The following is a 144,179-nucleotide window of genomic DNA, read 5'->3' on the forward strand; positions in this document are numbered from 1 at the left end:
TTTCTTGCTATTATGTAAATGGTGGGCAAGACAATAGGAAGATAATTGTTATAAAAGAAAACTGGGATCTTTCATGGCTTCCCTGGTCAATTATTTATAATGATGTTCAGTTCTAAGACTTGTTCTAAAAATATGACATTTTGGTTGCCATGGGCAAAAAGCACTCCACCTCTTCTGACACATGAGGCCTTATACATGCAAGTGACTTGACATTGCTTAAGGTTTGGTGGATTCATTTGGCCAAGCAAGTGACTTTTTCATTTTCTATGTGACAAACATTATGATTTTGGATGGTGCCACATATAATGTGCAATGTCTTCATTAACTTGTTAACAAGATGGTGCACTAACATTGTAATAACAATGATAGTTGAGAACAGAGAAACTTGAATACATACTGACTCAATGGTGCAAAGTAATTGTCTCTTTAGAGGCTACACAATAAGAGAGTAATTACAAATAAAGAAGTGTTAATACCTCAGTGGTTACTAAGTAAACAGGAACATGCCCATTGATTGCTGGATTCCCCCATGGTCATCTTTTCCCTGTAGCAAGAGCAGAACTAAAACACCAGTTCATCTGACAAGGCTTAAATTATATAACACACATTAGTACTCGGCCCCTAGTATTATCCTCAATAGTGTTTGCTTTTATGCTTTACTAGTCCACACCTCAAACTCAACCCAACACACAATAAAATGTATATACATGTAAGATATTCTCCTCTCCTGTGTCTCTCCTCTTATACTGGCCATACATTATGCAAATATCTTGTATAATTTTCTTTTAGATTTATCAAAACCATATAATATGATGTCAAACCTAAACACTTTCAGTTTGCATGCAGTCAGGTAGGCCCTTGCACTACATAGTTGATGGTAAATCTAAGGCAGACAATGCACGGAGTGAATTTCTTTCCTGCAACAATGGGTCGCGGGAAAGAAATTGGCTTGATTCCCCATCAACACAGACAGTGTTGCGATTGCAGAGCAGACGAAGACCTCCGACAAGAGTAAGGGATCTTGGGATATGTGGTCTGGTGAATCAAGTTTGTATAGAAGCCCAGCTAATGTGGACTACAAGTTCCAGCTGGCTGGTTGAGCAGACAGAATGCTGGGAGGGCAGATAAAAGGGAGAGGGAGGAGGAGACACTCTCTTGAGGACCACGGCCTGGATCTGCAAGCCGTGACTTGGACACTAGATTGTGCTGCAGGGGTGTTGTGGCCTGTGCAAGAGAAAGAGTCACCGTGAGCAAGTATGGGTGAACCCATTGCCAGCAACATCTGAGTGTTCAGTGGAAGCCTGGAGGCCACCCTCATCACATCCACTCCAGATCCAGCTGGACTGTAGCGTGGTACAACACAAGGTTGAGCGCTGACCCTAGAGCCAGACTTTGCAGGGACCTGCTGCGGAGTCTCCAGAAGAAACAGAAGGTCCCTGGGATTGGTGAGCAGGCACTTGCCCATTCTCTTTGCACAAAAGGACACTGCATACAGACACGTTGCCTTATTCATTCCACCAAGCCTGTAAGGGAACCTTTGCGACACTTTGTTTCACATTGAGAGAGTTTAGTGTTCATCTTACCTGCCTGGACACATTGTGCCCATCTTAAAGAGCTAGCTGAAGAAGCAAGAGTCTCACATCAAAGGACTACGGTAACTCGTGTTTAGCCATGTTTCATTTATGTACAAGGCATTTTAGATTTTTGACTATATGGAAAAAAAACACTTCTAAGCACAAACACGGCTAAATGCGGCATGTAAACGCAGCATGTAAACGTGGCAAAACTGGCATTTTTAAACGTCATTCATTATCTGTCAAGTTATATCATTCATGGGAGTTTCCAAAACGTCCCGTGTACATTAAGCCTAAATGTTGAGTTCAAAATATGCCTGTAATCATCCTAATGTGCATGGACACACAGGATAACATTGAACTGCTTCTACAGGTAAAACACAAAACTCTTGTAGAAGCAATGATTTTTAAGCCAACGTGCATGGAACCTTAGGCTTCACGTACACTACTGCTGGTAAACATGTGTAAAAATGCGGTAACTCGCGTTTAGTTTACTTTTGAGAGCCGATTACGGCAGCTAATGCAAAATTATCCAAAGGGACAAACATGAAAAAAATTATTTGCACAATACCACAAACAGTTTTCTTTTATTAAGTACAGTGTTCGCCTGGAAAGAAAAATTGGAAGACCAAGACCACGCATGTTTGGAAACTAAAGAATACATTACATAATAATAAAAAAACATTACATCACTTTTAAAGCTGTATTCTGTTGTACGAGAATTTTCAAACTTTAGTACTCTACTAGATGCAAAAAATAAAACAGATAATCATTCGTTTGATAATCTCATCGTATGTACGAACTACGAAATTTAATAGCAGGAGGAAGATGGATCTTAGGGTCACCATAAGCAGACAATTAGCATTACTTGTGATAATTAGAACACCTGTGATCTCCCTCGAGCTTAGGGGCTCCAGCTTATCACAGGTGCTCATTATACCACAGAGGATTTTCTAGCAAACTGTAAAATCTATAAGCAAGCAGGGCTCAATCCATCCTCTTATACCAGTAAGGGTCAAATTACCACCTAGTTGGATAAAAGCAATGCTCTGTGTGTAAGTGCTTTTCTTTTTTTTTTCCTAAGACAGATATAAAGCAAATATCCCAATTGCGATCAGTCTTGGGATAAGTATGTCCATCTATGGGCAGAACAATGACTGAAAATGATAAGTGGTAACAAATCTACCCATCATTTTAGACCCACTGTATTTTTGTCCCCAATCAGCTAAATAAGGCATGCAGAACGTAAAATGGATATAGCATAGTAAAGGTCGTAAAATCTCTGTACAAGGATTTAGAATCCCCTGAATCATTCATTATGGATGTCTTAACTCCTACATGGCCTCCCTGTCCCAGAGATCAAATATGTCTTACCACTTGTGTTAATTAGGCCATGTATAGGTAAACACCATTCTATAAATCCTGTGGGTAGCAAGATTTGTATGATTGCTTTTTCTTGGTAGTCCTACAGTGCCAATGGCAAGATTATAGGGACCACAACTGTTCGTCTTTAACATTCAACTAGAGATTCTACAGGTCTAAATTTGCTTATGTATCTTATTTGAAATCATTATTTTTTTAATAGCAGCACATTGTTTCAAATTTGTAAAGTAAAACAGATATTGTCTAGCTCTTTACCATGTGTGATTATTACATATGTTTAGCACCGTAATCCAATAACATACCGGCAAAAGCAACGCTCCCACTACTACATGTGTTATACAGAGAAGTAATTCCACCCACTGTCACCACATTGACCTGTGCACAAGATAATATAAAGTCAGGGTTATGTATATAAACTCTATGCCTGCCTTATTTTTGCCTTCTAAGGTGGGACATCTTAGAAGGCGAACCCAGAGGTTCACCTCCTAGTGAATAGATTGCATTAATATTTTTGCCACCCACATGCATTATTTTGCATTTTTCTACATTAAAACTCATTTGCCATGTAGTTGTCCGCCCCATTAATTTGTGCAAATCTTCTTGCAAGGTTTCCACAACCTGCAGAGAAGTTATTGCCCCGATTAGCTTATTGTTATCCGCAAATACAGAGATTGAGCTGTTTACCCCATCCTCCAGGTTGTTTATGAACAAATAAACAGGAATGGTCCCATCACATAACCCTGGGGGACCCCACCTCTCACCCCTGATAATTCCCTGTATTCCCCATTTAGCACAACCCTTTGAACTCGCCCTTGTAGCCAGTTTTCAATCCATGTACTCACCCTATGGTCCATGCCAACGGACCTTATGTTGTACAGTAAACATATATGGAGAACTGTGTCAAATGCTTTTGCAAAATCCAGATACTCCACGTCTATAGGCCTTCCTTTATCTAGATGGCAGTTCACCTCATAGAAGGTTAATAAATTGGTTTGGCAAGAATGATTCTTCATGAATCCATGCTGATTACTGCTAATGATACCATTTTCATTACTAAAATCTTGTATATAGTCCCTTGATATCTTCTCCACGAGCGTGCATACTGTTGATGTTAGGCTAACTCGTCTGTAATTCCCAGGGGTGTATTTTGGCCCTTTTTTAAATATTGGTGCTACATTGGCTTTTCTCCAATCAGCTGGTACCATTCCAGTCAGTAGACTGTCAGTAAAAAATAGGAACAATGGTCTGGTAATTACTTGACTGAGTTCCCTAAATACCCTTGGGTGCAAGCCATTTGGTGCCAGTGATTTATTAATGTTAAGTTTTCAGAGTCTATTTCTAATTCTGTCCTCTGTTAGACATGAGGGTGCTTCCTGTGATGTGTCATGAGGACAAACACTGCAGTTTTAGTTATTGGAACCCCCCGATTTCCTCATGAAAACTGAGGAGAAGAATAAATTCAATACCTTTGCCATCTTCCCATCCTTTGTAACCAGATATCCTTCCTCATTCTTTATGGGGCCATTATGGTCTATGCATGTAGGGATACTCCAATAAACTTCAGACTGGCAATAGTGGACACTAAAGTTGAATAGTTCCAGAAAAAAAAAAAAAAGAATCCACTGCTATCAACTCCTGCATAAAGGCAGATGTCCTCCACTGGCTCACTCCCTCTGAAGTGGCACATATCACTGCCTGCATTCACTGTAGTGCATATGTCACTGGCTGCATTTTCTGTAGCACAAGTTGCTGGCTGCATTCACTGTAGTGCATGTCACTGACTGCATCTGCTATATTGCACATGTCATTAACTGTATTCATTGTACACAAACGTCGGCCATTTCTCTTAGCCATTACTGTTTGTCTCAGACAAGAATCCAGCAGAGAGCCTCTGATGTAGCGCAAATCCGGGACTGATCCAGTTGTTTAATCCCAGGTCCCATTCCCTTTATAGGCACATGCAGCCAGGCCCACGGTTTTTCCCACACGCTGGAGTCGGAGAACAGGCTGTGCATGTCTCTCTTTTTTTTTGTTACTTTTTGGGTATGAACTCGGAAAAGGTGAGGGTGAGCCTAGGGATACTCCAATAAACTTCAAAATGGTAATAGAGGACACTGAGGGGGTTATTTACTAAAGGAAAATCCACTTTGCACTGCAAGTGTACTTGAATGTGCACTTGGAAGTAAAGTCGCTGTAGAGCCGAGGGGGACATGCAAGGAAAATAAAAAACAGCATTTTAGCTTGCACATGATTGGATGATAAAATCAGCAGAGCTTCCCCTCATTTCAGATCTACCCCTTAGATTTAGAGCGACTGCACTTCCAAGTGCACTTGCAGTGCAAAGTGGATTTGCTTTTCATAAATAACCCCCTAAAGCTGAACTATCAGTCAGCTTCTGTACTCCGACTGCCGGTGTCCTGGATCTTTCTGTAAGTGCTTCAGGAGAATAGAAAAGAGGTGTGCCAGCCAAACAGTACGTGGGACCCCATAAAAGATTATTGCAGCTGCAGGTGGATTTCCCAGGGATGCCACAGCCCTCAGGTTGGGTCTTACTCTGTGAGGAACAAGAAACCTCTGCTCTGGGTTCCTTTTTATACCCCTTTCAGCCCCCTGCTGGTCACTCACCATATTCATCAGGGATTGGCTGGAGTCTGCACTCTTCCACCCACTGTGTCCCAGGTCCCTGAGAAACAAGGCAAAGTAGCTGAGTCCATTCTAACAGAGCCCAAAACAGATCTAATGGGGTACTACATACGTAAAGGAATGAAATGCAGCATTTTAAAATGAGGACTGTTGATATGTTTTATTTATGGGATCTGAAACTGAGTAGGTGGATTTTTGTAAAAAGTTACTAAAGGTGAACTTACATTTAGGCAAAAAGAAGTAATGAGAAAGAAACATGCTGTTTAATAGCAACACAATGCTTGCAATCAAAGGAAAGCAGAAATCTTCTGACCTTATGGGCCCTTTTATCAACAATGGCTGGACCCCTTGACATCATGGGCCTATTGGAGTAGTCATATATTGACCCCCTGACCTCAAGGGCTCAGGACCAGCTGCAACTTTTGCCCTTTTGTAAGCACAAAGTTTTCTACCTGAGCCAAAATAATTTGTATACTTTTTTGATAATATGGTCTAAGGCCCCTTTCACGTGATCGGCCTGATTGGATCCGCATGTCCGTTTTTCCGGTGGATCCGAGCTGGCCACCCATTGACTTCTATGGGCAGGAGGATGTCAGCGGATGTGTGCCCGCTGACACCCACCTGCCAATCCGATCCAACAAGATCTGCTGAAAACAGAAGGATGGCGATACGTTCGCCATCCGTCCAGCGGATCGGATGAAAATGGACAGGCGGTCTGTTTTCATTCAATCTCCCCATAGAGGAAAGGGGGGCTCTGACAGATCCATCCTGGCACAGTGAGCAGACAGACCTGTCATTCACCTGCTCAGCGGGGATCAACGGAGCAAGCCCCTGCTGAGCCAGCGGAGTCCATCCAACAGATCCACCCCAAGTGAAAGGGACCTAAAACAGTTCTTTCTTTATATACGGCCCAAACACAACACAATACTACTTTTAGGATGCAAAATATAATTTATTGTATAACAAACATGTATTGTCTGTGGGGAGATTATTACATAGTGTACATTCTGTAGCAAAGTCAAAAACATAAATGCCAGCAATGCTATTCTAATAATTTCTGGAACAGAAGTTACTTCAGGTCACAAAGATGTCTAGCAGACTGGATTTTCCTATATCCATCCATGTCACCAAAATAAGCAATCATTTTCATTGCACCACCTGCAAATACTCAAATTAATCCTTTAAGTCTAACCAGAGGTGACTGGAGCTGTGCAGTTGTACAGTACATTCATGTGCAGTATATTTGCTGCCATCCTGTGAAGAACTTTAGTATTACTTCAGGTTTAACAAATCACGCTAGAAACTTGGATCACAGATATGTGGTAGGAGCCACTGCTCAGTCCGGCTTGCTTTTAAAGCTGCAAGATCCAAGACTAGAACTTAATACAATAACCCTTAAAAGTCTACCTAAAATTGTTCCATATTTTGTTCATGCAACCAAAGCAAGCATTGTAGAAAAAGACAAATGACATAGTGATTTGAGACTTACCCGAGCTCCATTCTCTAGTAATACTTTGGCACAAGAGACATGGCCACCAAAGAGTGCTTTATGGGCAAGAGAAATGCTCTCTATGGTTAGAATGTTCACATTAAAACTCTAAAGTAAAAATATGTAGATTGTTATCAATGTTCTATAAAAGTTTAAGGACCAATAACTGTATAAATATTGTTAACATAGGGGGTTATTTACTAAAGGCAAATCCACTTTGCACTACAAGTGCAAAGTGCACTTGAAATTACACTGAAAGTCGCTGTAGATCCGAGGGGGACACGCAAGGAAAATAAAAAACAGCATTTTAGCTTGCACATGATCGGATGATAAAATCAGCAGAGCTTCCCCTCATTTCAGATCTACACCTCAGATCTACTCCGACTGCACTTCCAAGTGCAATTTCAGGTGTACTTTGCATTTGTAGTTTGCAATTGTAGTGCAAAGTGGATTTGCCTTTCGTAAATAACCCCCATAGTCTTTACCGTGCAACTTTTTTTTATGCTGCCTATGAAATGTAATCACTGGATGGGGCAGCAGTGGAGGTCAAGCCTTAATGTGCAGTGCACCCATTTGGAAGATCTTTGGCATTAATGCATGCTGTGTTTACCTAATCTTGTAGCGAGATAGGCACGCACTTCCGATGCATGTGTCTTCCTGTATTAGGGTTGGTGGTCACTTTGGATTAAAAATCTACACCTGGAAGAATCATATTGTTGATGGGAAGTTTTTAGTCAATACACTATTGGATTATTGTATTTGAACTTACTTCATTGGAAATTATTCTTGGTTAAAAATATTTGCATGTATTATTTGGGAGACTTTATTTGATCGCGATATTTATTGAATGATTTATTGTGCTAAATATTCTTAAAGAATAATTTATATAACTGAATCAGTGCTGTAATTATTGTTTTTGTTATATCCCTTATCCATCATGTTATACCATCAGGGAGGTGTGTGATTGGCCCCAACTGTATTCTGTAGCAGAACAATGACCTCAAACATATAGCCAACGTCATTAAGAATATTCTTCAGCGCAAAGAACAAGGAGTTCTGGAAGTGATGGTTTGACTCCCACAGAGCTCTGATCTCAACATCATCGAGTTTGTCTAGGATTACATGAAAAGAAAGAAGGATCTGGGGCAGCCTAAACACAAGATCTGTGGTTCGTTCTTCAAGAACATCCTACCTGCCAAGATCCTTCACAAACTGTTTGAAAGTGTACCTATAAGAATTGATGCTGTTTTGAAGGCAAAGGGGGGTAATGCCAAATATTGATTTGATTTGGATTTCTCTTCTGATCATTTACTTTCCATTTTATTAATTTATGATAATAAAAACCCATTAACACTTCTATTTCTGAAAGCATTCTTAATTTACAGCATTTTTTCACACCTGCCTAAAACTTTTGCACAGTAGTGTAGGTACAGCTGCCCAGATCTGCCAAGTCACCTATCCAAAGTTTAGGCCCTAAAACTAATCTAAAAAAGCAACTTTGATCGCAGACATAAGGGGGTGTTGGTACCATTCTTTACTTTGGTCACTAGGTGGTGCACGCCCATAGATAAATAAATGGTTACATTAGAGGAGAGTTGAGAGGCCAGGACTGAGACTCCATAGTTTGCCTCATTTGACTAGGTGGGGCCCTTCCTGCTGAAATGTATTTCTTCTAGCAATTGGCCTCCCCAGCTGGGGAATACTTAGGGAGGTCCTGATGCCCTGGATAGAGGGAAGTTTGGGACAAGACATAAAAGGTCTTAGCTGGCAAAGTGACGTCTACCACATATAATTGGTCAAACCTATCTGTCCTGAAGTTGTATGGACAGTATGGGCTAGTTTACTATACTTTAGAGGGGCTGGACTATGCCCCTGTGGCAGTAGAAAATGGCAGTAGAAAATGGGTTGGTGGTCAGTGGGAGTGTGAAAAAGACATAGAACCCACTAGTCATTAGGAGAAATAGTGCCCCATTGTTGGTTTCAATAAGAGGAATAATCTCCCATCATTGGTGCCATTTGGAGGAATTCTGTGCCATCGTTGGTGCTAGTAGAAGAAACGGTGCAACATTGTTGGTATCAATGAGAGGAATAGTGCCCCACCATTGATGCTAGTGGGAGGAATTATGCGCCATCAATGGTTTCAGTGGAAGAAATTATGCTACATGGTTGGTGTCAATGAGAGGAAAATTCCCTTGTATCATTGGAAGTAATAGTGCCTTAAGAACTAGTTAAAGGTAAGCAAAAGGACCGCATGTAGCCCCTGGGCTGTAAGCTCTACGAGCAGGGCCCTCCTGTCCCTTCTGTATTGAACTGTATCATAATTGTGCTGTCCCACCCTTTACAATGTAAAGCGCTGCGTAAACTGTTGGCACTATATAAATCATGTATAATAATATATAAATCATGTATATTAATTGGCTGCAGTGCAGAGACCACTGATATATAGGAATGAATAGTAGAGGACAGGTATACATTGGAGGTCATCCCATCACTTCATAAAGGTGCAAGAACAAAAAAAAAGCCCAGACTTGCCTAAAGTGATACTAAACTATGTATTCTGAACACAAAAAATGTCCCGTTTGTTGCTCTCAGCCTCCTCCAAATTATTTTTTGCTGCTGTAATCTGACCTCCTGTTAAAGCATGGCTACATTTACAGGCCCTCTCTTTCTAGCTCTTGAGATAGACTAGGGACTATGGGATTATAGTGTGCATAGAGTAGTGCACATGACCGTAACCAACTTGTACTGCTTGTTCCGAACAAAAAGGAAGTGAAGGGAAGATGTAGAGGTATGAGAACTCACAGAGGACATTTCCAGGAGACTAAAAAAAAAAAAACAGAGGAAAAATATATTTAATGAAACACGGATTACAAGGTCATTAAGTAGGTGGTGTGTATGGGTGATTTTTCGAAAATAGGGATATCATCGGTTCGCACTAACCTGACTCCAAAGTCACGCGACTTTCAGTGCAACCTCAGAGTCTGACTTTGATGTGGCTTTTTAGGCTGGGTTCACGCTTATGCGAATTGGATGCGGATTCCACACATCCAATTCACATGACAGGCAATTATGACCGACTGTTATGGACTGTCAATGGAGCCTGTTCACACATCTCTGGAGCAGCCGCTGAGCTAATTGCACAGGGGTCCTGTGCGTCTTTGGCTCAATTTCAAGTCTGAATTCAGGCAAAAATTCAGACCTGATTTACCCCTGAAACAGAGAACAGGGACGCACCGGACCCCTTGCTGTGAGCCGCTCCACACATAGTATGAACCCGGCCTTACACTCTGTTGCATTGAAGTCAGATTAAAGTAGTGCAGGAAGAACCAATCTTTACAGCAACACAGGGATTGCAGTATGAATGAAACCTTACCTTTCATGCTTAAAGGAGAAGTGCGGCCAATGCTTTTTTTTTAGCTCTACTGCTTCTATGTATCACAGGAGTGCAGTTCGTTCTGCTTTGCTGTGACCCGTTTTCAGCTGACAGCAGGCTAAACCCCGCTGTGGGTGGACGTCACTTAGCCAGACTATGGTTTGATTCTAACTTTACACCAACCAATCAACATCTAGGTTTTAAAGGAGAAGTACAGCCAAAGCTCATGGTTGGCTGTACTTTTTCTGTTGATTACAGAAGTGCAGTTCGTTCTGCACTCCTGTGACCCGTTTTCAGCAGACAGCAGGCTGAAACCCACTGTTGGCTGACCATACAGGGCCGGTCCAGGCTCGGGTGAGATTGTGATGATGGACAATGAGTGAGCCGTTGAAAGCCTGAGCCAGCCGCTTCCACCTCCTGCACAGCCCAGCGCTCTGGTGAGCACTGGAGGGGCTCTCTGTTCACTGAAGACTGAGAGCTGAACGATCAGAGGTCTTAGAAGCAGCTGGGGACCAATGCTGCATCCACCTAGGTGAGTATAATTTTATTTTTTTAAAGAAGCCATACTTCGCTTTTAAAAAAACTGCTGCTACAAGATATCCCCAGCAGGTGCATTGTTGTGATGAGTCAGCTGTATCACAGACCAGCATTGTGAAATGGTGCAGTAAAGTGCATCCACTACACAACCTGCAGACATAATGACAAAAACATGTAAATTGTGTTTCAAATTAAACACAGCTTCCCCCTATAATGTGTAAGAATAATCACAGAAAAAGGATTTTGCTTACATGTGAAGGACCCTCAGACAATTAGCAGTTTCACTGAGGTCACCATTGGTAAGCTACACATTTCTCTTTACAGGATTCCTTTATGCCTCATGGGACTTGTAGTTCTGCAACAGCTGGAGGTCTACTAATTGCATATCTCTGCTTTAGCAGATGGGTGCAGTTTATGCTGGAACATCCAAATTCTCATCAAAACCTTAAATATACTGGCAGAACTCACAAGGCACAAAGAGATTTCAGTTCCGCAACCTGCAACGGCCCAGGCAATGTTTACAGCCCTCCACCAGCAGTAGTACTCTGATATTCTTTGCATGCACTAATTGTACCCAATGGCCAGATCTACCACATGTGTAGTATGTGAATGTACAAGTAACGCTGGCAGGATGAAAAATTTACCCAATCCTTTGTAAGGCACAGAATTAAGATCTTCCTACATTTGGGGTTCATACATTTATTTAAGGTCTGGCCAAAAAGACTTTCTACGCATTGAACCTATCCTCTAACCCCCTAGTCTACACAGGTACATTTATAAACAGTCTGGTATACAAGAAAGAGGGTGTGGACTTTTAGAGCCAGCAAAGGGCTTTCACATAAATGTGACGTTGTCGCCATCTCCCCAGAAGAATGGGAGAGCCCAGGGCCTTGGTAAATAGCACCCCCAGTGAGAGCAGGAGCTAATCTGGGGACATTCGTTACCCATTCGCCGATCCCCCCTGCTATTAACCACTTCAACCCTGGAAGAATTTACCCCCTTCCTGACCAGAGCACTTTTTGCGATTCGGCACTTTAACTAACAATTGCGCGGTCGTGCGACGTGGCTCCCAAACAAAATTGACGTCCTTTTTCCCCACACATAGAGCTTTCTTTTTGGTGGTATTTGATCACCGCTGCGGTTTTTATTTTTTGCGCTATAAAAAAAAAAACACATTATTTTTTACTTTTTGGTATAATAAATATCCCCCAAAAATATATATAAAAAAATGTGTTCCTCAGTTTAGGCCAATACATATTCTTCTACATATTTTTGGCAAAAAAAAATAAAAAAATCGCAATAAGTGATTATTATTATTATACACGATTTATATGGAGCCAAAAGTTTACGCAGCACTTTACAATGTATTGGGGGGGGGGGGAACCCAATTACAGTACAGTTCAGTACAAAGGGTACAGGAGGGCCCTTCTCATAGAGCTTACATTCTAAAGAGAGGGGTGGTGGTACAAAAGGTAATAGCTGCAGAGAATGATTTGATGGGGGTGGCTCGGGGACAGTTGTTAGGTGGTAGTGGGATAGGCTTTGCTGAATAAATGAGTTTTCAGGGATCTCCTAAAGGTGGACAGATTGGGGGCTGATCAGAGAGACTGGGGCAGGGAGTTCCAGAGGATGGGAGAGGCTTCAGAGAAGTCTTGAAGGTGAGCATGGGAGGAGGTAACAAGGGAGCTAGAAAGCAGGAGGTCCTGGGAGGAGCGGAGGGGACAATTTGGGCGACATCTGCAGATGAGGTTAGTGATGTAGATGGGGGTAATGTTGTGGATGGCTTTGTCTACAGCTACTCCTGCATGGATTATTGATTGGTTTGCGCAAAAATTATAGCGTTTTATAAAAATAGGGGATAGTTTTATGGCATTTTTTTTTAAATGGCGGCGATCGCGGGTATCCCCGTGTCGATCGAGTCCGCAGGACCTGGGTTCCGTGACCCGATTCACGGAGCTTCCCGTGGTCGTGCGCCCTGCTGCCTCTTAAAGTGCAACGTACAGGTACGCGATTCTGCCTGTACGTGCCCTTCTGCCCCAGTATATGTGCGTGAGGCGGTCAGGACGCGGCTAGTGAACCTGAAAGTTAAGTGTATTACAATATTGTGTTTGTTTGCAATAAAATTAATTTTAGTGCAGTTTTCCTGAGGATATGCATTTGACCAACAGCTATGCAAATATTGTGCATAAACAAAAATGCAACTCCCCTCACTTTATTCTCCAGGGTCTCTGCTTTTCAAAAAATTTGATCATTTTTTGGAGGGCGGTTTAAAGAAATATCTAGTATGATATAAAATATGGATTTTAATGTGTGCAAAAATAAAAGAAAATGTCCCAGTAGACAAGTGATTAAAAAGGACATGAAAAAAACAGGCAGAGGGCAAAGAACTAGAGTTGAGTCAAACACCCTCCGATTCACAGCAGAACTCTCTAATATCGCAAAAGTTCAGACCCGAACTCTGAATCCCATTGAAGTCTATGGGAACCCAACTTGAAAAATCAAAAGTGCCCATTTTGAAGGCTTATATGCAAGTTATTGGCCACAAAAAAAGTGTATGGGGGCCCAGGTACTGCCCTGGGGAACATATATCAATACAAATTTTTTTTTTTTTTTTTAATAGTTTGTTTTTACAGGAGAAGTGATTTTGATGATGCTTAAAGTGAAACAATAAAAATGAAAAAATCCTTTAAATATAGAGCCTGGGGGGTCCCCTTAGTCTGCCTGTAAAGTGACACATCTGTACCATGTATAGAACCTGTTTCAGCAAAACTGACACACACATTTTATATATATATATATATATATATATATATATATATATATATATATATATTTATTATGTAATCTTTCTTTATTTTGTAAGCAACAGCTTGGGGAGCCAGTCTGAGGCCACAATTTAGTGCACTCAGAACAAGATTACAGATTTTTTGGATAAGTTCTGGTGTCTCTTAGGCAGACTTTGGATGAAAATAACACATTTTTGCACCACAGTGAGCAAGCCTTATGTGAAGAAGTCAAATTATAGTACAGTCAGACCAAGATTAAAAAATGTTGTTACCTCATCATGATCCCCTCCATCCTCATCATCAATAAAGCCAACCCCAACAATACACTGTGGCTGGGGGAACATGACTGCCAATTTGTTGCTTATCAATCTTCTCCCCTGTGTCTCTCTCTGTAGGCTCATGTTACTCCCTTGCTCAACCTCAGAAGAACCAACATCAGAATCAAGTAATATCTGTGCATCGTCAAGAAGCAAGTTGATGATGCTGTGTTTAAATAATTCAACTGACTCCTCCATGCATAATGCTGGGGTTATGGCAGGAGTAGTTGTAGACAAGGAGGCAAAATAAGCCGCTCTGGCAGCAGCAGTGGACTCCGCATTAGTGTCAGCTTGGGTCATAGAGGAGGATGAGCATAGTTTAGTAAGCCAGTCCACCACCTTCTTTGCATGCTGTGGCTGGATAACACAGGCAACATCACTAAACAGAGGAAATTATGCCCTGCCTGAGGACTGACCAGGTCCACTTTTGCCTGTGGACACAAATGCTGCTGGCCCCCTCATAGTGGCATGGAAACATCTGAAAAGCGGTGTTTGGTGCGCTTTAAATTGAGGACTGATGCTTCCCGGAAATGTAAAATCTATAAAATAAATAAATACATAAAAAAAGTTAAAAAACAGTAAAAAAAAAAGGGGGGGGGGGACAGACATCAGAAAAAAATGCGGCCGTCAATTTAAAAAAAAAAAAGAAGAGGGACAGGCAGGGGACAAAAAGAAAAGGTACACCGCACTAAATGTTATGTAATGCTGTGTTAAACACTGCACTACGTTAACACACTACACTCCCTGTACTAACACTACAGTAACACTCAAAGTCACAATAAGTGAACACACTAACTCGCTAGTGGAAAACTGAGCCCTGCTCTATCCATCTCCACTCCAACACTGCAAAGGGTTCCTATGGGAAGGAATCTTTCATAGTGTGGGGTGGGACTATGAGCACTGAGGCGTGATTGGACAAAGTCATCATTACTTTGTCCAATCAGGGCCTTGACAATGCTCTGTGCCCTAATTGGCAAAGCGCTGGTCAGGTACAAGGCTTCATCCAATTAGGGTCTTGAAATGCATAGTGCAGCGCGCAGTGCATTGTTGGGCACTCAGCAGGCGAACATCCCGAGCGCCCTGAAAATTCAGGCATTCACCGAACGGGCGATGTTTTGGCTGAACTTTTGCTCGGCCAGAACCATTCACTCAACACTACAGAGGACTATTGATCATTATTGTCTGTGGTCTTCCAGGTGATTTTTACCCAATTACTGTCTTACCATGCTTTGTTCTGCACTGTGTCTCTGTGTGGAGGTGACCTTCTTGATAGAGGTAGGACTTTGTTTCTGCAATGCCTATCTCCAGCAAGGCGAACAGCGAGCAGCACAATAGTGAAAGCACACAATCTCACTTCAGATTTCCTAAAACTAGCAGTCAGAGGAAGCAGTGCTTTAGAGCTTACACTGCACAGAAACTAGTATGAAACTGTAGATATAGATATGCTGTTTTTCAGATGGAATTCAAGACAAAAAGGTACAGCAGTTTAGGCAAAGTAACATTTCTAAATTTTTAGATTAGACACTAGAGGCCGGATTAAAAAGGAACTGCAATTGTGTCCACCAAAACATCAATCCTACTAATCTAACTGACTGACACGGTTTCCATGACAAATACAAAACATTTCAGGCTACCAATGCCTTTTGTCTCTTCTCAGTTCACAATAAAAAGTCAGTATTAAAAATAATATTTTTTATTATTAAATATTTTCATTTACAGATGGTCTGCAGAAAACAAATATGCATTTACAAGTTTTAGTTCAAAGATGATTTTGTGCTTAGGATACCCCATGTGTTCTTATAATATATAGTGTGTTTGACTTTTTCAATGAAAACCATTTTTTGGAAGAGTGGGAACTTTTTGACCCCACCATTGACCCAACTATCTTGTTCTCACTCCATGCTTTATATGTACAAGGGTACCTTTCTGACTTAATTCTTGTTCTATATTTGTATTTCCAAGCATATTGTGTTTGCTTTTGGTCGTATTGTCCTTATATTCTTCTTTAACACAATTTCAATAAAAAAAAAAAAAAAGGAAATGGGACTTTAAAGCAAAACGTACTCACAAAAAATAAAAATAAATAGCTCAAAATTCAAAAGTCTTTTATATTTGTACATTAAAACATTCTCAAAGTAGTACTAAATGTGATTCAATGCCACTACAAAAAACAATCCTGTTTGCATTCTCCAACATGATCTCAGAACAGGTTAGCCTCATATCTTTTTAAACACCTATGTTTTGGCTTGTTTGGATCTACTCATTATCATTTCTTACATATTATTTCTCTGCCTCTAGAGGTTGATAAATTAACACCCTGCCAACAATGGATTTCAGACTATCCCAAAACGGCCACCACAATTCAACTCTAATCTAGTGATCAACTAGCAATATCTGAAAAATTATGGCATTCATACCAGCTACCCATTTTTTTTTTATGGGCTTTTTAAAGGACAATAGCAAAGGGGTTCTTGCATCTGTCGTAAAACTTTCTGAAATTTTATTTGTTAAGGCTGGATTCTCACCTATCCATTTTTTGTGCTTTTTGCATTTTGCAGATTTACACTACAGAACTTGTTCTATAGGAAACCATGTTAAATGGATTGTAGCGTAAATCTGCAAAATGCAAAAAGCAGGGCGAGGTGATGATTTCCTTTCATAGTTCTACTAACCACCCCCTCGGATAATGAAACACAGAAACCAACTTCAATGCTGCATCTCTCTCTGCTGTGAAAATCTGACTCCATTCAAAACTTTTTTTTTTTTGTTGCTTGTTTTGAATAAAGTGGTAAAGAGCCGAGACCTCATTGGGTTTTTATTGCAGTCGTTGGCATGGTTGCAGAGGTTTCTTCTCACTTTCTGTGATAGAGGCACCTTGACACATGGTGTGGCTGCAGGAGGAGGTGCACAGGAATTCCTCCTTTATCTTGGGACTGGAGATGGCACAGCACTTCTTTTGGCAGATATACGGGTCCTTCTCAAAAAATTAGCATATTGTGATAAAGTTCATTATTTTCTGTAATGTACTGATAAACATTAGACTTTCATATATTTTAGATTCATTACACACAACTGAAGTAGTTCAAGCCTTTTCTTGTTTTAATATTGATGATTTTGGCATACAGCTCCTGAAAACCCAAAAATCCTATCTCAAAAAATTAGCATATTTCATCCGACCAATAAAAGAAAAGTGTTTTTAATATAAAAAAAAGTCAACCTTCAAATAATTATGTTCAGTTATGCACTCAATACTTGGTCGGGAATCCCTTTGCAGAAATGACTGCTTCAATGCGGCGTGGCATGAAGGCAACCAGCCTGTGGCACTGCTGAGGTGTTATGGAGGCCCAGGATGCGATAGCGGCCTTAAGCTCATCCAGAGTGTTGGGTCTTGCGTCTCTCAACTTTCTCTTCCCAATATCCCACAGATTTTCTATGGGGTTCAGGTCAGGAGAGTTGGCAGGCCAATTGAGCACAGTAATACCATGGTCAGTAAACCATTTACCAGTGGTTTTGGCACTGTGAGCAGGTGCCAGGTCGTGCTGAAAAATGAAATCTTCATCTCCATAAAGCTTTTCAGCAGATGGAAGCATGAAGTGCTCCAAAATCTCCTGATAGCTAGCTGCATTGACCCTGCCCTTGATAAAACACAGAGGACCAACACCAGCAGCTGACATGGCACCCCAGACCATCACTGACTGTGGGTACTTGACACTGGACCTCAGGCATTTTGGCATTTCCCTCTCCCCAGTCTTCCTCCAGACTCTGGCACCTTGGTTTCCGAATGACATGCAAAATTTGCTTTCATCCGAAAAAAGTACTTTGGACCACTGTGCAACAGTCCAGTGCTGCTTCTCTGTAGCCCAGGTCAGGTGCTTCTGCCGCTGTTTCTGGTTCAAAAGTGGCTTGACCTGGGGAATGCGGCACCTGTAGCCCATTTCCTGCACACGCCTGTTCACGGTGGCTCTGGATGTTTCTACTCCAGACTCAGTCCACTGCTTCCGCAGGTCCTCCAAGGTCTGGAATCAGTCCTTCTCCACAATCTTCTTCAGGGTCCGGTCACCTCTTCTCGTTGTGCAGCGTTTTCTGCCACACTTTTTCCTTCCCACAGACTTCCCACTGAGGTGCCTTGATACAGCACTCTGGGAACAGCCTATTCGTTCAAAAATGTCTTTCTGTGTCTTACCCTCTTGCTTGAGGGTGTCAATGATGGCCTTCTGGACAGCAGTCAGGTCGGCAGTCTTACCCATGATTGCGGTTTTGAGTAATGAACCAGGCTGGGAGTTTTTAAAAGCCTCAAGAATCTTTTGCAGGTGTTTAGAGTTAATTAGTTGATTCAGATGATTAGGTTAATAGCTTGTTTAGAGAACCTTTTCATGATATGCTAATTTTTTGAGATAGGAATTTTGGGTTTTCATGAGCTGTATGCCAAAATCATCAATATTAAAACAAGAAAAGGCTTGAACTACTTCAGTTGTGTGTAATGAATCTAAAATATATGAAAGTCTAATGTTTATCAGTACATTACAGAAAATAATGAACTTTATCACAATATGCTAATTTTTTGAGAAGGACCTGTATATAATAACTGGATTGTTACAGTCTACAATTCTACCCATGGTCACTAGTACATTTTGAATTAACATCAATTTACTTTGGCAATCTATCACTTTGCTATAAATAATTTATAGTGGATATCTACAGATTCTTTTTTAATTCTGGGTTATAAATATTGGCCCTTGGAGTGTTACATATTAGACAGGGTTGGGTTAAGTGCCCGAGAGAAGAAAATTTTAAATCTAGGAAACTTGTTAAGAGGCAGTCTCATTCCTCTTCAAATATCAGCTTAAAAACATAAAAAGAGAATAGAATCCTGAAATTAATAAACAGATCTAATGTACACTATATTACCAAAAGTATTGGGACACCTCCCTTTACACGCACATGAACTTTAATGGCATCACAGTCTTGGTCAACAATGTTCAATATTGCATTGGCCCACCCTTTGCAGCTATAACAGCATGTCTATGGGAATGTTTGACCATTCTTCCAGAAGCGCATTTGTGAAGTTAGGCACTGGTGTGGATGAGAAGGCCTGGCTCGCAGTCTCCTCTTTAATTCATCCCAAAGGTGTTCTTTTTGATTGAGGTCAGGACTCTGAGCAGGTCAGTCAAGTTCCTCCATCCTAAACTCGCTCATCCATGTCTTTATGGACCTTGCTTTGTGCACTGGTGGCAGTCCTGTTGGAACAGGAAGGGGCCATCCCCAAACTGTTATCACAAAGTTGGAAGCATGAAATTATCCAAAATGTCTTAGTGTGCGGACGCCTTAAATTGTTACTAAACCCACAACAGTGAAATCAGTCTGTATATGCAGCATAGTATGCTCGTTATACTCACTGTGGAACTTAAGGGGTTAATCCTCTGCATTGTATAAAAAGGCTGTTTTATCCTGTATGCAAAGTCTATCGGGGAAAGCCAGTTAATACACAGGCAATAGCCAACTTGCACATGCTCAGTTGTGTCTTTTATGCTGGAGAGAACAGTTTCTCGTTCTCAGAGATAGCCAGGTCACATGATATTGACATCACACATGGGGGCGTGTATACAGGCTGCAGTGAAAATCTCCACCCTCCCGAACTCTCAGCACTGAAGAAACTCTGCCATTTATGATGTAACCGTGGTATACAGATCATCCAAAAAGGTATATAGTGGCAATATTTTAATGTAAAAATATGATTTAAAAGATGTGGGCACTGTGGGGGGGGGGGGGGAGGGGGCAGATGAACTATTTTCAGATTACTGGATTTAGTAACACTTTAAGTGTTCTCTTCAATGGAACTAAAGGGCCGACCTCTGAAAAACAACCTCACACTATAATCCCCCCTCCGCCAAATGATTTGGGCCAGTGCACAAAGCAAGCTCCATAAAGACATGGGTGAGTATGTTTGGAGTGGAGGAACTTGACTGGCCTGCACAGAGTCCTGACCTCAACCTGAAAACACCACTGGGGTGAATAAGAGAGGAGACTGCAAGCCAGGCCTTCTCTCCAACATCAGTGCCTGACCTCACAAATACACTTCTGGGAGAATGGTCAAACATTTTCATAGACACACCCCTAAACCTTGTGGACAGCCTACTCAAGAGTTGAAGCGGTTATAGCTGCAAAGGGTGGGCCAACTCAATACTGAACCCTACAGACTAAGACTGGGATACCATTAAAGTTTATGTGTGTAAAGGCAGGTGTCCCAATACTTTAGGTAATCTAGTGTATATAAACTGAGCAATAGATCTTGAGACAATAAGAAGATAATGTGTTCACTGATCATTTTAAATAATGCAAAGAGGATATTTTTGCAATGCCACTGAATCGCATGCAGTACTACTGTAAGGGCTTGTTTATACGTGCTTCATCCTCTCAAGAGCTATCCATAGCGGATCGATTTTCAGAGGCTGTTTGAAAAGCGGTGAGAATGCCATGCACCTATGTACAACCCTGTCCACTACCTTTGCAACTTAACCCCTTGCCGAAAAAACACACGACAATATGCATTGGCACAATGGCACGGCTGTGCAAATGGGCGTAAAGGTACGTCTCCTTTAAATCACAGCACAGTGTGTGCGCCCACGGACTATGTCTGCAGGGTGCCCGCAATTGTGTCACGGAGTGGCAGAATGGGGAGATGTAAACAAGGAATTTCCCTGTTCTGCCTAGCAACATGAGAGAGATCTATTGCTCCCTGTCATCAGGAGCAGTGATCTCTGTCATGTTCTAGTGAGACAATCCCCCCTACAGTTAGAATCACTCCCTAGGACATACTTAATTCCTTGTTCACCCCCTAGTGTTTAAGCCCTTCCCTGCCAGTGTCATTTATCCAGTAATCAGTGCATTTTTATAGCACTGACCACTGTATAAATGACAATGGACACAAAATAGTGTCAAAGATGTCCGATGTGTATGCCGTAATATCGCAGTCATGATAAAAATCACAGATCGCCGCCATTACTAATAATAAAAAATAATAATAATAAAAATGCCATAAATCTATCCCCTATTTTGTAGATGCAATAATTTTTGCGCAAACCAATTAATATGCGCTTACTGCGATCTTTTTTACCAAAAATATGCAGAAGAATACATATGGCCTAAACTGAGAAATAAATTAGGTGTTTTTATATATATTTTTGGGGGCTATTTATTATAGCAAAAAGTAAAAAATATTGTTTTTTTTTCAAAATAGTTGCTCTTTTTTTTTTTTGTTTATAGCATAAAAAATAAAAACCACAGAGGTGATCAAATACCACAAAAGAAAGCTCTATTTGTGGGAAAAAAAGTGAAGTGAACAGCCGTAGATGATACAAAGATTAAACAAATCTCCCTACATAAGTTTTACTTGTATATCTGCTGTCTTTCCCTTTCACTCTTTAGAAAGTGCAGATTGTGTTAGAGTTAGATTGTGTATTCTACATATTTTTGGCAAAAAAATCGCAATAAGGGTATATTGATTGGGTTGGGCAAAAGTTATAGCGTCTAAAAACTAGGGGATAGATTTATAGCATTTTTATTATAATTTTTTTTTTTTAGTAATGGCGGCGATCTGCTGATTCGGCGATCTGATTTTTATCGTGACTGCAACATTATGGCTGACAGAACAGACAATTTTGACACACTTTTGGAACCATTGGCATTAATACAGTGATCTGTGTGATTAAAAATGTATTGATTACTGCAAAAATGTCACTGGCAGTGAAGGCGTTAACACTAGGGGGTGGTGAAGGGGTTAACTATGTTCTCTGGGAGGTGATTATAACTGAAGGGGGAGGAAATACAGGAAGTGACAGATCGTGGTTCCTAGCGAATAGGAACACACGATCTGTCACTCCTGTCAGAACAGGGAAGTGTGTGTTTACACACACGCGTCCCTGTTCTGTGTCTTCTGGTCATGATCGCTCACGGCCGGCGGTCATCGCGAGCATCGGCATCCCCCGCTGTGCAGCAGGTGACTGCTATCCCGACCCCACGAGATCACGTACAGTAACGCGATTTTGCGCAGGGGAGTAAAACTGCGGTGGCTGGTCCGGAAGCAGTTAAAGGAAGCTGAAAAATAACAGATTTACTGGCAGGATCACCAGGTGAAAAAACTTAGTTAGACTTAGACCGGTAACGGTATTTCTAAGAACCTTTCAGGACAACCCTGGAGAGAGCGCAGCTCCACCCCTTTCTTCAGGAAACACCTGCCAACCTTTAAATCCCTCCTATTCCACCATGGCTTCAGTTATTGTGGCCTCCGACATCCTGGAAAACAAGAGCACAGGAACCACACACCATGATAGACTTAAACATTACTAAGTTATAAAAGGGAGGGAACTAGTGGCTGTCCTGAAAGGCTCTTAGAAATACCGCCACCGGTAAGTCTAACTTTTTCTCAAATCGCCTTTCAGGACAACCCTGGAGAGGATAGCCGAGAAACTTACCCTAGTGTGGGACTACTGCCTGCAGCACCTTCCTACCGAAGGCTTGATCTGCAGCTGACAGCAAGTCTAGCCTATAGTGCCGAAGAAAAGTTGAGTAGCTTGACCAGGTGGCCGCCTTGCAGATTTGATCAGGCGTAGCACCGGCCCTTTCGGCCCAGGAAACTGCTGTTGATCTAGTAGAGTGGGCCACAATTCCTGAAGGTGGCATTTCTCCCTTGGCTTCGTAGGCTTCCGAGATTGCCCATCTGAGCCACCTGCCCAGAGTGCTCTTAGAAGATTTTTTCCCTTTTATGAGAACCTGTAAAAATCACGAAGAGGGCATTAGACTTTCTAAATTCTCTGGTGACGGAGAGATACTGAAGCTTCTTCAAACGCATTGGCGGGATACGAAGAAAACATAGGCAGCACAATCTCCTGAGAACTATGGAAATTCGAGGCAACTTTGGGTAGAAACCCTGGGTCTGTGCGAAGAACCACTCTTTCGGGAAAAACTTTGAGGAAAGGTTCCGAAACTGCTAAGGCCTGCAGCTCGCTGACTCTTCTTGCCGATGTAATGGCTACTAAGAAGATTGTCTTGAGAACTAAACTTTTTAATGAAGCCTCATGCAAGGGTTCGAACGGGTTCTTCGTGAGACCCTGCAAAACAATAGATAAGTCCCAACTGGGAAAAATATTGAGGGGCACTGGCCTATTCTGTGCCATGGCCCTAAAAAATCTTGAAATGAAAGTTTCTTTTGTTAAAGACTTTTCCAAAAAAAACTTAAAGAGCCGCTACCTGCGTTTTTAAGGTGCTGGCTACCAGTCCTTTCTCCCTTCATGGAGAAACTCAAGTGCTCAAACGACCCTATCTAACTGAAAACCCTTAGCCACACAATAGGAATTGAATTTCTTCCAGACCTTTAGGTAATTAGCTCTCGTATGGCGCTACTGGAAGGTAAGGTCTTTATTACTCTCTCTGATAAGCCTTTGGCCCTCAGGAGGTCTTCCTCAGAAGCCAAGCGGTTGGGTGCAGCCTGTCCGCCTCAGGATGGACCACTGATCCTTGAGTTAGAATGTCCTTCCTGAATGTCAGTTTCCTGGGTGGTTCTGCTGCCAGATTTAGCAAGATTGCGAACCAAGGTCTTTTGGGGCAAAAGGGGGTGATTAGGATCATGTTGGTCATTTCCTCTCGGAATTTCCTTAAGACCAACGGAATTAGAGGAAATGGGGGAAAGGCATAACACAGTCGGAACTGCCATGGATGAGCTAGCGCATCTATGCCTAGGGCTTGATCTTCTCAGTGAAGAAAAAAGAACCTGCGTGCTTTTCAGTTTTGCTGGCTGGCAAACAGGTCCACCTGGGGGGACCCCCACTTTTCGGAGATCATTAGAAAGATTTCCTGGTTAAGGCACCATTCTGCCTCTGCCAACCTCCTTCTGCTGAGAAGGTCCGCCAACAGATTCTGAGAACCATTTAGGTGGATCGCTGTTAGGGAGGCCACTTTCCGTTCTGCCCAGGCAAACAGTTGGTTGGCAAGACTCAAAAGACTGCTGGTTCCTCCTTGTTTGAGGACATAGGCCACCGCTGTCGTATTGACCGACAGGACCTGCACATGCTGTCCTCTGACGGTCTGATGAAAAGCTAACAGACCCAGAAGGATGGCTTTTAGCTCCTGCCAAATCTTCTCCAATTTCGCCTGTGGTAGGAAAACTTTCTGAAGGACCAAATTGATTACGTATCCCAAAAATGTCACCTCCTGGCTTGGGACTAGGTTTGACGTCTCCAAGTTGAGAAGCCATCCCAGCTCCCTGAGGTGCATTTGTGCTATCTGTAGATTTGCAAAAAGCTGTTCCCTGGAATCCGCAAAGAACAACAGATCGTCTAGGTATGGGACCATGGGAATTCCCCTCAGCTTCAAAGGTTCCAGGGCTTCTGCCATGATTTTCGTGAAAATCCTGGGGGAGGACGAGAGCCCGAAAGGTAAGGCCCTGAACTGTAGGTACCAGATTGAAATTCCCAGGTTGACTGACAGACGAAAAAAACACTGGGAGGCTTGGGCAATCGGCACGTGTAAGTATGCATCCCTCAGGTCTAAGGAAGCCATGAAGCAGTTCGGGGCCAACACCTTGGTTATTGAGTGGATCGTGTCCATGCGAAAGTGCTTGTATCGAATTGATCTGTTCAAAATCTTCAAATTGAGGATCAACCGATATTTCCCTGATGGGTTTTCTCAGCAGAGAGATGTATGAATAAAACCCTTTGCCCTCCTGGGGCTTCGGGACCTGTACTACTACCTCCTGCTGGATCAGCTCCTGTAATAGATTCATCATTGCAGAGGCTTTTTCTTGGTCCTTTGGGAGGGCCGTAATGTAAAAACTGCTTGGAGGAGGCTCTGAGAATTCTAGCCTGTAACTCTGAGCAATTATATTCCTCACAAACAGGCTTGACGACACCATGTTCCATTGTAGAAGGAAGGTCGCCAATCTCCCCCCTACTGGAACTAGATCGTCACTTGCTTTTGGTAGGCTGTTCCGAGGGAGCCCTGAACAGAACTCCTCCCCCACCTTTACCCTTTTGGGGGATTCACGGCCTCTTGCTGCCATCCCCACCCTTTCGGGACTGCTAAACAGCATGAAAATTCTTTTTCACGGCCTGCTTCTTATTGGCAGGGAAAGCCTTCTTCTTCTTCTTGTTGCTTCCAAGTCAGGACCAAACAGAAGGTCCCCGGAAAAGGGTAGGCCACACAGCCTAATCTTTGAGGCTGTGTCCCCTGACCAGGTCTTTAGCCAGACCGCCCTCCAAGTCGAATTCACCAATGCTGAAGATCTGGGCCGCCATCTTAATAGACTCGGCTGAAGCATCAGCCATGTACTTCACAGCCTCTAAAATTAACGGAAAGGATTCCAATAAATATTTTCGCGATGTTCCTGCCTCAACATGACATTTTAGCTTTTCTACCCAGCACTCCAAATTTCTCGCTACTACAGTAGATGTCATCGCTGGTTTGAGGCTGGCTGATGCCGAATCCCAGGCTTTCTTCAAGAGGAAGTCGGCCCTCTTATCCATAGCATCCTTGAGTACCCCCATACAGGGAAACCCGGAAGCCACATTGGCAGAAAAACGATGCCCCTCTGCTCCTGGCATGATCCAAACGGAGACCGGACCCTTCCAACGCCTTGACCTCCTGCCGACCACCGCTCCACTGAGCATAGGAAAGGTCGGGGAACTTCGAACACCATCCGATCGTACCGAGAGGGTGCTGGGATGGTCCTTAAGAAAAAACGAACAAATCGGGAGGTAAGCCTTCGTACTCCCCCCTGGAGAGATAGCATAACTCCCCTTTCTGGTTCCACAGGTGCTTCCACCATGGCGGAGGAAACACAATAACTGAAGCCATGGTGGAAGAGGAGGGATTTAAAGGTTGGCAGGTGTTTCCTGAAGAAAGGGGCAGAGCTGCAGTATCTCCAGGGTTGTCCTGAAAGGCGATTTGAGAAAAAAAAAGGAAACAAAACCTAAACATATAATTGATATGCTGCAATATATGGCATTCTTGCTGTTGCGTTTATACCACGTTAGTTAGAAAAACATTACATTGGATGCATATTGCAATTACAGTCAGAGGTCCTAGTGTGGTTGTTATATGATGTGCAATGCCAGCATTCTCTCTCCTTTCAGTCTATCTGCAGTGATGTTGGGGTGTCAGTTGTCTTCTGATATTTTAGAGGCAAAAGGTGAGAGGAAAGAATCATTTACTTTTCACTTTGCAAATTAAGGCCTCACACACACACTTGAGAGTAAAAGTATTCTCGCGCCTACCAATGTGTCCTAAAACTAGTGGGGTTGCAGCAAAACACCGGCAGGGGTATACACCCTCCCCAGATTAAGTGATAGTGATTAAGAAATGGTGTTGCGCTCCGACTACTTAGATCTAATTAAATTAACATGTACTCAAGTGACAACCAAAACAGAAATAAACTAAAATGTGAAACTGTATGTTTAAATAAGCTCAGACAATGTGCATAAATATTAAAGTGCAATAAACCAGGTCACATTGTGCGCTTGACAAAAAACTTGATATGAAAAATCCTCTATAGATGACAGTGAGATGATATTAAGTATATATCCAAATATATAAATGATATGAAAAAAAAAAAAAAAAAAAAAAAAAAAAAAACACAACTGAGTGTCGTTATAAAAGTGCAAAACAGATCAAAGAATACACAAAATACTAATAATCCATGTGTAGTGTATCACGTGTCTGAACAAAATACTAATAGTCCATAAGCAGTGAAATGTGTGTTTGAGCAAAAATTCCAAAAACAAAAATAAGGTGAACTATAGTTATATGGAGAGCATATCCATTTAGTGATAAAATGCGTCCATTTGATGATCAACAAGGCAGTATCCTGCGTGCTCCAAAAGCAGGGGGTGGATTCCACCAGTGCTCCTATGCGTATAATATCCTCACACTAGGTGCAGTAATTACCTTACCTTACTGCTGTAAGGTAAACAGCATTTCCAAAGTGACGCTTGTTGTCCAATGTAGGTTCAGTAGGTGATGTAATCCTGGACTCTCATTCACCATGGGCACGTTGTAACCAGTAACTAGCACCATCTAGTTAGTAAGCTGACTTACTAACTAGATGGTGCTAGTTACTGGTTACAACGTGCCCATGGTGAATGAGAGTCCAGGATTACATCACCTACTGAACCTACATTGGACAACAAGCGTCACTTTGGAAATGCTGTTTACCTTACAGCAGTAAGGTAAGGTAATTACTGCACCTAGTGTGAGGATATTATACGCATAGGAGCACTGGTGGAATCCACCCCCTGCTTTTGGAGCACGCAGGATACTGCCTTGTTGATCATCAAATGGACGCATTTTATCACTAAATGGATATGCTCTCCATATAACTATAGTTCACCTTATTTTTGTTTTTGGAATTTTTGCTCAAACACACATTTCACTGCTTATGGACTATTAGTATTTTGTTCAGACACGTGATACACTACACATGGATTATTAGTATTTTGTGTATTCTTTGATCTGTTTTGCACTTTTATAACGACACTCAGTTGTGTTTTTTTTTTTTTTTTTTCATATCATTTATATATTTGGATATATACTTAATATCATCTCACTGTCATCTATAGAGGATTTTTCATATCAAGTTTTTTGTCAAGCGCACAATGTGACCTGGTTTATTGCACTTTAATATTTATGCACATTGTCTGAGCTTATTTAAACATACAGTTTCACATTTTAGTTTATTTCTGTTTTGGTTGTCACTTGAGTACATGTTAATTTAATTAGATCTAAGTAGTCGGAGCGCAACACCATTTCTTAATCACTCACACACACACTGTTTGGTCTGCCAGTGTCACATCCTGGTGTTTTTGGGTACTCAGGAGGCAAAGGTGCATCATCCAGCCCTGTTGCCAGCAGCCTGGCAAAAAATATGACAGGTTGAAATACACACAGCTGGTTGCCGTATTGAACATTACTTTCATTTAGGGCTGTGTGTGTTCCAGGATGCATACCCTGAACACAGAAATTCTCAAAAATGCTAGGGTGGGATGTCGATGGGCCAAAACAACAATGTCCATGTAGACTAATGCCGCGTACACACGACTGGACATTCCGACAACTAAATTCTTTGATTTTTTTCCGACGGATGTTGGCTCAAACTTGTCTTGCATACACACGGTTGCACAAATGTTGGTCGGAAATTCCGATCGTCAAGAACGCAGTGACGTACAAAACGTATGACGAGCCGAGAACAATGAAGTTCAATAGCCAGTGCGACTCTTCTGTTTGATGCCGAGCATGCATGGAATTTTATGCACACGATCAGAATTTCAGACAACAGATTTTGTTGTCGGAAAATTTGAGAACCAGTTCTCAAATTTTTGTTGTCGGAAATTCAGCCTACACATGGTTGGGATTTCCAACAACAAGCTCCCATTGAACATTTGTTGTCGGAAAATCAGATTGTGTGTACGCGGCATAAGGCTACACTAAAAATATATGATATGGGAAACCAGTTATATAGAAATTCTGGCTCTTAAAACGTTGCCCATATGTAGACCAGGAGTATGAATTACTTGCTGCATGCTTGTACCAGGGTCAGTTATTTACTACTACTGTACTAGAGCCAGATACACCAACACAACTAGTATTTTCATTAGGAGTTCAACAATAATAGCTCCATATTTTTCACTACAACTGTCCTAGAGAAGTTCAATTTTACTGTGATGTGTAATTTGTATTGGTCACGGCAGCCTCTGAAAAAAGACAAAATGATGGGATACATTTAAATAGGTCTTTTTCATGTAAAATAGCTTGCAGCCTCCCAGGGCTTTGTTTATATTGTGCTCTGTTTCTATTGTGCTTTGTTTTCAACAATATTTATGTATACCACTAGAGGGCACTGTGGACAGACACAGATTTGAATGAGCTTCCTGGAATTGATTGAAACACAGCTCTAGGAGGCTGCAGTGTTCCGTCTGATTAGGCGACCTGTCAGTTTTCGTAACGGAAGTGACGTTCCGTCATGGCCATCTTGGTGCATCTCGCACTCACCCACACTAAGCCTACAGTTTGAAGTCGCCAAGTGGACATCTTTTTACACCTACCAAAATGTTGTATTTCACACTTATTTTTTCACTAAACCGAGTTTATATTGTCAAATACAGCATTTAGAACTCAGTGACACTGTTTTGATGTTTAAAAGCAGCAGCAAGCCTGCTGATCTCACATGTTTCCTAATCTGACAGAAGGCCACTGCTTTTAAAATTCAACATCAAAACAGTGTCATGGACTTCTAAATACTGTATTTCACAATATAAGCTCAATTTAGTGGTAAAAATTAGTGTGAAATGCAGGACTTCAGTGGGTGTAAAAAGATGTCTGCTTGGTGACTTCAGTCTATAGGCTTACTGAGGCTGAGTACAGGTATACCAAGATGGCCGTGATGGAACGTCACTTCTGTTCAAATTTTCACGGGTCGCTTAATCTGATAGAAATAGACCATGCTGTTGGAAACAGTAAATGAAAGATAAAGTGCAGTTATGCTTTCAGTTAAAATGAAATACCATTTACAATAGTGTTTTAGTTGATGTGATCACAATATTAAGTCTCTAAATTAGAGAACTAATTTTTCAAAATGAATAAAATTATCATCAACTGTGGCTTCTGGATCAATGGGATTAGAAAAATGGGGTAATGCCAGTTTGAAGTTCTACCGATATAGTAGAAATTGCATTAGTCTGTTGGGCAACTGAAGCCTGGGCACCACTTGCAGACAGGAAGAACCCAACAATTTTCGGATGCTGAGCCGACAAAGTTGAGCCAAGGAAGCTGGGCCTAGGAAAAAAAAAACATCGACAAGAATATCATTTTAGAAGGTAGGGAATAGTTTTCCTTATGGTGTATCCTACCTTACAATATGAAAAATGTGTCTTTATTGATGTCTGCTTTAATGTTGGTAATGCCCCCTTCCTATTTCATGGACAACATCACACTCCAAAACATTGGGCGACACTAAAACAAGTAGTGAGCTGAAATCTCCACAGCAATGAATCAATTTCTATTGCTGGGTTCCCATTAGAAATATTGGGCTCCATTCACATCGCATGCGGTATTTAGGTGTTTTCCCAAATATCGCATGAGATCCTAAAAAATGTCAATTCACTACTGGAGGGGGGCCCCAGATCCCGCCCCCCTCATGCGAATGAGTAGGGGTACATAATACTCCTACTCATTCACCAAAAAAGTGGTAAAAGTGAAAAAAAATTGGGGTGGTGGCAGAACTGTCATTGTGAATGGCATTGGATCTACAATTTTTTATTTATAATAAAGGACTTGTCAAAACCCTTGTGTTTTTTTTTCACTTTTACCACTTTTTTGGTGAATGAGTAGGGGGTACTGCTTACTCATTCACATGGGGAGTGGGCAGGATCTGGGTGCCCCTTCTGCTGCACTTAATCCAAATCTTAATATTTGGTACCGTTTTATTATGAATACCTTCTGCGATGAGCAATGTTCTTTCTACTGCACTCCTGGGTGCTGCCAGTTCTATGGGGTATTTTCCTTCCATGTTTTTACTCTTCACATTTGCCCCATAGTCAATAAGCAACTTGACAATCTCTTCACTTGATTTGCGAGCAGCAGCATGGAGAGGTGTGTCTAAGAGTTTCCCACGGTTCACATCTGCACCTAGACAGAAAATCAAATAGTTTTCATTAATACATCTTTGTTTGCCTGGCTATACGTGAAAATGGAGCTACCAGGCCAACATCATGTTTAGGCGTGAGCTGCCCATATGGCCAAATCTTACCAATGACATTTAGTACCTTCATCAAATAAGGTTTGATTTACTAAGGAAATTGAGAGCATTCACATATGGAAGTGTATGTTCAGTTTGCAAAGTGAATGTTCAATTAGATTAGTAGATAAGGTCAAACTATGTTTGCTTCAATTACCCAATCACGAGCAAGCAAAAATGTATATATATATATATATTTATATATATATTACACACACACACACACACACACACACATACATACTCCACACACTACTGTCCAAAAGTTTTCAGCAGGTGTGAAAAAAATTAAAAATAAGAATGCTTTCTGAAATAGAAATGTTACTAATTTATTTTTTTATCAATTAACAAAATGGAAAGTAAATGAACAGACGAGAAATCCAAATCGAATCAATATTTGGTGTGACCATCCTTTGTCTTTAAAACAGCACCGATACACTTGCACACAGTTTCTGAAATAAAGTTTTCTTTGAAAGGAAAGGTAGGTTGCTCCAAACATCTTGGAGAACTAACCACAAATCCTTTGTGGATGTAGGCTGCCTCAGATCCTTCGGTCTCTTCATGTAGTTCCAGACAGACTCAATGATGTTGAGATCAGGGCTCTGTGGGGACCAAACCATTACTTCCAAGACTCGCTCTTCCTTACAATGAAGATAGCTCTTAATTACATTGGCTGTATGTTTGGAGTCATTGTACTGCTGCAGAATAAATTTGGGGCCAATCACATGCCACCTTGATGGTATGATGGATAAGTGTCTTCCCGTATTTCTTAGCATTGTGGACACCATTAATCCCGACCGAATCTCAAATCCCATTTGCAGAAATGCAGCCCCGCTGAGCGAGCGGATCATCACGGGGCGGATCATTACTGATCCGCCCCGTGTGAAAGAGGCCTTACTCACTGAACTTCCAGTCTTTGACTAGAGACTTCCAGATCCAATTTCCACTGAATCTCCTGAGCTCTTCCACAGCTAGCACACTGTATACTCCTCAAGCGTCACCCCCGCTATCCTGATGGGTCCCTAGCTTGGCACTCGATCCCCAAGCATCACCCCTGCTGTGTCCCTGGCTCGGCACTTGATGCTCCTCAAGCGTCACCCCCGATACCCTGCTGAGTCCCTGGCTTGGCACCTGCTGAAGCTTTCCCCATTCTACACCGTCCCTGGCTGGTAAGAAGACTTCTTGGGTACTGGCTCCAGCTTACTCATTGTAGTCTCCAGTAACAAGGTGAATGGTCTCTTAGTGACAACAGCTTCCCCACTACACCTCCGACCACAACTGGTTCCCTCCAACCCTGCAGTCCCAACCAGACACTGCTTCTCTTGCTCCTGGATAGGCCTCATGCAGCCTAGAAGCCAGGTGTCCCCAGGATAGGCCCCTGGCTTGGCCTAACAACCAGGGGCAGCATAACACACATCCACCCAGACAGCCATCCAGGTGGCACAGAAACCTGATCACCTGACTCCACCTAAATAAACAGGCTCTCCCAGCAGGCCAAGGGACTAAAGAAACCCCTGCCAATTGGCTGAGACACCCCATTCATTCATACTCTAACCTTGCTAAGGCCCCTGTCATTCTAACGTCACCAGCATAGTGCCACCTAGTGACAGAAGAGAAAATGTGCAGCAATTCCAGAATTAGAGGCAAATCTATTGATCTTCTAACAATTAGCCAGGAAAATCTTCTTAGCAACCCTACCTAAACACCAGGGTGCTACACTTAAAACCCCAGTCAGCGTTGAAATCTTTGCCTGGGAGAGACCTTGCTGATGCAGTATAACTACCTTGTGTTTTGTTGCTGTGCTCAATCTTGCCATGGTGTATGACCTGTCACATGAAACGGTCTTCCACAACTTCACCTCAGTAGCACAGTCTGGCTGTTCCTTGTCCAGTTTTCAGCTACATATTTGTTGCCGTTTAATTTAATGACTGTGTTTCAACCTACGTATGATATTGATGATCATGAGCACCTGCTTTGTATAATTGGTTAATCATACACCTAACTCTAGTCTAAATCTAAAATGTGTGCGATCCAATATGCATGACGCACAACCAGGAGGCTTCGGGACCGGTGGCACAATCATGTCTATGACACGGAAAAGAACATAATATTAACATGGCCAGACACTTTAATGGGGTCCATGGTGGTGACACCACATTGTTGCAAATTCCAGCAAGTTCAATCACCTAATTGAATAATTAACTACATGTGGTGTAACGACATATATAAGTGCATGGTGATTGTTTTATGCCTGGTTCTGACAAAGCATGCCAGTCATGTGAAACGCATTTCCTGCTTCCCCCAGCCTGTATACCATTACGTGCTGTTTTTATCCTTTTGAATAAAACCTAATTGCATCATGTAGGGGAGTGCTGCCATCCTTCCTTTTCTACATATATGTTTCTATGTTTCTGCTGCGGTGACAAGGCGTGCACCCTCTACCTACGAGCTTTTCAGTCCATTTTAGTTTGTCTAACCAACCTGGAGCAGCTGAACTTGTTTGGATTACTGAAGACACACATACAAACGCAGTATATATATATATATATATATATATATATATATATATATATATACACACACATACACATATATATATATATATATATATATATACATACATACACACATACACAATAATCAGACATAACATTATGATGACCTACCTAATAAGTGGGTTCCCCTTTTTGCTACCAAAACTCTAGCCTGATGCAGCATGAACGCCAGTAAACCTCGGAAGTTATGCTGTGGTATCTGGTACCAAGCTGTCAGTAGTAGATCCTTTAAATTCTGTATGTTGTGAGGTGGGGCATCCATGGGTCTGACTTGTTTTTCCAGCACACCCCACAGATGCTTGAGTGAAATGAGATCTGGATAATTTAGAGGCCAAGTCAATACCTCAAACTTGTTGTTGTGTTCTTCAAACCATTTTTGAACTACTTTTGCAGTGTGACAGGGCATATTATCCTGCTGAAAGGGGCCACTGGCATCAAGGACTACCGTTTCCATGAAGGGGAATATTTGGTCAGAAAGAATGTTTAGGTAGGTGGTATGCGTCAAGTAACATCCACATGAATGACAGGAGAAAGGAATCCCAGCAGAACTTTTCCCAAAGCATCACACTGCCTCTGCCAGCTAGTTTCTTTCCATGGTGCATACTAGTGCCATCTCTTCCTCAGGCAAGTACCACACACACACTTGGCCATCCACTTGATGTAAAAGAAAACATGATTTGTCAGAAAAGGGCACCTTCCATTGCTTGGTGGTCCAGTTCTAATGCTCATGTGCTAATTTTCTAGGTGCTTTTGACTGTGGACATGGGTCAGCATGACTGACCGGTCTGCAGCTACGCTCCCCATGCACAACAAACTGTAATGGCCATTTTTCTGCTTTGAACACATTAACTGCAGGGACAAACAACCTCCCCACTGTGTGCACACAGCAGTGGTAGCTGATATTTTCTTTCTTTTGATCCGATCAGTGTGCCTGTGAGTGCATTGTTTCTGCGCCCTGAACCCACCCTTTTTTGAAGCCTTTTAGAGACTCTGGTTCTAATCACATGCTTAAAAAAAAATCCAAAACATTGGAATCTATCCGTCCGGCGCCCCACATGTAGATTAGGGGGCCAGACACATGGATAGGGGGGCGGCACCCCTGTGCCCTGCATTACAGGCACCACTGGCACACATATATATTAACATGTGGCACTGCACTATTAGCATTGTAAACTGAGGGAAGCAAGACAAAGGGGGAAATAATCAAATTCAATGTGCTGTATTTATGTTAGCCCTGGACTGTGTGCAACGATCATCACTGTGACTTCTGCACAACTGTACAGACATCATATAGATAGATATAGGGCAGTGATTGCAGTTGCTCACAATTATCCTTATAAATAATCACAGCATTACCCAATTCAAGAAGCTTTCTAGCACAGTCAGCTTTCTGGTAGGCACAGGCTAAATACAGCGGAGTACCACTGTTCTGTAGTTCTTTATCAATGTCTGCTCCATATGAGATTAACATTTCTGCACATTCCCGGTGACCTGGGGACGAACAAAATAATATTAGGCAGAAAATATGAAATATGTTGCCTAACAAAATAATATTCATATCCAAAATTAAAGCTACCAACATTAACTAGTATGTTATGAACAAGACTATCAACCATGATCATCTCCTTCCACAAGCACCTACCAAATCACTAAATGCATCTAGAGTAGAAATTCCTATATACTGTACATACTGAAAATTTTCTAACAATATCTCCAGTAGGAGGGAGTTGGATCTTGGCCATACATTATAAAATTTTCCTTTAGATTTACCAAAACCATATAAAATGAGGTCAGACCCAAACACGTTGAATTTGTATGCAATCAGGCAGGCCCCTTGCACTACATGGTTGAAGGTAAATCTAAAGGAAATTGAAAATTGAAGAGCCATAGGCAGACATCCTACTATATGCAGTAGCTCTAATTTGAGCATCACTTGTGATGATTAGAATACCTGAGATCTCCCCCGGGCTTATGGGCAGTACACACGATCCAAAAATTGGAAGAAAAATACCGCTTTCTAATCGATTGTACGATAATAGGATCGTTAGTCCACAGCTTTCGAGAGCCGATCTCGACAGTTCATCCGATATTATCCGATTGGACAAACGCAAAAATTTTCCTTGTATGATACCAGATCGTACAAATTTTGTTTAATCAGTACAGTTGTCATCCCAAAATACAATACAAATACACTACAACACGTGACATCACTTCCGATTTTTTATTCGGTTGTACAAAAATTTACGTAACTTTGGTAACCTCTCCTTTTCGATATGTGACTAACATGCAAAAAAAAACCAAAAAAACAAACAAACATACGATCTGCCGTACGATTTTCGTATCGTGCGAACAGGCCATTAGGGGCTCCAGCTTATCACAGGTGCTCATTATTACACAAATATTGTCCAATGTACTGTAAAATCTATAAGCAAACAGGGCTCACTCCACCCTCTTCTATAGAGGCAAGACCAGCCATGGAGAGCGAGTTTTTCCTGCAACCACGGGTTGCAGGAAATAAATTCTCAATTACACCATCAACCCAGACATGGTGAGAGGGAATCCCTCCAACCGAGCCATTGTGTTCTCCCGGTAGAGGCGGCTCCCCCGCCGGGAGAACACAGTGATTATTGCTAGCGGCTATAATAGTGGCTTGCAAAAATTGCATGTAAAATCTGGCAGGGCTGGTTGTACCCAAGTTAATTGATCGATAAACTTGGGTACATTCTGCCCATACATGGTTCGAATGCAAACCGTCTATGGCCGGCTTAAAGGTCAAAATACCACCTAGTTGGATCAAAGCAATGCTATTCCCATCAGTCTTTTAAGAAGTCTTTCCATACTGCATGTGGCCAGTTCCACACACTGAATAAGTGGTGACAAATCTACCCATCTTTATTTACCTTCACTGTAAGCTAAATAATAGATGCAGTAAAATATACAGTATCTCCCAAAAGGGAGTACATCCCTCACATTTTTGTAAAAGCCTTTATTATATCTTTACAACACTGAAGAAATGACACTTCGCTACAATGTAAAGTAGTGAGTGTACAGCTTGTATAACAGTGTAAATTTGCTGTCCCCTCAAAATAACTCAACACACAGCCATTAATGTCTAAACCGCTGGCAACAAAAGTGAGTACACCCCTAAGTGAAAATGTCCAAATTGGGCCCAAAGTGCCAATCTTTTGTCTGGCCACCATTATTTTCCAGCACTTCCTTAACCCATGGCATGGAGTTCACCAGAACTTCACAGGTTGCCACTGGAGTCCTCTTCTACTCCTCCATGAAGACATCATGGAGCTGGTGGATGTTAGAAACCTTGTGCCTTTCCACCTTCCATTTGAGGATGCCCCACAGATGCTCAATAGGAATATCATGCTGGAATACTGCCCTGTGGCCCAGTCTCTGAAGGGAGGAGATCATCCTCTACTTCAGTATGTCACAGTTCATGTTGCCATTCATGGTTCCCTCAATAAACTATAGCTCCCCAGTGCCGGCAGCACTCATGCAGCCCCAGACCATGACACTCCCACCACCATGGTTGACTGTAGGCAATACAAACTTGTCTTTGTACTCCTCACCTGGTTGCCGCCACACACGCTTGACACCATCTGAACCAAATAAGTTTATCTCAGTCTCATCAGACCACAGGACATGGTTCCAGTAATCCATGTCCTTAGTGTGCTTGTCTTCAGCAAACGGTTTGTGGGCTTTCTTGTGCACCATCTATAGAAGAGGCTTCCTTCTGTGACGACAGCCATGCAGTCCAATTTGATGCAGTGTGCGGTGTATGGTCTGAGAACTGACAGGCTGACCCCCCACCCTTTCAACCTTTGCAGCAATGCTGGCAGCACTAATAAGTCCTAAACTAACATTTCCCAAAGACAACCTCTGGATATGATGCTGAGCACGTGCACTCAACTTCCATGGTCGACCATGGCGAGGCCTGTTCTTAGTGGAACCTGTCCTGTTAAACCGCTGTATGGTCTTAGCCACAGTGCTGCAGCTCAGTTTCACTGTCTTGGCAATCGTCTTATAGCCTAGGCCATCTTTATGTAGAGCAACAATTTTCCAGATCTCCAGACTTCTTTGCCATGAGGTGCCATGTTGAGCTACCAGTGACCAGCGTGTGAGAGCGATAATACCAAATTTAACACACATGCTGCTTCCCATTCACACCTGAAACCTTGTAACACTAACGAGTCACATGACAACAGGGAGGGAAAATGGCTAATTGGGCCCAATTTTGACATTTTCATTTAGGGGTGTACTCACTTTTTTTTCCAGCGGTTTAGTCATTAAAGTGGGGTACCCCCTAAAAAAAAAAAATGAAAAGTCAGCAGCTACAAATACTGCAGCTGCTGGCTTTTAATAATCGGACACTTACCTGCCCCAGGGTCCAGCGATGCGGGGGAACGAAGCCCCCCCCCTCGCTCCCCGCTCCGCTCGCGGCGCCGTCATGCATACTGTGGGCACCCGGCTGTGGCTTCACAGCCGGGCACCCACTGCGCATGCGCGAGCGGCGCAGGGCGCCGTGATACGCCGTACAGTCACCTGGGACACATGACAGGTCCCAGGTGAATGTGCGGCGTGAGGGGAAGTGATGTCACCAGCCCGGGCAATGAGGAAGGCAGATTACGAGGGACCCCCTAGCAACCGGTATTTAGAGGTGAGTAAAATTTATTTTTTTTGCCAATTATTTTTTTTTTTTTTTTTACGAATTTTAAGCAGTTTTAATTTTTTGGTGGCAACAACACTTTAATGGCTGCGTGTTGAGTTATTTTGAGGGGACAACAAATTTACACTGTTATACAAGCTGCACTACTTTACATTGTAGCAAAGTGTCATTTCTTCAGTGTTGTCACATGAAAAGACATAATAAAATATTTATAAAAATGTGAGGGGTGTACTCACTTTTGTGAGATACTATATATGGCATAGTAAAAGTTTTAAAAACTCTGCATGTAAAACATTTAGAACTCCCAGAATTATTCATTATTGATTCCTTAAGGCCGCGTACACACGCGCGGACTGTTCGCCCAACCTTGTTTGTCAAACAGTTTCGGCAAACAGTCCGCTCAAAATTTGCATGAGCGGACTTGCCCACACACGAGCGGACTGTTTCAGCGAACTGTTTGCCAAACAGTTCGCTCAACTTTTGAAATGAACGGACTCGCCCACGTAAGGCGGAGGCAAGTCCGCCCATTTCGAGCGCGTGTGCAGGTAGGAGGGGCCCGCGACGGAGACGTCGCGGGCTCCGCCGCCTGGAATGGACTTAAAGGGGAACCCCAACGCCGAAAAAAATCGGCGTGGGGGTCCCCCCAAAGTCCACAACAGACCCTTGTCCGAGCACGCTACCCGGCCGGCCAGGAAAGGGGGGCGAGCGAGCGCGCCCCCCCTCCTGAGCCGTACCAGGCCGCGTGCCCTCAACATGGGGGGTGCCTTGGGGAAGGGGGGGCCGCGCGGCCCCCCCACCCCAAAGCACCTTGTCCCCATGTTGATGAGGACAAGGGCCTCTTCCCGACAACCCTGGCCGTTGGTTGTCGGGGTCTGCGGGCGGGGGGCTTATCGGAATCCGGGAGCCCCCTTTAAGAAGGGGGCCCCCGGATACCGGCCCCCCACCCTATGTGAATGAGTATGGGGTACAATGTACCCCTACCCATTCACCTGTAAAATAAAAGTACCCAAAAAAAAAAACACAACACACGAGAAAAAATATTTTATTGCACAGCTCCGGGGGTCTTCCGTCTTCGGGGGTCTTCTCGCCGGACTCCTCCGCTATCTTCTTGTAGCTATTTTACTAGCGGAGGAGTCCGGCTTTCTTCCTCCCCGCCGCCGGCCTCTTCTCCCGACTTCGGGGGTCTTGTCCCCCTCTTCGGTTCTTCTGCCGGGCCACCGCGCCTTCTTATAGCTCTTTTGCAGGCGGTGGCCCGGTCTTCTGTCGCCGCTGTCGCCGTCGCCGCCTTCCGTTCTTCTTCTTCTTCTTGTTCTTCTTCTTCTCCAGGAGATGTTGACACGTCGCTCTCTCCGGCCGGAATGCCAGAGCCGCCCTGCGCTGCCACTTATATAGTGACAATGGGGCGGTGTCACATGGTATATGTCACATGGGTTGGTCACATGGGTTGATGTCACATGGTGACCCCGCCCCCTTACGATGTCATAGTCCCCATGTGACATCAACCCATGTGACCAACCCATGTGACATATACCATGTGACACCGCCCCATTGTCACTATATAAGTGGCAGCGCAGGGCGGCTCTGGCATTCCGGCCGGAGAGAGCGTCGTGTCAACATCTCCTGGAGAAGAAGAAGAAGAACAAGAAGAAGAAGAACGGAAGGCGGCGACGGCGACAGCGGCGACAGAAGACCGGGCCACCGCCTGCAAAAGAGCTATAAGAAGGCGCGGTGGCCCGGCAGAAGAACGGAAGGCGGCGGCGACAGAAGACCGGGCCACCGCCTGTAAAAGAGCTACAAGAAGGCGCGGTGGCCCGGCAGAAGAACCGAAGAGGGGGACAAGACCCCCGAAGTCGGGAGAAGAGGCCGGCGGCGGGGAGGAAGAAAGCCAGACTCCTCCGCTAGTAAAAGAGCTACAAGAAGATAGCGGAGGAGTCCGGCGAGAAGACCCCCGAAGACGGAAGACCCCCGGAGCTGTGTAATAAAATATTTTTTCTCGTGTGTTGTGTTTTTTTTTGGGGTACTTTTATTTTACAGGTGAATGGGTAGGGGTACATTGTACCCCATACTCATTCACATAGGGTGGGGGGCCGGTATCCGGGGGCCCCCTTCTTAAAGGGGGCTCCCGGATTCCGATAAGCCCCCCGCCCGCAGACCCCGACAACCAACGGCCAGGGTTGTCGGCAAGAGGCCCTTGTCCTCATCAACATGGGGACAAGGTGCTTTGGGGTGGGGGGGCCGCGCGGCCCCCCCTTCCCCAAGGCACCCCCCATGTTGAGGGCACGCGGCCTGGTACGGCTCAGGAGGGGGGGCGCGCTCGCTCGCCCCCCTTTCCTGGCCGGCCGGGTAGCGTGCTCGGACAAGGGTCTGTTGTGGACTTTGGGGGGACCCCCACGCCGATTTTTTTCGGCGTTGGGGTTCCCCTTTAAGTTCATTCCAGGCGGCGGAGCCCGCGACGTCTCCGTCGCGGGCCCCGCCTACCTGCACACGCGCTCGTAATGAGCAGACTTCCCTCCGAGCGGGAACAGTTTGCTCATTTCGAAAGTAGCCTACACACGGGCGGACTGTTCGCTCAAACAAAGTTTCAGCGGACAGTTTTTCGGAATTTCCGAAAGACTTTGTCCGTCAAACTGTCCGCTGAAACTGTCCGCTGAAAGCCCACACACGAGCGGACTGTCCGCCCAAACACTGTTCAGCGGACAAAGTTGGGCGAACAGTCCGCCCGTGTGTACGCGGCCTAACCCCTACACAGCTTGCTTATCTGAACACAATACAATTTGTCCTACTAGTTGCATTTATTAGATCATGTATAGTTACAAACTATTCCATGTCTATTTGGGTTACTACCACCCTACAGCATAGGAATATTTTTTGGTGGTAGCAGTCACTTGGTCTACAGCAGCCTCTCTAAACTTCTTAACAGAGGAACCTTTGAAATAAATATCACATATCAGGACACCCTGGTATATTAATGTAAACAGTAAGTTTAAATGTAAAAATAAATAAAAGAATAAAGAATTTGGTGTCTTAGCCCTTGTACACACGGTCGGACATTCTGACAACAAAATCTGTCGGATTTTGTCCGAAACTTGTGCTGCATACACACGGTCGGACAAAGTTGTCGGAAAACCCGATTGTACATAACGTGAGGACGTTATTTCGTTACGACAGGACTACGTTCAGGCTAGTAGCCAATAGCTTTGGTCTAGGAATTTGATCTGAGCATGCGTGGCACTTTGTCCGATCGGAATTCTCTACACACAATCGGACAAAGTCTGATCAGATCATGTTGTCGGAAAGTTTTATAGCCCAGCTCTAAAACTTTGTCCGTCAGAAACTGTCAGATGGAGCCCACACAGTCAGATTATCCGACAACACGGTCTGATCGGACATTTTCCGTCGGAACGTCCGACCGTGTGTACAAGGGCTAAGTATACTTGACACCCAGGGTTGCGCTATACAGCTAAATAATTTTCAGTATTCATAATGTTATTAAACAAACACAAATTATGGCGATAAAAGAAATGCTGGCAACAGTAGTAGACATGTGCATGACGAAAGAATGTGATTTGCTTAGTTTCATTTAGATTAGTTAATCTAGTTATGTCATTTTGTTAAATTAGGTTGATTTGTTAATTTGTATTCAGAATTTGTTTTGTGTTTTGTCAAATTTTCTTCAAATTTACAGGTTTACCGAAACGTTTGAAACGATAAATTTAAAATTAGTCGAATCAAAAATGCTAAATTTTTCTTTAATTCGAATGTGGCAAAATGAACAAACAAAAGAAAGGGCTTCATCAAATGATTGCAAAGGGGGTTACTTATGAAAGGCAAATCCACTTTGCACTGCAAGTGCACTTGGAATTGCAGTTGCTCTAAATCTAAAGCCGCGTACACACGGGCGGACTGTCTGTCCAACTTAGTCCGCTGAAACACATTTCAGCGGACAGTCCGCTCATGTGTGGGCTTCAGCGGACTTTTTCAGCGGACAGTCTGGCGGACTAAGTCTTTCGGAATTTCCGTAATATTGTCCATCCAACTTTGGTTTCAGCGGACAGTCCGCTCGTGAGTAGGCAAGTTGGACGGACTAAGTATGGCGCATGCTCAGAAAGGATTTACACGGCGGAAGGTTGCATTGCAGTGTATTGGACGTCGTATTTCTAGTCCCGTCGTACGTGCTGTACACGTCATCGCACAAGCTTTCAACGGACTGTCTGTTCATCGTGTGTGGTCAAGTCCGTTCATTCAAAAGTAGGACGGACTGTCCGTCGGATTGTCTGACGGACTTAGTTGGCCAGACAGTCCGCCCGTGTGTACGCGGCTTAAGGAGTAGCTCTGAAATTAGTGAAAGCTCTGCTGATTTTATCATCCAATCATGTGCAAGTTAAAATGCTATTTTTTATTTTCCTTGCCTGCCCCCCTTGGATCTATAGGGACTTTACTTACAAGGGCACTTGCAGTGAAAAGTGCAGTGAAAAGTGAATTTTCCTTTAGTAAATAACCCCCAATGACTCTTTAAATCACCTATGGCTTAACAAAAACATTACAAAATGGTATGCTAATAAGAAATATGTTTACAGTTCAATTCAAAATGTAATTTGATTTGAATTTCAAATGGAATTTCAGAAATTTGGGCAAATTTTGTTTTGTTATTTGGAGCATTTGGAAAACGTAATTTATACTGTTATTCGGGTATTTGGATATATCCGAATTTCCGAATAATGAAAAATTTGTCCGAATATCAATTCGGAGCGAGAAAAAACGCACATGTCTAAACAGCAGATTTACTGTTTATGCTACTGTATGGTCATCTGCAAGTATACCAATTAGCAGGGGTTCCCAGAGACCTGAAAGTTATTTCAAGGGTTTCTCCATGTTAAAAAAAAAGGTTGAGAAAGGCTGCTCTGTAGAAACCTTAGGGTTCCATGGAATCCAGGTCCACAGTGGTACCTGAAAGTAGTGAATATACAGTACTAGGACATACTAATATTTCCTGAGGGTTGTACGCCTAAGATTTTCCATCATTATTGTATAACTACTGCTTAGGGACCTGGTAACTAATACAACAATGGTACAAAAATGGGTGAAGGTAGCAGGATTTTGTATGAATGGTTTTACTTTGCCCTTGGTAGTCCTTCAACACTAATATCAGGCTTATATGGGCCACAACTGTTGGTCTTAAGCATTCAACTGGAAACTTGACACATATAGATCAACCTTGGTTCATGTATCATATTTGAAATTGTATTTTAAAATAGCAGTGCATCGTTTTCCATTTGTGAAGGAAATGGACATAGCCTTGCTCTTTAGCATACAGTGGGTATAGAAAAGAATCACTCCCTTTAAAATAAGTTGCTGCTTTGCAGCCTGAAATGAAGACAGACACAGTTTTTCTTTTATCCAGCTGCATTTACTCAGTGCAACTTATAATATCCAAGTAAAAGATTTAACACCAACATGTCAAAAAATTATCAAATATAAATAAACTCAAAAACACAGAATCACCGAGTTGGAAAAAGGATCACCCCTCCTAAAAATGACTTGTAAACTCAGTCAGCTAATCACCTTATCAATGGCACACAAAGCCATTTGACAATCAACTGTGATCAGCAATGGTCATTTTGATTAGCTCAGCATGAAAATAGCTTTCCTGGAGCATTTCAGTCCATGGTAGTGTAACTGAAACAAACAACTATGGGTGGCAAGGCACTGTCAAAAGATCTCTGATATAAAGTTGTGGACAGGCATAAGTCAGGAGATGGATACAAAAACAAATGCAAAGGCTTTATCAATGCCTAGAAGCAGAGTAAAGTCTATTATTAGGAAGTGTGTAGCACACCCCCTAAGGAACCGCAAGTAAACTGGGATCCCCCACCCCACACAGCCAGGCACACAGAATTTCCAGAGTCACTCCAGAGTCAGAAAACACTCATTGACTGTTTTTTTTTTGTTTTATTTTATTGAGGGATAATAACTTGGATAGGGATTGGAAATTATTCAAATTATGGGATGCCCACTTAACTTCAGAAAATCTTCAGGGACAACTCTTTATCTATACAGTCTATATATACACAATCCACTTCTTCCCCCAGCATACACTTGCTTGCAGAACTCAGCTGGCACACAGTAAAGATCTGACAAGGCACTCAGTCAGGTTAGAGCAATAGCCTGTTATAGGCAGGAACCCAAGGCCCCTGGGTTGTGTAGAAAAAAGTTCAGTGTCCAGCTCACATTCCTCCTGTGGCTACTGATCCCAGCACCACCTTCTCAGGCACTGCCAACCCACCTGGCTGCAGCTGCCCCTTTCACTAGCCCTCCAGGCTAACTTCTCCCCACAGTCCTCCAAACTGACACTCACCAGCCCACCCGGCTGAGCTCAGGGGATCTCCCAGACATGCTGACCTGCTTCTGCTGTCCTCTCCTTGCTTTTGTGCCTCCAAGAAGAGCTTTCTCTGTTTATTTTGGGGGATCCCTCCAGCATCCCATCCCCAGGCCCGAGGTCACCCCCTCCCAGACTAGGGGGCACCCTCTAGGGTCACCAACAGCCTCCTCAGCACGGCATGTCCATTTTCCACCCGACTCCCCTGCTGGCATGACTCGTGAGTTTTTTTAAGTCGAGACTGCCTCCTGACAGCCCTTTTGCTGGGAATTGGCAGAGGCAGTCATAAATATGCCAAGCAGCTCCTCCTAACCTCCATCCATTATATCTAGAACATTCCCCAATGTTCTAGAGAACAGGGGGGAAGTTCCAGAGAACAAGGGGAGGCACCAAAGAGGCTGCTTGCTGAATCATACATTCCTTGAGTCACTAAACCCTGACCCAGATTCACAAGCCAGGCCTGGCTTTCAGCCAAGTCAAATGCCTACACTAACAGCTAACCTATTTACAGTGAAAGGTATTTGGTACAACACAGACCCTCCCTGGAACAGGATATTGCTCCAAACTGGATGAAAGATCCAGGAGGAAATTGTTCAGAGTAGCTACCAAGAGGCCTACAGCAACTCTGAAGCAGTTGCAGGAATTTATGATAAGGAATAGTCATTGTGTGCATGTGACAACAATATCACAAATTCTCCACAAATGTGGCTTGTATGGGAGGGTTGCAAGAAAAAAAAAACTCAAGAAAGGCTACATGCAGTCACAAGCTTTGCCGAAGGGCACCTTGAAGATTCTGAGGCCACATGGAAAAAAGGTGTTATGGTCAGAGGAGTTATATGTAATTATTTGGCCTTAACACCAAACCATATGTCTGGCGGAAATCCAATACAGCTCACCATTCAAATAACACCATTCCTAGAGTAAAGCATGGAGGTTGCAATATCCTGTTATGGGGGTGTTTCTTTGCAGCAGGGACTGGAGCACTTGTCAGGATAGAATGAAAAATGGATAGGGCAAAATACCATCATATTCTTGTGGAAAATCAGTACCCTCTGCCAGAACGTTGTCAATGGGAAGAGGGTTTACCTTCCAGCATGACAATGACCCAAAGCACAAGCAAGAATGGCCACATAATGGTTGAAGGAGAAAAAAGGTGAATTTTCTTGCATGGCCTAGTCAGAACCCAGACTTAAACCCCATTGAAAATCCGTGTAATGACTTGAAGACTGCTGTCCACATAGGCCATCGTCAAATTCAATTGGACTTGAGTAGTTCTGCAGAGACACGTTGGCAAATATTGTAAAATCTAGATGTGCAAAGTTAGTACAGGCACATACTAAAGGCTGTAATTAAAGGGTAATTTTTAGGGTGGAACGTGTAACACGCTCTCACTGCTGCAGCCACTGCCCGCTGCTCATACTCTCTGTGGCAGCAGTACATGGAGATGTGACCCATACTAGCTGTCAATTTTTTAAATCAGTGTGGCTGTATAGGGCTTTGCTGCACAGCCACGTGATTCATGCACAGAGCTCTGTGTATGAATGAACTACAAGTCCGACATCCTTTGTGGATGTCGGCTTGTAGTTTTAAATACAATTCCATGGCTCTGTGAGCACTATTGTAGTCCACTGATTCTTCCTGTCAGAATGTATCAGCTTGCTCATATGAAGGATAAGCAAGCAGATACACTGACAGATCTGCAGGAGGCCTGCATGGCATCAGCGATCTACTGATCGCTGGTGTAATGCTTTACAGGTTCCTGCAAAAAAATATGCATTTGTTATTTTTAAAAAGTGAACAAAAAGGTGGTTCAACAAAATACTGACACCAGGGGGTGATCCTTTTTCCAACTCAGTGATTCCATTTTTGAATTATTATTATTACTGACATCTTGGCCATGTATCTTTCACTTAGATGTTATAAGTAAATATAGCTGGATAAAACCATAACTGTGTGTCTTAATTTCAGGCTGCAAAGCAACAAAATGTGATTATTTTAAAGAGGCTTTTCTATAGTGACTGTTTGTGACAGTTATACATGTTACCTCTTATGACTGCTTCGTGAAGAGGAGAAGCCAGTTGAGTTTCCAGTTCTGGGTTAGCACCATAATCCAATAGCATACTGACACAAGCAACGCTCCCACTCATACATGCGTTATACAGAGGAGTGATTCCATCGACTGTCACCACATTGACCTGGGCAGAAGATAATAAACAGTCAGGGTTATGTATAACTCTATGGGAGGAATTTACAAAGAGTGATGCAAGCACCATGCTCGCATCGCTCTTCTACAAATAAAAAAATGGAGTGGACATTTTTCCAAAATTAACAAAGGAGCGAGCAATTCTCTTTTCTGTCATATCTGTGACAGGCAGCACAAAGAACATGAGTATACTCTCATATTTCTGCCATTCTGCCTCCCTGCTCAGCTTAGATCTGGAGGGAGGAGGAAGGTTATTAACCTTTCAGGCTTTGCTTGCGTAGTGTAATCACTCTCTGCTTGTGTAGTGTAATCACTGCACAAGCAGAGAAGGGGTGTCAGCTGTCTGCCGACAAACATATTCCCTACCAGGATACCTGGTGGAAACCTGTGGCAGTTTTCTATATTGAAAACGGTTGTATTTCCTCTATTAATAAGGGGTGAGCCTGCATTAGCTTCTGTTTCACTCTAAAATAGAAACTGGCACAGGTAGTTTTGATAGACATGAAACAGATCTACAGTGGTGTGAAAAAGTGTTTGCCCCCTTCCTCATTTCCTGTTCCTTTGCATGTTTGTCACACTTAAGTGTTTCCGAACATCAAACCAATTTAAACAATAGTCAAGGACAACACAAGTAAACACAAAATGCAATTTGTAAATGAAGGTGTTTATTATTAAAGGTGAAAAAAAATCCAAACCATCATGGCCCTGTGTGAAAAAGTGATTGCCCCCCTTGTTAAAACATACTATAACTGTGGTTGTCCACACCTGAGTTCAATTTCTCTAGCCACACCCAGGCCTGATTATTGCCACACCTGTTCACAATCAAGGCATCACTTAAATAGGAGCTGCTTGACACAGTAAGGTCCACCAGAAGATCCTTAAAAGCTACACATCATGCCGAGACCCAAAGAAATTCAGGAACAATTGAGAAAGAAAGTAATTGAGATCTATCAGTCTGGAAAGGGTTATAAAGCCATTTCCAAAGCTTTGGGAATCCAGCGAACCACAGTGAGAGCCATTATCCACAAATGGCGAAGACATGGAACAGTGGTGAACCTTCCCAGGAGTGGCCGGCCGCCCAAAATTACCCCAAGAGCGCAGCGACGACTCATCCAAGAGGTCACAAAAGACCCCACAACAACGTCCAAGGAACTGCAGGCCTCACTTGCCTCAGTTAAGGTCAGCGTTCATGCCTCCACCATCAGGAAAAGACTGGGCAAAAATGGCCTGCATGGCAGAGTTCCAAGGAGAAAACCACTGCTGAGCAAAAAGAACATCAAAGCTCGTCTCAATTTCTCCACAACACATCTTGATGATCCCCAAGACTTTTGGGACAACATTCTGTGGACCGATGAGACAAAAGTGGAACTCTTTGGAAGGTGTGTGTCCAAGTATATCTGGCGTAGAAGGAACACTGCATTTCATAAAAAGAACATTATACCAACAGTAAAATATGCTGGTGGTAGTGTGATGGTCTGGGGCTGTTTTGCTGCTTCAGGACCTGGAAGACTTGCCGTGATAAAAGGAACTATGAATTCTGCTGTCTACCAAGAGATCCTGAAGGAGAATGTCCAACCATCTGTTCGTGTACTCAAGCTGAAACGAACTTGGGTTCTGCAGCAGGACAATGATCCAAAACACACCAGCAAGTCCACCACCGAATGGCTGAAGAAAAACAAAATGAAGACTTTGTAGTGGCCTAGCCAAAGTCCTGACCTGAATCCTATTGAGATGTTGTGGTATGACCTTAAAAAGGCCGTTCATGCTCGAAAACCCTCTAATGTAACTGAATTAGGACAATTCTGCAAAGATGAGTGGGCCAAAATTCCTCCAGGACGCTGTAAAAGCCTCATTGCACGTTATCGCAAACGCTTGGTTGCAGTTGTTGCTGCTAAGGGTGGCCCAACCAGTTATTAGGTTTAGGGGGCAATCACTTTTTCACACAGGGCCATGATGGTTTGGATTTTTTTTCACCTTTAATAATAAACACCTTCATTTACAAATTGCATTTTGTGTTTACTTGTGTTGTCCTTGACTATTGTTTAAATTGGTTTGATGTTCCGAAACACTTAAGTGTGACAAACATGCAAAGGAACAGGAAATAAGGAAGGGGGCAAACACTTTTTCACACCACTGTATATGCTTAGTTATTGTGGAGCACATCACTTCTGACCATTATAATGGTGTAGGAAGCTTAGTTAATTCCCATCTGTGTCTGTCTTATTATTGCCTTCTAAGGTGGGACATGAAAATGATAGTACATACCATAAGCACCTTTGATTGATATTTAATACACACTTTTGCAGGGGCGTGGCCTGGCCGCTGAGTGAGATGGCCGCTTGATCGTTCGGCTCCGCTCCTCCACACCATACTACAGCGAATACTGCCGTCTCCCGCTGCCCGAACGGATTGCTGTTCGATCAGACGACTACCGGAAAGTCTCCGGAGTATGTCCAAGAAGAAGGGCAAGCTCAAGGGACCCCGCAGACTCCTCGATTTTTACATGCGGCCTTCGCAGCAGGACTCCCAAAATGGCGCCGACCGGGACCCAGGAAACCTGAGGCGACCTCATAGCTGCCCTGCGGAAGCGCCTCCAGCGTTCCAGGCCCTGGATGAAGGGATGGATCAGACCACAGAGCACTCCATCTCCCCTGGGGACAGAGGTAAGAGACTAGCAGAGTTTCCCTCACTCTCCCCTGACAAACAGCCTCCTCATAAGAAGCAGCATGGCGCTGGGACATGTAGTACCACAGGCTCTGAGAATCCAGCTGCACAATCCCTTGCTGAGTACCCCACCTCAGACAATCCAGCCTCTGAACACTCACTTAAAGCAATGCTGCTGTCTTTACAGACTGAGCTGCACAGAGACTTAAAAATCTCTCTTAACCATATGCAAGAAAAAGTCACCTCACTAGAGCACCGCACTGACCGCATAGAACAACATCTGTCAGAAGCCACTGAAGCTCACAATTGTATGGTGAATATACAGGATGAGCAAGCTGCCATGGTCACCCAGCTCCGTCTTAAAATCGCGGACCTTGAGGACCGCTCGAGGAGAAACAATATTAAAGTCAGGGGGGTATCTGAGTCGCTTGCAGCATCAGAAATTGTGCCTTATTTACATCAAATGTTCCGCAAACTAGTGCCTACGCTGACGACACAAGATATGCTTATAGACAGAGCACACAGGATCCACAAGCCGCAGCACCTCCCAGACTCTGTCCCTAGAGACATCCTGGCCAGGGTACATTTTTTTCATGTCAAGGAGGAGATCATGAGAGCAGCAAGGGCCCTGCGCTCGCTTCCAGACCCCTTCCATGGAGTGTCTCTATTCAATGACATTTCGGCGACTACTTCCCAAGCCCGCAGGGCCTTCTCCTCAGTCACCTCTGTTCTCAATGAATACACACTTTTGCCCTTATGCCTATAGCAGCAAATTAACTCCTCCTTTTCATTTAATAGTATGCCTTTGAAACATAGTATAAATGTGTTACTATGGATAAGACAGGCAGTTCTCATATCTGAGAATTTCATACATCAAACACATAATCATAGCGCAAGCATGTATTTTTTTTATTTTCTGTGGTGTTGGCATATATCTTTTTGCTACAAGGGGAAAACAGACTATCAAATGAACACTTTCAACCTCTAACCACTTACAGGCCAGATAATTTTCCCCCTTAACCACTTCAGCCCCGGACCAATAAACACCTTAAGGACCAGAGGTCTTTTTGCAATTTCGCACTGCGCTGCTTTAACTGGTAATTGCGCGGTCATGCAATATTGCACCCAAACGAAATTTGCGTCCTTTTCTTCCCACAAATAGAGCTTTCTTTTGATGGTATTTGATTGCCTCTGCGATTTTTTTTTTTTGCGATATAAATGGAAAAAGAGCGAAAATTTTGAAAAAAAAAGATATTTTCTTCTTTTTGTTATAAGAAAAATCGAATAAACTAAATTTTAGTCATACATTGAGGGCAAAATTTATTCAGCCACATGTCTTTAGTAAAAAAAAATGTCAATAAGCGTATATTTTTTGGTTTGCGCAAAAGTTATAGCGTCTACAAACTAGAGTACATTTTCTGGAATTTACACAGCTTTTAATTTATGACTGCCGATCTCATTTCTTGAGGTGCTAAAATGGCAGGGCAGTACAAATCCCCCCCAAATGACCCCATTTTGGAAAGTAGACACCCCAAGGAAATTGCTGATGGGTATGTTGAGCCCATTGAATATTTATTTTTTTTGTCCTAAGGGATTGAATAATGACAAAAAAAAAAAAAAAAAATTTTTTTTACAAAAAGTTGTCACTAAATGATATATTGCTCACACATGCCATGGTTATATGTGAAATGACACCCCAAAATACATTCTGCTGCTTCTCCCGAGTACGGGGATACCACATGTGTGGGACTTTTTGGGAGTCTAGTCGCGCACGGCACCCCGAAAACCAATCACCACCTTCAGGATTTCTAAGGGTGCAAATTTTTGATTTAACTCCTCACTACCTATCACAGTTTCGAAGGCCATAAAATGCCAAAATAGCACAAAACCCCCCCAAATGACCCCATTTTGGAAAGTAGACACCCCAAGCTATTTACCGAGAGGCATGTTGAGTCCATGGAATATTTTATATTTTGCCAAAAGTTGCGGGAATATTACAAACTTTTTTTTTTTTGCACAAAGTTGTCACTAAATGATATATTGCTCACACATGCTATGGGCAGAAGTCAAATTACACCCCAAAATAAATTCTGCTGCTTCTCCCGAGTACGGAGATACCACATGTGGGGGACTTTTTGGGAGCCTAGTTAACTAGCTACCTAGCGACACTAGCGACACTGATGCAGCGTTCAGAAAAATTATCGCTTAGTGACACTGGCAAAAGGGGGTGAAAGGGTTAACTAGCGGAAATCAGGGGGTTAAAACCATTATTGGGTAGTATATCGGGGTACCTAGCGCTATAAAAACCTGGCGGTGAACCTAAAAAAATAACTAGCTACCTAGCGACTGTAGCGACACTAATGCAGCGATCAGAAAAACGATCGCTTAGTGACACTGGCAAAAGGGGGTGAAAGGGTTAACTAGCGGCAATCAGGGGGTTAAAAACATTATTGGGTAGTATATCGGGGTACCTAGCGATATAAAAACCTGGCGGTGAACCTAAAAAAATAACTAGCTACCTAGCGACACATGCAGCGATCAGAAAAATGATCGCTTAGTGACACTGGCAAAAGGGGGTGAAAGGGTTAACTAGCGGCAATCAGGGGGTTAAAAACATTATTGGGTAGTATATCGGGGTACCTAGCGCTATAAAAACCTGGCGGTGAACCTAAAAAAATAACTAGCTACCTAGCGACTGTAGCGACACTAATGCAGCGATCAGAAAAACGATCGCTTAGTGACACTGGCAAAAGGGGGTGAAAGGTTTAACTAGCGGCAATCAGGGGGTTAAAAACATTATTGGGTAGTATATCGGGGTACCTAGCGATATAAAAACCTGGCGGTGAACCTAAAAAAATAACTAGCTACCTAGCGACACTAGCGACACATGCAGCGATCAGAAAAATGATCGCTTAGTGACACTGGCAAAAGGGGGTGAAAGGGTTAACTCTAGGGGCAATCAGGGGGTTAAATCTTTATTGGGGGGTGATAGGGGGCTACCCTGGACCTAACACTAACTGTCCTGACAGTTTTTACTGTCACAACTGACACTGAATGCATTGATCAGTAAAGAAATGATCAATGCAATCAGTGACACTGTGACTGGGGGGGAGGGGGGGCGGGGGGGGGGATCGGGGGGCGATCGGGGGGGGGGGATCGGGGGGGGGTTTGTGTGCCTGTGTGTACCTACATGTCAGTGTAGTGTTCGTGCAGACTTACTTTTACTCTTCTCCTCGTAGTCCGGTCAAAAAGACCGCCCCGAGGAGAATGACATCACTTCCTCCTTCCTGTGTAAACAATACACAGGGGAGGAAGCTTCTCATTGGCCAGGAGCGATCCAGAGGGGGTGGCCGAAAACCAACGGCCATCCCCTCATCACGGAGCGCTCCTGGACCGAATCGGACCGCCGTAACCAGCGGGAGGGGGTCCGATCGGACCCCCCACCCGCTGGAAGGCAATCACGTAGATGTACGTGATTATGCCTGCCTGTGCCATTGTGCTGACGTACAATGGCAATACGGCGGTCCTCAAGTGGTTAATGACTAGGCCCTTTTTTTGCGATATAGCACTGTGCCACTTTAATTGACAATTGCGCGGTCATGCGACACTGTAACTAAACAAAATTGACGTCCTTTTTTCCCCCACAAATAGAGCTTTCTTTTAGTGGTATTTGATCACCTCTGCTGTTTTTATTTTTTGCGCTATAAACAAAAAAAGTGACACTTTTGAAAAAAAAAAAAAAGCTATATTAGCTATATAAGCTGATTGAGAAGAGTATAAAAATAGACAAAAGAAGGCCAAACACATTTTCAGTGCTGCCAAAGCACAGAAAGAGGAAGAAATCTATTTATAAAGGATATAAAACTTTTTTTTTTTTTTTTATTTATTTTTTAGGTACATTAGTGATTGAAAAAAAAAGATACATTGGATCACCAAAATGAAAACTGGGCACAACACGTATGTTGAGAGAGACCAGGATGTAGCAAACTGTTTAAACAATAACTTCTGTTCAGTGTTCTTAGAAATAAATTGTACTAACAATAACAAATTGGGGAATCATATTGGTTCTAGAAATGACGGTTATTTTTTAGGATTAATACAATAAATATTGTTGCGATATCTTCAGTAATCGACCCACTAACAAAGTGTCAAGTGCCTAATTATCAAAAGTTAATGTTAAATTAACCAAATATTATATATCAAATAATCTATAGAAAGTATAAAATATATTGCACTTTCTAGAATATAATCACTACAATGAAAAAGTGCTAAGTGATAGTGCTGAATTTAAAGTAAAAGTGCTAGAAAACCCTCATATTATATTTCTCAATATTAAGGGAATGACAAGGAGGAAATACGCCTCCCTGAAATATTCCACTCTTCTAATGAATATGATTAACTAATATATATATATATATATATATATATATATATATATATATATATATATATATATAAATAAATAAATCAGCACCCTATAAACACCATGAATTCATATATTAATATCCAAAATTAACATTAATATACCAATTATCAAAAGTACTAAATATACTAATTATCAAAAGTTAATATTAATAATATTAACTTTTAATAATTAGGCACTTGACACTTTGTTAGTGGGTCGATTACTGAAGATAGCGCAACACTTTTTTTTGTATTATTCAAATTTTTTTGGGTGGCTGGCCTATTTGGAGTGTTTTACAGCTGTTTTCTTTTTCGGTTTAATTTGAATCTTATTCTGTACTCAATATCCATTTTTGTGCTTGAGTATTTTTGTTTTTTCATTTTTAGGATTGCTGGAGACAGAAGTTATGAGAGGAACTGGCTTGGTTAAAGCTTAATAAAGCAATGGGTCCTGATGATATGCATTCCAGAGTTCTAAGAGAACTTTGATTTAAAAAATCCACTATTGGTCCAACAATTATACCTCAATCTCTAACTGGAGAAGTTCCCCATGACTGGCAGGCACTAATATTGTACCTATCTAAAAGAAAGGCAGCAAGGTACAAGCTGGCAATTACAGTCCAGTGAGTTTAACATCAGCTGTAATTACAAGGCTTCGTTCCCCTGCATCGCTGGACCCTGGGACCGGTAAGTGTCCAATTATTAAAAAAAGTCAGCAACTGCAGTATTTGTAGCTGCGGACTTAATTTTATTTATTTTTTTAAGCAGAACCTCTTTTTGAGATTTGTTGTTTACAAGGTAAAAACTGTTTTGTTTTTTTTTTGCTAGAAAATTACTTAGAACCCCCACACATTTGTCTTTCTAACACCCGCCCAGAGCATAAAATGGCAGTCGTTGCAATACTTTTTGTCACACCCCATTTGCGCAGCGGTCTTAAAAGTGCACTTTTTTTTTGGAAAAAATAAAAATTTTTGAATTAAAAAAATATGACAACAATAAAGTTAGCCCATTTTTTTTTTATTGTGAAAGATAATGTTATGCCGAGTAAATTGATACCCAATGCGTCACGCTTCAAAATAGCACCCACTCACGGAATGGCAACAAACTTTTACCCTTAAAAATCTCCATAGACGTTTAAAAAAAAAATCTACAGTTTGCATGTTTTGAGTTACAGAGGAGGTCTAGGGCTAGAATTATTGCTCTCTCTCTCTCTACCGATCGTGCAGATAGCTCATATGTGTGGTCTGAACACAGTTTTCATATGCGTTCGTTTCTGCATGTGAGCACAGCGGGACGAGGCGCGTTTAAAAAAAAAATAAAAAAATTCTTATTTATTTTACCTTTTATTTTTACACTGTTCTTTAAAAAAAAAAAAAAAAAGTGTCAGCATGACCTCCGATCTCATATTTACACTATGCAATAAAATGCAATTTAAACAAATGGCCCTTTAAGAGCTATGGGCGGAAGTGGGGGCCATCTGGATGGGTGGGGGCCACCTTCCCCTTACTCGTCTCCATACCCAGCAAGGGAGAAGATCAGATCGCCTCCGCCTCTACCAACGGCTCCGGTAAGTAGTGGAGGGCACTGGAACGAGGTGGGCCCTCTCCTGCCGCTGTTAAAAATGATCTTGTGGCAAATTCACCGCAGAGACCACTATTATCAGAAAAAGGACCACCGGCCGAAGAAGAGAATACCGGGGTTATGGCAGCTAGCTGCTGCCATAACAACGATATTCCTCTTCAAAGTTAGGACGTATATCGGCGTCCGACGGTCCATAAGTGGTTAATAAGATACAACGAATCCAGAAATGGCTAACAAAAATGGTGAAAGGGTCGATAAAACATATCGAGAGCAATTTCAGGAACTTCATGGAAAGAAGGGAAAGGAGAGACATGGCTGAAACCTTTAAATACATCAAGAGCATGAAAAAGTTCCGGAGGGCAGTACAGTAGGTGCCAGCGATATTGATAAAAGCGGCGAGGTTGAAACCCTGCGAGCCCCGTCGCAGGAGCCAGCACCGAGCCGGCTCGCATCGGGAAAGGAAAAATGTTTCTTTTCCTTTCCCAATAAGCGACAAGCATTGCTGACATTAAGGCTGGGTTCACACTGGTGAGGGGATCCGAAATTGGATTCCCGCCAATACCAGGCACTGTATTTGGTATGAATCTTAAGGGAGAACTCCATGCCAAATTTTAAATAAAAAACCGGCATGGGTTCCCCCTCCGGAAGCATACCAGGCCCTTAGGTCTGGTAGGGATTTTAAGGGAAAAAATGGCATGCCCCCCCCCCCCCCCCCGAATATCCATACCAGACCCCTATCCGAGCACGCAGCCAGTGATGTGACATCATAAGGGGCGGGGTCACCATGTGACATCACCCAGTGACCCCACCCCTTATACCTATATAAGTCGCCGCACAACGCGTCCCTGCCATTGCGGCCAGAGAGAGCGTTGTGTCAACATCAGAAGGAAGAAAAAGAAGAGAAGACGGAGAAGAAGGTGGCGACAGCCACAGAAGACCTTGCCAACGCTAGTAAAAGAGCTATACGAAGATAGCGGAGGCCTGGCAAGAAGAACCGAAGAGCGGGACAAGACCCTGAAGTCGGAAGAAGACCCCCGGACGGCGGCGACGACAAAGAAGAAAGCCGGGCTCCACTGCTAGTAAAAGAGCAGAAGATAGTGGAGGAGCCTGGCGAGAAGACCCCTGAATACAGCAGAAGACCCCCGGAGCTGTCTAATAAAGTACTTTAAAAACATGTGTTGTGTTTTTTTTTTTATGTACACTTTTTTCCCCAGGTGAATGGGTAGGGGCCCATTGTACCTCATACTCACTCATTCACATAGGATGGGGGGCCGGGATCTGGGGGCCCCTTATTAAAGGGTCTCCTGGATTCCGATAAGCCCCCCGCAGACCCCGACAACCAACGGCCAGAGTTGTCAGGAAGAGGCCCCTGTCCTCATCAACATGGGGACAAGGTGCTTTGGGATTGGGGGCCGCAGGCCACCCCCCTTCCCCCAAAGCACCCACCCCCCCATGTTGAGGGCACGCGGCCTAGTATGGCTCAGGAGGGGGGGTGCTCACTCGTCCCCACCCCCCTTACTGACCGCCCGGGCTGCGTTCTTGGATAGGGGTCTGGTATGGATTTTGGGGGGACCCCACACTTTTTTTTCGGCGTAGGGGGTTCCCCTTAAAATCCCTACCAGACCTAAGGGCCTGGTATGCCCCTGAAGGCATGCAGGTCTCATTGGAGAGGCGACATTGTTGCTGATCTCTCGCGCTCGCTACTATAGGAAAATGTAAAATTTTCCTATTGCAGCCAGCGCGAGAACCATCACGACGGGATTGTGCTGGTTAGAGAAGCCTGTCGCCGGGAACCAGCGCTACAGGATTGTGCTGGAAACACAATATCAGCAGCACCTACTGTATTTCCCCCCCCCCCTCCCGCCACCCTCCGGTGCTTCTACAGACTCACTGCTACGATCGGTGAGTGGAGACAGGATCCGCCAGTCCTGGATGTTGATCATAGAGATTCTTTATGATCGTCGGAGGCCGGGCGTGATGTTATGACATCACGCCCGGCTTCTGCATTTCACAAAAACGTTGCCGCCTTGGCTGGGAAGCGGTGATCGGTTTATTTTATTTTTTTATTTCAGGCTTCCTAGCCTAGTGATGAGATGTGAGGTCTTACTGACTCCATATCTCACTGTAAATAGGAACTGTCATGTCATATTCCTATTACAATGGGATGTTTACATTAATTGTAATAGGAATAAAAGTGATAATTTTTTTTTGTTTTTAAGTGTCAAACTAAAAAAAAAAAATCAAGTATAATTAACAATAAAAAAAATATATATAGATTATATATATATATATATATATATATATATATATATATATATATATATATATATATATATATATATATATATATATATATATATATTTTTTTTTTTTTTTTTTTTATTATTTTTTTTTTTTTTAAAGCGCCCCTGTCCCCATGTGCTCGCATGCAGAAGAACGCATATGTGAGTTTGCGGGTTCTATGTAAATTTTCTAGCAAAAACATTATGATTTTTACATGTAGGAGAGAAATGTCAGAATTGGCCTGGGTGGCAAGTAGTTAAAACTAATCTTAGAAAGTATTATTTTACTGAAAGGGTAGTTGATGCTTGGAATAAACTTCCAGCAGAGGTAGTGAAACAGTAAATGGCTTCAAACATGCTTGGGACAAACCTAAATCTATATTCAGACATAAAAAGTTGACAAAAATAAATAAAACACAAAACATGTATAAAAAAAAAAACCAGACTTGATGGACAACTCTTTTTCTGCCTTTACTTTTCTAGGTTTCTGTAATTTTCTGTGTAATAAGCATCTGTTGTCTGTGGGAACTGAAATTTGCTTAGATTACATAGTGTACATTCTGTAGCAAAGCCACAAACATAAATGCCAGTAATGCTATTTTAATAATTTCGGGAACATAAGTTACTTCAGGTCACAAAGGCAGCTAGGAGACTGGATTTTCCTATATCCATCCATTCATGTCACCAAAATAAGCAATTATGTTCATTGCACCACCTGCAGCTACTCATATTGTTCCTTAAAGTCTAACCAGAAGTGACTGGAGCTCTGCAGTCATAAAATACATGTATGTGCAGTATATCTGCTACCATCCCGTGAAGAACTTTAGTATTAAACCTTCACACAAAAAAAAAGAAAGAAAAGAAAAGAAAAAGGAGTATGAAAACCCAACATTTCACATTCCTGATATGTGCCTGCTGTACCATGTACTAAGTAGGAGAACACATTGTTGTCAGCTCTCTAGCTGAGCTGGGAACTCTGTGTGCTCTCCTCCAATAAATCAGACTTGTCCTGACATGCCCCTGTACAACCTTTCACTGGGAAGATCAGCGTGCTGCTACTTTTCCTCCCCCAGCTCTTATGTAGCTGAGAACAGAGGAATGTGATCACCAGTGGCATCGCTGGGGGGTGGCTTTTGGGGCTATAGCCTCGAATCTGGGGCCCATAGCCCCGAGTCTCTGCAGGGGTCCCTAAGGGGAGGGGAGGTTCTCTGAGGACCCTGATTTTGAGGGGAAGGCTCTGTGGGGACCCTGATGTAAGGAGGAGGCTCTGTGGGCACCCTGATGTAAGGAGGGGGCTCTCTGGGGACCCTGATGTAAGTGGGGGGCTCTCTGGGGACCCTGATGTAAGTGGGGGGCTCTCTGGGGACCCTGATGTAAGTGGGGGGCTCTCTGGGGACCCTGATGTAAGTGGGGGGCTCTCTGGGGACCCTGATGTAAGTGGGGGGCTCTCTGGGGACCCTGATGTAAGTGGGGGGCTCTCTGGGGATATATACACACACGTATATTACTGTATATAAATGTGTATGCCCGCTCAAGTGTATGACTTTCTTTACTATGCTGCTATGGGCTCTAGCGCCAGATCTTTTGTAGACCTGGTGATCACTTTTAAAAAAAAAGGGGGGGGGGTATTTAGGTATTTAATTTAGTTTTTTTGTGGGGGGGTTTTTATAGCTATACACACACATGTATTGCCTTTTATTTCTATTTTAAACTGAATGGGCTGTTTTATAATGGGATGGTTTGCAATCGTTTTAACAAATCATGCTATAAGCTTGGATCATAGACATGTGGTGGGAGCCAATGATCGGTTGGGCTAGTTTTTAAAGGTGCAAGCTCTAAAACCATCATACTAACACAACTCAATAAAATAACCCTTGGAAGTTTACCTAAAATTGTTCCATATTTTGTTCATGCAGCCCCTTTAAGCACAAGAAAGAAACTACAAATGTCATAGTGATCAGAGACTTACCCGAGCTCCATTCTCCAGTAATACTTTGGCACAAGAGACATGGCCACCAAGGCATGCTTCATGAACAGGAGAAACTCGGTCTGTGGTCAGAATGTTCACATTAAAACCCTACAGTGAAAATATATAGACTTATCAACATTCTATCAAGGTTTACAGACCAATAACTGCATAAGATATTGCAAACTTGAAGGGGGGGGGGGGGTGTACTAAAAATGGAGCTCTGAATCTGGTGCAGCTGTGCATAGCCATGCCACTCCAGTTTTAGTAAATCAACAAATCAACTCCATGGTCTTTAAAGCCAAATTCCAGGAAAATCAGTCACTTTATAAAATGTGCTGGCTTACTATGGGTTAAGTCCAATGAGGTGCAAGCCACCTTGTGGACTTCTCGATTTTATTTTTCACTGGCAGTTTAAAAGCACTGGGAGTATAGCGTTCACTATACTCCTTGCGCTCTGACAGTGTAAATAATGCATTTCCATACAACAGCAGTTCTGCCCACCCCTCCCCTCCACTGTCCATTCACAGAAGGCTTTGTATTTTGTATATGGGTTTATATACAGTACAACAAAGAGTTTTGTGAATGGGCAAGAGTTCAGGAGGGGCGAACAGAGCAGCTGCACATGACTCTGCAGCTATGGGAGCTGAGACACAAAAGGTCCAGTATCAAAGTGCCAGATGCCATTAGATGTTCTCCCAGCACTCAGTAAAAGTGTAACATTGTAAACGAATCTGAAATTATAGACTTCAGATTTAATTCACTTTATTAGACTATTAGGCAGCCTTCCTCCACCTATTGAATATAGAGGAACCCTTAAAAATATTTTAATGTCTCAAGGATAGAATTAGTACATCTACTTTTCACAATGGATTAGCATGATTGGTAAGCTGTAAACATAACAATTAATAAACATAAAGAATGTGACGTACTTGGTGTAACGTGACACGTACAGAAGATCATATTATAACTAGTGATGGATGAACTTCTGACGGTACGTTTCACGAACGCGGACCGCGAACACGGCCGATAGTTCGCGAACCGTAACGTTCGCGGCGGGCCCCATTGACTTCAATGACTGAAAAGAACCTTTGTGGACCTAATAGTAACAGCTACTGATTAAACTGACTGTCCCTCACTGCCTCACACACAGCTTCCTGCCTGTCCCTATTTAAACTGACAAAACAGAGGCTGCTGGAACAATAACTTGAATAGCACTTTTGTGGACCTAATAGTAACACCTAACACCTATACCAGTCCTGAAAAGAACTTTTGTGGACCAAATAGCTAGCGATTTGGGTCACTGCAGTCTCTCCCTGCTCCACACAGCAACCTCTCCCTATAGTGACAGAAGAAAGAATGTAAAATGGCCACCGGATCGGGTCTATTTATAAGTTAGGGGGAAAATCCAAGTGTCCATGTGCTGTAATGTCTCAATTGGCTGTCCTGTACCCCATGATGGATGTGTCATCATAGGTCAAAGTTCTTTTACACAGTAAACACAGAAGTCCGCCGGGTGAACAGCGGCAATAGTCTGCCGATCGGGCGGACGGCGAACAGCCGAAATTCGCCGTGAAACGACCGCTGGGCGAACCGTTCGGCCATCCTTAATTATAACACCCTTCTCTTCTAGAAGACAACATTATTCCAAGTAATAATTATGAAATGAATCGAATAATAATAATGATGTACAGAAAATGTAAAAATTGGATTGACCCCTTGCATTGGTGTTGCGTGGAAAATTGCTTCTTTACATTGGTGCTCATTGCGGTGGTCCTTTACATTTGTGGTAGGTGGGAGAAGGACCGCCTTTTAGTGTTGATCAGTAGGAAGACTGGCCCCCCACCTTACAAGATCATTGATGTTAGTGTTGATTGAGAGACAGAAACAGTTCATTGATCAAGGAACCTCTAGCCCCCTCTAGGGTTCCACAAAACCCTGTTTGAGAACAGCTGCTATTAGGCATTGTGGTAGTACCAGGGTTAGAAGAGCAAGCACCAGCTACAGAACCCACACTTCTTCAGGAGAACCTCAAAGCCTAAATCGAGAAAGATGTCTCTTTCTTTCTCTGTCATTGCACGGGTTGAAGCTCCCTTATAATGTGGTTATTAGAGAAGAGGCTTCTATGCTGACAAGTTGCTTCATATTTCACTTAGCTATAAATCACAATTTCTTTTCAGTCATGCGACTGTGATTATTAGATTTCACTGGCTGTCATTTCTGAGAACAGTTGAGATGGCAAATAATGAATGGGAATTGTAGCGATTGGTGATGTGACTACATAGGGTGCCATGCTGGAATTGAAGGTTGTTACAAATAAATAAATAAATAAGTAAATAGATTAATTCATTTGGGGAAAGGGAGGCTAATGACAACTTGTTCTGTATTTTGCTGCAGCAAGTGTCTAAGGTGGTAATCTTGTATAGCAACAGCCACGCCATTGGATTGTGGTCACCCATTCAGGAAACAAGATCTCTGACCAATAAACTTTTAGCTTTCTCTGCAGACAGTGTGAGGATCAAGGTATAAGAATAAAAATGGTTGACAGTATGTTTCTTTAAATGCTTATCTCGTCTGTTTTCAGTTGTTTTAAAGACATCATTCTTAAAGGCCGGATGGGTGCAGTCACGTACACACAAAGAGGAAGCCATGTCGTAAGGGTCAACTGCTGCATCAGCTCTAAAAGCAGAAGACACTTAGAAATTGCCTTTTATAGAAGTTGTTTTGTTTCAACATTTTTAACGCCTGTCTTTTTTTAGTATATAAAAAGAGCTGTGTGATAATAAAGGACCTCAGAGTGAGTGAGTGCGACCGTCTGAGCAGACATACTGAGAACTCTTTCCGTGTCTCCTTGCTTAGATAAGACTCTAATAATAATTGGGAAACGGTAACATAACTTATGAATAGGTGACTTGCAGTAGTCACACCTAACATTTTTGGCGCACGAACAAGGGACTTCGCTAAAGAAACTACAAGAGGCGAACGAACATAAGGACGGAACGAAGAGGTCGGGCACATCAGGAACCACAGACAAAACCTGCGCAGGTAAGAAAAGCTTTATTTTCTTATAAACTCTGTGCTTCTTAGATTTGTGCCCACCCGATCTGTCTGTATTGTTCTTCAGGTAAAACCAACCTCTGTAGTAAGCGAGTCTTGAATTTAATATTTGACTTATGTTACCGTTGTTTCTTGTCTGTCTCCTTGTCATCTGTCTGTTGTGACTGAGATAAGCCCTGTTTGTATGGTGTGAATTGAAACATATATCATCCCAATGGGTAACGGAATGCGCCCTTAACTCGTAAGAGTACTTGGGGGTCCGACACTTAAGTTTGATATACGCTTTTTGATTCATGAGCCTAAAAACGGGTTGAAAGTATAAGTCCTGACTGCCTCGATAAAGCAGGAATAAGAAACGAATGCTGAGAGATTCCATGGTAATGGGAAGGGAATAAGGTCTCCACAAAGTCCGGAGATCTAGTCATATGTGTTTGGCCACCAAAAGGAATGCTTGTATATGTTGTAGCCGTCAGTCTGGTCATAATATTTGTCAGTTGGCTAGCATATAAAGTAATTTGATTTCAGAAATCTCATCCAGGAGAGGTTTTTAGTATTTTGGCACCCTAGGAGGAGAAGGCAACGAGACACTTAGTAAGTGATCCAAACGCCACCTAGGCAGGACTGTCAAAATGGGCCAGACACATGGTAAACCCCAGGAGGAATCTTAGAAATGTTATGCTGTTAAAGACATAATTACAATGTTGTATGGGAAGGACAAGGCACAGGGCACGAATAGGGTTCTCAAGAAATTTGGAATGGATGGAGAAAATGGGCTAAGTGTAGAAGGTTGGGAGAATATAAAGAGAGACAGACAGGGGGAGGTCCTGCAGAACAGATGGGTATCACAAATACAATGTTTAATTAAGGTTTCCAACAGGGCTAAAGAGGAGGGATGGAAGTATTGTCATGAACAGGGTGGATGGGACATGAAGGTCCGACGCAAGAGTCTCCCTTCTGCTCCCGAGGATGGAGTAAAAACGGAAGGTACTCCACCTCCTTATACCACTACCACACCAGGTAGCGAAAGACCAAAACTTTATCCTTCCTTAAGAGGAAGAGGATGGGTATGCCGAGTATGCGGTACCCAGAATACAGACTGGGCACAGGAATGTGTACATTGCGGAGCTCAAAGACCAGAGTCCGTAGCTCCAGTCCACAGTCGGACTAGGGTAATACAAGTAAATAATCCAAATGCGGGTCAAGCAGGACAGCCACCTACAGTGACTCAACAAGTCGTTCTGAGGACATGGGCACCTTGGTCGGCTGACACTCTTATGGCATTAATACAGAATGCTCCTGATCCCGTAGCAAAACCTGCCGCATTCTGTAGATTCGTGACACAATTACTAGACACACATGAAGCAACTTGGCAAGATGGGGAAGATTTGTGTAGACATAAAATGACACTAACAATGTTTAATCAATTTATGAATGAAATAGCTCCACATAGACCACAAGGGGATCCAGCGACAAATCCACCAGGAGTACACCCCCGTCATATAGACTCTAGACTCCTGTTTATTAATCAGTTACGAGAATTTTGCCAAAGGAAACAGCAGGAAAGGGGTTCGACAGCGCCCATAAAACAGGCCCCAGGTCAGACTGTTACAGAATTTTACCTCAACATGGAAAGCATGATGGCTGACGAAGGTCTAGATTTAGCCTTACCCGTCACCATTAGGGCTTTCAATCGACAGTTTATGGAAGGACTAGTACCCCAAATAGGTGACAAACTGAAGGCATGTACTCCCGAATGGAGAGCCATACGGGACAAAGGAACATTGTTGCAGAAAGCACAAGGCATAGAGGCTGATTTAGCAGAAGCTAAACCCAGAAGGACACCGGGAGTTAACACTGTTGCCCGGGTCAATGAAGGAGGGAATTCCTCCCGTAAACCTCTTACCTGTTATTACTGCAACAAGGTGGGACATATAAAAAGAGACTGTAGGAAAAGAATAAAAGACGAACAGGAAGGAAACACGGACAGAGACACGAGGGACTACAGACAGAGGCGTACCAACGATAGGGACGATCTGACCGCATGACTTGCCCCAGTCCTAGCTGAATCAGAGAATAAAATGCTCCACATGTTGATGAAGGTGGAAGGTAAACATATTCCTTGTTTAGTTGACACAGGAGCATCACGCAGCTTATTATCTGATTCAGTAGTCCCTCCACACATGACATCCCGTGACACCATACCCATAAGTGGTTATGACGGTCTTTTGTCCGATGCCCCACTGACTAAACCTTTAAAAGTAAAAATAGGGAATGGCAACCACCTGACACTTGTGTATTGTTGCAATATGTAGATGACCTATTGTTATGTTGTCCGGATAACGATACTTGTTTAAAAGCCACTCTATCATTGTTACAATTCCTGGCTGAAAAAGGGTGCAAAGTGAATAGAACTAAGTTACAGGTATGCCAGAAAAAGGTTGTCTTTTTGGGCCACTGTGTATCCCAGGGTACTCGACACCTCACTGAAGAACGAGTCCAGGCCATAAGACAAATGAATGTCCCACGCAACTTTAAGCAACTTCGTATGTTTCTGGGAATAGTGTCATATTGTAGACAATGGATACCACATGCCAGTTCTCTGATGCAGCCATTATATGATTGCTTGAAAATAGTACCCTATGTACTCACAGAAGCAGGTCATAAGTCTTTTAGCACCTTAAGAAAGTTACTAATTTTGGCACCTGCGATCGGGATCCCTGACTATACCAAAACATTTCATTTGTACATTGCTGAAATCACGGGACACGCAACAGGGGTGTTGACACAACAACACATCAAACAAAGGCCGGTAGCATATTTCTCAGCGGCTCTCTATCCTGTCTCTAGAGGATCACCGTCCTGTGTACGAGCAGTCGCAGCAGTGTCAATTATCATTGACAAATCCTCAGAAATTGTCTTAGACAATCCTGTAGTGGTACATACCACACATGACATACACGCCATCTTGTCACAAGTTCAGCCAAAGCACATATCAATGGCGAGGCAGCTGCGTCTGCAATGCACCTTGCTCCTACCTCCCAATGTTACCTTCCAGCGATGCACTTCCTTTAACTTAGCACAACTTCTACCCTTACAGACAGATTTGACAGGGGGGAGTAATGGTGAAGGCACAGCACAAGAAACTCAGGATTCTGACACACTTTCATTTCATGACATAACATCTGATGAACACGATTGTTTTCAACTTATGGAACAAGAGATCACGGGGTTCCCACATGTCACAGACACACCCATTGCAAATGCAGAACACACACTGTACATAGATGGTAGTAGATTTGCCGATGACAAAGGTAAATATCACACAGGTTATGCTGTGGTAACGGACACACAGGTAATTGAGGCAAAGTCATTACCAGCACACATGTCGGCACAAGAAGCGGAACTAAGGGCCTTAGAAAAAGCCTTAGAACACTTAGAGGGACAAGAAGGGAACATTTACACTGACTCTGCCTATGCTTATGGTGTTGCACATGATTATGGCCACATATGGAAAGCTAGAGGTTACCTTACAGCAGCAGGCACACCTGTTAAACATGGTGAAGGAATCAAAAGAGTCCTGAACAATCTTCAAAAAGTTAGAAGAGTAGCCATTATGAAGATAGCGGCACACACGAGCGCAAAAACAATTGAGGCAAAAGGAAATGCATTTGCAGATTTAACTGCAAAACAAGCAGCTCTAGGGGAAGTAAGCCCTGAGACCTTAGCTACGGTAAAGGTGAGCATCCCAGAACCGACATGGCAGCAGATGAGTAAACTACAGGAGCAAGCAGGAGAGAGCGAGAAAGATAGATGGGTAAAAATGGGAGCAGCACCAGGCCTTGACAATATATGGAGGGAAGGAGGCAGAATATGCCTACCTGCCTCTCTATACCCAGCAATGGCAGCGGCTGTCCACTTGCCCACTCATGTCAGCTCCAATTCTATGTATAGGATTGTAAGCCAAGGATGGCTAGCCCCTGGATTCAGTAGTACTGCAAGGAACTACTGTGCTGCATGCCAAATTTGTCTGTTAAATAACCCAGGACAGAGAGTGAAAACCCCACGTAAACATCAGGTTCGGGCCCAGTATCCCTTTCAGAGACTGCAAATTGACTATATCCAAATGCCTAAGAGCGGCCCATTTGAATTTTGTCTCGTGTGCATCTGCTTATTTTCAGGCTGGCCAGAAAGTTATCCAGTGAAATCAGCTACAGCGAAAGCCACAGCGAAGAAACTGATCACAGAGTTAATACCTAGGTTTGGTCTTCCTGAAACCATAGAATCAGATAGGGGAACACACTTTACAGGAGAAATCATGCAGAATGTAATGGCTATGTTAGGGGTTCAACAAAGTTTCCACACCCCTTACCACCCACAGAGTTCAGGATCAGTAGAAAGAGTAAATGGGACAATAAAGTTAAAAATACAAAAAGCTATGCAAGAGTTAAATAAACCTTGGCCAGAATGTCTGCCTTTAGCTTTGTTCTCCATAAGGTATACTCCAACGGGAAAAACAGGGTTATCCCCATATGAAATACTTTTTGGGAATGCACCCAGACTAGGTTTATACTTTCCACAGAGTATGCAATTGCAATGTGATAGTTTGACTGCATATGTGATACAATTACAACAGCATCTAACTAAGATCCACAAAAGTGTGTATTCTTCTCTTCCAGACCCTAACTCAATAGCAGGTACTCATTCGCTGAGCCCCGGAGATTGGGTCTATGTAAAGAAACATACCAGAAAAGCTTTAGAGCCACGGTTTGAAGGACCATATCAAGTACTGCTGACCACTCCCACATCGGTCAAGTTGGAGGGTAAAGCAGCCTGGATCCACGCTTCACACTGTAAAAAGGAGCCAGTTGGCAAATGACAACATGTATCTTTTTATTCTTTTTGTTTCAGTAATGCTGACCAATAGTTTGGTTACCTCACAGAATGAAATTCACAAGGATGAAGGATTTTCTAAAAAAATGTTATTACTGAAGTTTAAATATGCTTATGCTCGGAAGTCAGGATATGAGAAATGTTGGATTTGCAGTAAATTACACCCCAGTACAGCAAACATACCACTGATGGCAGTTCCTATAAATTATACTGACCTTGCTAACAGTAGCATTAACATAACTGGAACAAATACCAGCAAGACAGTAATGTTTAAATCAAATGGTCTCGCCTTTCCCCCTGCCTGGTGTTTCAACTTAGGGAACACAACGGGAGGAAATAGAGAATGCCAAGACAGCAAGTTTAATTTGTCCATTGTCGTATTAAATGGAAGCTTCTACCCCAGTAATTCCAGCACACACCAGACATTATCTGACTTCCTCACTAACATTGTGGATAATAATGTTAGGTGGTTAGTATCCAACTTATCCCTCTATGGATACACCTCTCGTTATAGAAATGATATCAGTTCAAGATCAGTAGCTCTAGGAAACAATATATACATCTGTTGTGGGGATAAGTGTTATACCTGGATACCTAGAAGGGCTCAGGGATGGTGCTACCTCGCAAGTTTGGTACCAGTAATGGGAGTAGTGGGTGATGAACGAGGTGATCACCTACTAGAAGCTAGTATGCACCCCAGATATCCCCTCAGATATCGTAGCAAGAGAGAAATATTCTTAGAGCAGGACATGGCATGGGCTTGGTTCCCGTCCTGGACAGGATGGGGTATAGACTTAATGAAGCGACTAAATAACTATACTGGAATAATTAATGATATTTTGGAGAAAAACTCTGATGACATTACTAAGTTAAATCTAGAGACCAGAGCCATCACAAAACAAATAGAATTACATGAGTTAGCGATTGAAAGTATGAGTGCAGCATTAACAGGACTCTGTGAGGCTACAGAAGACTATGAATGTTGTACTTGGATACATAACACTAGCATCGAGATACCCGACTATTATGACATCATTACACGACACCGCACGGAAGTAAAGGATCTACAGGAGAAGGCCCGTAATATTGGCCGTGACTGGGATCCGTTTGGTGGAACTTTTAGCTTCTCAGGGTTATTCTCTTGGCTTAAGAAGGCAGCGATGACAATTATAGTGGTGCTTTTATTTGTATTTCTTCTTTATGCGTGCTTTAAACTGCTCATGTGCTTTTGCAAGAAAGCCAAGGTAAATGCTGTAGAAAAGATGGAACTTTTGTAAGTTGATAAGTTGGATAAGATAGGTGGATTTGGTTCCTTGACATCACCCATCTGTCAGAAAAGCCACTCTTCCTGAATTTTAGATGTTGGTACTATCCAGGGGGATGGGTGTATACCCCTCTGACAACTCGCGGTCAGGGAGAGTACTTTGGACATAGGCCGACTAGAACTTGTTCAGGTGGACCCAGGGTAAGAGGGAAGGGTGATGTCAAAGGGGGAAATTGTGAGGATCAAGGTATAAGAATAAAAATGGTTGACAGTATGTTTCTTTAAATGCTTATCTCGTCTGTTTTCAGTTGTTTTAAAGACATCATTCTTAAAGGCCGGATGGGTGCAGTCACGTACACACAAAGAGGAAGCCATGTCGTAAGGGTCAACTGCTGCATCAGCTCTAAAAGCAGAAGACACTTAGAAATTGCCTTTTATAGAAGTTGTTTTGTTTCAACATTTTTAACGCCTGTCTTTTTTTAGTGTATAAAAAGAGCTGTGTGATAATAAAGGACCTCAGAGTGAGTGAGTGCGACCGTCTGAGCAGACATACTGAGAACTCTTTCCGTGTCTCCTTGCTTAGATAAGACTCTAATAATAATTGGGAAACGGTAACATAACTTATGAATAGGTGACTTGCAGTAGTCACACCTAACAACAGCATGTGGATTCCCCTTTAAATAGTCTGCCAAATTATCACTGCTGACTGTTTGAGTAAAAGCATCATCCAGCTCCACTCTCTCCAGTCTTAATAATTCTCCTGTTAATTACTGTTGTGATTTTATTAAGAAAGGGATGGTTGCATATTTGGTGAGAGTGCACAAGCTAAGGCCCTATTGGTAGGATCAGATTGATCCTTGATAATGACAAGCCTGGCTCGATTATGCAGTTTCTACTTCATGTAGCTTCCATCCCTCTTAGCCATTATCACAAATGTGTTTTGCCTCACCTTCTAAACCCAGCACAGCGTCCGATTCCAATCTATTGATTCCCTGACGTGTGGAGTGGATATGTCTGGTGAACATAATGGAGGTGAAGGAATGGATGGCTACAAGTAAAGGTCATTAAAATAAGTTCTACGCTGTTTGGGCCACTTGGATCCACTATACTTCAGAGGCTTCAGTGGCTCCACAAACCCCTTCACCAGCTTCTGCAATACTTGCAATGGTGGGGGTCTGAGCACTTTTCAGAATTTCTCTTCACGAGGCCCTGATATATGATATGTGATACACAACCTATTATGTGTGATATATGATACATGATATATATGTGATGTATTTCACATTTGCATTGATACTTTTAGTGTCTATGATCTTTTTTGACTTGTCATTTATACCCACAGCTCTGCGTCTTAACCTTGCTTGAGTGCTCCTAAAATAGATTTATCTTTTTGTTTGACTTTATTTTGTATTTTTTTTCTTTATGAATGCCTGCTCACTTTTTCGGCATCAGTGCCCATAGTGGCCCATTCTGTTGTCCTCGTTAACTTCATACTGGTGTACAATTTTGCTCACTGTCAGCTGTATGTGTAATCATTTTGGCTGCACTACTCTAATGTACTGTGATGTTTTCTACAAATAGTGTAGCTGCTGACTTTTAATATATGGACACTTACCTTTCCAGGGAGCCAACGATGTCAGCACCCAAAGCAGATCTTCGGATCGAACCACGAGTGCCCCCGCTGCCATTCCTGGTAAGAGAACCAGGCAGTAAAAAACTTTCAGATTCACTCCTGGTTCCCTACTGCACATGCGTGAGTCATGCTTCAAATTCTGAGAAGTACCTGCTGTCTTCTGGGACCTGTGTGTCTCCCAGGAGACGGAGGGGCTGGACATGGCGCAGTTACCGCACAATGTGCGGCACTCTTTCACCGGAAGTAGGATAAAATATCTGGATTTGACAGGTATCTGGCTCCCCCTTCCCCATGAAAGGTGCCAAATGTGACACCGGATGAGAAGAATTCAATCAGTGGAATTTCGATTTCTCGGTCTTTAAGACCCTTTTCACGCTGGGGCCAAGGTGCGTTAGCGGCAAAGCGCTGCTTTAGTGGGGCTTTTTGGCCAATTTGGCTATCGGAGCGATTTTAAACCCCCACTAATGGCTGAAGGGGTTGAAAGCCCCTGTGTTGTGGTGCTTCTGAATTGCTTCAGAAGCGCTGCCCATTCATTTCAATGGGCAGGACATTTTGGGAGCGCTGTATACAGCACTCCCAACCCACCTCAAAGATTCTGCTTGCAGGACTTTTCCTAACGTACTGCAAGTGCACTGCCCAATGTGAAAAGTCACACTCGAATGGGAGGTGCTTTTCAGACACACACAGATTACATACAGTGAGAATCTCCTACAATAGACAGAACAGTGGTCCAATGGCAGCCCAGGAGACGGGACTTCCTATTGCAGGCCGCCAAGTAAATAGGAGATTCTCACTGTATGTAATCTGACGGTGCTCATTCCGCCCCCTCCCTGTACCCTCCGAGGCAGCTAAAATTGAAGTATCAGCGTATAACACACGCTATTTGCATCGATTTTCATGGTGAAAAAGTGAGTGTTATATGCCAATAAATACAGTACTATTTACATTGGATAATCCCTTTTAATAATTAACCTTTGCAAGCCCAATAAACTTGTAAAGAGTTCATTTATGTATATGTTGCTTATTTCCGGTGTTTCATCCAATCATTGCTACAGCTTACTTTGCAAAAAGATGTTTGTTTGTAGGCTCTGCCTGAAAGTTCATATATATGCTTGGCTTTTTTTTCTCTTTTGCATCATTCATAATCTTATATCTCCATCATATCTACTGGTATTCATATCACCCGTTTCTATTTCTAACAAATCTGAATGATCCTTATTGGTTCCTAAAAATGTTATTACTGTTAGTGCCATTATACAGCCACAAAAAACAGGACTTTGGGTCATCAGTTTATTCTCTCTGCGTTATTGGGTAACTGAGCTGTTAGGTTAATATTATTGTATAATCAACACAATCTGTAGACTGCATTGTTTGTCTGTACATACCTGAGCTATTAGCGTTTTCACAGTAAGTAGTCTTCCATGAAATGCAGCATCATGTAGTGGAGATCGGTCTGCCCAAGAACCTAAGGAAATGTGTTTAGTGAAAAAATCTATTCTGCTACATATCTTTGGTAAAACAAAAATACCAATACGTTTATATTGATTGGTTTACATGCAAGGTACAGCATCTACAAACACACACAAGAAAATTGAATGAAAACGATTATATATAGATATTTGAAAATTTATGTACTCAATCTCTTGAGGCCCTAAAATGCCAGGACAGTACAATTAAGTGCCCCAAATGACCACTTTTTTGAAAGCAGACAGTCTGAGGCATTTGGAAAAGTGGCATGGTGAGTTAATTGAAGTTGCAATTTTTTGGGAAATTAATATTTATTTTCACATACTGTCACCAGTACAGTACCATCATACGACTGATGTAGCGGTGATCAGGGATACTGACTGGTGACAGTATGTTGTTTGTTTTTTTTAACATACTTTCATCAGAGTAGTTCTCTGTCATGATAGTGACACCGTACTACTCGGGAAGTGATCAGAATTTTTAATTTTTTTTTACACTTTGATTGCGGTTACACGCGGTCAGACATTCCGACGGAAAATGTCCGATCGGACCGTGTTGTCGGATAATCCAACTGTGTGTGGGCTCCATTGGACTGTTTCCATTGGAATATCCGACTGACAACGTTTTAGAGCTCCGACAGCATGATCCGATCGTGTGTAGAGAATTCCGATAGGACTAAGTGCCACACATGCCTGAGCGTAGTTCCGTCGTAACTAAATAATGTTAATAATGTCATCACGTTACGAACGATCGGATTTTCCGTCAACTTTGTCCAACCATGTGTATGCAACACCCGTTTCGGACAAAATCCGAGGGATTTTGTTGTCGGAATGTCCGACCGTGTGTACAAGGGCTTACAGGTAATTCTGCTTTTAAATTTTAAAAGGTGTGCTGTTCGTTTGACCCCTTTTCCATCATATGAATTTAATTTTGTCCATCTGATCATCCCTCACACCCTTTGTTCCACTTGACCCTCCCTTGTAGACTGTAATCTCTAACGAGCAGGGCCCTCTGAACTCTCCTGTATTGAATTGTATTGTAATTGTACTGTCTTCCCTGTTGTTGTAAAGCACTGCGCAAACTGTTGGCACTATATAAATCCTGAATAAATAATAATATCAACAGTTCATATGGCATTTATAAGCATCCAAAGTGAATTCTACCCATCCTTTTTACACTACATGCTGAAAGAGCTGTTAAAGTTTATGACACTAACTATGACCACATACTTCATGTCTTATTTCCTAGACTAGAATATGGGGAGGAGGGTTAGCTAATGCTTAATTTTTACTGGTAGAGCCTGATTATATATATATATATATATATATATATATATATATATATATATATATATATATATATATATTGTGATCTGCATAACCAGCAGCATTAAAATACAAATCAATAGTGTTGGGTGTAGAAAATACAATTTCAAGGTGTGGATTTGACTGATTTTGTCCAATGATTGGCAGCTGTTTAATTGCCCTGCATTTGTGTTTCTACAAAAAAAAAAAGGTTAGTAACAAATTTGAGAACATACCTCCCTGGAAAGGGTGACAGATATGATCGCCATAAAGTGCATTTCTCAATGCCCATGGTAGTGAAGTTAGTCCGTGCCTCTCTGAGGCCTCTGTAACAGCATGAAGAACCATTTGTGTGTGTGCAGACATCACATCGCTAGTGCTGCCGCAGGCTCAATGTAATGACTAAACAACATCACATGACTGGGATCAGTGGCCACCTTACAGCAGTACTGGTATCAAATCTCCAGACTAGAGCCAGAAGCAGCAACACTACAAACACTGTTTAGGTTTATGAATTGCTCTGCAGGATTTCATGTTATTATGCAATTACTTATTCCACTAGTTGCAATACTCTTATGCATTACATATCATTGAATATATACACATCCATATACAGATCTTGCTGCAATTTCAATAATGTAAAATAAAAAATCTGCATAAAGATGGGTACTGTCAAAGTTGTGTTTACATTAACTTGAGGCCTTGCTCACACCTATGCATTTTTTAGTGCGTTTTACATTTTACAGAAACACACTACAGTTCATTTAACCTAGTTTAATGTTCACATCTGTGCATTTTATGCATAGGTGTGAACCAGGCCTAAAGCCCCATACACGCAATTGGACTTTGTACAAACCTTCCCGTGGACTTTTGTACAAAGGGCGTTGGCCGTAAGTTTGTATTGCATACACACGATCGGACTTTTTAGGCAACAAACACGAACGCAGTGACGTTTCAACGTAATGACAACACTTCAAAAGAGGACGTTCAATTACTCCAGCGCCACCTTTGGTCAACTTCTGTATTGTTGTCTGATCTTTTGCATTGGTTCTGAGCATGCGTGTTTGTACTTTGTACAAAAGTCCGATGGTTTTGTGTACACACGATCGGACTTTGCTCCATCAGACTTATGTTGTCAAAAAGTTTGTCTGTTCGCACAGCCAACAAAAGTCAGATGAAAACCGAAAAGTTTGTCCGATGGAGCGTACACACGGTCGGATGTTGCTCCAAAACAGCTAATTTGCATGTCTGTTGTCAAAAAGTCAGTTCGTGTGTACAGGCATTTAGGCTGGATTCACACCTATGCAGTTTTAGTGCTTTTTGCATTTTGCAGATTAGCACTACAGTCCATTCAACACGGTTTCTTATGGAACACGTTCTGTAGTGCAAATCTGCAAAATGCAAAAAGCACAAAAAAATGCATAAGTGTGAATCCTGCCCAAGTCTTAACCTGGGTTAGGTGTTGTAGGTTTAGCTGCATTTAGGCTCGATTCACATCTATGCATGTTGCCTTTGAGCGTTTCTGCGGTGCTTGCCGCGTTTTTTTGGACACGCGTTTTTACCGTGTTTTGTGTTTTTTTGTTTTTACAGTGTGGTTGCTTAGAAACCAGCTATATACAGTGTAAAAAAAATGAAAAATAAAAATGCAAATCGCAACAAAATCGCAGTAAAACCGCAGTCCATTGACTTCTGTTACATGCAAAACGTCCCCGACCATTTCCAAAAACGCAGAGGCTCAAAAATGCATTGATGTGAACATGTTCCATAGAAACCCATGTTAAAAAATTCCCCTGCATTTCTGCAAAATGCATCAAAAAACGCATTAGTGTGAATCAAGCCTTAGGCCCATTTCACACTTGTGCAGGTTGCAGTTTGCATATTGCAGGTGCATTTTGCATTATTCTCTAGGACCTTTGCTTAAAAAAAACATATATAATGTTTTGGGGTTCTAAGTAATTTTCTAGCAAACAAAATGATACATTTTACATGTAGGAGAGAAGTGCCAGCAGAAGCAAGTGGTTAGTGTAAAGTTAGTCTAAATAATTCATCACAAGGGATATGTGAAATAGTATTTGCCCCCTTCTTGACTTTTAAATTTTTTTTGCATATTTGTCACATTTAAATTATTCAGATTATCAAACTTTATTATTACACAAAGATAACCTGAGTAATTACAAAATGCAATTTGTAAAAAGATGGATTTCATTTAATAAAGGGAAAAAAAAATCTGTTCAAACCTGCCTGTAAAAAGGTAATTGCCCTCCCCTTTCTAAATCATGAATCAGCCGATTAACCAAATTTTTTAGAATGTGGAGTTAAATTTCACTTGCCACACCCAGGCTCGATTATTGTCAAACCTGCTGAATGAAGAAATCACTTTAATAGAAGCTGTCTGACAAAGTAAAGAACACTAAAAGATTTTACAAAGTAACACATCATGCCGCGATCTAAAGAAATTGAAGAATAGATGAGAAACAAAGTCACTGAAATGTATCAATCTGGAAAGGTTTACAAAAGCCATACCACGAACCACCTGAGAGAAATTATCCATAAATGGAGAAAACTTGGAACAGTGGTGAACCTTCCCAGGAGTAGACGGCCTACCAAAATTATTCCCAAGAACACAATCACGGATCCAGGTCATAAAAGAAACCAGAACATATAAAGAACTGCAAAAGAATTGCAAGAGTAAAGCTGGCCATACACCTATAGATTATCTGCAGATTTTCTATGGTTAGATGGAAAAAGTGGGAGATTCCTCCATCCACACAGTTTAGCGAACATGGAGAAATCTGTTGCACTTTTTCCATCTAACCATAGAAAGTCTGCAGATAATCTATAGGTATATGGCCAGCTTTAGGCTAGGTTCACACTGCTGCGATGTGGGAACTCTGCGAATCCACTGCGGGTTCCCGCATCGCATGTCTCCCGGCAGCAGGTAAAAAAAAAATCTCCTAAACCTATATGGTTTAGGAGATATTCCCCTCGCAATGAGCCGCTGACTGCAGCGGCGCATGTGCACAGGGGATTCTCGGCTGGAAGCCCGGCAGACACCGGACCCTGCTGGGAAGAAATCTCCCGCGCACATACGCAGGAGCGGCTCTGGCCACTCACAGCGCCGGAGCCGCGATAACCGTAAGAAACGCAGAGGGAACATGTTAGTTCCCTCAGCGTGGATCGGGCCAGATGTCGGGGCCTCGTTCTAAGGTAAGTGTTTCATAATGAGCTAGTATGCGGTACATACTAACTCATTATGCCTTTTCCTTTGCAGGTGAGTAAAAAAATAAAAATAATTTAGCGGGTATACAACCGCTTTAAGCAAAATATTTTGTGGACTGATAAGACAAAAGTTTAACTTTTTGGCAGGTGTGCATCACGTTACATCTGGCGTAAAACAAACACAGCATTTCTTAAAAAGATCATAGCAACAGTCAAACATGGTGGCAGTATATTATATATATATATATATATATATATATATATATACATATACACACACACACACACACACACACACACACATTTGTCTTATACGCCGGGGGTCGTCTTATAGGGCGGACTGGAAATTTCTGCGATCTCCGTGGAGGGAGCTCCAAAATGCCCCGGCCGCCGTCGCATCCGCCCTGTATGCAAGCTACAAGCTGCAGGCGTCTGGGATGCCGAAAAAAAAAAAAAAAGACATACAGCGGCAAAACAATGCAAAACACGCCTCTTTCACCCATCTGGCCCGCTCCCTTCTATCCTATTACCATACTTCTTCTCTGACGAGCTTTCGCTCCTGAGGACTGAAGCGAAGAGGAGCAGGCGCGCATGTGCTAGTTCTGAGAGGCAGATGTACGGTAATAGGATACAAGGGCGGGCCAGACAAATGAAAGGGGTGTGTTTTGCAGTAGTCTTGGAGACAGGGAGGGCTGGGCAGGCAGGGAGAGCTGACCAATCAGACTATCATTTGTTTAAAGCAACCAGCAAATCGCTGGTAAGGTGGCTGTTATACCACATACAGTACCAGTAAAATATCTACCGGTATACCTGTACATACAGTGCACCAGTATCTGCAGTATCTACAGTACAGTACCAGAGGGGTAGTCTTATACGGAGAGTATATCCCAAACACTATATTTTAACTGGAAAAGTTGGGGGTCGTCTTATACACCGGAAAATACAATATATATATATATATATATATATATATATATATATATATATGTTCTGGGCCGCTTTGCAGCTTCAGGACCTGGATGACTTGCCATAATTGATAGAAACATAAATTTTGCCATCTACCAGAAAATCCTGAATGAGGATGTCCAGCCATCAGTTTGTGACCTTAAAAGCGGAGTTCCACCCAAAAGTTGAACTTCGGCCTTCTCCACCCCCTCAGGTGTCACAATTGGCACCTTTCGGGGGGGGGGCCTATTTGAGTGGTCCCCTTCCCCACTTCCGGGAGATCAGGCCGCGGCTTGATCTCCCGGAAGTTCGGCCCCCCCTCCTTCTTCCTCTGCCAGGTCACTACCTGGTTCCCTTGCCAGGCAGCACCCGGGAGCCGATCCGAAATTCAGCTGGGGTGGCGACCTCGTGGGCTCCCTGGACAGGTAATCGCCCTAATATTAAAAGTCAGAAGATACAGTATTTGTAGCTGCTGACTTTTTTTTCACCCAGGCTGGAACCTCTTAAGTGCAAGTGCACCTGGGTTATGCAACAGGACAAGACCACGATCCTAAACACTCCAGCAAGTTTACTTCCTAATGGCACAAAATGAAGGTTTTGGAGTAGCCTATCAAAGTCCAGACTTAAAGCCGATTGAGATGTTGTGGCATGGCTTTAAACTTGGTTGAAAACCCTCCAATGAAGTTGAATTAAAACAATTCTGTAAAGTAGATTGGGCCAAAATTCCTCCACAGTGAGACTCATTGCCATTTATCACAAATGCCCGATTGCAGTTGTTGCCGCCAAGAGTGGCACAACCAGTTATTAGGTTTGGGGGCAAGTACTTTTTCACACAGGTCCAGGCAGGTTTGGACAAATGGTTTGGATAAATTAAATTATCATTTAAAAACTGCATTTTGTATTTACTCAGGTTATTTTTGTGTCATATAAATATTTTCTGATGATCTAAAAAAAAAAAAAAAAAAAAAAAAATTTAAAGTCCAAAAAATATGCAAAAAAAAGAAAAACAGCACGGGGCCAAATACTTTTTCATAGCACTGTAAGTGACTAAAAGGGCCATTTTAGCATTAAACTGTTTTTTTTTTTTATTTTATTTTATTTTTTGTTAAAAATGTAGGGCTTTTGTGTACTGGCTTGCTGAGCCTGCGCAAAATAAATTCTGGTATATCCCCCCCAACTTCACCGAAAGACCGGGTGCTGCTTACAGCCACCCCTAAACATGAATAGCTGTGTCATTTTTATGCTATATGCTTTAAAAGTTTTAGCGAGTATAACAGTGTATACCCAAGTGGCTGTATGCAGCACCTTGGCTTCCAGTGTGGGGGAAAATATGCCGGAATTTGTCTTGCATGGGTTCAAGTTGCCAGTGTGCAAGAGCCAGTAAAGACACTGTACAATTAGCTGGTATGGAAAAACACTAGTTTTTCTACTTTTATACAGAAGACCAAATAATTGTGCCCTACCAAGGGTGACAAGATATGTTCAATAGTCCTTTGCCTTTGCAACATGATCATACAGGATGTGACATCTTGGTAAACAAGCTTTTGCTGGACTGCAGGCCCACATCTTACATTGCTGCTTCATCTAAGCTAGGTACCAGCAGTATAAACACATACTTCCAGTGGATAAATTAGAAAATAAATCTAATAAAAAAAACTCTAATACATTTACACCAAATGTCTAGTCTGTATAATATAATACACCAATGAGTCCCCTCCACACAAAAAATAAAATAAAATTGGATACCGAAGAAAAAAAACTCCAGCTTGTTATGTTTTACCTAGACTCACCATTAGCCATATTAATGTATGTGTTATGAACTCTCACAAAGAAGATTAGCACACCATTAATGATGTTAACAACATATGTATATTTACTACACAGCCTATGGCAAACTAATACGGAAGGCATTATGGTTTATACAATTTTAATATTATTATACAGAAAGTTACCTTGTACTATTCCATAGAACTCCTCTGCTATTCTGGCAGCCTCCTTCCGATTGCCTCGCACAATGTAAAAATGCGTGAGCACACACAAGGACACCTTGATTAAAAGTTTAAAACAGAACAGGGCAAATATTGCCACATAGATATTAGTAAGAGCCAGGAACACAGAACTGGCCTCCATTGTAGCAAACGGTCCAGCTAAACAGCTTGTAGTGTAGCAGTCTATTTTTGGCATCTCTGAAAGTCTATTTTAGAACTTTCCACTCTCTGACTACATAGAACAGCTCTCATTGTGCAATAAAGGAAACCTAAATGTAAATGAACGGTATTAGAAGAGACTCATCCCTGTGTAAGGATCATAAATGTCAATCTATTGATATGGGACCCCAGAAAAGACCCGATTTAAAAACACAACTCTAAGCCCTTGTACACACGGTCGGAGATTCCGACAACCAAATCCGTCGGATTTTGTCCGACGGATTTCGTCCGAAACTGTTGTATACACACGGTCGGACAAAGTTGTTGGAAAATCCGACGTGATGACGTTATTTCGTTACGACTGGACTACGTTCACGCTAGTAACCAATAGTGTCGGACAAAGTCCGACACGGTCGGACAAAAATACGGAGGAAACAGTCTGATGTAGACCACACACAGTCGGAATATCCGACAAAACGGTCCGATCGGACACATTCCGTCGGAATCTCCGACCGTGTGTACAAGGGCAAATAGTAGAAGACAGGCATGCACAATCAGGGTTCCTCCAGAGGTTGATAAGGGTTCCTTGAGTTGTCATGGAATAACCTCCCATCTAATGGTGCCTGCATAGGTTTGGGGCCTACGCCACCTGCAAGAGCCATCAGCAGGAAAAAAAAAAAAGATATTTTTTAGCTGTCTGCAAGGGTGGCATTCATCCTACTGATCACCAGTGTAAATGGTATTTCTGCCACTGGCCCCCAAATGAAGTGGGTTTAGTAAGTCCCTCCTCCCCAGACCTGAAAATTATTTTAGGTGTTCCTCTCAAGAAAAGGGGATAGGATGGTTGGTCAAATCAACATTTATTGTGGAACCAACAGTTTTAAAGCCTAGCTCCAGGCAAAATAATATTAGACAGACTGGGGGAGAGGTTGCAACCTCTGTAGAGTCCACATACTGCTTAACCTGCAAGTAGGAAAAAAAGGAGGCGCAAAAAAAAGCCTCCAAAGAAAAGAAAAAAGAGAAAGAAAAATACGGAGGTACCAAATAAATAAAAAGGAGGGTAGGGGGAGGGAAAGAGATAAAAACGGAAGGGAGGCAGTGTGGGGGCAAACCCTCATCACCTGATCCCAGAGGTGGTTTTACAGTTCAACCTCCGTAGAGATAAAGGGGGCAAAATTGGAAGAGAAACAGAAGTGATTCCAAATGCTTCACATAAGGCTACCGTGTTTCCCCGAAAGTAAGACAGTGTCTTACTTTCTTTTTATCCCCAAAAGCCCCACTATGTCTTACTTTCGGGGTATGTCTTATATTGGAAAAAAATTGTCGAATTTTTTGTTTTAACCATAAAATTAACATTTATTAACAATCTGAACAGTATTGTATTCACCACAAAACAGTTTTATAAAAGGAAGTGCCAAGAATGTCTTGTTACAACATTGCATAACATGTAAAACAATGAAAAATGGTAAGAACGAACAGTGGAATACTGGAGGATAAAACAGATTTATGTGTGATACAGTACCACCGGCTGTATTTAATCCAGTGTGACACCTGCTGATACCCACTGGGTTACATACAGCAGATGATACCCCAGTATGCCAGTGTGTATGTTTTACTGATGTATGATTAATACTGTGTGCATTACCATATTTTAAGCAGGAGGCGGCAGTGACAAGTGCAGGGGACGGCGCGGTGACGTATGGAGAGGGGGACGGCTCAGGCGTGGGCAGGAGGCGGCGCTCATTAAGATCAGAGGGAAATGGCAGACGCGGCGACGTATGGAGAGGGGGACGGTGCGGACGTGGGCAGGAGGCGGCGCGCAGCTAGATGAGAGGGAGGCGGCAATACACCCGTGTTTCCCCGAAAGTAAGACATATGTCTTACTTTCGGGGTACGGCTTATATTAGCCGACCCCTCTGAAACTCCCGATACGTCTTACAATCGGGGGTGTCTTACTATCGGGGAAACAGGGTATATGATTCCAATTTATCCACCTCAAGCATGCTTTCCCAACTCTCAATATTGTTCAATTCACAAGCCTAGAGATGGAGGTTCAGGCGGACGCCAACATTTGGCAATATTGTTCAGAGCAGCCGTCAAACATCTAATTCAAACTCTTCTTAATTGGTTTGTAGGATTCCAGTAACATAGAGAGTACTGTAATTTGGGGTATTTATCTTTTGTTTTATTTTAATACATATAAGAATATTCTAGGTCTTCAAGCCAAACTCCAGGAAAACAGCTACAGTATCTCACAAAAGTGAGTACATTTCAAATTTTTTATAAATATTTTATTATATCTTTTCATGTGACAACACTGAAGAAATTACACTTTGCTAGTAGTGAATGCACAGCTTGTATAACAGTGTAAATTTGCTGTCCCCTCAAAATAACTCAACACACAGCCATTAATGTCTAAACCGCTAGTAACAAATGTCAGTACACCCCTAAGTAAAAATGTCCAAATTGGGCCCAGTGTCAATAGTTTGTGTGGCTACCATTATTTTCCAGCACTGCCTTAACACTCTTGGGCAGAGAGTTCACCAGAGCTTCACAGGTTGCCACTGGAGTCCTCTTCCACTCCTCCATGATGACATCACAGAGCTGGTGGATGTTAGAGACCCTGCGCTCCTCCACCTTCTGTTTGAGGCTGCCCCACAGGGTTTAGGTCAGGAGACATGCTTGGCCAGCCCATCACCTTTAACCTCAGCTTCTTTAGCAAGGCAATGGTCGTCTTGGAGGTGTATTTGTGGTCGTTATGATGGAATACTGCCCTGCGGCCCAATCTCCGAAGGGAGGGGGATCATGCTCTGCTTCAGTATGTCACAGTACATGTTGGCATTCATGGTTCCCTCAATGAACTGTAGCTCCCCAGTGCCGGCAGCACTCGTGCAGCCCCAGATCATGACACTCCCACCACCATGCTTCACTGTAGGCAAGACACACTTGTCTTTGTACTCCTCACCTGACGCTTGACACCATCTGAACCAAATAAGTTTATCTTGGTTTTATCAGACCACAGGACATGGTTCCATTAAAGAGAGATATTTGGGATCAGATGGCGCAAAGAATCAGTCACTGTATAGTCTCTATTTGAGTATGAGTATTTTAAAATGTCAATAACCATAACATTTGTAATAATATAGGGGAAGCACCGTCGGCAGCAACAGTCTTGAGAGGAGAAGCAGGGCTCTCTAAAGAATTCGAAAACACAAAGAACAGGGAGAAGGTGCGCCAGACTAAGTGCAGTATAAAAGATAAAGTATTTATTAAAATAAAAAAAACATACGGCCAAATGGCTACTCACAAAGGTCAGAGTGATTTAGGCATGTAAATAAAATAGGGATGTATCCATGTCTCAATCCGGTCCACGGGGTTTGCGGAGCTGATGGAGTATAAAAGCAGACGGGGGAACGACAATAGGCTTGCCTCTGTGTTCCAAAAGCTGATTTGGAGCAGCACCTTTGTATTTCCAATGGTTTTCATCGGTTTCCAGCTTTGTTAAGCGCCCGGATGGTTGGATGGCCGGAACCGGAAGTGCGTTCCAGCGTGGAACGCAAGCTCTGGGATCCGGAAGTGACGCGTGGGCCAATCAGAAGACGTGTTTCACAACTTCAGTTGTTTCCTCAGTTCTAGTATTCTAGTATTTCTGAATGAAACGAGAATAAAAAATAAATAAATGCTACAGTCATTTTTATTTATTCTCATTTCATTCAGTTATTTGCTTGGTAATACAGTATATCTATACAAGTCCGTTGCCCAATAGTAACACAGGTCAGCCCCTCCTTCTGTGTATATATGTATCACTTCCTGTTTAGAATACTAGAACTGAGGAAACAACTGAAGTTGTGAAACGCGTCTTCTGATTGGCCCGCGCGTCACTTCCGGATCCCAGAGCTTGCGTTCCACGCTGGAACGCACTTCCGGTTCTGGCCATCCGGACGCTTAACAAAGCTGGAAACCGATGAAAACCATTGGAAATACAGAGGTGCTGCTCCAAATCAGCTTTTGGAACACAGAGGCAAGCCTATTGTCGTCGCCCCTGTCTGCTTTTATACTCCATCAGCTCTGCAAACCTCGTGGACCGGATTGAGACATGGATACATCCCTATTTTATTTACATGCCTAAATCACTCTGACCTTTGTGAGTAGCCATTTGTCCGTATGTTTTTTATTTTAATAAATACTTTATCTTTTATACTGCACTTAGTCTGGCGCACCTTCTCCCTGTTCTTTGTGTTTTCATGGTTCCAGTAATCCATGTCCTTAGTCTGCTTGTCTTCAGCAAACTGTTTGCGGTCTTTCTTATGCATCATCTTTAGAACAGGCTTGCATCTGGGATGACAGCCATGCAGACCAATTTAATGCAGTGTGCAGCGTATTGTCTGAGCATTAACAGGCTGACCCCCCACCGCTTCAACCTCTGCAGCAATGCTGGCAGCATTCATACGTCTTCTTCCCAAAGACAACCTCTGGATTACGCTGAGCAGGTGCACTCGACCTCTTTGGTCATCCATGGCGAGGCCTGTTCTGAGTGAAACCTATCCTGCCAAACCACTGTATGGCCTTGGCCACCATGCTGGAGCTCAGTTTCAGGGTCTTGGCAGTCTTCTTATAGCCTAGGCCATCTTTATGTAGAGCAACAATTATTTTTTTTCAGATCAGTTCCTTGCCATGAGGTGCCATGTTGAACTTCCAGTGACCAGTATGAGAGTGAGAGAGATAACACCAAATTTAACACACCTGCTCCCCATTCACACCTAAGACGTTGTAACACTAATGAGTCACATGACAACGGGGAGGGAAAATGGCTACTTGGGCCCAAGTTGGACATTTTTACTTAGGTGTACTCACTTTTATTGCCAGCGGTTTAGACATTAATGGCTGTTTTAAGTTATTTTGAGGGGGCAGCAAATGTACACTGTTATACAAGCTGCACACTCACTACTTTACATTGTAGCAAAGTGTCATTTCTTCAGTGTTGTCACGAGAATAACATTTTTACAAAAATGTGAGGGGTGTACTAACTTGTGAGATACTGTAAATACATATTTAAAATACATATATAAAAAGTGTTTTACCTGCCAAGTGGTTTATAATTTAGTCCACATAGTCTTGTGATGCAAGCACCCGTAAAAATGAATCCTGTCTTTCCTGCAATCCAGTGTTATTGCTGTTCATGTTAAGCCTCATGCACACCGGACATTTTGCCGACTCTCTTCCTCCCGGCAGCAGCATTTTGGCAGAAAAAATACGTGTGTAAACAATCATTACCACTAGCTGTGACAAGCACTTGGGAGTTAATTCATTTCCATGGCCAGAATATTCATTTATGAAATGAATTAATATGCAATTGCATATTAAAAACACGCCTAGCAGAGTTTTTTTTTTTACCTGCCTCCTACTGTGCCTTTCAAAAGTATTCACCCCCCCCCCCCCCTTGCCATTTTTCGTGTTTTGTTGCCTCACAACCTGGAATTAACATGGATTGAGGATGTGCATCATTTAATTTACAGAACATGCCCACAACTGGATTGAGGTCTGGGCTTTGACTAGGTCATTCCAACACATTTACATGAGGTGTCTACTTCCTAATCTCTCTCTTCTTGAGGCGTGGGTACAGCTCAATATGCAACCATATGCAAAAATTTAACAAAAAGGTCCGGATGACCGCACTCCAATGAAAACAATTTCTTTATCGTTATAATAAATACATGCAGCAAGGATAAAACCACCGACACATTTCACACCATTATAGCAGGTGCTTATTCATGGCCAAGTTTTAATATAATGACAAAGACATATACATACATACATATATATATATATACACACACACACACACACATACATACATACATACATACATGCAAACAAAACCATAAATTGGTGTATTAAATCACACACAGAGCGGTACAGGTTTTGCTCAAGAATAGTATTTAGCACCATCCATCTATCCCTCAACTCTGACCAGTTTCCCAGTCCCGACTGCTGAAAAACATCCCCACAGCATGATGGTGCCACCACCATGTTTCACTGTGGGGATGGTGTTCTTGCAATTTTGCACTTTCTTGCTCACGGCTTTTTAGATATTTTAATTACTACTGGATCCCCCCCGCTGCTTCCCGGTCCCGGCGGGGGGGGGTCCAAGCATAGGGCCCTGTGCTCCTAAATGTTCTACTGGGCGGTGGGGATCCACGTCCGACAGGAGGAACTATCCCCCTTGCCAGCGGCGTCCCTGATCACATCCAGACATCGTAGGGTCATCTGCGCACGTGCGGCATTCGCCACGCCTGTGTATGACGTCACGTCATGCTGAGAGCTGCTTTATGTTTAAGTGAAGTAAATAGTTTGTTTGAATAGTTTTCTTGGAACAAGCTAGTCCAAACTTCATTAAAGCTGAAGATCAGCTTTACCCTAGGGTTCACATCTTTTCGGCTGCGGGTAACGCGTTTTTTCAGCGTGTTTTTTGCGTATCCCATACTCATTCACATGTGGGGGGGGGATCTGGGGTTCCAGATTCCAAGAAACCTGCTTGCAGACCTCCACAACCACCAGGTAGCTTTGTGGGGGGGAAGAGGCCCTTATCACCATGGGGACAAGGTGCTTTGGGGTGGGGAAGTGCTCCCCCTGCACCAAATCATCTCCCCATTTTAAAGGACATGGTATGGTTGGGGGGGGGGGGGCGGTCGCTTGTCCAATCCCTTTTCTGACCTGTATACTCGGATAAGAGAGTCTTGTATGGAACTTGGGGGGGGGGGGGGGTCCCACACCCTATTTTTTTTTTTTATAACATTTTGGCGTGGAGCTGCCCTCAAAATCTGTACCAGACGAGAAGGGCCTGGTATGGATTGGAGGAGGGGGGACCCTACGCCATTTTTGAAATATTTTTTTTTATTGCCGGCAATTCTTGTTTTTACATTCAGGTTCCCCGCTGACAGCTGATCACTCATCCGTTGTTAAGGACGCAGCGGCCAGCTTCCCAGCCAGCTCTACACAGTTTGTTATGGATAAGAAAAAAAAAACGCTAATTCATGTGTTTGGTGCAGGTCCATTCACATCTATTACATGCAAAATGCAATCTGCTGTAGGAAAAGAAAAGTCCCTGACCCTTTCCAAAAATGCACTGGCTGAAAAACGCATCAATGTGAACACGTACCATAGGAAACCCTGGCAAATGGACTGTAGAGCATTTCTGCCAACTGCAAAATGCACTAATAACCGCATAGGTGTGAACCTAGGGTTAAGGAAAAGATTTCACTATACATTTCTCTCAACACAATGGCAGAGATTTCCTACAACTGGTGCAGCTGTGCATAATAACAAATCAGCTTCCAGATTTTATTGTCAAAGCTTAATTGAATTACTATGCACAGCTGCACCAGATTCTAAGTGCTCCAGTTTTAGTAAATCTCCATTTTCTCTAGTCTTTCCTTAAGGCTAGGTTCACATGTGCGATTTGGATGAGGGTTTCTCCACATCCAATTTGCATGACATGAGAGTGTGGCTGGCTCTCAAATGGAGCCGGTTCACACAGGTCTGGGAAGGCCACGGTCGGCATTCCAAAAGGGTCCGGTTCAGATGCGAATTCAGGCAAAAATTCAGACCCGATTCGCACCTGAACTGGTGAACAGGAATGCACCAGACCCCATGTTGTGAAATGCGGCCGCACATATGAGAACCCGGCCTAAGTGGTAGACTCATGCCAGATACATAATCATTCTCCTTTGAATTTCTGTTGCTCAAAAAAAAAAAAAGAAATAAAAAGTACATTGCAGTTAATAAAAGGTTAGCGTCACATAAAATGCAAGTGATTCGTAGCTTGGGCACTGATGGATTGACTTTTTGCACAATCACCAATTTCAGTAGCCACTCCTTTTATGTGAAGCAGCCGATAAACATAAAAACACAGGTGATTTGTAGCTCTCCCGTACTCCCCCCACCCAATCCCTGCACCTGCTCTTGAGGCACCAGAGTGAAAGGGTCTGCTCAACAGCAGGAGGCTACTGTATTGATTGGGGGGGGGGGGGGGGAGGGGTGATGCTAACCGTTTGAACCTTCCGCTTGAAGCTGCCTCTCAGAATGCAAAATTAATGTCCACATGACACAAACTAGGTTCAGGGAAATATCTGGAGTTTCAGAACAGACTGGATGTTCTTCCATTATTTGATCTGTCCATGGTTGAATAGGGAACTAATTGCACAGACATCTTGGAGGAAGAAAGGGGAGGAAAAAAAAAAAAAAAAAAAAAATCACCTGGGTGGGTGTTTTTGTCCAATTACTATTCTATCGGTTATGGAGGCCCAGAATCTGTAATGTTTGTGCATGGATGTTCAGCCTCCACCGCTGCCCTGTAGAAGGAAGATGGAAATAACTACCATACACACAATATAGCTGCTTGTATTTGATTATCTTTTTTTTTATTTTTATTTTTTTATGCAACAATCACAAAAATTTATAAAACTTCATATAAAATTAAATACAGTACTGACAATTATGGTAGTGCATACCTACTAACCTTCAGCTAGTACATTCACTAACTGTAAACAGCTAGCTTGTCTTACTGGTTGAAATAAGTAACTTATTATATAGCAAACAATCCAAAAAGTGTCAGTATTATCAATTTCAAAAATAAACCGGCACATTGTATGTCCACCATTCATGCCACAAAAAAATACAGCAAAACTGACATTGGTGTGTGTGATAGTAGGCACATATCAATAGTTTTTCAAAATTTCCTCCTCTGCTTCAGAAGACCCAGAACTCTGGCACCTCAAAAAAAAAATCATTATTATATAATAATAATAATAATAAATGACTTTGCTAGAAACTGGAGCTCTGGCATTAACTTTAGTACCCATAACAACTAGATTAAAAAAAATATATTATTCTTTAGCAAGGAACATACATTCCACATTAATAATTCTGCTACCAAAAATAGGATTTTTGTACTCACCGTAAAATCCTTTTCTTTGAAGTTCATTGGCAGACACAGCTCCATTAAATCTTGACCGTAGGGTTATCATGCCACCTTCATGAGAGGACTAGGCAGAACATGTAATACATGTGAAAACAACAGAACTGTACAGCAGCTATAACCCCTTTCTACAGCCCAGTACGTCAACAAGCAGTATAACGTAAAATAAAAAGGAGGGGTGGGTGCTGTGTCCGTCAATGAACTTCAGAGAAAAGGATTTTTCGGCGAGTACAACTATCCTATTTTCTCTTTAGTTTATTGACGGACACAGCTCCATTAAATCTTGACCGTAGGGACGTCCCCAAGCAGTGTCAGAACGAGGGGTGGAAACAGCAAACATAACTTCACCCACAGCCAGAGGCGCTCATCAACGGAGGAGTTGCCATCTGAAACAACCGCACCAGAACTTGCGGCCAACGTACATGCATCAGAATGTGTTCATAACCAAAATGTAACAAAAAAAGAAGAGTGTAAATTGCAAAGATTACACGCCCGCCTGCAAAACTTTGCGGCCAAAGCAAGCACCAGAAGATGCGCTCACATCAACTTTGTAGAACTTTGCGAAAGAGTGAACGGACGACCAAGTCACCACCTTACACACCTGGGAGACAGACATTTGATGGTCGGAAAGCCCAGGATGTCCCAATTGCCTTGGTGGAATGGGTCGTGACAGGAAAGGGGGGCACCTGCCCCTTCAAGGCATAAGCCTGGAGCACGATCTGTCTGATCCACAGTGAAATGGTGGTTGACGAGACTGCCAGTCCTTTTTTCAGACCAGCCACCAAAACTAACAGGAGAGTCTGACTTCCGGAAGGGAGCCATGGCAGACAGATATACCCTTAGGGCCCGGACCACATGCAGGGAATGGAGGGCCACCTCATTAGGGAGTGTCGGCGAGATGGTAACAATGTCCTCATTGAGATGGAAAGCCGAAACCACCTTTGGAAGAAAGGAAGGTTGCGGACACAGCAACAACTTACCTTTGTGGAACACCAGATAGGGCAACTTACAAGACAAGGCTGCCAACTCAGAAACCCTCCTGGCAGATGTAATAGCCACTAGGAAGACTACTTTCTGAGAAAGAGCCAACAAGGGAATTTCCCTGATGTTCTCAAACGGCAGTTTCTAAAGCGCCGATAGCATCAGGTTCAGATCCCATGGAGGTAGGGCTGGTCGCACAGGAGGGACTACATGCCGAACCCCTTGCACAAAAAGGTGCTTACCAATGAGTGAGACACCAGGGGTCATTGGAAAAAGACAGCCAAGGCTGATATCTGTCCCTTGATGATGCTTAAAGCCAGTTTCTGGTCCACGCCTCACTGTAAGAACAGCAGGATCCTGGAATCGGAATAGATGCGGACGCCATCCCAGCTCCTCACACATGGAAATATAAGCCTTCCACGTACGATGGTATATCTTCCGAGAAGAATATTTTTGTGCCCTCAGCATAGTGGAGATTACCGAGTCCGACAGACCTTGGTTCCTTAGCACCTGGCTTTCAACAGCCATGCCGTTAAAACCAGCAACGGTAAAGCAGGATGGAGTATCGGACCTTGTGATAGGTCTTCTTGCATCGGCAACCATCAAGGAGCATCCGCCACCAGGCGTACTAGGTCTGCGTACCAAGGACGCCAGGGTCAATCTGGGGCAATCAGTATCACTGGAATCCCCTCGGCCTCCACTCTACAAAAGCAATAGTTTGAGCGGAGGGAAAGCGTAAATCAGCCGAAACTGCTCCCAAGGAGCCGCCAGCGCGTCTAGCACGTCCACCCAAGGATCTCTTGTCCTGGACACAAACCTCTGCACCTTTCGATTGAGCCAAGAGGCCAGGAGATCCACATCTGGTGTGCCCCAGCGCAGGCAAAGAAGCCTGAACACCTCCGGATGCAACGACCATTCTCCTGGGTCCAGCATCTGGCAGCTTAAGTAGTCCGCCTGCCAGTTTTCAACTCCCGGGATGTATATGGCCGACAGGGCCGGTACATGTCGCACTGCCCACCAGAGGATGTGAGTGACCTCTCGTGCTGTAGCCGAGCTCCTTGTTCCTCCTTGATGGTTGACATTTGCCACCGCCGTGGCGTTGTCTGACTGGATCCTGATCGGACGCCCTCGTAGCCTCATTGACCATGTGGAGAGACATAGTCTGATCGCTCAAAGCTCAAGCATGTTGATCAGTAACTGTGGCTCCTCCCGCGACCAGAAGCCCTGAGTCGACTGTACCCTCAGCTCTCCACCCCATTGTGATCACCGTCCAATGAAGAGGTAGGAACGGTTTCCTGAACAGAAGGGCCAGAGAGCTCAGCCACCAGAGAAGAGATTCCTTGACCAACTGGCTCACCCAAATTTTCTGATCCAGGGATAATGGAGATTTGTCCCATTTGGACAGTATCTCCCTCTGCAAGACTCTGGTGTGAAATTGGGTGTACGGTACCGCCACGAAAGAAGCTACCATGAAGTCCAGAACTTGCATGCAGAAACGCAGCGACGACCACCTGCAGTTCATCAACAACTTCACCGCGGCTCTGAGAGTCTGCAGTTTGTCTGAAGGGAGAAACACTCTCGCTTCTACAGAGTCCAGCGTAAGCCCAGGTACTCCAGGCGCTGAGTCGGCACTAGCACTGACTTCTTGAGGTTCAACACCCACCCAAACTCCTGTAGAGTTTGCATGGTGATCGCCACATCCTCCCTTAATTCTGAAGCGGCTCTCAGAAGGTCATCTAGGTAACCCACGATTGCGATCCCACGTTGTCGCAACAATGCCAAAATTGGAGCCAATACTTTGGTAAAGACTCGGGGTGCTGATGCCAGGCCAAAGGGGAGAGCCACAAACTGGTAGTACTCTACCCCCACTGCAAATCGCAGAAACCTCTGATGCCTGAGGCATATGGGTATATGCAAGTACGTATCCTGGATTTCCAAAGACGGCAGGGAGTACCCCTGATTGAGTGCAGCGACCACGAAGCGAACCGATTCCATTCTGAACCTTTGTACTTTCACAAAGCAAGTGCAGGCTTTTAGGTCCAGAATTGGACATACCCCTTCCTTTTTGGGGACTACAAACAGATTGGAGTAGAGTCCCTGAACTCTTTCCAGCTTTGGAACAGGCACTATCACCCAGCATCAGAGCAGGTTCCTCACTGCCCCAAACAGGGTCTCCCGGAAAGCCAGGAGCAAAGGTATGCTGGAGGGAAAAAAAAAAAATCTTATGGTCGAGAGGAACTCTATCTTGTAGCCCGATGAAATCAGTTTGCAGACCCATTGGTCGGACAGCCGAGAGGCCCACCACTCCTGAAGGTGACCCTTCACCCGTGTGTCGGGCAGGGGCAAACCTTCATGCGGTGGTACTTTTGCTCGCAGGCTTGCGAGACCAAGGACGCTTTTGTCCCTCAGCAGTCAACTTGTCAGACTGGGAGCTCTTACCGGATGTCCCTTTTGAGCGGAAAAGGAGGGCCCTTGACTGTAGCGTGGCCCCTTAACCTACTTGGACTGTGGGAGCAATGTGCTCTTCCCACCTGTGACATTATTAATAATGTCATCCAGCAAAGCTCCAAATAGTCGCTCACCAAGGAAGGGCAAATCTATCAGAGCTTTTTTTTTTTTTTTTTTTTTTAGAGCCACTGCCTCGAGCAGTACGAGGTGGCTGCTGGCGATGGCACACTGTGACAAAGACATCCGTAGTCCGGTCATACGTGTGCCCCGGAGCATGTAGCTCGACGGCCACCCCTAGAGCCTGAGGGGCATGTCGTAGCCAACCCAGCGTGTAGCTAGGGCCTGCGCATCCTCGAAGGCTGGGTGAGAGAGACTACAAGGATCTATATTTATTCAGCCTGTCACCCAGCCGGCTGTTGATAGAAGATCACAGGATCAATATCTTGCGCAAAAGGCAAAAATTCCCCAAAAAATCCCCAGGAACGATGGTCCTGGCAGGGAGCCTAGGTCCTTCACTAGGCAGAAAAAAAACTGAGCTGCAGGAAGGAGGCTGAGGGGTTATAGCCAAAGGGACCGCCCCCTGGGCAGAACTGTACAGTTCTGTTTTCATATATATTACACGTTCTGCCTAGTCCTCTCCTGAAGGTGGCGTGATAACCCTATGGTCAAGATTTAATGGATCGGTGTCAGTAAATGAACGAAAGAGAAAATTTGTGTTTGCTGTAAATTGCCTCCAGCATTGCTCCCGTTTCTTCTTGCTGGAGGCTGACATTTTGCTAAAGCCCAGAGACCCTGAACAGAAGTAAATTGTAAAGCGGAACTAAACCAGATTTACCAGAGATTCATTAAAAAAAAAAAAAAAAAAAGTTACATTACTAGAATGCTGGGAACGGTCACATTTGCTTAGAAAAAAAAAGTGCAGCGCTTATACTATAATTTATTAATAAATATTAAAGTGACTGCTCAAATTAAAGTGCAGATTTACTACAAAAATAAGATGACAAGCAAATGTATAAAGTACAGTAACAAATATAAAAAACACACCGCAAAATCAGTGAAAATATGCTGTGAAAAAAAAATGAAGAGAATCAACATATATAAAGTTCATCTGTAGATAAAGTGTCCATATATATCCCACTAAGGATGTCCAGGTGCCAGAGGTTATCCCAATCTTACAGGTGTCTCCTACTCCTTGGACTTAGATAGTCACAGCAGATTTCCAAAGCGTATCACCAAAAAAAAAGAAAAAAAAAAAGCTCCAAATCGTGTGATACAATTTCAACAGAGGATTTATTGAAGCTTAGTGCTCAAAACAGTTAAAACTGTTTTTAAAACTCTTTAAAACTCTACTCCAAGGAGTAAGAGACACCTGTAAGATTGGGATAACTTCTGGCACCTGGACATCCTTAGTGGGATCTGTGATCCGATTTGCCTTTTCTGACCTCCCCTAACAAGGGGGTCACTGGGGATCTGGTAAGCCTCGATCTTATAATTGGCGATTAGAGGCGATGGGTTCTACGTGGTCAAATTGAATGAGTTAAACCATCAAGTTACATTGTGTTTTTTGTACGCACACGTTTTTGTTGATTGATTTTTTCACATCTATGGACACTTTATTTACAGATGAACTTTATTTATGTTGTTTTTTTTTAAATTTATATATGGACACTTTATCTATGTTGATTCTTTTCATGGCATATTTTCACAGATTTTGCGGTGTATATCTTTGTCACTGTACTTTATACATTTGATTGTCACCTTATTTTTGTAGTATATCTGCACTCTAATTTGAGCAGTAACTTTAATATTTATTAATAATTTATAGTATAAGCGCTGCAATTTTTTTCTTCCTTTATAGTTGTTATGCCCAGTATCTGGGTTATGGTATTCAGCTGCTTGTTTTATTTTAAGGCTTACTAAGCGCGGATTTTTCTTCTTTTTTTTTTTTTGTCACATTTGCTTGTTTCCTCAACCAAACTGTGAAACCATCATATGGCTGGTGTCATAACTAATCACATGTGCAGCACCATTGGCTGTAAAGGATAGGAGGGTTTGATTCCACTTTAAGGCTGTCAGCAGGCTGGCCTCTACAAATTCATGGAGAGCAACGGAGCATGTGCAGAGCAGGGAGAGTGTATTACAGGACTTATTTTTTTATGTTTTACATAGCTACACCTGCAAAAGGGGCCATCCTGAAGTGACCTAGGACTTAATTTTCTGACTAAAGCTCTCCTGCGTGAATCGACGTACCTGTACGTCGGTCTGTGCAAGAAGCACAGCAGGCACCTGTGCCCGCGGGTCCCACGGACTCAATATCCACCAGTGACCCTCGAGTGCGTTGAGGAGAGGCAGAACAGGGAACTGCCTATGTAAATAAGGCGATTCCCTGTTCTTTCTGCCTAGTGCCATGACAAAGATGTACTGTTCCCAGTAATCGGGAACAGGGATCTGTCAAGTTCCAGGCAGCCCACTCCCCCTATAGTTAAAACACACCCAGGGGAACACACAACCCCTTACCTACCAGTGTAATTTTTACATTAATCAGTGCATTTTTTTTTTAGCACTGATTAATATAATAATGTCACTGGTCCCCAAAAAGTGTCATTTGGGGCCAGATTTGTCCACCACAATGTCGCAGTCCCACGCCAAAATAAAAATAAATAAATAATCGCAGATTGCTGCCATTACCAGTCAAAACAATAAAAAAAATAAAAATGACTCTAAATCTATCCCATAGTTTGTAGACGCGATAACTTTTGAACAAACCAATCAATATGCGCCTATTGCGATTTTTTTCCCCCAAAAAATATGTAGAAGAATATATATTATTATAAACATTTTTTATATTTTTTTTTTTGGGGGGTTTGTATTATAGCAGAAAGTAAAAACTTGTCAGTTAAAAACAACGCAGTGCCGTATAGCACAAAAAACGGCCTGGTCATTAAGGGGGCAAATCCTTCCGGGGCTGAAGTGGTTAAGGTAGTTCTTCCATTAAAGCCCATCTCCAGACAAAACGTAATCCTCCCAAACCCATCCTGTTTTTTTTTTCTTTTTTTAAATACCTGTGAAAGGAAAGTTACTCCACCAAGTTTGCTATCGGGGTTGCATACTGGCATTTTTGGGGCCAGTAAACCAGTACTGCAAATATGGCTGTGCCAGCTGGTCCCCTTGTGCTGATGTCATCCAGATAGGACCCCATTGCTGGATAGCCAATGGGAAGTGTTCACATTATGTAGGCAATGATGTGGACACTGGTGAGAAAACTTGGGATTGGGGCATCATGCAACTGCATTTAGGAAAATAAATATGCATTTAGGTAGGTTTTTTTTTTTTCCACTTTTAAAATCGCATCAGTTAGTTAAAGGAGGGTGGTGGGTATGTGTAGAGGACGGTGGATTCTACCCTGGCATGCCTGCTATTACATGTCAGTTTAAGCTGTATATTTCTTTAAATGACATATCCACGTTTACATATTTGTATTATATGGTCCAGAACCAGCAGCTTAAAACGCCACATGCAGTTCCTAGGTATCCTTGATGTCGCTCACTCACAAGCCTCCTCTCTGTAGATGAGAGGAATGCGCCCTGATGCATGTATTGGACCCACACGGATGTACATTCTGTTATGCAGCCAGTCACCTGTCATTGATTTGAACAGGCTGCCTGTATGGGTCCGCATGAAACACCTGCGTGTCCCATGTGGGTGAAGACCGCCCTTCACACGGGTGTATGAAGAGGTAAGCCTGTGTGAATGAGGCCTAACACTCACAGCCACCCTTTTTGTTATGCCATGGAAGTAGAACACTGTGCTCCACACTGATCCAATAGCTGTGCTTATTTTATTTATAACTGGTGTTGACAAGCAAACTAAAGAAATTAAGGCGGGGTGAGGGGAAGGATTATTTTTTAATGAAGGGAAAATATTAACCCGATTGGTCATAAAAAACAAAACCACACACCATGATTTGCTTCACCCACCCCCCCAACAGCTTATAGGACATTTCCCTTCTTTTAATAAGATTTTTAGATGAAGCGTAGCCCCTGACAACACACTTTTTTTTATTTCTTATTTACCATTATCCTTAATACAATAAAGTGGCCTCAAGGGGCCACCATTCCAGTCTCCCACTATTGTTATTGGAACAAATATGAACATGATTTGACACTAGATTTGTGGTACGTACCCTGAACATGAATAAGGTCTACAACATAGTGTTAGGGCGGCCATAGACATTTTGAATCATGACCGGTTCAGCAGGCTGAACGTACCAACTCAACTCGGGTACAACCAGCCTGACAGATTTTACATGCGATTACCACTATTGGCTAGCACGAATCACTGTCTTCTCCCAACGGGAATGATTTATGCCACAACCCAACCCCCCCTCCCCCCAGCCCACCAGGAGATCACAATGGCTTGGCGGGAGGAATTCCCCTGTCAACACTGTCCGTGTTGATGGGGGGAGTCCAGCTAATTTCTTTCCTTAACCATGGTCGCAGGAAAGAAATTTGCGCCGTACATTGCTTTAGGAGACATGAGGCATAAGGGGTAGCCAGCTTTTTAACTTGTTATGGATGGGTATACTGTTGGATGTACAACTAAAATTTCCAAGATTTTTTTATTTTTTTTTAACATAACATATTCCTTGCTTTCAAAAAATGAATACATTGTAATTGATATCCATGTACTTTGAGGTATAATTCATGGGGGTACCTTTAAAGTCCCGATATAAGTGAGAATTTTTTTTCATTTTTATTTAAAGTGGCCTCAAGGCAAGAGACGAGTGCCTCTCCAGGTTTAGAGGAATCTGGCTGGCAAATCTCTGGCGAGAAAGGGATTGGAAAGGATATCAGAACAGGTTTTATTTAAGGCTGGGTTCACACCACAGCGATGCGGGAACGCCGCGAATCCGCGGCGTTTTCCCGCATCGCATTACTCCCGCCGGCAGTTCACACTGCCCTATGCGAACGGCTGGGAGTGTCAATGATATGTTAATGACACCCCCAGATCCGTCCGCATATCGCAGTGCGATCTGCCGACTCGCACAGGAATCGGATCGCATGGTGTGAACACCCATGCGATCCGATTCTGTTGCGGACCAAAAAAAGGGTCCCGTGCGAGTTTGCTGCGGGAGCAATGCGAATTCAGCCATACTATCTGTATGGCTGAACTCGCATCACTACGGAGATCGGATGTGATTTGCACTGCAGTGCGGTGCGAATCACATCCGGATCTCCCCCCGCAGCAGTGTGAACCCGGCCTAAGACAACTTTGCTTGGCTTCACTAAAAGCAACAGATCTAACCAGCAATAAGGGGTGACGTGTCTCCAAGAGGTATACAATGCCAGCACAGAACTTTGTGGCTGGAGCCTAAATCAGATTTTTTTTTTTCCCCCCAGTGCTATTTTTTTCTAAATGATCCCTTGTAATGTGCACCATCACTTGTTAAAATATTACTAAACCCACAACAGGAAAATCTTCTGTATATGCAGTAAAGTATGCTCGTTATACCCACTGTGGAATGGGGTTAATCCTCCACATTGTGTAAAAATGTGGTTTGATTCTCTGTCTTCTCTGATCCTCCCCTCCTTCCACTGTCCCCTGAATTTCCCAATAACACAGAGCCATTGGAGTCTGGCTGCACATGCTCAGTTTGGTGTGCATCGCTAGAGAGGGTTTTTTTTTTTCCTTGGAAGAGTGCATGTGATCAGCACATGGCCAATTAGTACTGTCCAGGAAGAGGGTCAGGGGTCCTGAATCCTGATAGGACAGCTCGGTGCAGAATAAAAACTCCTCCTACAAGCTTTAGCAGAAACTGATAGAAGTCACACTATATACTGCTGATGAGAAAAGGTATTTAGCAGTTTATATTTACTAAAATAATTGCATTTCCATGTTCTGTGTATTGTGGGAGACCAGATATAGTGAATGCAGGGTCCTGGGTTTAAGAACACTTTAAAGCTGAACGTGGCTCACAAGTTAATACAGTACAAAGACCTTTAATGGAGTGTTGTGGACCAAAAGCCCTTTCCTCATCTTAACAACATTTAGTTACACAAAGTAAAAAACAAAGTAATCAATTTCTGGTTAAAAAAAAAAAAAAAAAAAAAAAAAAAAACAATAAATCCAATACAATGGAGAATACAATAAATCCAATATGGCCTTGTTGAGGTTGTATTACTTTTCATAAACCAGTATAGTCCTTAAAGGAAGATCATGTGGACCATTCACGCTTGGTCCAAAGATTTCATAAGACTATGAAAATCAATTTATCACTCAACAGTCCATCTGTTCAAAGAAGCTATACATTTGCATATATATATTTCTCATATATAGAATATTTAAAATATAAAAGCTTATGATTATCGGTTCCTTTATCTGAAATAGTGCATCAAGAATGTTAACGTTCCCTCACTTCAGCAGCGCTGTACATAGAGAAGAAGAAATAAATCACAAGGCTGACTACAAAGATAAGTATGTCCACGCAAAATGTGTTTTCCTATTTTTGTTTAGAGTGGGAAAAGCTTGGAACCCTACCAGGTTCTTTACTGTGATCTGTGGCTCATACGGAGAGGTTTCTCATCACTTCCTATTTTTCTGACAACCTTTAAGTGAGTGTAAACTCTCCAACAGTTAAAATAAAATTGCTTGTTTTTTTTGTTTTTAATTTAGAGTTTTATTACCAGTGTCTCTGTTGCAGATTTTTCCCTCACTTTTGGCCTGCTAAAACTGCCATCAGCATGAAATTCAGAAATGGAAGGTAAATTGAGCCATTGAAAGCAGTAAAATCCACTTAAACTGATAAAAACAAATAGTTTTTAGCTTGACATAAACGTTACAGGCGATCATAGCTAATTTTCTATAGACTCATACCTGGCTAATTTTATAGTGATCTGTAGCACAGTTGGAGCAGCATTCCATGACAATATGACCCCTTTTACACTGTGCCGCCAATGGCGCAAGCAGAAAAATAGCACCCCTTTAACGTCGATTTAGCGGCGCTATTCGGCCACTAGCACGACGGTTTTAACCCCCGCTAGTGCCTGAAAAAGGGTTTAATCCGCAGGCAAAATGCCACTGCGATGGCTTTTTGCGGGCAGATTTAACCCCTTTTTGGCCGTTAGTGGGGGTTAAAACTGTCCTGCTAGCGGCCCAATAGTGCAGGTTAAAACCACCCCGCTAGCAGCTGAATAGCACCGCTAAAATGACTAAAGCATCTCTTTACTGCCACATGACAGCGTTGCCCCTTTGATTTCAATGGGAATGAGCGGTGAGTTCTCCTTCACTGCTCTAAAGGATCTGCTGGCAGGAATTTTTCAGACGCCCTCTGGTTTTCACACTGGAGTGGAGTGAATGGAGCAGCTGTTTTAGGGCGGTTTGCAGGCGCTATTTTTAAAAGCTATAGCACCTGCAAAACGCCCCAGTGTGAAAGGGGCCTAAGATCATCAGTGACAATTACTACAAACTGACGAAGGAGATATTTTATTCTGACAGCCAGCACATGAGGCTGTGAGAATACCCGGACAGGGACATCATCTGATCTGAGTGGATGCAGTCTCTGTTCAGCTGACGATTTCCCATTTGGCCCCTTTTGTCAATCCGGGTGGTGCCGATGGGGCCACCCACATCTTAAAGTGGTTGTAAACCCTTACAAACCACTTTGACCTACAGGTAAGCCTAGATTAAGGCTTACCTGTAGGTCCAAGAAACACGGTTTAGGAGATATTTAGTAAAAGACAGTGACAGCTGTAGACAGCGGCACACAGGTGCACTATCGCCGTTAGCAGCATGCCGCTGCTAACGGCGATATGCCATTAGTGGCAGCTCCCGTGCACATTCGCGGGAGTGACGTAGTCGCTGCTCCGGCGCTTTGAGTGGCTGGAGCATCGATACCCGGAAGAAGATGGATGCTACGGACTACAGGGGACATTGGTGACATCGCTGGCTCCTGTGTCAGGTAAGTGACACACTATGCAATGCATAGTAGCCCATTATGCTTTACCTTTGCAGGGAGACAATCAGGGTTTACTTCCTCTTTAAGTTCTGGCCAATTTACCAGCAATTAAAACCCAATTCAAGCCGTGCATGGCAGTGGTGTCTTTAAACTAGCTGTGCTGTGTGATGGGGTTGTGTAAATCTAAGGACTGGATGGAAAACACAAATCCTTTGGCAGACATAACAGCTCATATACATTCAACCTGTGAATTTAGCAGCTTTAAATCAAATTGACAAAAGTGAAACAAGAGATAACTGCTCTGGTTTTGTTTGCACTTTTTTGCATATTAGATCTGTAGATTTTCCTTGTGCCTCTAGATCAGGAAAATGTAATTTACCACACGTTCACACCTATGCATTTTTTAGTGCGTTTTGCAGTTTACAGAAACGCACTACAGTCCATTTAATATGGTTTCCTATAGTACTAGCTCACAGCTATGAGTTTTGCAGTCGGTGTGCTTTTGGAAAGGGTTGGGGACTTTTTTCCCCATGATTTACAGCTAATAGACTTCAATGGAGCTGCACCAAAAACGCAAGTGGTGCATTTCCGATATGTTTTGCAGTTCTTATTTTACCACTGTATATAGCTGGTTGCTAAGCAGGGGGCCAGGAAGCCGCCCACCGTGTGACAAGAGGCGGGCTCTCCGGGTAATGTCATTGGATGGCCATGCCGAGGGCATAGTGCCTAGTATGGTTCGGGGGGGGGGGGGGCACTTGCTCGCCCCCCCCTTTCCTGACCTGCCGGGCTGAATGCTCAGATAAGGGTCTGGTATGGATTTTTTGGGGGGGGGAGGGGGCCCTATGCCATTTTTCTTCTTTTGGCATGGGGGTTTCTTCCAAATCCATACTAGACCTGAAAAGGACTGGTATGGACCTGAGGGGAACCTTGCCGTTTTTGTTTTTTTTTTCGCTCTTTTTTTACATTCAGCTTTCAGCAGGGAACCCCTGCTGACAGCTGATGACTCATCCGTTGACTCATCGGTTGCTCCTTAGCAACCAGCTATATACAGTGTTTTACAGTGCATTTAAAGAGAAAAAAAAACGTAAAAACCACAAAAATGCATGAAAACTGCGAAAAATGCATAAAAAACGCTGGTTTAAAAACACATAATGCACTGAAAACGTGCCAGAAAAACACATCAAGCGCAGCCGCATAGATATGAACCTAGACTTAAAGCCCAGTTGAAGTTTTGCACCTTTTTATCTCTCCCTGTAGTCCTGTGCCTTTACATTTTATGACTTGTAACTCATTTTGACCACGTTTACCTTTAGGAACATGTTACACCTGTATTTATGGTACAACACATATGTTGTTAAGAACCTGCTTCCCACCCCCAGAAACCCCTCCATTCCTTCACAGGAGTTCTTCTCCTCTGCAGCACAAAGAAAATAATTAATAAATAGTCCCATCAGCAGAAGACGGACTTGTAGTTTTCAATGGATTACTAGTGCAGTAATCGGCACATTTGCAGTCCACCGACACTGACTTCCAACTTTCCAACTAAAAATCTATATAAAGGAAAGGGCAGAGAACTAGAGGATGGTGTCTGCAGGAGCCCAAAACTGCAGGCTCCCTTGGAATAAAATAAATGCACACTTTTTTTTCCTGAAAAAAATGTGAGCAATTTTTATTTTCTTGAACTAGGCCTTTAAAAATTCTCCTCTCTCTCAGAAGGAAAGGGGCTGTGTCAGACCACCTCTGTTAGGGTCACAGAGTGCGATATGGTCTGATTCTGGTGCACAGTCATTTAGGCAAACTACTGTCACAGGAAAGTGTGGATGAGACTATAATATGTGAGATTGCATTGTCTGAGGCTGCATATCTTTTTCTGGGACTTTAAAATGTATTTTTACTTTACAGCAGGTTTTTGTTACAATATACATATTTACTGCAGCATACATCTTAGTAAGCAGTTTTTATGTAGGTAAATTCCATTTAAGAACCCTCTGCTTTGTACTTTAGCAGGGAAATAGATTCACCCATTTAGACAGAGAAAGATTTAAAGATTTTCTCCGATTTATAGAGATAAAGTGCAGCAAATTAATGCCTTATAATTATTAGGAGTGTAAACCATAAGTCTATTATTAGGAGTGTAACCAATTTCAGCGACAATGGACGGACGCACGCACACACACACACACACACACACACACACACTACAGACTGACATGCATGCTCAGTGGATCTAGGCTAATGAGATTTTTCAGTGAACTGTAATTTGAAGGGCACCAATAGGTAAACAATACCACCATGCTCTTTTAAACTCATAAATAAGTTATGAGCACATTTTCAGCACTTGCCTTCTATTTTTATGTGTCCCTGCAGTCTATTTAAATTTAAAAATTTCAACTTTTTAAATTAAATTTAAGCGTAACGGTTTTAATAATGAGCAGAAGTTTTAGACTTGGGGTCTCCAGCATGGCAGCATTTGCTTTGGGCCACTACTAAAAAGGTAAGCAACTCAGGGGATTGATTTACTAAAGGCAAATAGACTGTTCAGTTGGCTATGGAAGTTATAAGTTAATTTCCCCAAAGCTTGGTGAATGTAGAAAAGGAAACTCCCATTCACATGCAAGGGAAAAATAAGCGTATTTTTTCTTGCACATAATTGGATGATTGAAGTCGGCAGAGCTTCATCCGATTTACTAAGCCAAGGGAAAATTTCTTTGCAAAGTGGACCTTTAGTAAATTAAACCCCACACCTTCCAGTGTCTAAACTCCTGGTCATCAACAAAACAATACGAATGACCAAATGTCTACTTCTCCACCCTGCAGCGATTTCGGTCTTCTTATTCTCTTTAAGGTGTTGGCAGGTGTAGTTCCATCAGTCAGCCCCGTGTCACTATAGGATGCAGTAACGATGTAGCAGCCAGGGGGTTCAAACACAAATGGACTACAGACAAGGCATCTGATAAAGCCAAAAGTGTGTCAGATGTGGAAAGTTTCTGAGCCACTAGGGCTCTTAAAAAGAAAGAAGATAGAACTCACTGGCCACCAAAGAAGAGTTGTCTTCTTTTGCAAGGATCCCTTTTGCACCTATTTTGGCAAACATGTCACTTTAAGTGATTTTAGATTCAGGTTGAGCTGGAAAATTGGCAACTGCTATAGCAACCCTGCTAAACTCCAAAGGCTAACTATTTTCCTATAGTTCTCAGTAAACATGGAGCTGGTCCCCTGCCCTATGCAAAAAGTAGCCAACCTATCAAATGTTTTTTTGCACTGAAAACATTGACTTGAACATTTGTTCCCTCTCCACCTTTTTTTAAAACATAAAAAAAATATATAATTTTTGTGCTAAAAAGGAAATCATCGGCTAATAACAAAACATCAATTTAGAGGATTAAAATACAAATCAGACATGTGCCATTTGTTCTTTAGGCTGGATTCACACTTTACCATCCCAATGTGCTCCGTATGAACGTGTTACATTAAAATATTAAACCCAAAACCAAACATTATATTGCAGCTTACCAATTGTTGGAATTGATGACTGCATTTATTTTCTTTTTTAGGTTTCTTTCCTTTATTTTCACCTGGTGATTCAGGCTCCAGTAAGTTTTTTTTTCTTTTTTTAAACAGAACACCCTCCTGCAGATATAGCAGTAATTATAAAAGTGTGAGCTGGAGTTTGGCTGTAATTATTGTATCTAAATCTTTTTGTGCATCTGACACTAACCTCCCCCACGACTAACAATGTTGCTGTCAAAAGAGGTCTTTGTTGCGCCTTCATCCAGAGTGGGGGAACACTAATACAGGCAGTGTGTGTTACTGGCCAGATCACCAGGTGAAAACAGAAGAAAAAAAAAGCAACAAATGCAGCCACCACAGCTAATGATCGGTAAACTGCAATATATTACATTTGTGGTTTTAAGTTTAATACTGCTTTAAAGGCAGTCTATTCATACTGAATAGACTGGCAAAGCACCAGGCACAAGGACGGATATAAAAAAAAAAAAAAAAAAAAAAAAAAGGACAGACATGCAGCATCTTTCACAATGCACAGTAGTGAGTAACCATGCTATGCGAATGAATGGCACTGAAAGGCGCTAACACATGTGACAATGTGCTAGTTACCGCAGCACATCCTATCGCAAAGGATTCTTCATCCTGAGGCTAAAGCTTCAGACGTTCCACAGTTAGCATTACAAGTAGGACTATGACACACAAAACTGGCTGTAATTATAGGCAGCATGTAGGAGTGCAATACAAGGCTGAGAAGCCACATGTAGAGAGATTCAGGAGTAAGAGGAGGAGATGTGGCTTACTAAACCACGGAGGACTGTATGAAGTAAAATACAGGAAGAGGAAGTATCCTGTTGAGAGAACACCTTGTTGGTTTGCAGGCAGCAAGATCTGCTGAAAATACTTGAGAAGTTTCAGTTTGAGGAATAAAAGCAAAAAATCATTTCGAGTTCTCACTGTTTGCATTGCTCATCTTTTTTCGTGATCTGCTAGAGCCGTATTGATGTGACCAAGCTCCATCTGGCCCTGTGGCATCTACCGCAATGTCAATCAAGGAGTCCGGGCTATGCCATCGCAGGAACATTAGTATTAAAAAACAAGCTACCACAAAAAGGGCAAAGATGCTCCCCGTCACTACGCCACAGTGACTTACAAGACACTCAAGTCTCTCATTCATTGGTAAGACTGTTTCATTAGCGACTCGATCGTATACCTAAGAAAGAGAAACAAAATATAGATATTGGTAGTTATTAATGTTAAAGTGATTATAAACCCTCAGCTGATGAAACAACCCATTCAGTTTAAAATAGAAATGAAAAGGTAAAACATGTGTATAGTTGTAAAAAAAAAAAAAAAAAAATATATAAAATAAAAAATACACACACAACCAACATCATTAATATCTTTGTTTCCCCTTTGTTATAGTTACATAGGTTGAAAAAAAAAAAAAAAGAGACACAAGTCCATCTAGTTCAACCTATAAAGTGATCATATACCCTTTGTTCTCAGCTGCATAAGAGATAGAGAGCTAGGAGGGGGAGAAACAGCAGCACGCTAGTCTACCCAGTGAATAGCTGTGGAGGAGAGGGGGATGCATCAGCAGAAATCAAAATCAATAGAGGACCCCTGGGAGGATAGCTCTTTGGTCAGGTAGTCGCATACCTAAGACCCCTGATAAGAAACAAGCCCGCCTATGTACTCCCTATATTAGAAGTATTTCTGTTATACCCATTTAAGCATGGTGATATAAAACCTCAAATACACCAATTAAACAGAACAGTTGTTATTTGGAAAGATGCTGGGTATATCTTTTTGTGTCTGCAGCAATTATTAATTTGGACCGACTAATAAATATAAGTTTTTGTTATGTCCACAAATTTTGTTTTATCAGTTTTATTTAAAATGTTATGATTGCTCCTTATGTTGCAAAAATAGTGGTTGTATTATTGGTTATGTTGGTACCTTCAAGTGTTACTAAGCCCAGGAGCCTGCATTCACTATATCTGGTCTACCGCAGTATGCAGAACATGGAAATAGTTTTTGTAAATATAAACTGCTAAATACCTTTTCTCATCAACAGTATATAGCAGTCTTGTGATTTCTATCAGTATCTGCTTAAACTTGTAGGAGGAGTTTTCATTCTACTCGAATCCTGTCTGGACAGTGCCGATTGGCCCTGTGCTGATCACATGCACTCTCCCAAGAAAAAAAAAAACCTAACAACTCTATAGCAATACACACCAAACTGAGCATGTGCAGCCTGACTCCTAATGCTCTGTTCTATGGAGAGATGGGTTGGAGTCAATTAAAGACAAGGAGGATCAGAGAGGCAGGATCACACAGCCTTTATACATAATGCAGAGGATTAACCCCATTAGCATGCTTTACTTTATATACAGACTGATTTTACTGCGGTGGGTTTAGTAACACTTTAAGGCTAAAGTAAAAATGGCTGTGACAGGTACACTTGTTTGTGGATTAGAATGCAAAACGCACCAAAAACAGGTCTAGCTGCATCTATAGAAAGAATTAGGGCAAACTCGACATGTTAATGCAACCGCAGATCTTTCCGCACATGCCAGTGTTTACATCAGATGATGACGGATAATCTGCGTTCACAGCTGTGCATTTGTCTCTCTATGGCTGCAAATCCTGGCATGTGCGGGAAGATTCATAAAGCTGCTGCAACGCGAAGGCTGTCATTGACTTTGACTGGCTGGCTACATGGAATTCATGCATAAACGCAACCCTCCGCATGGAGGTATGGGTCATTGCGCTTAGGTGAATGAAGCCCAATACCTGTCCAACACAACAAAAATCACACAATATTGTACTGCTATCAAAATGGCAAGGCTGATCACAGAGTCACATAATATTAAAAAAAAAGAGAAAAAACGAATGCAAACGTACTTTCTCCGTTCTCTCAGCTACATCTCTCCAGGTATAAAAAGTCTTCACAGTGTTGTGGATGGCTTCAGGCGAGGGCAATTTACCCGTCCTCAGCTGATCTATGGCTTTCTCCAATCCATCACACAGAGATTTGACTGACGGCTCACGCAGGATGATGAAATCCTCAGGCAGCACTTCGGGAATCCCACCCACTCTGGTACTCACCACCTGTTACAAGTACAGCATGTAAAGTGTGACACTGCAGCTAAAATACAGAAGCGAACGTGTTATAAATGACCTTCTTGGTAGCAATAAGGACCTGACATTTCTGTTCACAAATAAACATGCATTAACCACTTGCCTACTAGGTACTTTTACCCCCTTGCTGTCCGGGCCAATTTTCATCTTTCAGCACTGTCACACTTTAAATGACAATTGCACGGTCATGCAATGCTGTACCCAAATTACATTTTTATAATTTTTCACACAACTAGGAGCTTTTGGTGGTATTTAATCACCACTGGGGATTTTATTTTTTTCTAAATTAACAAAAAAATAAAATAAAAAAAAAGACAGAAGATTTAGAAAAAGAAAAAAAAAAAAGTTTTTCATAGTTAGAAAATTTTGCAAACAGGTAGTTTTTCTCCTTCACTGATGAGGCGGTACTGGTGGGCACTGATGAGGCGGTACTGGTGGGCACTGATGAGGCAGTACTGGTGGGCACTGATGAGGCAGTACTGGTGGGCACTGATGAGGCAGTGTAGATGTCCCCTTTTATACAAACCAATTATTGGCTCTCCTCATGCTGTCAGCACCAGGAAAGGAATACCAATAACTGCCTTGTGTTTACATTGTGATCAGCTGTGATTGGACATAGCTGATCATGTGGTAAACGGGCGCTGTGAATGGCCCTTTACCCCAATCTGTGATCAGCCGTGTTCCAGTGACACAGCGATCACAGAACGCGATCATGGGAGGATCATGACACCCTCCCAGAATTGGCCGGCCGTGCTGCAGCCATCATTTGGCTTTAGCGTGGTTGGTAAGTGGTTATAATACATAAAAAAGATGCTTGAAAAAATGGATGTGCGTTGGCTTCCTTTGAAGTACATTTATGCGCATTAAATTGCTATGCATTAGGCAGGCGGTTTCCTCTGACATCACATCCTTTTTTCTGTTTGTGGGTTGAGAGAAGGAGTGAATGTGAAAAATAAAAAGTGCCAGAGATTGAAAAACCGACACATTATTGTTTCTGGAGAGGCATTGGCAAACTCTGCCATAGAGACACCTCACTAGCCAGTTTTCCACTACACACTCTACTTCCACTCTATGATGGCTGCCATATGGGTCCTTGTAAGGGACAAAATATTAAAGAACATTAGACTTGTATTGACATGTGTTTTACGTTCGTGTGTGTAGCATTTTAACCCAGCGCACCACACGTGACATCAGCCTTGTCGTTTGAACAGTATGTGTGAACAGGCACTTACAGTTTAAGCTTATTTTGCCTTAAAGTCATACTAAATGCAGTTTGTAATATTTACATTGTATGTTAGGCCAAAAATGTTTTTTTTTTTTATACTTGGATAAAGTAGGCAAGGTACAGACCCCTTGTCAGGCTTTTACTGCTATCCAGAGCTCCATCTGTAAAAGGAAAATGGTTTTACCAGACAAAAATGTAAGAAAATTTCCAAAAACTACACAGGCAAATGCAAGATGCTTTTATTGGGGGGTGGGAGTCTGGGGCGTCGCTACCATCAACATGGCCAGACGTGTCTGAGGAGAGCTCTGCCAGCCACCCATAGAATCCGCACTAATCCTGCATATTACTAGCAGCTCTTGCTCCACAAATTGCTTCCTTGAGGTGCCCAGACATTATACAAGCACAGCAGGCTTATATTATAAGCAAGGCTACCCCCTCTGCCGTCTTAAAGAATTTGCCCGCATGGAGAGACAAGCTAGAGTCAGCAGCCCTCACCTGCGGAGCAGTGTGCCAGCTGCCAGAGCTACCCTGAAAGTCGGCACATTGGCAGCGGAGAGGACGGGTAAGCTGACCCTGGAACAAGTACATTCCTAGCTTCTTGAGGCAATCACCTCCAGTAGCACCTCCCTTACAGGCAAGATGGAGGAAATCAAAGTGGACATACGCCTCATGAGACATGACTTGCAGCATGTTAGGGAGTGGGTGGCAGAAAGATTTCCACCTTGGAAGATGATTTTTCCCCTTTCCCTGGTCGGGTGACAGCTGCTGAGAAAAATTTATTTCTGGTCCCAAAAAGCTGACGACCTTGAAAATCGCCTTAGAGGCAACAACCTCAGGATAGTGGGGCTCCCTGAAAAGGCTGAGGGCCAGAACCCAGGGGACTTTGTGGAAACGTGGCTCAAATCTACCTTTCCTGATGCCAATTTTTCTGCTGCCTTTGCTGTTGAGAGGGCTCACAGAGTCCCAGCAAAACCCCCTATAGAATGCTCAACTATAAAGATCATGGTACTTCATAAGGACTGACAGAAAGGCATGATCAATTTTGAAAATGTGAAGATCTCATCTTTCTGGATTTCCTCGATCGAATTGCAGAAACAAAGAGCCACATTCACAGAGGTTAAACGGAAGATGAGGGAAGATGGGATCATCTACTCTATGGCTTTCCCTGCTTGGCTGAGGATGATTGATGGAGGTCGTGTGCTCTTCTTCACTACCCTTGATGCAGCTCAAGAGTGGTTGAATGCAAAATGACGTACGCCCTGATTATTCTGGAATAGTATTGTTGGTTCCTTTACCTTACTTTCCCTACATCTACATTTTTCCTGCATCAAGTGCTTGATAGTAATCCTATTACATGCAAGCTCCCTTTTTATCGGTTTCTTTTTTTTCCCAAGTAAATGTCTTTGCTGCACTGGCAGCAAAATGTCTGCAGTTTTTTTATTTCCTTTTTACACTGTGTGGAGCAACAGAATACTGAACTACACACAGACTACCATTTCAAATTATTTCACTACTGTTTTTTTTTTTTCTCTGCATTGCCTTTTCTCAGCTTCAGGCTTATTCTAGTCATACCTGGTGTGTTTCTGCCCTCTTCAGGATGAACCTGGAACTCCTTATCCACATGGCTACTGTTGTCTACCTACTAACCATTGAGGATGAAGGCTCTAAACTCTGGTAGTATTTACACACTGCAATATGGGTATTATGTGCATTTGTCACTGTTCAGTCTGATCTAAACAATAGCAATGTAGAACATACTTTTTTGTGAGAGCTAAACGGGGATGGCTACTACCACAAATTACCTTCACATATGCTGTTGCAATGTGCGGGTAATTCCCAGTTGATACTTCTTATATACACATAATCAGTCAAAAGTTACTAGCTACATCAGTTATTATTGGTTTGGCTTTTGGCCGCAATTGTTATAGCAATTGCCGTTTTATTCATTGGTACATATTATAGTTTTACTGTCCTGCAGTTTACCTCATTACATGCCATCTCATTGTTATTTCCTGAAATGCTGATCATCATTCATTGATTGTTTGATGGCTAATATCTGTACCTTTTTGTCATGGAATGTGAGGGGTCTAGGTACCCCCCCCCCCCCCCACAAGCGTCCCCTAGTGTTTACCACGATACTTAAATCCAATGCTCACCTGATATGACTTCAGGAGACGCTTTTGATTTCTGAACACATTGATCACCTCAAGAAGCCTTGGCTGCAGTAGTTGGGCCCTTCGGTATTGGTGCACCGCTCTGCCTCATGGAAGTGTGTGAAGGTTCAGGTAGACCTCTATGGGAGGTAGGTCTTTATCCGGGCACAGCTACATGCACTCCAATTTGTGATTATGGGTATTTACAACCCCCCTCCTGCTAAGCTACAGGTGATTAAAGAGGCAATTTTTTGCTGCAATATATCCAGAAGCCTATGCTTTATGTTTAGGTGATTTCAACCTGCTCTTGGACCTGGTCATGGATAGACATGGTGAACCTCTGGCCACACATTCCCAGACATTGCCTGCTTTTGGTTACTTGGTCTCTGAGTTCTGTTGGAGTGACTTATGGCGGGTTTCCAATCCTAATACTAGGGCATATTCATGGTCCATCCCCAGCAGATGCAATCTCTCAAGAATTCATTTGGCATTAGGTAATAAGTTTATCACCAAAATTGTCCTCCATCACATATCTGCCTCCTGCTGCTGTTAATCACAGCCAGTGAGGAGGGAGCTGGGTGTGGGCCGGAGCCATGCTCTGTGTCTTATGGACACACCAAGCAACACTCACAAGAGGCTTGCTATAGGGGCACTTGGTGGGGTGGAGAAGCCAGGAGCGCCAGCGGGGAACCCTATAAAAGGAGTATCGGGACTGCTCTGTGCAAAACCACTGCACAGAGCAGGTGGGTTTAACAGGTTTGTCATTTAAAAAATAAAATCTGCCTTTACGATCACTTTAGAGAGACAGTGTCATATTACCCAGAGGCAAAGTGACAGACTATGTAAATGAGACCTTAAACTCACCGAAACTCACCCCACCGCCACGCCTTGCACTGCTCCAGAATACTGGGTGTTTCTGGGTAAAGAAGATCAACTACTCCCATGTGACAGTTCAAAAGGCCTAGCAGCCAATTGCTGGACCCGATCACCTGATTGGAGAATCGGTGGGGTCATACCCTATGTCCAAAACCATCAGACACAAAGTCGTTTTCTGACAGAGGAAGGAGAGGAGCACTGGTGAGGTATCAGTGGTTGGGCCTTTACACAGACATTGTCATTTTGCCCTGTATGGGCAAGGTGGGCGATTCTGTTTTCTCTATTATCGACACATTGATTATACAGATCATAGATAATTACCTGCAACCCACAGCTAGCAGCTTCCACGATTGCCATGCAGAAAGCTTCAGTAAGAGATGTGTTGAGGAATATGTCACCTTCCACTAAGACATTCCGCACCTCGTGGTGTTCCAGAGCGCCCAACAGCCGAACTCTGAAATCACATTAAATAAAATTACAATAAATGTAATTTCACAAAGTGGATGTAAACCCAATTTTTTATAAGATTTCCTATCACTTGAGCTCCAGCTCGGAGCAATCCTCTTATTGTTCAGTGAGATAAATCTTGACAAAACAGAAAAACTTTGTCAAATCCTCCCCCTTCCTGTGAGTGACAGGTGATTTACATATCTTGTGCACTAGCCTAAGAGACATGCATTTTTTTTTTTATTCCCTCCCACTCCTTTCTTCTACTGCTATGCAAGGATTGGCTGCTCCACACCTCAGCATGATTTGGCATGCTGAAGTCATGTGGGGACTTGTCTGGGTTTTGACTGGATGTTAGTGATCATAGCAGAAGTTCAGTGTAAGAAATACACAGGAGAAAATGGATGTTGATAAGGGGAGTGTAGAGGTGGGCGGGGAGTCTGACATCATGAATCCACCCACTGAGCCCTGGAAAAAAGACCCACCCACAAAATCTGCAATTTTTCGGGTCTCATAGCAGACAGAGGGGAGACATTTGACAGATAAGTATACATGCAGGAGGCATGTATATGCTTCTAGATAACCAATATTGCAGTAGTTTAGAAAGGATGAGAGTGGGTTTACATCCACTTTAAGATGCATCATTTACCAACTACAAAATCAAAGTCAACAAATTATTACACAGTTCCCACTGCATTCTGATGTTCTGATGTTTTCGTAATGATAGCTGGAAACGGTTAAAAAAACAAAACAAAAAAACAAGGAATAAAAGATTAACTGAGTCCCAGATCAGTGATTCTTCATCCCGCTTGCCCATTATACTGAACCACACATAGGGATGAGTGGAGTGTTTGCACTAAAACAATTTCACCTTCACTGAATTTTCATCAATACTGGCTTTAAAATTTCAAGTTGACTGCTAAAGCGTAAAAAAAAAAAAAAAAAAAAAAAAAAAAAAAAAGTCACATGGCTTGATTTCTAACTAAACTACGACAAAGCGATTGCGTGCCATTGTTGATGAACGGGTAAGATAACATTCAAAACACAAAAAAGTGTACCCCCCCACCCAAAACAAAAAGCCTCTTGATCCTGTCAGAAATCCAGTGTTATCTCAATCAGGCTAATTAGCTATGCCATTTCTTCCTTGGACTACAGAACACCTTACCATTTGTTGTAGAGATTGGACCTCTTCAGCTGACAGCTTGCAGTTCTCAAAGATCTACCAGGGCGCTAGTGAGCACTCTCGGTAGTTCCACGAGTCCCCCTGTCATTGTGCAAGTGCCTGCCTGTATGATGAAGGAGCAGACAGATGCAAAGCCTGCAGGTGCCCTACATTGCACCTGTGATCTGCTGATTGCATGTGCAATGTTTTACAGGCTCCCAATAAAAAAAAAAAAAGTGCATTTATTTTCTATTTAAGAAAGGTGAGCTTATCCTTTAAGATTGGGGAGTCTTGTAACAAAAAAGGGCATAAATGCATAGTGCTTTATATACAAGATAAGTTATACTCACAAAACCCATATAAAAAAATAGCGTTATGTAAAACTCAGGAACTGGAAACAAGCCCCTCACAGAACTCCTTATGCCGTGTACACACGAACGAACGGACTTGGCCACACACAATCACACCAAAGTCCAACGGATTCGACCGGACTAGAATAAGGAAGTACATAGCCAGTAGCCAATAGCTGCCCTAGCGTCGGTTTTTGTCCGTCAGACTAGCATACAGACAAACTGATTTTTCGACCGGACTTGAGTCCGTCAGAAAGATTTGAAACATGTTCTAAATCTAAAGTCCGTCTGATCTTGACAGCAAAGGTCTGATGAAGCCCACACACGGTCGAATTGTCTGACGGATTCGTTCCGTCTGACCTTTGCTGTCGAAAAGTCCGGCCGTGTGTACAAGGCGTTAGGTTCAAGTGGATGTTTGCCCCCCGAAACGCATTACAAGGCACAAACACCCTTTTTCAGAGCAGCACCGAGATCTGCTCTGAAGAAGTGCGCTTTTAGTTTCACTAAAGTGCTGTAGATAATTTACTAGGCGTTTGTGCCCTTTTTTTTTTATTGTTATTTGTACTGTAAGGAATATGTACAAAAGCACTATGCATTCACTTTAAGAAAGGAAGAAGAGGGTTTGCAAATATTGCTAATGGCTAATCCACATATCACTATATTTAATACCAAGTTAAAGTGGTTCTAAACCCTGAGGTTTTTCGCCTCCATGCATTCTATGCATAAAGGTGAAAAACCTGTGCTGTAGATCCCTCCTTTTTCTTACCTTAGCCCGGCCCAATCCAAGTGATGAGCACAAGTGCAGCGGCTCCCACTGCTGTCTCCGTCCTCATTGGACTGATAGACGCGGGAGCCAATGGCTCCAACTGCTATCAAACAAAAGCTGTGACATGGAGCAGGGGTGGGGCTGAGACGCATTGTCTGTGCCAATGGACGCAGCAGCGGGACTTGGAAACGAGCATGCATGGGTGCCCCCAGGGAAAGCAGCTTTCGTGGGGACACTCGAAGTGGGGGGCCTGGAGCACCGGCGGGGGAACCCAGAAGAAGAGGATTGGGGCTGCTCTGTGCAAAAGCATAGGCATGTTTGTTATTTTAAATGAAAACAAATAAAAAAAAAAAAATTAAATTAAAAAAAACAAGAAACAAAACACCCCACACGAGGGTTTAATACCACTCTTAAGAACCCAATGGTACTACTGATAAACAAGCCAATTGTACTTTCCCTTTAAAAAAATAAAATACACCAGCAGTGAACATATTTGCGCAATATAAAGGCATTCTTTGCCTTTCAATAAAAGTAACATAACCGGTCCCTAAAAGCTATATACAGGGCATGTATACTGCTTCAGGCCACAACTTGAATGCTTTTTACATTAACATTCAAATATAAGGTGGCACGTTTTCTTTAAAAATATCAAAAGCACAGAAAGAACACAGGAAACCATTCCAGCATCTCTCCATCTGTCAGCTCTGCGCTGGAAAGAAGCCAAAGACGTGAGAAGGATACAGAAATCTGACAGCTTTATATGCAAAGTTTCCTAATTTTCTCAGGAATAATAATGAAGTGTGGGCTAAAGGCTGTAACATATCACATTTAAGTTCCTTATATAGAAGGAAAAGAGATTATGTAATAACACCATTAACACCTACCCATTTCCTGCTTCCATTATTTTCTCCAGCTACATCCTCAAAGATTTCTAGAAACTGAAAGCCGTGTCTTTATCTCTCTGTCACTCAGTATTGTTGGTTTACTGAAGACAAGCAGTACACGGCCCTCATTCTACTACCATTTACAATGGGTGTTGTCATCACGGACCTTCAGAGATTATTGGCCTGATCGCATATACTGCAGTGACCTGCATTGTTTTCTATGTGCCCCATTCAAACCACAACTCCAGTGTGATGGGAGGAAAAATGCAGAGATGTCCCCACATTGCGGTGCGGATATAGGAATGGAGTGTAGCACTTTGTATACTTCCAATAAAGTTTAAAAAAAACAATAAAGGAGGGTAAACAGTGTGCTGCGGCTGGAGTCCGATGTGCAGTATCGGTGACCAGCCGTGTCTTGCTTTTTACAATACAAACCAACACTCAGCACTGCTGTTACACAGCGGACACCAGATCGATGTTAAAATTGTTTTAGGGTGTGGCTGGTATGAAGGTAACCTAAAAGGATAACTGTAGTAAAATTGCCAGAGCCAAGCAGGCAAAAAACACAGGTGACCTTGGGCCTTCTCATGTACCTAGCGGACACAGGCTGCATTAAAAGAAAACCTATTACAGGCATCACTAAATAGCGGACTGCAGTCCGGATGCAGACCGAGTCACTGCCCTATCCGGACCGCCGCGGCCCCACCATTTAAAAGCCTTTTCTTCCCCCAGCCTTTACGCTGTCAGACAGAGGGAGGCAGGACAGTTCTGGATGGAGGGTGGGAGCTGCCCGAAGGTTAAAAAACAGTAGTAAACCGCATCAAAAAATAAAATAAATAAAAAACGAAGCCCTCCAACAATATGCTGTCACCACTGAAGCTGCTTTCATCTTCACTCTGCTTTATGTACTGACCGGACCATTGCGAATTTCAATTCAATACCCTTGCTCTATTAAGATATCTGGGGCGATAGCCCCCTGGGATTTGTTCGGACCTGGTAAAGCATACAAATACTGCACTTAAACCTCCTTATTTCCAGAGGAATTCCACCACATTTTTGTTGTACCTGTCATGAAGCTGGTATCTTTCTCGTACCTCCTCTAAAATGATTCTCTTGGGTCCCTCACCTCCAATGAGAAAGTGCAGATCTGGGTATCTGAGGCACATTTCAGGGATTATACCCCCCAGCAAGTCTATTCCTGGAAAACACAAAATGTTAGGATTAGAAAATCACACTGGCTGGAAGTACAGTATTGGCAGAGAACTATGTACTACAATCCATGGGCACTTTTTAGAATGAATCGTTTATCATTATGACCAGAATACTGAAATCCAATTGGTTGAGGAAGGGGGAGAGGGGTGTGCCTTTCCTCCAATCAGCTCTCACACAGTGTAAGCCCAGACTCCCCTCCCACTGCTGAATGAGGAAGAAAGATTTGTAACAGGATTTCTTTCTAAAGTGTGTAGAAAGGGAAAGACAGCAGATATACATGTACAACTTATGTAGGGGGAGGGGGATTTGTTTAATCTCCGTGTATGATCTGAGGCTGTTCACTTCACTGGGTAAAGGAGAGGGGTTATATCCACTTTGAAGTAGACCTGCAAATTGGAAGGTCGCTTCCCTGCCATTCACCCATCACCTAAATAAGCTGTAAATAAAACTTTTACAATAAAGATTTCACAAAAAATAAACTCATCACCTGATCCCAACTTCCAGGAAGTGCAGGTGACAATCGCCCCTCAGGCCCCTTTCACAGTGGGGCGGTTTTCAGGCGCTACAGCGCTAAAAATAGCGCCTGAAAAAACCGGCCCCTTTCACTCCGAGGGCTTTCACACTGGAGCGGTGCGCTAGCAGGACGGTGAAAAAAAGTCCTGCTAGCTGCATCTTTGGAGCGGTGAAAGGAGCGGTGTATTCACCGCTCCTACCCATTGAAATCAAAGGAACAGCGCGGCAATACCGCGGGCGGCTTTAACCCTTTTTCGGCCGCTAGCGGGGGTTAAAACCACCCGCTAGCAGCCGCAGACTGCCGCTAAAACGATGGTAAAGCGCCGCTAAAAATAGCGGCGCTTTACCGCCGTCGGCCGCACCGCCCCAGTGTGAAAGGGGCCTCATTGTTTCTTCCTGGCCACTAGATTTCCCATGAGAATGCATCCATGTAATGGGCTGGGGGATTTTGAGTTCCCAGCTATCCCAGGAGACAGCAGCGAGGCATAGTGATGTCACCTGTGCCTCCTGGAAACAAAGCGTTTGTTACTGCTACATTTGCTTAGTCACCAAGCAGAGAAGCATTTCAATATAAAGAGTGGCTCAACTTTCTTTTTTTTTTTTCTCCCCAACAAAACACATTCCTCTCTGGGTGATCTATGTACATTACAAGGATTTTAACCACTTGCCTACTGGGCACTTAAATCCCCCTCCTGCCCAGACAAAATTTTCAGCTTTCGGTGCTCTCACACTTTGAATGACAATTACTCAGTCATGTAACACTGTACCCAAATTCATTTTTTGTCCTTTTTTTCCTACAAATAGCGCTTTCATTTGGTGGTATTTGATCACCTCCAGGTTTTTATTTTTTGCGCTATAAATGAAAAAAAATTTAAAAAAAAACACACATTTTTTCTTTGTTTCTGTGATATAATTTTGCAAATTATTCATTTTTTTCATAAATTTTGGCCACAATTTATACTGCTACATATCTTTGGTACAAATAACCCAAATTAGTGGATATTATTTGGTCTTTGTGAAAGTTAGAGAGTCTACAAGCTGTGGTGCAAATCATAAAAAATGTATCGCACCTGATGTACTGGCGGCCGATCTCATTTCTTGCGACCCGAACAAGCCAGGAAAGAAAAACTCCCCCCAAATGACCCCTTTGTGGAAAGTAGACATTCCAAGGTATTTAGTAAGATGCATGGTGAGGTTTTTGGTGTTGTCATTTTTTCCCACAATTCTTTGAAATATGAAGATTTTTTTTATTTATTTTTTCCACAAAATTGTCATAGGTTATTTCTCTCACATGACATGTGTATACCACAAATAATGTCCCAAAATACAGTCTGCTACTCCTCCTGAGTAGTACAATACCACGTGTGGGACTTTTTCAAAAGCCTAGCCACTTAGAGAGGCCCAACATGCAGGGAGCACCATCACGTGTTCTAGGAGCATAAATTACACATCTAACTTGTTGACTACCTATTACACTTTTGAAGGCCCTGGAGCACCAGGACAATGACACGTGACACTGACGTGGCACTGATGGCACGTGATTGATGTGACACTGATGACAGATGGCACTGATACGCGGCACATGACACCGATGACAGATGGGCCTAATATGTGGCACTGATGGCATGTGACACTGATGACAGATGGCACTAATATGTGGCACTAATGACAGAGGCACTAATACGTGGCACTGACAGATGGCACCAATGACAGATGGCACTAATATGTGGCACTGACACCTGACACTGATAGGTGGCACTGGCGACAGGTGGGCATATGTGTGTGTGTGTTTCACTGCATGTGTGTGTTTCACTGTGAGCGTTAACTCACTTTTCACCCACGCTGCAGCACGGAAGCTCTCCCTCCTCACACGCCGTCTCTGTGTGAGGAGGGAGAGCCGGCAATGAGAGATGATCTCATATGTTTACATATGAGATCACCTCTCATTGGACATGCCGATCGTGCTAAATGGCCAATCACAGTGGCCACTTAGCACTCGATCTGTGATTGGTCGTGTCCCTTGGATGCAGCCAACACAGCACTTCCCCGATGCGCACCCGCGACAGTGCGCAGAAGGGAAGTGAACAGGACATCCAGGGATGCCCTCCCAGCAGTTAGCGCCCGGGCTGAAGCCGTCTTTTGACTATAGCGCGGGCACGAAGTGGTTAAACTTTGTGGCAGTTTGCAACCTTCTGTTATTCTGCAGAAATAACTGTGTCCATGTGGAAAGTGAATCTAATGGGAGTGGTTTCATAATTAATCAGCTACAGCACCTGCAAGGCACTAATGAAGAAAGCTGCTGGACCTACATCTCTTTAGCCATGACTTTCTATTGGGAGTATTTCACCAAAAATTTAATTTTTGTTGCAGAGGATGCCTGAAATCTGACTTGCATCTTAGTGCAGACTTCTGGGAAAATCAATGAGCCAATCACACAAGCAGAAAATTATGTTTCTGGGTGGGGCTCTGTACACATTATGCATACAGACCTCCTCCATGTAGCCATATTGCATTGTATTTTTAGAAAAATAACAGAGCTGCAGATTGAAAAGAAAAGGTAATTTTTAATAACATTCAATCACAATAAGACTTGTCACAATTGTATACGCTATATTATTTTTTCTTTATTTGCCATTATCCCCCCCCCCCCCCCCCCGACGAAAGTGAAGTTACCCTTTAAAGCGGAATATCATCTTAAAAGTGACACTGAATGAGTATCAGTACTCATACTCACCAGTAAATAACTGGTGTCAGTGCAACCCTAGAACAACTTTAATGACTTATTTATGAAAACAAAGCTGAATTATGTGTGTCTTTATGGCTGGATTCACACCTATGCATTTTTAGTGCTTTTTGCAGATTTGAACTACAGAACGTGTTCCATAGGAAACCATGGTAAATGGGCTATAGTGCAAATCTGCAAAAAGCACTAAAAATGCATAGGTGTGAATCCAGCCTTTCATCTGCCTCAAGCTCAGTTTTAAAGTCTATATTTCACGTTTGATTTCTATATAATCACATGCAACCATATTCAGAAAACTCTTCTTGCTGCTTTTGAGCTGGACTGCAGCCTCTGGTCACATGATTCTACCCTTATTACTTATATCACACAATCTGTGTGTGGGATCAGGCTGCAGTGGGCTCAGAAAGAGGAAAGTGCTGAGCTTTTTACAGGCTCACATTCAGAGTGATAAAAAAATAAAAATAAAAAATTCAATTGACCAGCATGGGAATAAAGAATTTCCTTACCTTTTCTGTACACAAGTCTGCTGACCACCACAATGGTAATTTTACCAGTCCTGTTTTTCTGGGGATCTGGAGTGAAATCTGTGGGGTCCACAGCATTGGGGATGACAGAGACGATCTCGGGGTTCAGGGCGGCCCGGAGCACAGTGTTCTCTTTGCTGGTGTAAGAGACACAGATGATGTGGTTTGTATCACACAGGGACACCGTCAGAAGCTTGTTGGTGAGAACGGAGCTGACATCAGCAAATCCAAACAGCGAATGGTCCGTGAAAACTGTATGAAGCCCCATTGTCTTAGCGTGGAACAGAGCATCATGGGCCATGGCAGAAAAAGAGCTGTGGGAATGAACAATGCTAACCCTTTCCCTTACAAAGATATACCTGAGGAGGGGTAGACTATGCAGCAGGGTGGTGGCTGTAGACTGGTTATACATAACTCTCAGAGGTAAGTAGTAGACTTTCAGGCCATTGGTGAGGTAGCGGATTCCTTTCCGGTCCTCATAGGCATGAGTGACAACGATGACTTTGTGTCCCCGCTCGATCAGACATTGCGATAACTGATAAATGTGACTCTCTACGCCGCCCATGTTTGGATAAAAGAAGTCCGAAACCATACATATCACATGGGCCCTGCCGACCGGACAATCTGTACCTTCTGTAGTCTTAGGAGAGTCACTGTGAGAGAAAGGTGTACACCCCACTCCCCGAATGTGAACCATGACAGACACGTGGGAGAGAACAGGTCCTCTTAGTGTAGATCTGTAAGACAGACACAATCACAAGTATAAATAGAATAAAATAGCAAATATAGCTGGAAATAAGGTCAGAATTTGGCACAATATTAGAGTTCAGGATACAGTCACACCAAGCTATATTGAGAGCAACCTGTCTGGGGAGCCGTTTGCTGACACAGCTATGGCTACCATTTAATATTTTATAGCTGTCAATGCCTGAGCCTTCCAATGCAGTGCTAGTTCCAGGGTTGGTGTAGCCATTCATGATGGCCCTGAAATAGCAACACTTCTCGGGGTCTGGTAATGGCAACATCACCCACTGAGAGTAAGTTTGCAGCTGCCAGCACTAACCCAGGGCTTTATAATGGTAGCCTCCAGGCCTCTCTCTCGAACAGTCTCAGATAAAATTTCCCCTTGCATGAAAAAAATAAAATGACATACAGGAAAACCTAAATTTCACTTACAAAACATTATCAGCACTATTTAGCAATGGAAAGAATATGACCCCATGCACTCCACATTAGAAACATGGTCACAGGTTCAGACCCTTCACCACTAGTAAAGCTTCATGGATGTTTTGGCTTGAACAGCATTAAGGTAAGCGTTTTTGGGGCCCTGGAGGCTCTGGTACAGCATACAGTACACTACCAGCAAACTAAACCCGTTTTAAAGTGGTTGTAAACCCTTACAAACCACTTTGACCTACAAGCAAGCCTAGATTAAGGCTTACCTGTAGATCCAAGAAATATCTCCTAAACCTACACGGTTTAGGAGATATTTGCCGAAAGACAGGCACCGCTGTCTACGGCGCATGCGCCGTAGACAGCGGCACGCAGGGGCACGCCAAAGATCACAGCGATATGCCACTCGTGTCTGCTCCCGTGCACATGCGCGAGAGTGACATCATCGCGGCCACCGGCATCGGAGCAACAAGACCTGGAAGTCACTCCGTGATACATGGCAGCGGTGAAGATGAAGGAGGACCCCTTCGGGGGCTTCGTTCTCAGACAAGTTATTTATAATGAACTGGTGACGGAACGCACTGGACAACTTTTGCTGCCATTGTGGTATGTGCTGCATGTCCAGTGCACCCGTGTCTTTGAGGGGTGGACTTCCTCTAGGCCAGTGATGGCGAACCTCGGCACCCCAGATGTTTTGGAACTACATTTCCCATGATGCTCCACTGCACTGCAGAGTACCAGAGCATCATGGGAAATGTAGTTCCAAAACATCTGGGGTGCCAAGCTTCGCCATCACTGCTCTAGGCTTACCTGCCCTCAATCCAGGGCTTGACAAATTTGCTTGGAATCTAGGAGCCAGCTAAAAAAGTTAGGAGCCAGGTCGGTAACGAGAACCAGACCTGTCCCTGGCCTGACATGGAGCCGAGTGAGGGGAAGATGGCCCCCACCTGTCTCCAAGTCATTGCCCATAGCTCTTAAAAAAGGGACATTTTATTATTTTATTTTTTTTAAATGACAATTTTTTTTTAAATTGCATTTTAGTGTAAATATGAGATCTGAGGTCTCTCTGACCCCAGATCTCATATTTAAGAGCACTTATGCTTTTTTTCTATTACAAGGGATTTTTACATTCCTTGTAATAGGAATAAAAGTGACACAATTTAATTTTTTTTTAAAGAACAGTGAAAAAAAAAAAAAAAAGTTAAAATAAGAAAAAAATAAAAAATTTAAAGCGCCCGTCCCGGCAAGCTCGTGTGCAGAAGCGAACGCATACGTGAGTAGCGCCCACATATGAAAACGGTGTTCAAACTACACATGTGAGGCATCGCCGCGATTGGTAGAGCGAGAGCAATAATTATAGCCCTAGACCCTCCTCTGTAACTCAAAACATGCAACCTATTGAAATTTTTAAACGTTGCCTATGGAGATTTTAAAGGGTAAAAGTTTGTCGCCATTCCACGAGCGGGCACAATTTGGAAGCGTGACATGTTGGGTATCAATTTACTTGGCGTAACATTATCTTTCACAATATAGAAAAAAAATAAAAAATTGGGCTGACTTTACTGTTTTTTAAGTAAATAAATAATCCTCCCAGGGGGTTATCTGATGCGGGGAGGAGCCACAAGAGCCACTGGGGGACCCCAGAAGAGGAGGATCCGGGCCACTCTGTGCAAAACTAGCAGCACAGTGGAGGCAAGTATGAGGTTTGTCATTTTTAAAAAATAAAACACAATCCTTTACAATCACTTTAACCCTCTTGTCTTGAATAGTACACCAACTATAATGTCTCATTTTTATATTGTAAAGCTCTGCACAAACTGTTGGCACTATATAGTGCAGATACAACTATAGCAGCAGCTGACCAGTGGCTGCCACCAGGACCCGTGTGTGTTGTCACTGCAATCGTTGGGGGAACGATCCGGTCCTCGGGACTACGGATCCCATCACAGAGAGACTGACGTCATATACAGAGGCCCGATGCAACTGCTAAAAATGGAACATATTGGAAGCTTTTCTTATGGAAAGGACTGAACAAGGAGGCTGTAATGAAAATGCAGCAGATGTCAGTGATTCCTACCACAGATGTCCATTCTTCTTGCTTCCAGAAAAAAAAGCCAAAAGAAAGAGATGAACAGGTAATCCGTACCAACCTCGGTAATGACGTGTGCTTTGGTGGCGGCTATTAGAAGTTTATATGGTTGTCCTTAAAGTACCGGCTCCCTAACATCCTGCCGTGATCTTTCCACGTGATGTGGGCACAGTTGCTTTGGATTGAGGTTTTCACAACTGCTGACAACAAAGCGAGTTTGACCACTCTATAATTTGAGGGTCTGCTCTGTCGGGTAAGGGGAATTGCCCAACTACAGTGGTGTTGTGTGGTTCTATGAGTCACACAGAAGCTGGTGCTGTGATATTCCTTCTTCTGGCTGCAGGGTGGATTTAAATCATAATTTTTAAAGAGCAACTGTCATCTCTCTCCTCCTCTGTCCCGTAGTGGCTCCTCCTCTGTCCCGCTGTTGACTCACCGACAGTCCCATTCACTTTAATGGGACGGCTGGTAATGCGGCAGGGACACAACAAGGTGAGGGGAGTGTCAGCAGCAGGTGAGTGGACGCCGCTAACAGGCACTGCCATGATGGATCTGAAATGACAGGTGCGCTTTAAACGTTAGGACTTATTATTGCTGGTAATTAGAATCTTTAATATTTGAAAACAAAATTAAGGTTTCCCATTTAGAATAATAAGATGTCAGATTAGTAAAACAGCAATATCAGGACTGATTAAATCATACAGTTTGTAGTGTACATAGATATAGAGATAAAGGAAAGGAACTGTGAAATTGTGTGAATGCATCAATGGAGTGCATGATATCTCAGATTGCATTCATTGAAGGAGTTTACCAAAAATGTAAATATTGCAGAATATACAGCCTCATGCTACATACCTAAGCTCCATTTCATGCTGAATAAACTAAAATTATTAATGTATCTTCAACAGAAAATCATCTTTAGATTTTTACTCCAAAACCATTTTATCAAAATAAATTTAATAAAAAGAAAAAAAATAATAATTTCTTCTTTTTATCCACCCTGTCTGGCTGGTCCTTCATGAGGAATTTTTTATGAACTGTTATATATTCTTACCCTTTATCAAGAGCTGCATGTTGATAAATGCCTTGTACTCACTGCCTTTCCTTGATTAATTGACCAGGTGCATCATTCAACCAAGAGGACTGAGGACATCTTGTGGCAAAGGAGAGGTAATGCCGCTACAGCTGCCCTTTAAAGCCCCCTACACCCCCCCCCCCCCCCCCCATGTGACCCCAACTGTCATTTCGTGATCACATAAGAGGGCCAGGAGAGTTTGCAGCTCCTCTCAGATTAGGCACCTCCGTCTAGGTGTAGGGATTCATAAAAAAGTAAAAAGACAATAAAAACGAACTCACTACTGTAGGTAAAAGTGAATCAAGCCTTGTCATAAAGCAATACAGACCTCCATAGGATCACTGTGAGACTATCTATGATAGCTACTATCTATTGATAACGATATATGTAGCCACATTCCTCCACTTCCTGTCGCCATCACCCAGCCTAACGAGGTGCTGTTTGGAGCTGCAGCCATCTTGTTACACCCGGAAGCCACGGTTGACCATGTTCCAACCTACGGTTCCCCATAGACAACAGCGGGACTCCTTGTCACATGACAAGTCAGCTGTGAATGGGGACTTGGTGGTAGAGAATATCAAAACAATGGTCCAGGAATGGTGGTAGGGAATATCAACACAACGCTTTCAGGTCCAGAGTGTATGCTAGTATAGACACAGACACCGTTATGGATATCATTACAAAGATTGGCATTGCTGATTCTGACAAAAAGAAAAGCCTAAAGACTCGCAAAGCTGAAATGGGTTTACTATGAAAGTCAGAACTCTTACCATTTCAATGCCCCCCCCCCCCCCCCCCCATGAACCAGGGCAGCTGCCTCTTCTGCCCTTCTAATAATCTGGTGCTAGTTTCTTCCACATTTCAGCTCTGTCAGTGTAAAGCCCCATACACACTATCAGATTTCCTGCTCATTTTTGTCTTCAGATTTACCAAAACCATGTAGTGCAAGGGCCTGCCCGATTGCATACACATTCAAACTCCTAAGGTTTGATCTCATATTACATGGTTTTGGTAAATTTGAAGGAAAAAAATAAAAATCAGCAGAAAATCTGATAGTGTGTATGGGACTTAAAGGTGACCCATACACTATACAATCTGCTTTAGCTCTATCACGCAGTGAAAGGGTCGGCATGACTTGATAAATAAAGCAATGACTTGTTTAGGATTTTCCTCATATCTCATACGTTTGGTAATTCTACAGGAAATTTTACAGAGATTGTACAATCAGGTTGTATAGTGCATGGCCAGCTTAAAATGCTATTAAACTCCAAAACAAATATTATATAGCAGGTTTCCATTTCTTAGATCTGGTGTCTACATTTGTTTCCTTTTTTAGGCTCTCTTTCTTTCTTCTGTTTGCATCTGGGCCAGTTACGTTGTCTTTCAGACAGACCCGATCAGGACCTCCATTCTTCTCTATGGAGCGATGGGTGTAAACAGACTTGTGTCCGTTTACAGCTGCCTACATCCAATCCTCCAAAAAGAGAGACAGATAAGGATCCGTTCCCCTTCTGGTCGAGCGTATTAGACTGGATGACAGGTGTAAAACGGACGGGCGTGCTGTATGCATTCCCCCGCCCATAGAGGAGAACGGTCTGTGTCTGTATCAGCGGAGTGGACACAGACCTGTCATCCACCTGCTCAGCAGGAATCAGCAGACAGATCTCCTACTAAACAAGCTGATTGCAGCCACAGTCCACCCCATGTAAAAAGGGGCCGGAGTCTTATTTTACAACAGAACAAAATCCCCTACAGATGTACCAGTTACAGGATAAAAATAAACCATTTATCACTGGTAGGGGTGCTTACAATGATCAGCATATATGTAAAATCTTTATCCCAAGAAGCAAAATTGTTTGCTGTAACTGATTATTAAGTGTTAGCTGGAGGTTGGCTTCAGTTTGTTAGTGTATCTAAACCTGCTAGTACATTCAACACTCCCCTTACCCTTCCTTCGGACAAAGTGCCACGCATGCTCAGATCAAATTTCTAGACCAAAGCTATTGGCTACTAGCCTGAACGTAGTCCTGTCGTAATGAAATAACGTCATCACATTCCGAACGATCGGATTTTCCGACAACTTTGTCCGACCATGTGTATGTAACACCAGTTTCGGACAAAATCCGACAGATTTTGTTGTCGGAATGTCCGACCGTGTGTACAAGGGCTTAGACAGGAGGTGTGTTACTGGCCAGATCACCAAGTGAAAACAGAGGAGGAAAAAGAAAACGAATGCAGCCACCACATATAAGGATTGAAAACCTACAATCTAATACATTTTTGGTTTGGGGTTTAATCCTCCTTTAAGCATTCCACAGCCCGAGTACAATCTGTGTTTGTAGAAGAGACCCTCCCGGGGAATTGCACAAACAGATCAGACTGCAATTCAAATGTTGGTGGAGAAGATCTGACTGCAGAACAATCAGTCACCTCCCCGTATCTGGATGTCTAGGACACATTAGTGATGGGCTCTGGGTTTGTTCGGATCAAATCCGCCAGGAAGCCGTCACTGCAACCTGCCAATCAAAGGCAGCGAGGCATTTCCCGACCGGCAGCTGCACATACACACGCTGCCTATGATTGGCTTCCGAGCTCATCATTATAACACACCACATGTCTCATACATTCCTGCCAAGCAATGGCAATCTGATACTGATTACATCATCAGGGGGGCGGGGCAATTGTATATATGTTCTGTTCTTCCAATACCCTCTCCTTCTTGCTCATCCAATCCGTCTCCTCACACATCAATATTTACAGATCAGTCTGGATGTCACACCTTGTCCTCAAACTCAATCTTTCCAAAATCAGAGCTCATACTTCCTGCTCCCTGTGACAGATAATGACAGCTTTGATGGACCCAAACCTATTGGCTGTGGTGGGAGGAAAAAAAAAAAAAATGGATCATAACGGGTTGATTGATGGCGTTTCATTTGCGATCTTGTGAATCACTTACAATCGATCTACATATGAATACATATGCCCCTTAGGGTTACAAAATCGCCATCACTTGGCCTTGCATAATTGGATTTTTTTTCTGCCATAACCGTCTCACTTCGGTTGATGAAAACTGTTGCCGCCTGTGGCTCATCACTTTGCCATGCCATGTCATGTTTGCCTTGATCAATCGACGTCCAAAGCAAACATTTTGTCAAACTCAGCATCGATTGGTTAGTTTTAATGCCCTGTGTACTGTATGGCCATTGTAAATGAGATCGCACAACCAGATTGTACAATGTATGCCCATCTGTAGAGTATATAATAGATTGAATCATAAAAAGAAAACCTTCACTGACAAACCTCTAAATCCTGGGCACACCGGTCCTCTGATGGATTATAGGAGGCAGATCTCTGCTAATCCCGGGGTAGGGGTCACACGAGGTACACAGCACACTCCCAAAGGGAAGCCGTGCCACACAATGACCGTGATTTATACAACGCACCCCTCCACCTATCGAGCATACAAGATCTATACATACCGGAGCGATCACAGCACACACACCTACCGCAATCACAGATCCCCGATCATCAACAAGGAAGTCCAGCATGGTTTAGCACAGACAAGCACTAGGTAGGGCATCCAATAACCAGTGTAAACAGGAATGAGGCGTGGAACGCAGCCATATATAAACATATAGCGTCTTGTCTGTAGAACATAAAAGTGAGGCTTGGAACGCAAGAGGCGGGGCCGTACGCATTGTTAGCCAATGTGAGCGTGTCCACGCTGCTAGGAGACAGGCAGCGTCTTTGACAGCTAATCTAAGCTGTGTGATTCTCAGGACTCGGGGAGACAGCAATACACAATACAAATCCATCAACAGACAAAAATGCTTCTATATATTAGAAGCAGAGTCGTGCTGGGAAGCTCTACATTAAAGTGATACTAAAGACTCTTTTTTGTGTAAAAATAACAAACATGCCATACTTACCTGCTACTATATAATCTCCATAGATTCAACTTTATAGTTACTAAAACTGTGCAATATGAGAATCTGCTTAATCTATCCACTCATTCTGTACCCAACCAAGGAGGAGCATTGTTGGTAGATCTAAAGGAGCCTAATAGTGGCCATACACAATTCGATTTTTTTTTATCCAATCAATTCGGTCAAATAAAAAAAAAAGAATATGCAAAAAATGCATTGCCCATAACTTCCCTTCCGATCTATTCAGACTCCTTAATTTCCATTGGATTAGATCAAAGTGAGTCAGTTTGGCCAGGGCAGAAAATTTGCAATCATTTTGTATCATTCAGCAGCACTGAAATACTTTGTTTATGATTGCAATTAGATTTTGATCAGATTATATACATGTGGAAATAGAAATGTGATTGATGATTTACAATTACAATTGCATCTTAATGTGATAGTAAAGGATTATTTTTATGTGTGTGTTAAGGAGCTCAGGCGTGTTCCTATACGCCACGTGCAGAGCCCGCCAGGAAGTCAGCGCAGCGCTAATCACAGGCATTGAGACATTTCCCGATCTCTGCCGCTGCGCATTGGGGCAATATCTCAATGCCTGTGATTAGCGTTGCGGTGACTTCTTGGCGGGCTCTGCCCGTGGCATATGGGAATACGCCGGAGCTCATCCTTAATGTGTGTGTGTTAAAAAAAAAAAAAAATTTATACTTACCTGCTCTGTGCAATGATATTGCAGAGTGGACCATTACCTTGTCTTTGGCAGTCCCCCTCCGCGGCGCTGTCTGCTGGGACTTTTTTTTACCTTACTGCACGGAATGCTTTAAGGAAAAAACAGTTTTATCAGCCCATCCAATTCTCTGTATGTGGCATATCGATCGAATGAGTTGACAACTATAGACTGATTATTCAAATTGGAAGAGATTGATCAGAAAATAAATAAATCATTTATGGACACAGTATGGCATTTTGACCACTGCTGTAAGGGGTCTTCCCACTAATCACCCATCAATTCCCCAAGACCTGAAAATTATTTCAAGGGTTCCTCTGGGGTAAAAAGGGTTGAGAGAGGCTGATTTATGTAAATACAATAAACTGTATCTGAGGATTACTATAAAGAGAAATTATATTTTATTGGAAACCTGAACTAATATAAATACACAACAAGGTCTGAAAAACATGTCTCCTTGTGCAGTCACTGAACAGGTGATTAAGATTTAAAAGGAACATGTGGTACAATTTCTCCCTTTGAGCATTTATTTAAACGCTTCAGCCCCGGAAGTTTTTACCCCATTAATGACCAGGCCATTTTCTGCGATACGTCACTGCGTTACTTTAACTGACATTTGCACGGTTGTGCGGCGCTGTACCCCAGATGTCCTTTTTTTCCCCCCACAAATAGAGCTTTCTTTTGGTGGTTTTTGTTCACTTCTGCAGTTTTTATTTTTTGTGCTATCAACAAAAAAAGACAGACAGTTTTGAAAAAATAAAAATATATATATTTTTTACTTTCTGCTATGAAACATATCAAATAAAAAAAAATAAAAAAAAAATCGAATTTATTCATAAATTTAGGCCAATATGTATTCTGCTACATATTTTTGGTAAAAAAAATCAGAATGAGTGTATATTGATTGGTTTGCGCAAAAGTTATAGCGTCTATAAACTATGGGATATTTTCATGTAATGTTTATGGATTTTTTTTTTTTACTATTAATGGCAGCGATCAGCGACTTATAGCAGGACTGCAACATTGCGGCGGACAAAACAGACACTAAGTGACACTTTTGACACTTTTTTTTTCAGGACCAGTGACACTAATACAGTGATCAGTGCTAAAAATATATACGCTGTCACTGTACTAATGGCACTGTCAGGGAAGGGGTTAATATCAGGGGCAATAAAAGGGTAAATGTGTCCCTGGGGGTGCTTGTACTTTAAGAAGACAGAGATCCCGTTCCTGCTTAGTAGAAACACGAGATCTCTGTCTTCTACTGTCACAGAACGGCAATCTGCCTTGTTTAAATAGGTAGACCACTGTTTTTCCTGCCTTTAGAACAATCGGCAGGTCCCTGCGGACATCGGGTCCTGTGGACCGGTTGATTGGCTCCTGCTGTGTCTAATCACATTGGGAGTGGGTCGCCAGCGGTGCACGTGCGGGCCCCAAACCCAGAAGAAAAAAAATCACGTACAGGTACTTGATTTTGCGCCATAATGTATATGTACTTTGGGTGGTCCTTAAGCCGTTAATGGTAATCAGCAGTTATAACAATGTGTTAATTTTTTTTTAATGTTCCAATCTGTACAAGAAGGCACACAATAATTTAATTATACATATTTCATTTGTCACATTTGATGCAGTTGCATTTTACATATATATAAGTGTCTGTGTACTCAGTGGGGTTGGTGTCACCTGGGGTGGTAAAACATGGTAAAACACCAACTATAGTCGGCCCTTAGTACAGACCCCCTTCCTTCAGTAGACCCCCCCCCCACTAAGTATAGACCCCCTTCCATCAGTACAGCCCCCCCCCCTTCACCAATTATAGTCCTCCCTCAGTAAAGACTCCCCCGCCAATAAGTATAGACCCCCCTCGATCAGTACAGACCCCCTTCCAAGTATAGACCTCCCCCAGAACATACAGCGCCTTGCGAAAGTATTCGGCCCCCTTGAACTTTTCAACCTTTTGCCACATTTCAAGCTTCAAACATAAAGATATAAAATTTTAATTTTTTGTGAAGAATCACCAACAAGTGGGACACAATTGTGAAGTGGAACGAAATCTATTGGATTTTTGAAACTTTTTTAACTAATAAAAAAATGAAAAGTGGGGTGTGCAAAATTATTCGCCCCCCTTGCGTTAATACTTTGTAGAGCCACCTTTTGCTGCGATTACAGCTGCAAGTCGCTTGGGGTATGTCTCTATCAGTTTTGCACATCGAGAGACTGAAATTCTTGCCCATTCTTCCTTGCAAAACAGCTCGAGCTCAGTGAGGTTGGATGGAGAGCGTTTGTGAACAGCAGTTTTCAGCTCTTTCCACAGATTCTCGATTGGATTCAGGTCTGGACTTTGACTTGGCCATTCTAACACCTGGATACGTTTATTTGTGAACCATTCCTTTGTAGATTTTGCTGTATGTTTGGGATCATTGTCTTGTTGGAAGATAAATCTCCGTCCCAGTTTCAGGTCTTTTGCAGACTCCAACAGGTTTTCATCCAGTATTTGGCTGCATCCATCTTCCCCTCAATTTTAACCATCTTCCCTGTCCCTGCTGAAGAAAGCAGGCCCAAACCATGATGCTGCCACCACCATGTTTGACAGTGGGGATGGTGTGTTGTTTTGCATTGTGGGCAAAAAGTTCGATTTTGTTTTCATCTGACCAGAGCACCTTCTTCCACATGTTTGGTGTGTCTCCCAGGTGGCTTGTGGCAAACTTTAGACGAGACTTTTTATGGATATCTTTGAGAAATGGCTTTCTTCTTGCCACTCATCCATAAAGGCCAGATTTGTGCAGTGTACGACTGATTGTTGTCCTATGGACAGACTCTCCCACCTCAGCTGTAGTTCTCTGCAGTTCATCCAGAGTGATCATGGGCCTCTTGGCTGCATCTCTGATCAGTCTTCTCCTTGTCTGAGCTGAAAGTTTAGAGGAACGGCCAGGTCTTGGTAGATTTGCAGTGGTCTGATTCTCCTTCCATTTCAAAATGATAGCTTGCACAGTGCTCCTTGGGATGTTTAAAGCTTGGGAAATCTTTTTGTATCCAAATCCGGCTTTAAACTTCTCCACAACAGTATTACGGACCTGCCTGGTTTGTTCCTTGGTCTTCATGATGCTCTCTGTGCTTTCAACAGAACCCTGAGACTATCACAGAGCAGGTGCATTTATACAGAGACTTGATTACACACAGGTGGATTCTATTTATCACCATCAGTCATTTAGGACAACATTGGATCATTCAGAGATCCTCGCTGAACTTCTGGAGTGAGTTTGCTGCACTAAAAGTAAAGGGGCCCGAATAATTTTGCACGCACCACTTTTCAGTTTTTTATTTGCTAAAAAAGTTTAAATTATCCAATAGATTTCGTTCCACTTCACAATTGTGTCCCACTTGTTGGTGATTCTTCACAAAAAATTTAAATTTTATATCTTTATGTTTGAAGCCTGAAATGTGGCAAAAGGTTGAAAAGTTCAAGGGGGCCAAATACTTTCACAAGGCACTGTAGCACCCACCTCCATTAGTGCAGACCCCTCCAGGACATAGCACCCCCCTCCATTAGTACAGACCCCCCAGAACATAGCAACCCCCTCTATTAGTACAGATCCCCCAGAACATAGCACCCCCTCTATTAGTACAGACCCCCCAGGACATAGCACCCCCCTCCTTTAGTACAGACCCCCCAGGACAAAGAACCCCCCTCTATTAGTAATCCCCCATCGCAAGCTGACACTCGGCTCAGGTACACGGAACACCTGGACGGCAGCTGGAAAGGAGAAGACAGTGTGCAGCTATGCCGCCTGCATGGAGAATCGACCATGACAGGCTTGGACAGCAGCGCCGTAGTGAGAGACAGAGGGGAGGAGGAGTAGAAGAACAAAGGCCAGGCACGGCCGCGGCGCTGAAAGAGGGTTTTTAGGCTGAAGAAAAAAACTGCAAAATGGAGCCAGGGCTTCTGTCACCCTCGGAATGGTGTCATCCCTGTAGTGTGTGGCACCCGGGTGCGGACCACACCCCCCTAGCAACGCCACTGTGTGTATTTATATACAGGTGTAGCACAGGATCGCTTTTATCACAGTTCAAGATTTTGTAAATAGGGAGGAAGTTGTCCCTGGGAAGAGAAATGCAGCTCTAGGAATGGTGTCTGGATATGTAGCTCTCCTCAGAATAGGAACAGCAGGTGCTGGCTAAGCATAAGTAATTAGATCAAGGGAAGATTCTGGACAGCCGCACTCAAAATCGAATGCCTTTAGGCTCCATGCACACTGAAGCTCAAAAAAGCTTTTTCTGGACGCCAGATTGCTGGCAGAAAACGCTGGTTGAAAAACGTGCTTTTAACAGCGTTTTGTACTAGCGTTTATGGGCGTTTTCAATAAAAATACACAGAGAACACTCCAAAAATCCCACAGTGCATTCCAAACTCCCACAATGCATTGAAAAAATAGAATGCCGAACACTAATTAACGCGCGTTTATCAGCGTTTGTTGTTTTTTGGCGGTGAAAAACGGCACTTTGAATGCGAATTTCTGGCGTTTAGAAAAAAGCCCATAAACTCCACTGCTCATTAAAGCTAAAAAACTTCCACGTGCGCATGGACACATAGGCTAACATAGAGCGGAGTTTATGGGCTTTTAAAAAAAACGCCCAAACTCCAATAAACTGCAGTTTATGAGCTCCAGTGTGCATGGAGCCTTATTAAAAAAAAGGAGGTAATAATCCAAAAATGCACAAGCCACAGCAAACAAAGGATCACAGGGTCTGCCGCTTTTCACACTTTCAAAAGTGCTTATTCATAGCTAAAGAACCACAAACATTAAGGCTGCTTTTACACTGGGGCGGGAGCGGCGTCGGCGGTAAAGTGCCGCTATTTTTAGCGGCGTTTTACCGTTGTTTTAGCGGCGGTCTGCGGGCGCTAGCGGGGTGGTTTTAACCCCCGCTAGCGGCCGAAAAAGGGTTAAACCCGCCCGCAAAGCGCCGCTTTGCCGGCGGTATTGCCGCGGTGTCCCATTGATTTCAATGGGTAGGAGCGGTTTAGGAGCGGTGAATACACCGCTCCAAAGATGTGGCTAGCAGGACTTTTTGCATCGCTCCAGTGTGAAAGCCCTCCGGCTTTCACACTGAAGTGAAAGGGGCCGGTTTTTTTCAGGCGCTATTTTTAGCGCTGTAACGCCTGAATACCGCCCCAGTGTGAAAGCAGCCTAACTGCAATATATACACACTGATATCTATTAAACATGTGACCCAAACCTGTGAATAAATTACTCTAATTACAGTTAGCTGATAGGTGAAGTGGGTTGATTAACGTATAGCTAACATGTGTGGTTAAATGTGAGAGTGCCACTATGTATTCTAAAAGATAAAAAGCACAAACATTTGTAAAAGTGGATGTGCATAAAAATATATATATGAATATATGAAAATATATATATATATATATATATATAGTAAAATATATCATATTTATCAGTGTATAACACGGACCGGCGTATATGACGCACCCCAAGTTTAGGAGCAAATTTTAAGGAACAAAACTTTTTAAGGAAAACATCTTATCAGTGTCCATCTGCAGCCTTGTCCAGTGTCATTTGCAGCCTTGTCAGTGTCATTTGCAGCCTTGTCCAGTGACATTGAGGCCTTGTCCGTGTCACTTCATGTTTAAATATGGCGCCGCCGAGATACTCAGAACTGTGTATCTTGGCTCCTCTCGCAGTCCCGTCTAAAGCTGGCCATACACCATACAATTTTCTTATTCAATTTCCTTTAGATTTACCTTCAACTGTGTAGTATAAGGGCCTGTCTGATTGCACACAAATTGAAAGTGTTTAGATTTTACTTCATATTATATGGTTTTGGTAAAGGAAATCTATAGAAGAAAATTGTATAATGTATGGCCAGCATAATGATGGACACAGGTCCAATCGCGGGACTGGGCGTGACTGTGAGAGGAGCCGAGTGCCGCCTATATACACATAGCCGAGTTAGTTTCGGCTTCTCTCGGCTCTGTGAACAGTCACGCCCAGTCCCTGCGTTATGTCCATCATAGGGCGCGACTGGGCGTGACTGTGAGCGGAGCCCGAGAGGCGCCTAGCCGAGTACACTCGGCTATGTGTTTATATTGGTGTCGCTTGCTCCTCCACTCACAATCAGTGGGGGTTCGGTGTATAACACGCACCCACGATTTTTCCCTGATTTTAAGGGGAAAAAAGTGTGTGTTATACGCCGATAAATACGGTATATGTTTGGAAAATGCTATCTGCAAAGACTCAAAAACATTTAATGAAACATCCATTGAATATAATCAAAAAATTAAAAATACTTAATGTTGGATATTAATCCAAAGTGCATGTGTGTTGGAATAAAAACACTAGATATAAAACATATCTATATAGACATTTATATAGTGTAGAATGTGAAAATGAGGATATGTATTATAAATAGAGACGTGAACTACCATGAAAATAATATGAAAAAGGTAAAAAAATGTGAAGTGGAATGATGTAATGGTAAACGAATATCCGTGTCCATATAAACATGCGTATCTCCAGGTATGGGACAATAAACATGTGAGCATAGACATACATGTGCATGAATACATAACAAAAAACAACGTATGAAAATATAAGAGCATGAAAATGCCAATAACCACACATCTACAGAGACATGTATTAAACAAAGAGGAAGTTGTCCCTGGTTATTGTTTCAGTCAAGCTGGGCATCCCATATATCCTATTCCCCATCCAAGTTATTACCTCTAAGAAAACAACAAAAACCAAGCTCAAAGACTGTTTCTTTTGTCTGGATGAGTGTGGAAAATGCTTGTTGCCTGGCTGTGCAGGAGTGGAGAAAACAGTTATCGGCAGCCCTTGCGGTGCTACACTTATGTATACTTTTGAGCTGCATATTTTGCTGGAGTTGTCTTTTAATAGTTTTGAGTTGAGGGCTTTCAGTTAGAGTAACTTTAATGCTTCAAACTTGACATCAGGAACCAAATATCAGGCTATTAGAAATTGTTTTTAAGAGTTTGCTGTTTATCCACTAGATGTCTCCTGTTGGTCATGAGTTCAAGTCTATTTTACAACGTACAATGGCTGTTTGAGGGCAATTTGAATACTGAAACTATTGGCATAGTTCCCAACTGTCCCTGATTTTGAGGGACTGCCCCTGATTTGGAACAAGTACCTCTGTCCCCCTTTCTCCTAATTTGTCCCTCATTTTGGTCTGATCTATATAGTTGTATACAGGGCTGGACTGGGACAGAAATTTGGCTCTGGACTTTATCCAGACCGGCCCACTTACATTTTGATTGTCCCATCAGCATCCCCTTACATCAGAGTGTCCCATGAGCAGCCCCCTTACATCAACCCCCTTTAAAATAATCACTTTTTTTTTTTTGCTTTGCAGCCTGAATTGAAGACAGACACAATTTTTGTTTAATCCAGATGTATTTACTCAGTGCAAAGATATAACACTAACATGAGAGAAAAATAAAAAATAAAAAAAAATGGAAAAAGGAATGGAAAAAACACATCAAAGACAGTTGTGTAGCTCTGACAAATACATGCATAGAATAGAAGATGCTTGGGAATGTGTTTGGCCAGGGTTACTAGTAGGGAGATTCCAATCTGATTAGCAGCAGGTGTGTTGCAATGACACCTGAGGGAGCTGCTGAATTTTAACATGCTCTTCTGTCTGTCTTCCAGTGACATGACCATTAGCTGCACCAAGACACCACCAACCTCCCTGGTAACAACAAATACAGACATCAGATCCTTCAGTTTTTCAATTGTATTGAATCAAAAGCTTCAGGAAGAGAGGCTTAAGGGTACAGGATACCCCCTAAAAGCCCATAAACCCCCTAAAAAAAACTTCCTGATGCACAGAAAACTTTTCCTAGAATCCTTTGAGCCCTGGACAGGCAGCTACTGTACCTTTTTACTTCTTCCACTTCTGCTACAGGTGAACTTAGGACTCTTTAGGCTTTGCCAAAATTAAATTTTAGTACACTCTAGGCCCAGGTAGGCGTTTAGGAAACAAAATACTTATTTTTCTTGACCCCTCTAGATGGTTACCCTACACATTTCTTCTTGCCCTCAGCCCACTTCACTGACATAAACCCCCATTAATCATTGGCTTCAGTAGAATAAATATTCATGATCTAATAAATTATAAAGTTCACTTATTTACTGAAAAAAACTTCAGTAAATGGGTAAAAGGAAAGTACTGGGCTTATGGGAAGAGCCCGACAAACACAGATAAGGAAAACAAAGCTCAGTCTTGTTACAGCCTAAAGGGAAAAAAGAGGGTTTAGGACTTTGTATGAGGCACAGGACACTATGGGACAAGTGCCTCCATCTCTGGTTACTGAAGTACATAGGGAAAGGGTTCGGGACTTTGGATGAAGCATGTGCCCAGGGGGCACGACAAGAATAGTGGGTGTATTGTAAGTTATAACAGAAAAAGACAACTTCTCCTGCACTCTGGTGTCTGGATCTTCAAAGTGTGATACTGACAGTTTTAAAAGGTAGTTACAAAAAAGTCTTGCAGCCCTCCTCAGGATATTGGGTATTCAAATGCTGGAGAAAACAAAACAAGAAAGGAAGGTGCACTGACCTAGTGCATTACCGTAGACACAGCTTTATATAACATATAGAACATATAGCAAAATGGCTACTCACAAATGAGTATTGATAAAAGGCATAATCAATATAGTTGGGTCCATCACACCGAACATCCACATGTCCAGATCTGATGTCAAGTGAATCGACTATTACCCCAACACAAACGGCTGACACGTTTCAGGGGAGAACCCCTTTCCTCAGAGCCAAGACGGGCAATGCCCATCTTGGTTCTCCCTTGAAACTCTCCTTTTACTTACATAATCTCCCCCTCCCACAGGCTCTCTGTCCTGCAACCTATTCTCTAAGGACCAAGGGATAGCCTACAACCAGGAGTGCTAGGGAGAAGAGCTGAGCACCAGCTGCCAGGGAAATCAGGGATAAGTTAAGAAAAAGTCCTACGCATAAAAGAGTGGGGAGCCCCACTGCAAGGATATTTTTTGTTTTGTCTGGAGTTCAGCTTTAAATAGGGTCCCCTACTGAAGCTTGTATAAAGATTTCTATGCAAAAATTAAAAGGCTTGATGATTACAGTGTACTATGATCCCAAGGTTTTGAATAAGCCTGTATAAGTTCCTTCTTACTCTCTTTATATTCAGCGGGTAAAATGAGTATTGAACACGTCACCATTTTTCTAGTTAAATAGATTTCTAAAAGTTCTATTGACATGTAATTTTCACCACATGTCAGTAACAACCCATACAATCCATTCATACAAAGAAACTAAAACAAATAAGTTCAGAAATTAAGTTATGTGTAATAAAATGGAATGACACATGGAAAAATGATTGAACACGCTAACTGAAATGTATTTATTACTTTGCAAAAATTTTTTTGTTGGTAATGACAGCTTAAAGACACTTCCTGTATGGAGAAATTAGTCGCATGCATTGCTCAGGTGTGATTTTGGCCCAATCTTCCACACAAACAGTCTTTGAATCTTGAAGTTTCCGTGGGGCTCTTCTATGAACTATGATCTTTATTTCATTCAATGGAATTTCTATTGGATTCAAGTCAGGTAATTGGTTGGGCCATTCTAGCAGCCTTATTTTATATCTTTGAAACCAATTGAGCATTTTCTTGGCTTTGTGTTTGGGATTATTGTCTTGCCGAAAGGTCCATCCTCATTTCACCTTCATCATCCTGGTAGATGGCAGCAGATTATTATCAAGAATAAAAGAAGGGGAACGATTAGTTACCCATCATATGGGAATGAGACAGAATGAGGGATATGAGGGATAAAGCTTTAAAAAAAAAAATAAATAAATAAAAAAAACGATGTTTTAAATGATTGGTTACTTACCTATATGCACGAGCCCTCTGTCAATTGGATCATGGAGTACCTATAAATAGGAGTGAATAAGTTTGCTATTCAGTAGAGCGGCGGTGACGATTGAGAAGATACGCCCTCCCTCCCACCTGTTTGTCGCAGCCCGATGTTGTGTGGTTTGGTTATGTCCCTTCATCTGAAGGGGACAGTATGTTGTTATATTATATTTGTTTAGTTCAAGCTGTAATGGCTGGACTATTTTATGTATAAATACTGTTCCGAAAGTATCAATATTAAAGATATATATATATATATATATAAATAAATGTATTATTAATACCAACAATAAAAAAGGGCTGCGGCCAATTAATACCAATTTAGTTATAGTCTTGTAGTCATTATTTCAATATTAGAAGATCTATTTCTGCATTTATTCCCATGTCCTGGTACATTTTTTCCATTCCTTGTGTATTTGATATTTAAATAAATAAAGAAATATATATATATATATATAAATATACGCTGCATCCAGTGTAGCCTATACATTTACAGTGCATTCAGTGTTGTACTGTCTCTAATACACTTCAGGCGGTGTACACAGTATCTAATACAGTGTGTACAGTTTCTACTACACTTCTGGTGGTGTACACAGTATACAATACAGTGCAGCCGTAGTACAGGTTCTAATACAGTGCAGGCGGTGTACACAGTATATAATACAGTGTGTACAGTTTCTACTACCCTTCTGGTGGTGTACACAGTATCTAATACAGTATGTACAGTTTCTAATACACTTCAGGCGGTGTACACAGTATCAAATACAGTGTGTACAGGTTCTAATACACTTCAGGCGGTGTACACTGTATCTAATACAGTGTAGTTTGGTGTTGCAAAACAAAAAATGCATCATCTCTGGAAGGCCACCAAGGAGAGGCAGATGCTCACAGCCCACTAAAAGTGTCTACAGTCAGCAGTGGTGGTCGTGGACATGGTGCATCCTCTGCAGGTGGTCGTGGTGCACGCTTTTCTTTTTTTTCTTTTGCTTGCTGTGTTATTGAGCCACAACATGCAGAAGAGTTGGTGGAGTGGATAACAAAGCCATCCTCTTCCTCCTCATCCTCTGTCATCCAGGCTTAGAGTAGTTTGCCTTCCAACGCAGCTGCCAAAGTGGCCTATTCCATCGGCTCCTTGTCCACAGTCACTCCTTCTCTAGCCCCACCATCATCCACAGAGGAGTCCCCAGAATTATTTCACCTCAGTGTTAGATACATACTGCTGGAGGATGTGCAGCGATATGAAGGCTCCAATGTTGGTTCTCAGGTTGAGGAAGGGAGTAACGTGAGCCTAGAGAGAGGGAGAGCCACAGAAGGACAAGAAACTGGCAGTCATGTTTCCCTAGCTACAGCATACTGCCAAGTGTGCTCCAGTGACGAGGCGGGAGGGGATGATGAGGTCACTGACTGTACTTGGGTGCCTGAGAGAAGAGAGAAGGAGGAAGAGGAGGCACAAGTCCAATGAGGCAGGATGTCCTCTAGGGGGCAGCTTAAGGGCAGCCACCCTATTGCATCACACTGCAGAGCTCTGCAGCTGCTTGGTGTGGGCCTTTTTCGACACATTGCAGCAGATTGCACCATTGCTGTTTGCAACCTATGTCTGAAACAGATCAAGCGTGGCCAGAAAAGCAGCTGCTTGGGCACCACATGCTTGACCAAACATATGACTACCTGCCATGCAGTCTATTGACAACAGCACTTGAAAGACCCAGATCAAAGAAAAAGGCGGAATTCTCCTTGCTTCTCATCAGGGATCTCCAACCCTTCTATACCTCCAGTCCTCTCAAAAACCTGCACTGAGAGGAATGAAGGTATAACAATAACAATAGGTGTACCAGGTACTTGCTGCCAATCTGCTAGCAGTACGCCAACAATTGATTTTAGCAGGCAAATTTCCCTACCCCAGTTGCTCAACTGTAAAAAGAAATTCGGCCCCAGCCACATGCTCAGCATCTAAATGTTAGCTTTGCCAAATTGCTAGCACTGCAACTGCTGCCTTTTCAGCTGGTAGACTCTGCCCCCTTTCTTGAATTTGTGGAATGTGCTGTACCTCAGTGGCAAGTTCCAAAACGCCATTTATTTTCACGGAAGGCCAGTCCCGGCATGTGGAAGGCAATATTTTGGCCTTGTTGGACAGAGCAGTCAGCAGTAATGTTCATATTACCGTTGACTCATGGTCCAGCAGGCATGGGCAGGGACGTTACCTTTCCTTTAAAACACACTGGGTAACTCTGCTGGCAGCTGGGAAGGATGCAGGACAGGGTTCAGTGTTGTTGGAGTTTGTTCTGCCACCACCCCTCCAAAATGCTAGTGGTGATTCTTACACAGCTCTCTCCTCCAACCCCTCCTCTTCTTCTTCCTTTATGGCCTCTTCTACAGATTTGTCCTCTGAACCAGCGGTGCTCCGTAAGCATTCAAGGGGCTATGCAAGCAGTCAGGCTAAAAGATGCCATGCGGTGCTTGAGTTGGTTTGCAAAAGGGACAGGAGCCACACTTTGGCAGATATTCTATCAGCTCTGCAAGGGCAGGCTCAGTGGTGGTTGATGTCATGCCAGGTTCAGCCAGGAATTGTTGTATGCGACAATGGTACCAACCTTCTTGTCGCCCTCTGACAAGGTCACTTGACCCATGTTCCATGTTTGACACACATCCTGAATTTGGTTGTGCAGCTGTTCTTGAGCAGGCTTACAAGATATCCTGAGGCAGGCCAGAAAAGTCTGTGGTCATTTCAGCCAGTCATACAATGCCAGTGCTTGGTTGGCTGACATTCAAAGGGCATGCAACCTGCCCACCAACCACCTAATTTGTGACATGCCCACCAGGTGGAACTCAATTTTGGCAATGCTGCAGCAGCTGCAAACACAGCAAAGGGCCATCAATGATTACCAGTGCCAGTATGGGACTAGGACAGGGTCAGGGGAGCTTGGCTTCTTTTCACCACTCCAGTGGCTACTGATCAAGGATACATGCACTGTCCTGTCACCATTTTAGGAGGCCACAAGGATAAAGAGCAGTGACAATGCATGCATCAGTGACACTGTCCCTCTAGTCTTCCTTCTGGAGCACATGCTTTGTGGAATCATGGACAGGGCACTTGAGGCAGAACAGCGGGAGAAAGAGGAGGACTTCCTTTCCTCTCAAGGCCCCATTTATCCAGATTGCATTTCTGTGGGCCCGCCAAACATACAGGAAGAAGAGGAGGAGGATTGTGTCAGCATGGATGCAGAGGATAGCACTCATCAGCAGTCTTCAAGGGTTAGTTTTCAGTCCCCAGAAACCCAAGGAGTTGTACGTGGCTGGGAGGAGGTAGTTATGGATAATGTGATCCTTAGTGACCCGGAGCACTCAGAATCAAATGCCTCTGCAAACTTACACTGCATGGCCTCCCTGATTCTGCAAAGCCTGCGAAAGGACCCTAGTATTCGTGGTATCAAGAAGAGGGATCGTTACTGGCTGGCAGCCCTTCATGATCCACGTTTCAAGGGTAAAGTTGCAGAACTCATCCTGCCTTCACAGAAGGAGCAGAGGATGAAACATCTTCAAAAGTCCTTGAAGAAAAGTTTTGTGTAACGCATTTACAGACTCTGGGAGGTTACCATTTCCTGGTGCTGGATAGCTAGTTGCTGAGGCTTTGTTCAGTCAGTGGAAGAGCGGTGGAGAAGGTGGCCGGCTGATCGATGCCTTTAAACTATTTTTCAGTCCTCAGCGCCAAGGTCTGATCAGTTCAAGCAACCATCGCCAGCATCTGCATTATATGGTGCAGGAATATCTAGGGGCAAGAGAAGACTTGGATACCTTTCCAACAGAACATCCACTGAGTTACTGGGTCTTGAGGATGGACCACTGGCCAGAACTTGCTTAATATGCAATTGAGCTACTGGCCGGTCCTGCATCCAGCGTGCTTTCTGAATGCACAATAAGTTATGCTGGAGGGTTTGTAAGGGATCAAAGAGTGCGCTTAGGCTCACATTCATAAAAATGAATCAGTCTTGGATCAGCAGCTATCAAGCACCTGATGCTGATGTAACTGATTGAATTTGCTGCGGATCTGGGATCCCTTAAAGACTGTCTATGCTGACTTCCTGTGTGGTGTGTTCCTTGGCCTTCATGGTGCTGTTTGTTCACTAAGGTTCTCTACCAAACCTCTGAGGGCTTCACAGAACAGCTGCATGTATACTGAGATTAAATTACACACAGGTGGACTCTATTTACTAATTAGCTGACTTCTGAAGGCAACTGGTTCCACTAGATTTTAGTTAGGGGTATCAGAGTAAAGGGGGCTGAATACAAATGCACGCCACACTTTTCAGATATTGATTTGTAAAAAATGTTGAAAACCATTTATCATTTTCATTCTACTTCACAATTATGTGACACTGTGTTGGTCTATCACATAAAATCCCAATAAAATACATTTACGCTTTTGGTTGTAACATGACAAAATGTGGAAAATTTCAAGGGGTATGAATACTTTTTCAAGGCACTGTATTGTTTTCTTTAAAAAAAATTGTACCTGCTAATTCCAGGACTTTCTAAAGCTCTCCACAAGTTGCCCTTGGCTCTTGGACAGCTCTTCTGATAACTCGTTTCACTCCTCTGTGAGAAATCTTGCGAGGAGCACCTGGTTTATGTTGAAATTATGTTTTTTGCACTTCCGGATTATGGCCCAAACAGTGCTCACTGGAACAATCAGAAGTTTAGAAATTCTTCTGTAACCAATGCTATTAGTATGTTTTGCAACAACAAGGTTGCAAAGGTCTTGAGAGAGCTCTTTGATTTTGCCCATCATGGGTTGTTTCTTGTATGACACCTTTTCATAGGCCATCAGTTGAGACTAGGGGCAGAATTGCTTTATAATACTGATAGATTTCAGCTGGTGTCTTGGCTTTCCATGCCTTTTTGCACCTCCCTTTCTTCATGTGTTCAATACTTTCTCCCTGGGTCTTTCCATTTTATTACACATTACTTAATTTACGAACGTATTTGTTTTGGTTTCTTTGCATGAATGGATTGCATGGGTTGTTACCGACATGTGGTGAAATTACATGTCAATAGCACCTTTAGAAATATATTTACCTAGAAAAATGGTGACGTGTTCAATACTTATTTTACCAGCTGTATATACTGTACACTATATGATACAGTATATCAAAAAAGTGAGTACACCCCACACATTTTCGTAAATATTTTATTATATCTTTTCATGTGACAACACTAAGGAAATGACACTTTGCTACAATGTAAAGTGTACAGCTTGTATTACAGTGTAAATCTGCTGTCCCCTCAAAATAACTCAACACACAGCCATTAATGTCTAAACCACCGGTGACAAAAGTGAGTACACCCCTAAGTGAAAATTTTCAAATTGGGCCCAAAGTGTCAATATTTTGTGTGGCCACCATTAGTTTCCAGCACTGCCTTAACCCTCTTGGACATGGAGTTCACCAGAGCTTCACAGGTTGCCACTGGAGTCCCCTTAAACTCCTCCATGACGACATCACAGAGCTGGTGGATGTTAGAGACTTTGCGCTCCTCCACCTTATGTTCGAGGATGTCCCACAGATGCTCAATAGGGTTTAGGGCTGGAGACATGCTTGGCCAGTCCATCACCTTTACCCTCCATTTCTTTTGCAAGGCAGTAGTCATTTAGGAGTTATGTTTGGGGTCGTTATCATGTTGAAATACTGACCTGCGGGCCCAGTCTCCAAAGGGAGTGGATCATACTCTGCTTCAGTATGTCACAGTACATGTTGGCATGTTGGCATTCATGGTTCCCTCAATGAAATGTAGCTTCCCAGTGCCAGCAGCACTCATGCAGCCCCAGGCCATGACACTCCCACCATCATACTTGACTCTAAGCAAGACACACTTGTCTTTGTACTCC

The 144,179-nt window shown here is 42.8% G+C and overlaps 2 protein-coding genes across 5 annotated transcripts; both read right to left on the reverse strand.

The window, feature by feature from the left end:
* Positions 1–29,664: 29,664 nt before the first annotated feature.
* Positions 29,665–79,520, reverse strand: ASB11 (ankyrin repeat and SOCS box containing 11). Of its 4 annotated transcripts, XM_077480231.1 has the most exons (8): positions 79,323–79,520; positions 73,443–73,532; positions 71,821–71,900; positions 59,595–59,702; positions 46,536–46,686; positions 34,794–34,928; positions 30,582–30,773; positions 29,665–29,921 (listed from the first exon to the last, which is right to left on the reverse strand). In XM_077480231.1, exons 1-8 carry the CDS (start codon positions 79,498–79,500, stop codon positions 29,797–29,799), a joined length of 1,059 nt encoding a protein of 352 aa, XP_077336357.1. In that variant the 5' UTR covers positions 79,501–79,520; the 3' UTR covers positions 29,665–29,796. The 4 variants fall into 4 exon arrangements, with proteins under 4 accessions (XP_077336357.1, XP_077336355.1, XP_077336354.1 ...); XM_077480229.1 differs by lacking the exon at positions 73,443–73,532 and having other exon boundaries at positions 30,582–30,767; XM_077480228.1 differs by lacking the exon at positions 73,443–73,532.
* A 19,076-nt stretch (positions 79,521–98,596) lies between these two features.
* On the reverse strand, positions 98,597–127,359 carry PIGA (phosphatidylinositol glycan anchor biosynthesis class A). The gene is made up of 6 exons (XM_077480232.1): positions 127,227–127,359; positions 119,366–120,120; positions 115,457–115,589; positions 111,104–111,236; positions 106,292–106,498; positions 98,597–104,594 (listed from the first exon to the last, which is right to left on the reverse strand). Exons 2-6 carry the CDS (start codon positions 120,078–120,080, stop codon positions 104,322–104,324), a joined length of 1,461 nt encoding a protein of 486 aa, XP_077336358.1. The 5' UTR covers positions 120,081–120,120; positions 127,227–127,359; the 3' UTR covers positions 98,597–104,321.
* Positions 127,360–144,179: the final 16,820 nt, after the last annotated feature.

This window comes from Lithobates pipiens, unplaced genomic scaffold (assembly GCF_037356315.1).
Source record: "Lithobates pipiens isolate NorthernLeopardFrog02 unplaced genomic scaffold, aLitPip1_a1.2 Scaffold_16, whole genome shotgun sequence".
NCBI classification, from domain to species: domain Eukaryota; kingdom Metazoa; phylum Chordata; class Amphibia; order Anura; family Ranidae; genus Lithobates; species Lithobates pipiens.

Coding starts and splice junctions, on each gene's coding strand:
- PIGA (XM_077480232.1), bottom strand. CDS start 120,080: ATGGTTCACATTCGGGGAGTGGGGTGTACACCTTTCTCTCACAGTGAC. Junction 115,590..119,365: donor CAGACTTGTGTACAGAAAAG/GTAAGGAAATTC, acceptor TGTGTTTTCCAG/GAATAGACTTGCTGGGGGGT. Junction 106,499..111,103: donor CTGCTAGCTGTGGGTTGCAG/GTAATTATCTAT, acceptor TACTTGTAACAG/GTGGTGAGTACCAGAGTGGG.
- ASB11 (XM_077480231.1), bottom strand. CDS start 79,500: ATGGAGGCCAGTTCTGTGTTCCTGGCTCTTACTAATATCTATGTGGCA. Junction 34,929..46,535: donor TCACGAAGCAGTCATAAGAG/GTAACATGTATA, acceptor GTTCGTCCCCAG/GTCACCGGGAATGTGCAGAA. Junction 29,922..30,581: donor AACATTGCTCATCGCAGAAG/GTATTCATAATA, acceptor TTTTTTTCCTAG/GCCCAGCTTCCTTGGCTCAA.